Source organism: Rosa rugosa, chromosome 3 (genome assembly GCF_958449725.1).
Source record: "Rosa rugosa chromosome 3, drRosRugo1.1, whole genome shotgun sequence".
Classification (NCBI taxonomy): domain Eukaryota; kingdom Viridiplantae; phylum Streptophyta; class Magnoliopsida; order Rosales; family Rosaceae; genus Rosa; species Rosa rugosa.
In genome coordinates this window covers 51,219,955-51,349,669 of record NC_084822.1, presented here as the reverse complement: position 1 = coordinate 51,349,669, position 129,715 = coordinate 51,219,955, and the positions used below count along the sequence as shown (strand labels likewise).

Below are 129,715 nucleotides of genomic sequence, written 5' to 3'. Positions count from 1 at the left end.
TAAGCAATTGCACTTTGATTAATTAAACCATTGCATGTGCAGCTTTGCCCATCACGTGTACATGTAAGGCAGGTGGAACCGAAGAAAAAAATAATAATAAAAAGAAGAAGAAAGAAGAAGAATGCTCGGTGGGTTATTATGTTCTCTCATTCTTAACTAGCACGTGCACCCTATACCCTCCTCATATGTTCACACAATTGCAGCCCTATACTATATATACGATCTATCCCACCTTTCTCTGATCAGACCTAATTTAGCTGCACAGCCACAGACCCATCACTTCTCTCTCTCCTCTCGGCAAAGCACCTACCCTCATTCACTATTTCCATTTTTCTTTCCTCACTCTCACCCTCAAATCTTCATCAATCCTTCAAGGGATTTCAAAGAGCATCAAGGGGCTTCAAGTTTTGAGATTGGGTATAGTGAGAAATCATAAATCAAGGCTTGTCATACTTGCTCCATAGCAATTTGTGACTTGTTCTTGTTGTTTCTCACTCATCTTCACCTTTACCTCTTTAATTGATGTATATTTTTGTTGATTTATTGATGGGTTGTGAGTAGTCTATTTAGGAAGCTAGGGTTTGAGCCCTAGCATGAATTTAATGTAATAAATATGTTTTAATTCAATGGTTTTCAATTTCGTGTTTGGCATATGTTCTAATCTATATTATTTGGCTTAGATGCATGATTAGGAGCTTGATTAACTCTTGAATGTGTAGATGAGCATGTCTAGAACAAATTAGGGGACCTAATCACTTCTCTAATTTATGGCTAGGACACTTGTTTAGAACATGGTTAGTTACAATATATACCAATTCCGATTGTCGTATTGGCTAGCTTGGGAACTTTGATTCTAGGACTCTTCACCTTTTGGTGCAACTAGAGGCCCTAACAAGGCTCTAGATTGTCCCAATTGAGTTTCTACGACCCTTGATCCGGAGTAGGAATACCCTTTAAGGAATCTAATGACCCATGAGCCTTGAAAAGCCTTGGGTACGATTCTTGATGTCATTATGAATTGAATGACCATTGTCGGAATATATTTGTTCATTAAATTTGGCTAGGAGGATACCCTAGTGACCTAATTTCCATTTCTTGATTAGTTTCTATTATCTTTATCTTTAGTTGCAATTTTAATTTTCAATTGTCAATTTTATTTTTCACAATCAAAATCAAATTTCACAAACTACTTTCATTGTCAATACCACTCGGTTGTGGGTTTCCGCATTCACTTGTGGTTCTCTTGACCAATTTTAGGTTTGGTTGTTCCGAGCCGGGCATGTAAATAGCTTGGTGCTATTTTTCTAGATTTTGTTAATTGTTAGTGACTTATTAATCAGCATAACCAAGGATTGGAGTTAGCTTTTCAATCCCCGTGGTACGATAATTTCGGGTTTAAATATTTTCCCTTTCTTTGATGACCGTGCCCTTATTGCGCGTAAGTTGCATTTAAGCACCAAATCAGTATTCTATTTCCATTTCCCACTGTCAAAGGCAAAATTACATTAATTATCCCTCTAAAAATTTATATTCCCCACCAATATTCCTTATAAATTGATGTACTTTAATTAGTAAAAGGGCGTTATTGAAAATTATAATTCTATATTTCATTCTTATGACTTACCAAACACTACAATAGAAATGAAAAATTAATTCCAAAATTTAATTTCTAGTAATATTCCAAACACTCACATGGAAATACCAAATCATATTCCATTCCATATCCGTCTGGAAAGGAAAATAAATCCTTTTCCAATTTTGACATTCCAGCTAACCAAACGGGGCCAAACGGTTTAGGTTTGACAGATTCGGTTCGTCCATTGATTTCGATACCTTAACGATCATCAATTTGGCTGAAAATTTGCATAAGTGATATATATATTATGACCTAACAACTAAACGGTCGAGACACTGAAATGCAATCTAAAAGTGGGTCCCACAAAGGATCCCTTAAAATGGCCAAAAACATATAATCCCTTAATGAAATAGCCATATATATATATATATATATATATATGATACCAGAGTGGACTACCAATAGTTTCTATATTTGTAGTGAGGTGCAGATTCATTCCAGCTCGTCGATGGCTTTGAAAAGATTGTTTTCAATACTTGGATTTTTCTCTTTATTTGTTTACTTATCTTTCTCTTTCTAACGCTGATATTTTTTTATATTTTATTTCATAATTAACAACCGGTAATATACAATAACTACTTCATGAGTGAAATTTAAGATCTCCAACTTAGTTTATGTGCTATAATTCCTCCTAATTAATGAAAAAAAGTAGTCATCGGCAGTCCAATAGTATGCATATACGAGTTATGCTATTTAGTCATGATCAAGTGATCGATCCGTATATTGTTAGATAATGACACATTTATACTTGTTCCGCAGCTTCTTGCTATAGCTAGTTGATGGTTTCTAAATAACACATTTATTTGTGAATATCACTTACTTAATTGACTTGGAGATGTATCTCAAAGCTTAATCCATTGTTACATTATTCAATGAGCTTTCTTGATTCGGGTCGATCTGGGCCTTCAGGCAAGATAAGTTCGTTTATCTTGCGTACTGTGTTCGTGGTCGTCTAACCAATCATTGTCATCATTGTCAAGTATAGAAATAATCGATTAAGGCTCAAAAGTAGAGGATAGTTTTTCGCAGGAGATAATGATCTTACCAAATATGGTTGTACAAGTGAGACACGAAAGCTTACCCTTTACTCGATCAGTACACGTTCATATGGTGGGAACCGTGGGATTTAGTAATTTATTCATAGAGCCACTATATTCCATGATGGGGTAAAATCCTCAAATGGTACCCAAACAATTACGAAATGCACTTTTTGGTACCTACAAATTTTCAGAGAGTCTAGTAGTACCTGTAGTATCTCTCCGTTAACCCTTTTAGTACTTCCGTCAATTATTCCGTTAAAGTAGGGATAAAATTGTAAAAACCCTATTTTTTTAACAATTTTTTTATAAAACTAAATTAAACTTGGTTTAAAAAAAAAAAAGAGAGCTAGAATTGAATTTAATTAGTGAATATCTACATTTACCATTTACTTACTACTTCCATTGGTTAATCCTATTAATTGTTTGAGAAAAAATTATCTCATTAGTTGACCAAATGAATATATATTAATTTTTATAAAAAATAACTAAACACAAACAAAATACTTAAATTAATTACCCCAAGTAACCCGAGAATAGGGAAGAACGGATTGGGTATTATTTTTATTTTTTATGTGTCAAATTACTTTTTAATTATAGACCTTCAATATATTATAATACTATAATTCTATACATAAATGAAAATACTATTTTACCCTTGTTATTTTACTCACATGAGTCTCACATGGCCGCCACGTAGGCATTTTTAACGGAATAATGGACGGAGGTACCATAGGGGCTAACGGAGGAATAGTGTAGGCACCACTAGACTCTCTAAAAATTTATAGGTACTAAAAAGTGCATTTGGTGATAATTCGGGTACCATTTGAGGATTTTACCCATTCCATGATTAATACTTCGCAATAATTTTCGTATCAGTCCATCATGCATATTTAGGTTGATAATCTTATTCTGATTGATACAGATTTGGGGACAAGCGTGGTTTGACGAGAACTCGAAGTGGGGTGGATTTCATGTTTGTAAGTCCGACGCTTCCAGTCATGTCAACTGGTTCGGTCCCTGGAGTTGAGACCTCAAAACCTTGAAGAAAACCAGCCAGGGACAAAAGGGTCATTTGAAGTCCAAAAGTAATTCCAGGGCAAGCTCTTCGACCACTCCCAAATGGCATCAGCACAAAATGCTGACCCTTGACATCAGTACCCTTATGGGTGGTGAGAAATCTCTCTGGCTTGAACTCCATCGGGTCGGCCCAAACCCGCGGGTCAGTCTGGACCTTCGACAGGTTGACCATCAACCAAGTGCCTCTTGGGATATGGTACCCTCCAACAGTGCAGTCCTCAGTGACTTCCCTCTGACCAGAGAGTGGTCCAGCTGGGCATAAGCGCATTACTTCTTTAACAGTGGCTTGTAGATACTCCAGGTTGTTTATATCTGATTCGTTCACTAATCTTTCTCTGCCAACTTGATGGTCTAGTTCTTCATAGACCTTCTTCAGTGCTTGGGGGTTGTTTAACAGCAGTGAGAGCGCCCACGTTAGGGTCACCGTTGTTGTGTCAGTGCCTCCAGATAACAAAGCCTGCAAATTAATCATCATTTCTAATTTAGTAATGTGCTTACAGTAATACTTGATTAGTGGACTAAGATCAAAATTCAGTGTAGCGCTTAAAATTTAATAGAAATAACTAATCTCAAGACTAATTTTCTAATTAAGAAAGAAGTGAATTAAATAAGGTCTTAGGTCGATCAACAGTGGCTTTTTATTTTTTTATATTTTTTATCGAGTAGCTAAGTACTGTGCACGGATTTGCATATTTACGTGTTCATAGATGTTGGTTATGATACATACCAAACATAGGGTAGACATAGGTTATGATACATACCAAACATGTTGCTTTAACGACGGTATCAGCATCAAACCCTGCAACATGCGATCCATCAAGGACGGAAAGCATCACATCCATGAAATCTTGGTCGCTTTTAGCCTTCCCCAAAGTTGTTCTTCTATGCTTGTGCTCCTCCAACCACTCCATAGCTATAAGATCGAGTTCCTTTGCAGTGTCTTTCATAGCCTTCTGCTGCCCACCTAAATCCCACCACTTGAGCCATGGAACTGCATCACCCAACACAAAAACTCCCACCAAATGGAAGAACCCCCTCACGGCCTTTTGGCACCGTCGTGCCTCTTTTTCGTCGGTCAAATTACCATCAGCGACATTGAAGTATCGCTTTCCAGCAATCATCCTTAAAACCACGTTTAGTGTCAAATCCCCAAACCACTGCTTCATCTCCACCGAAACTTGGCCCGTGCTGGTGCTGATTGTATCTTTTCTTTGGCTCCATAGCTTGTATAACTGTTTCAAACTCATCTCTACTTCGGATACCCGAACATGTTTGAGTAGCTCGAGCCTGCTGTTTGAGAGTAGCTCTTGGGATGTCAACTTGCGTATTTCACGCCAGTATGGACCGTAGGGGCCAAATCCGAACATGGCATAGTTGTAGCTCAAGTGTTTGGCAGCTATCGTAGCGGGACGGGAGGAAACAACCGAGTCGTTGGTGGTGAAACATTCCTTGGCCGCTTCCCAAGTATTTAACACAAGAGTGGAGTGGATGCCAATATTGATGGTGAAGATTGGTCCATACTTGTCGGTCAAGGCTCCCAAGGTTATATGGGGAAGCTGCTTGGATCCTCCAAGGAGGTGGAGATGGCCTAACAGAGGCCATCCACCTGAGACTTGAGGGGGTTTGGGACTCCTATTGGCTCGGGACCTCTTAGTTAGGATAAAGTAGGAAAACACAAGTATGGCAAGTGAGAGCCCAGCTGTAGCGCCGGTATTTAGGTATGGAAGAACGAAAATTTCCATTGTACCTATCTAGTGAATGTAAAGGCGTTAAAGGATCGGATGAGTGATTTTCTATTCGTTGTTGCAAACTATATATAATCGTCTTATTCATAGACAACAAACACTGGACTCTTCATGGACATCAGTACGTGGTTTCACAATAAAACAGAAGTTTTGTTTAAAAGTCCCTAGGGCTCTGAAAAAAGTCATCACTCGAATACTGAGAATACAGCGGCATTACTGGGGGAGTACAAATCTTTTGTTCTATATTTTGATTAATTTAAGCTAATATATCTCATGCCTTCTTGATTCCTGTGGCAAGTCCAAAAGTATATTGTTGTTTAACTTCTTGTCTTGACTATGGAGAAAAGGATAAGTGTAGGCTTATTTTCTAAACTTATCCTATGGAGAAAAATTCTTTAAATCGTCACTAGGTAAGTGTCTTTTGAGAAAAAGATAATAATATCAATGTCCACTAAGCAGTCATATATGCTTGGAAGCATCTTGTGCATTAAGCTAAGGCCATCAATTTCTTCTTTCAGACTAATGAGCACTGATATACAAAAAGAAAGAATAGGACTAGTAGTTCCTTGGAGAAAAAGCCAAACCAAAAGAGACTTTTGTTCTTGTCTGTATCTTCTTAACCTCGGTGAAGCCACCACAATTGATTTTTCTTTGCAAGTCACACCGAGTTTACACTTGTAGTCATGTACTAAACAACATTATTCGACATTTATTATACTCTTATATGATTTTTCAACACAAGATATAATAGGTGGATGAGAAATAACTAAAACTTTCGAAAGAAACAAGCAAGAACAAACCAATTAGCGAAATTTAAATTGCAGAAGACCTAAAATATTACTCTCATAATACGACAAGATAAAAGGAGAAAACACATCCTATCATACATGCTCGGATACAGCTCACATACCTTAACATCCGTAGCCATTTTACTTTTATTATTTCAAGATATAAGCTTCAACAGAAGTCAACCAATAGAGCTTAGCGGGAAGGTGAGGGGTGAGTAGAACTTCTAATGGAGTTGCTTTAGGAATGGTCAAACCGGGACTCTCAGTCAAATCAACGAGCTCATCTGATGCCGTTTTAAACTGAAACGCCTACAATAAACTAGCCAGCGTGAGGTAAAGAACTAGCAGCGCAAACGGCACGTACACCTGGACAGGACCGTCTCACGGACCCAAAAGGAATTAGCACAAATTGCTGACCTATAACATCAACATTGGACACTGTTGTAGTGGCTAACTAGTCATAAACCTCTGGTTCGAAAGCAGATGTGATGCAGGAAGCGTGAACATGATAGTAAAAGGCTCCGTCAAGCGTCGAAAGCCATATGAGATGAGTTAGAATCCACTAGCAATTACGGACACAGCCGTACAAAACATAGAGAAACTTCTCTAATATTTGTTTTTTTTATTGATAACATGAATGAAAATTACAATCTAAGAGGTGCCTTATATATGACACATAGCATAAACCTAATACAACTAGAAAACATAAAGAGCAATTTATTGTAGACTAAAACTAAGAAACCTAATTAAACCTGATTAAATAAAAATCGGAAATAGAATCCTAGATACTAAAGAATATTACGCTGGGAATCCCAATCAAGATTTTGCTCGAGAATCCCGATATATCCAAAAGAATAATTTATGATTAATTTCATCATTAAGAAACCTATTTGAATACCAATTTCCAATATTCAAATTATTTTCTTAATGTGAAGACGCTTCTTTCTTTTCGAGATTTTTTGTTGAAATTTGCTAAAATCTCGTCCTACATCAGTCTCCTCCACTTGAAAAGAACTCGACCTCGAGTTCCTCTTGTATGCAGCTTGATCATTAGTAGGAATAAAACATGACAAGCCATCAACTTTAATATTCTCGAAATTAAAAGGTATCACCATGAATCCAATACCGTAGACAAGTTTAGAATAAGCATCTTGAAATTTGAACTCCCACTTGAAAAGGAATGGGCATTGACTTTTCCTTGGGTTGATCTTGAACACAATTAGGTATGCATGACATGGATATCGATGTGATGAATGAATCAGCTTCCTTGTCCTTAATGAGTTTCTCTTCAATCTTCAAAGTGGCTTCTTCACGTTCCTTTTCACATTCCTCAGGATGGTCATTCTTAATGTTCTTCCTTCCAGGCTTGATTTTAATTTTGTGCGACTCCCACCTAAATAAATATGTGTTGTCTTTGCAATAACCACCTTTGACGCTTTCATGCCATGGTCTTCCAAAAAGCACATTAGTGTCGTCCATGTCAATCACATGACAAGTAATCTCTTCATTATAAAATTTTCCCATAGAGACAGGAACTTTACAAACCTCTGTTACTTGTGAATATTCATCCTCCCCAAATGGAATCCAGTATGGATCACTCAGCTTCACTGTCGGTAATTGAAAATAATCCACAACTTTGTTTGCTACAAAGTTCTCTCGTAGACCACTATCAATTATTACAGAGCATACCTTGTCTTTGATGATACATGTAGTTCGGAAGTCGTCGTAATCCGATGTTGTGAATATCCAACGTTCCATGGTTTTTTTTTTTTTGGATTGATGAGGTTGTCCTGGGGCAAATCCCTCAGTATGTTCCTCTTCAACGAAACTTTCTTTGATAGATACTCTACGACCAACGTCGTTGAGGTTGGTGGTAGTGAACTTCTCCCTTGGATCGTTGTTTGCTAAGGAGCGGGTGATACCCGCTCTGATACCAAATGATGCGGGAAGCGTGAACACGATAGTAAAAGGCTCCGTCAAGCGTCGAAAGCCATATGAGATGAGGTAGAATCCACTAGAAATTACTGACACAGCCGTAAAAAACATAGAGAAACTTCTCTAATATTTAGTTTTTTTATTGATAACTTGAATGAAAATTACAATCTAAGAGGTGTCTTATATAGGGCACATAACATAAACCTAATACAACTAGAAAACATAAAGAACAATTTATTGTAGACAAAAACTAAGAAACCTAATTAAACCTGATTAAATAAAAATCGGAAATAGAATCCTAGATACTAAAGAATATTACGCTTGGAATCCCAATCAAGATTTTGCTCGAGAATCCCGATATATCCAAAAGAGTAATTTATGATTAATTCCATTATTAAGAAGCCTATTTGAATACCAATTTTCAATATTCAAATTATTTTTCTTAATGTGAAGATGCTTCTTTATTTTCAAGATTTTTTTGTTGAAATTGGCTAAAATCTTGATCTACATCAAGATGGGTTGGTCCATACACTCGGATCGCTTTGAATCTTCCAAACGTTTACGACCAGCTGGGTGCTAGCAGGCACGTGGTACGTACCCGGTCACGATGCAATCTTCCAAAGCTCTCGCGGTCCTGTTAAGAGCAAGTTCGCTTGTTGGGTCACCAACTATTCACTGCTTTTTAGTGTTATTTTCACCCTCTCAGTCACGGGCACAGTTTCAAAACTGACCTGGGTCACCAAAATCACTTTCTAGTTCACTTTTATGACCTGCAAACTGACCCGGTGACCCAGAGGGTGGAAATAAACACTAAAAAACAGTGAATAGAGGGTGACCCGGTGACCCAATGAGTGAACTTGCTCTAAGAGAGGCCCATGCCAGCTGGGTAAAGACGAAGAGTTTCCTTGATAATGGCTTGAAGATAGACAAGGTTCTTGATGTCTGATTCATCAACTCACCGGTCTGTACCTACATGGAGGTCTAACTCTTCCTGTGCCTTCTGGATCCCTTCTTTAACATGTGGCGAGTGTTCAGGAGTAATGAGATGGCCCACGTCAGAGTACTTGATTTCATGTCACTGCCACCTAGGATAACTGCTTGTTTTCGATCAAAAATAAAATATTAGCTTGTGCTCTTTATCGTAGAGATTGTCTAGGCTAGGGTTATAGTTCACGTTCTTCGCTAGGGTGCATGGTGATATTTACACTCAAGTTTTTTTTTCAAAATATTAGTTAGTCTGTCCTTTTATTTTACTGTGAGAATGCGAATAGTATCTTGAAGAAAAAAATAGTGTGAATATCACATTCGATAATATAATTTAATTAAAGAGGCTAAACCCACTACACCAAAAACTGCATCACACAACGGTGATCACACAACGGAGAACAAATCCTCTGTTGTCTGTTGACGACAATTGAATCATACAACACATTTAATAAATCTTCGTTGTATAATGATGCTCAAATTCTAAAACTTCTAGTTATGAGGTGATGGCACAACGGAAAGAAAGATTATCTGTTGTCTGAATGAAAAAAAAGACCGGCATATTTCCCTTCTACCATTGAGTCAAATTTGGCTCCAAATTGTACCCTAGATGCTATTAAATTGGACAACAGTTTAGTTACTTCCATTGTAGGAGTATACCTGCAAATCATCATACAATGGTTTTTAATGTCCTATTGTGCAAGTGAGTACCAAAATTTGGAGATGGCTCCAAAATGACATTCATTCCCCCCAAAACGAGAAAATTTGGCTTCAATTGTTTGTTATGCTTGCAAGTTCCAACAACAGAATGAACTATTTCTGTTGTGTGAATGAGAAATGACTAGCCTAAGCGCGAAACCTAACATTTTGATTGCAGAGGCGGGAAATTTCTATCTTTTATTCCCTCAGCTATGTAACAAATCAGACAACGTAAACGTATCTATACGTTGTCTGTCTGTGTTTAAAAAAAAAAAAAAAAAGTTAATGCCTATTGCCTTAGCCAACTATAGGGCACACTCAAACAAAGTTAACGCCTTGGCCATTTTCCTATCTGAGAGAGAAACCTCGAGCTTTTCTTCATTTCGAGCAAAATCTGGAGCTTTTCTTCACCATCTTCTCAAAACACTTAGCCATCACAAATCACCGTCTTTCAAAGTCTGGATTTAGGTTCTATTCGATTAGGGTTCGAGTTGGGGGTTTTTCATTCTACTGAAATGGGGGATTTGGGTTCTGACCAATCGAGTTGGGTTCTACTTGATTAGTCTATTTCTTCAGCCCAGAGAGAAGATAAATCTCATTCTTTGCAAGATCCGCACTGGGTATTTCTTCTCTTCTTCTCTTCATTCACACCTGTTCTCTCATCTCTCTTCTCAAATTCACCAGATCCGCCAAAGACGCAGTCCACACCGGAGCTCCGCCTTGCCCTTCCTCCTTCTCTTTTCTCCTCCCACCCCGATGGTATCACTTTCATCTTTATCCTCTCAATTTTGCTTGAAATTCGCTTCATGTTCAGTGCTTTTTAGATTCCTTCGTTGTTGATTTTACTTTTCTGGACCGCTAGTAGCACTTTTGTTCTTGATTTTAGTAGAAATTGCCTTTGTCAGATGATGAACTGAACCCAAGGTTTTCGATATTGCAATGGGTGTTTGTGTAATTTGGAGACGATGGAGTGATGGGCATTGGGTAGTCGATGATTTGCGGATAATCTTGTAGTTGTTGATGGAGTGATGGGTATTTTGTTTCTGATTTTGTTTTGGGTAGTTGCTGATTTGCTCATAAATTGAAAGCCATTGGGTTTTGGGGGTTGTGTTTGAGCTATCTGTAATGGGTTTTGAGGTAGCTATAATGTGTTTGAGAAGCTAAGCGCCTTCTTCTTCTTCACAGAGAACTAGAAAGAGAACGGGAAGCTCTCAAGGCCTCAATCATCTTCTCCAGGTAATAATCAAACCTCTCTTGCAGTTTTTTTTTTTTTTGAAGAAATCTTTCAGTCTTTCTATTCAATTGGAATTGATTTTCTTTCAGCAATTGCAACCAGAAACCATCATTGTTTCAATCACTGATATTATCTCTGCAACCGCTTTTTACTCAATGTGGTTTGGTTTGTAGGTCTCTTTACTCAATGTGAAATTTTAGGTTGTCAATTTTATATGCATTAGTTGAAAACAGAATACATGCAGATCACAAGGTTTTTCTACAGTAAATATATTTGCAGTTGTGTTAATCAAGAATCTCGGTAGCAATTAAGCAACAAGTTAAGGTTTAGTTTAACTATCTTGTCTTTGGTTGCTCAATATCAAGTAAAGGTGAGACCCTTGTTTGTGGTTTCTGTTAGACCTGGGATTAGATTGACTACATTAGTTTTGGAAGGTGAAGGCTAGGTAATAGCTATTAACTCAATACTGGAAGGTGAAATTTTGAGGAGAAGCATTAGTTCTGGATGTAGAGTGAGAGTGGATACATTGGTCTTGTGGAAAATAAAAACTGTTATGTAGGATATAGTTTACTTTGTTACTTTGTTAATTTTCTCATTGTTAATCACAAATGTCCACTGGTTGTTTTCTATAGCCCTACATTTTTGGAGGATAAATCACTAATTCCTGTCAACCTCTGGATGAACAATGCTCAAGCTAGATCAAGCACTCACTATGATCCACACCATAGCCTTCTCTGCTTAGTTTCTTGCTGTAAACAAGGTCAAATAATTTTCTCTGATCTTTTGAATGTATTGGGCTGCTTCCAACTTCATAGTGATTATATATGTTTATATAAAGAATGACTTGGATTGAAGAAAGAAGTTTGTTCAATTTTGCACGACTATTGTCTATTAGAGTTTTTTTTTTTTTTCTAAAACAAACTTGTATGCTTCACAGTGGTTTTATGGCCTCCTTCAGCAGCTCTGGTGTTATACCCTATGCCAATATTTGGGGAGGCATCAAATCATAGGTACGGTACTTTCAGCAGAGTATGAATGCAGATCAAATCTCTTTTCTTTTCTCTACCTACTTGAAAGTTTATGCTTCTAGTCTATTTTCTATCTTTTCTTTTTCTACTTACTTTATGTGCAGTCTTCCAATAGTTGAATTGTACCCCCTCTTGGCAGTTCATTTTATAATTATGTGTCTGTAGTTGTCTTAAACGTTTTAGTTGGAATTTTTGGGTTTCAGAATGTGGAATTATGTGTCTGTAGTTGTCTTATATGGAGACTATAGATCTAGTCTCTAAACAAACAGGTTCATAGTATAATATGGATATTATCTACAATGAGATGGATTTCATATTCTCTCGTTATAAGACAATATTGCACTCCCACTCTTCTTACTCATCTCCTTCTGATGCACAGAGAAGCCATGGAAGAGGGGCTACTAGCTCTATCAGGGTCAAAATCCAATATCAATGGAGCTTCAGGTGTTGTGGTTCTGAGCACATTGGTCGCTCTCTGTGGTTCCTTCAGCTATGGATGTGCTGTAAGTCATTCTCATTCACATTTCAAATTCTACATTTTTCTGCCAAATATTACCATATTTTAGGATGAAAGGAGAGTTAGTGTACTGATAAGTATGTTCTGCTGCATCAAGTTGTTGGTCTAGGTTAAATGTGCCATACACAAAGAAAGGAGATACAATAGTGTACATTACTTCTTTGTTTATGCATTGGTCCTAAAGTGCTATAAATTTAGTTTGTAGATAGGATACTCATCATCTGCTAGATCAGGATTTGTGGAAGACTTGGGCCTTACTGTTGCAGCAGTAAGTACTAGTATTTTCAGATTATTTGTTTCTTTTGTTCTTTTGCATTTGATGGACTTTCTTGTGATCGTTTTAGTACTCAATTTTCGGTTTAACAATGACGATTGGAGGAATGATTGGTGCATTAAGAAATGGGACGATAACGGATCTCGAGTCGTAGAGGCGTAAGTTTTTCAATATACTCTAACTCTGAGCCTGCTGAAGATCGTTAAATGTGAAATCTGAAATTTTTTTGTTCTATTCCCTGTATGTTTTGATCAAGCAGACAATGTGGTTTTTTTGAAATACTTAGTGCTGCAAGGTGGCTCACTATAGCATTTGCACAGGTTTCTTCTCTCTTTCCTATCTCTATATATATGCACAGTTAATATGTTCAAATTTACGTTTCACCCAAAGGAATGATGTAGAAGTATTTTCACAGATAAGTCTTTAGATTGGACTTAAACTTTTGAATACATTGTAGATATATATGGTTGTAGTAAAAGTTCTTGGCAAGTTCGAACCTGTGATAAAAGTTTTCAGATGAAGATTGTCAATGATTGCTAGGAAAAAAACCAAAGGCATTTTTCCCTCTCTTTTTGTTTTCTCCCATTACTTGGTTCAATCAGTGTAGCTGAGTTAAATGCTTGATGCAGAATGCTTGGTGCCTGGATTTAGGACGGTTGTCAGTGGGATTTGGCGTCGGTATCTATCCTATTCAGAGCTTTCATTTATATACATGTTTGTATTTTTCTGTCAAGTTTACTTTGTATGTTTTGATATGTTTTATACAGAAAGTAGGTAGTAAGAAAAAGAACTTGGGAGGAGAAGGTTCGACTCTCTTCACCGTACTCTTTTTTCAGTTTTCTTTTTCCTTTATCTCGCTTAATTAACAATCCCTTTACTGTCAATTCAAGGTTTACAATAGAGGAAACCAGGGATTGCAGAAGTGCTTGTGGGAGGCCAAGCGGTGTTTGAGATTAAGGTGGAGGAATGGGAGCAGTAAAGTCCTAAACCATTTAGAACGTGAATACCTTCTGGAAGATTTGAACAATTACAGGGTGAGTTGGAATGTTGGTTGCTTATGCATCTCTATTTTTAGCGTTGAATTTATAAACATGTGTTGGGTTCAACTGGTTTGATTATAGGTGATCTGTTGATTTAGAGTTGGAATGAATTATAGAGGGTGTTGCCAAAAGCTTAATTGAATTACATGGGTTGTTGATAAAGTAGTTGATGCTAGCGTCATAATTGTGCATGTAAGCTAATAGTGTTCTTGGCTTTTCAGACCTTATATATACAGTAGTTGATGCTCCTAACTCTGTGATTACATCCTATTGCCGCCTAAGACTAGGTAAACTAAACACGCCATGACTAAAGCTTTTAGGACACACAAACTGTGTCCTCGTATAGATAAGAGAACACATTTTCAGTGTCCTTGTTTGGGACTTATAATGACTCTCGGATAGAGGACTTTTTTTTAAAGAGTCCTTGTATGTTTTTAAGGACACGGTTTCAATGTCCTTAAATCATGTTTTTTAGTAGTGTATGGATTTACTAGGTAAGCCAAACTCTAGACTTGAAATGGTTCATTTTATTTATGTGGTTACAACTTTGAACATTAACATGGACAATCGTATGTTCTTGCACTCCATTTTTCTTTCAATTTCCTCAGAATGTTTAAGATTTCACTTCTAAAATGAGGTGCTACATTATGGCAGGGTGCAATAGATGTGTTGGAGAGAAGCACTCGGGTTCAGTAGCTTGATGGAACTGTTGTACCACTATGATCTTCTCCATTGGAGGTAACTTTGAGTGATTCTCCCTGTTGTGTGTGTTTTTATGAAATTATTAGCTTTGGGAAACTTTCAAGGCAGAGAATCTCATTTTTGATGCATACTTGGTGTAGGTTTTTCAGGTGATTTCTCTTGACTCCATAATTTTTCTAAACAAGCAATACAAAACTTTGAGGAGTATATATGTCTTCTTTTAAGTGTGCTATGCAAGAATGAACATTACTATAGAGCATTGTTATGTAGTAAGGCATAATCCCTTTTGTTTTCATTTCATTTGTAAATTGTGTCAGGAACTATATGGTGGATTGTTGCATAAAGAGTCATTGGAAGATCAAGCATGGAGTACCCGGCATTGCAGCAAGCTATATTTTCTTTCATCATGTAAAACTTAGCCAGAAAACTTAAAAGCTTCTTAGTCTATGAGATGAATCAATGTTTTAACAATGTTCCTTAAATTCAATATTTGATGAATTGATGTATCACAATGCTTTTGGTACAAATATTGATCATTTGATGGTTTGCATTCAATTTGTATTCCAATTGTTCACTATTAATTTATACCTATTCAAAATTTGGGTATTCACACAACGTAGTTCTAGATATCACACAATGGATTTCAATAAGTAACGTCGTCTAGTTTTAAGCTCATACAACAGAAAATACTAGAACATAGTTGTCTTACTCTAAATCACACAACATAAAATACTAGAACACAGTTGTCTTACTTTTAATCACACAACAGCTAAACTACAAAACCGTTGTATGAAAATTCAAACCACAACTGCATAAAAGCAAATTCTGTTGTGTGAACTGCTACGCATGGGTGCGTCCGGCATCTGTCGAGTTCTTGGACAATGGTGTTAAGAAATATACGTCGACTGACTTTGTATCATACAACGGTGAATTCACCGTCGTCTGATTTTTCATCAGACAACATCGAGATAGACGACGGTGAGTTTTCAAATCAGACGACGTTTTTTCACCGTCGTGTGATGCAGTTTTTGGTGTAGTGACCCTAGATCATGAGCTGCAGTAGGTCCATTATGCGCTGCAGGCTAGAGAGTCTAAACTCTCAACCTAAAATTCCAATGGAGAAGCTGTAACAATAAATTCTAGTGTTCGTTTGAAACATACCAGACAAGTAGACTTGATGTTGTCATGCTGAAAGTTGGAAAGCTCTCCTTGTTCCAGAAGAGACAGCATGACAGCAATTAATGAAGTCCTCCTAGCCTCCTCCACACCTTTGGCCTTGACCTTATCACAGTCAGATTTTAGTCTCCTCTGGTGATGCTCCTCCAGCCTCCCACCAAGTATTTGATCCAAGTCCTTGGCGATCTTCTTCATAGCCTTCTCATGTCCCTGCAACTCCAAGCACAACAAAAATGGCACTGCATCCGAAACCACAAAGATCCCAGTTAGATGAAAAAACTGATTGATTGCTTTCTGGCACCGCCTCACCCCACCAAATTAATGCTTTCCCCCCACAAGCAAAGTTATATTTTTTCAATGTTGGAGTTATATTTATACACATTCTCAACACGCCCCGGCACGTATGATGATTTCTCAAGCCAGCTGCCGACCGCCAAATTAACTCTTTCCCGCCACAAGCAAAATTATATTTTTCCAATGTGAGAGTTATATTTATACACATTCTCAACACGCCCCGCACGTGTAGCGATTTCTCGAGCCATACACGTGGACAAATTATATTGGGTGACAGTGAGCACGTGTGGCCAACGCTGAAACCGACTATGTGGGTAACCTGCTCTGATACCATAATAAAGTAATATGAGGTTCACATCCAAAACCAATTGGCAATGGATGAAGTGGCCCAAACCCTTATAAACCCATAAGCAAAGTTATATTTTTCCAATGTGGGAGTTATATTTATACACATTCTCAACAATCCTCACCACCACATTGAGTGTCAGACTTTCTCCAACCAATGCTTTATTTCCACGAGCACAGGAGCGCGTGACTCTTTTTCGACCCACACACCGTGAAACTCTCGTATTCCCATTTCAAGTTTTCAACTTCAGAAGTCCAGACATGTTTGAGCATCTCAGGAGGCGGTTCGAGAGGAGTTCGAGTGTTGCAATCTTCCTCTCTCATGCCAGAAGGGGCTATAGTGCCAAGCCAAACACGGCGTAGCCCGTGGTCGGATGTGAAGGTGAAGAAACAGTGCTACTTCCCAACTGCTTCCTGCAAAGGCACCGGGGCTGCCGAGCCTGATGTTGAAAGCTAGGCCGAATTTGTTGGTCATTGAGCCCAATGTGCGGTAAAGAAGCTGGTATCCGCCGCCTAGAAGGTGGAGGTGGCCTATGATTGGCCATGCACCCTTATGTTCCGCATAACCTCTTGGTGCTTGGAACCTCGAAGCAATGGAAGAACTAGAAAGATTAAAGAAGCAAGAAACACACAAATGATCGAGTGTGATTAATTGGAAAGAAAGATCCATTATTAGACAACAGAGTATGATAATATCACAAGGAATTCATGTACGTACAACGGTTTATAATTATAAACCATGGAGTAGGTTATGCGGCATGAAGCATGCGAAAGTTCAAGCCATAGCCATGATTCCTGCGCACATTTCTTGCCAATTTGTTTTTCCTTATTAGAGTCGCCATTGTGACTTTTTGGGTATTGTTACTCTCTGCAAAACTAAACAAAATCAAATGGGAAATGGTTTTCTTTTCTTTTCCTTTTTTTTTACCCTCCTTTTCTTGCTTCTGGCAAGAACAACTTGTTGGGTTTAGGAATGTTCCTATTGTTGGCAAAACTTGAATATGAAATAAGTAGTTTATAAGGATTCCATAACAAAATTAAGTAGGTTCCTGATTCCATATATATGCTGAAGGTGAGTTGTTGTTAAGTCAAGTCAAGCACGAATCATGCCAATCTGTCACTTTCAATGTCAGCCCCGGAAAATTTTAACGAGCTAAATTGAGATCGTTCGATAAACAACTTAACGATCTCGACAATCGTCAATGTGCTTGAGAATATTTTCAAAAATTTTCTTAAGGTGAAATCCTCAATCTAGGAGTTGGGGAATAAAGTACTCAACACGATGAGTTCGTGGAAATTTTCGGGGAATTTTTGGGATACCCGAGCTATTTATATCGATTTTCCAAAGTTGTGGGATTTTAGAAAATGATTTAGAGAAAAGAAAAATTATGCTGTGCAATCGCGGCCGTCCAAAGCTTCCACCGCTTCATCACAGCCCTTGAAATCAATTAAATTTGAAGTATAAATATCCCAAGATCAGATTAAGGCTCTAGATTGCTCTAGAGCAACCAGCAAGCTCGAGCTCTCTCGGCCCGAGATAGAGAAACCCGACGACCCGCAAGGCTGCCCGGCGACAACTCCGGCTTCCGGCCACCGATCGACGACGCAAGGCCACCAATCTCTTCCTCTCATCGTCGCCGTCACGCCTGTCGCTTCAGATCGTCCATGCGCCGGACGAGGAAGAAGAATCGACGCGAGAGAGTCTGACTGCTCCGCCGAGCTTCTGCAAATTTCGGCCACCGATTGGGCTGTATGTGGTATGAAAATCGCTCATCTCGTTATGCTTTCCACGTCTGTGTAATTAGTTTTCCAATTTGATCAGGTTTTGACAAATCGATTTCTGGGCTTGCTTTGGGTTCGACGTCGTTGTTGCGGGGCGGCTACTTTTCCGGCTTTCCTTGGGTTAGTTTTTGTCTTCGCTGCGACTGTAGATGAAGACAGTTAACACTTGGAGTTGAAATTCAGAAGCTTGCTAGGTAGACCACAGTTCGTCATTGATTGAGTTTTGGGCAGAGTTTCGAGGAACTGTTGCCGAGCTGGGTTAGAGGTTTGGGTTTCCCACCTGCAGATGATACTACTGAAGGTAAAAATCGAAGTTCTACCCTTTGGGTGCTTTTGACAGATGGGATGAATTGTGGAGTTGTGATTGAAATCGGATTATCTTGGTTGTGTGTTTGAGTTCATGAAGTTGTTGTGAGTTGATAACCTGATATGGTGTTATGCCTAGTTTGATCGAATTGTGCAGTTTGGTGAGTTGATTATTGTGTTGCTGTAATTGCAGTTGAGAATTGATTTTCCTGCCAAGAAAACTGGTCGTGGAAATTAGAAAGAGAATTGGAATTATGTTGGGTGTCCTTAGTGTTTTAGGCACACCCATTTTGAGTCGAATAGGTTGGAAAAGTATTGGGTGTCCATAGTAATTCACTATGCGACAAAATTGTTAAGTACACTTGAACTCATTCGTCGACAACATTGGAAATTCCAATGTTGTCATAACCTTCATTTGCTTGAGTATCATGTGAAAGGGTAATAAACACATAAATGAAAATAACATATTGGGTGGCCTTAGTAAATTTCGGGTATGTCTAATATGTTTGAAATTAAGTTGTTGCTTGATTTACTTCGATGTAATGGTAATTGATCGATATCGTAGCTTCAATTAAATGTTCGGTAATTCGAGTTAATTATCGAGCCTGCCTCGATTGGTCAAACGTTGGTCAAGGAATGGCCAAAATGGTCAAACCAAGAAAGGGTAGTCAACTCCTGGTCAAATTAGGAAAAGTTGGTTGTACGATTTGTTAATCGTCGAGATTTCAATTATTAGTTCAATGAGATATTAATTGTCGAAATGTCGGACTCTAGGACTCCAGTTACCCGAGGAACAGAAGGTTTGCAACTCTCGGAGTTCGTGAGGGAAAGCATCGGAATCCAGGTAGGGATTCAGGACTCTCCTCGGTTAGTGGTTTTCTTATATATTGTTTTTGAAACGATGCATGCTAAGTGGAATGGTTTGGTTATGTTAAAATGCAATGCATACTAACCAAATCGTGAGAAATGTGATGGCTTGAGAGCGAAAGGGGCACCGACTTCCTTGGGTTCGATTCCCTAAACCTCCGGAGGGTTAGCTATGCCGGTCGTCCGAGTATCCGCAATCACGGACTTGGTACGTGTGTGTAGCTAGGTAGTGGACACTCTCACTACGCTTACTTGGTGATAAATTAATTTGAGGTAAGGTCGTGTAGTGGGTCTATGGGACCGGCCATCAGGTAATACTTGGATTTGGCGCCGTATTTATTAAAGCATCATGCATGGGTTTTTAAGTTATAAAATCTTATAAATTTTGTCGTTCCTTGGAGTCTTCGGTTTAAGCATGTTTTCATACTGAGATCCCAAATATATATTTACTGGTTTTCTAGTCGTGGTAGAGTTCCTGTGAGCAGCGAGGACTAAAGCTCACCCCTACAACAGTGTGGATGCAGGTACTGTGCACTGGTGACGGGACAATGGCGGACGGAGCTGGGTGTGCGGAACAAGTTTGGTAAACCGTCTTCTGGATTTTACCTAAATTCTATTTCTTGAACTTCGTATTCCGTGACTTGCTTATAGTTATCTCTGTGCCAAATCTAGTCGAAGCTTTGTTCTTTGAAGTTTGTACCTTCTGTGTGAACATTAGTTCCAAGTTTTAGACGAATGAAACGAATTTTCACCTCAAAAATATTTGTAGCTTCCGCTAGGTTCTTCAAAAAGTTTTCAAACAAGATGCCTAGCGGTTCTCTAGGATGTAAACCGAACGTTCGGTTCATGTTTTAGAGACTCGCGGCACTGTAACGAGCTTAAGCTGGTGAGGTGCAGCTTGGAGTGTTACATTCAAAGTGACATATATCCATCAATTTTTTTGTTGAACATGAACCATGGCAATGTCTTTCCATTTTCATGCAGGTACCTAACCAATATTATCAGTAATGACAAATAAAAAGTAGAACGCAATTTCTCTTGGATATTACTGTTACAGAAGTTGTGAATATTTTGTTTTGACATGATTACATGAAGAAGGTATATAAAAGCTATAGAATTTCAAGAACAAGTTGATGAAATGTCACGTCCAAAATCTTGCATTGGTGGACTTTAAGCACCTGAATCGGAATATGAGGTGTGAGTGTTACAAAGCAGAATATAAATAAACTCTTTCTTTTAGGTTCATCTAATCTCTTTCTGGCTTGAAACACTCTTAGTACCTCTTTGCAAAAGATTTTAGATATGGGTGGGTGAATAAAACCACACACTCATTGAGTAAGTCATGTAATATGCCAGTGAATCCATGCAGTTTTACACGTGTCAGAAAAATAATATATAATATCCAAAATTACATCATCCCCTTTTATTGGTTATCCTTCAATTTAGTGATCCCCATAGGCACCTATTGGCAATTTATGGCATATACCTCCATGTGATACATTCTTACCTCGACATAACCAATCAAGAAGTTCACATGCTCCATGAAGAATCTCAACCACCAATTCCATATAATAAAATAAATAAATCTTATCTCGAAGATAAACCTGCTTCACTTCAAAAACAGAGAAGAATATTAGAAATAGATCTGAAATTTGAAACATATTAGATCACCCACTCAATTCAACAATATGAATCGCCTTCCAAAACACCAATCATGAACCGAGCTTCCTAATACGAGCCTTTTAGAAATCTCATCCAATCTTACTCAAACCTCAATATATCTAAAGAGGCTATCAAGAAGAATCCATAGCTTTTCTCGAATCCAAAATCGGAGTTATAAATAAAAACTATGATCCGATGAAGTCTAGAAAAAGAAAGTATATAGAGAGAAGTTAGAGAGAGTTGAAAAACATGTATGAAAAATTATTACACGGTCTTGGACTATGGTACACGTGGTTGTCCGAGATAATGTTATTGGTTCATATATAAATGAATAATTAAAAGGTCTTCAATGTGATTGATTTTTTATAGAACTAATCTTTGTATTACATTATACAACTTGAATGGTTGGATTAGAAAATTAAAAAGTTATTATGCGTTAACCATAAGAGATGGTGAATATGCTGCTTCACCCCACGGGGTGAACCTGAGAATTGTTCTAACTTGTATTAATTTCTAATTAATCTTTTAATTTAATTTTTTTTCACCCTCATACAACGTCACCAACCAAATTCGAGTAATATTATTTGCCTGGACCACCACATGGCAATGTCATGTTGTTGTCTGTGACCATAGAATAATTACTCATTAAGGGACAGTACATCTATTGAAATTTGCTACATGTCAAACCATGAAATTATGATAAAGTTTCATATATTAGAGTACAGTTTCTTTGTCCGTAGATTGTTAAAATTGTAAAAACTAGATGCTGAACAATTCTAATCCTGAACATCCAAATTCAAGAATTGTCTGGATCCTCTGTTGGTGCTTACTCCATAGATCGATTATCTCCATCTTGTGAGACATATTAGGTTACATCAAAACTTTCATGTCAAATTCTACCATGCAATTAGCATTGCCTGCCCTAGCCTCTTTCCTGGTCAAATGAAAGATGAAATTCGAACGAACATGAAAACAACAATAACATGCAGCAATCGATCAAAAAGAGGAGACATATATTGCTTCTTGTTAAGTTTAATTAATGGAGACTTGAGTTGGAACTTATCGAGGATTAGCTAAAGCTAGCTAGCTAGCAAAATAGATAGGGAAGGGTAATTAATCAAGTCATTTGAAGGTTGAGGGTGTTGAGCATAGACCATTCGCCACTTGGCCTTCCAAGGGTGAACTCTAGGTTAAGATACATATGATCCGAAGATGACAAGGAGCTACAATCCAACTGGCGGCCTGAACCCGAATCCTCCTCCTCCACCTAATCAAGTTTCAAATAAACTATATCATTCACCATGATACACTAATGCATCTTAATAATTTGTATAAAATTTAAAATGATTTTGGTAGGTTTTGATGTGCAAGTATGTATACCTTGGTGCCATTTGAGGATGGGGAATGAGAATACGTCAAAGAATTTCCATGACTTAGTTTGCAGCTGCCATTTGTCTCCCTTGCAAAATGCCATGATCCTCTGCTCACAATTAATCAACAGGCTAGTGATCAAAAATTTTAATAATATATCAAATCATCCAAATGAAACCAATTACATATACTCGATCTGTTATGGTATATGTTATGCAGTACGTGAATATTAGATGTCTCCTATATATTGCAGTCAAAGAGATAGTACGTGAACATTATTGCTCACTGCCATACATAATTGGAGTCAACAAATCCATCATTTGAGGCCAAGACATTATTAGAGTATTAGACAAGATGCATAGTCAGTCTCTCCTACCTATCAAAGTTTGTTATAGTTAGTTTCTTTTCTTTATATATGATCTCTACCAACCAACTATAGCCGTTTGATTACAAGTGCAATATGTATCGAGTTTGTGCCAAAATCCCTTGACTTTTAGGGACACATTGGGATGCATGATCGTATGTGTATGGAGCTAGCTTAGCTAATAGCTTATAAAGCCTATACCTTGACGTAATAGAGGTTCATGCCAGTATGAAATTACAAACCCTAGCAAATTAACTAAGTAACTTCATCAAAATCAATGTGCTTTGAGATACCTCCAGCAATAAATGCTCTACACTAGTAACAACGACAGACACCATGTTGGACTTGGACAAAAAAAACAAAAAAAAAACAAAAAAAAATAGGGTCTTTAATCAATTTTCTCCTAGGCAAAAACATGCCGATATTCGTGCATGTATGTCTGCATATATTTATTATCTATCTATTTTGCAGGAGCTAGAGAAGATCAGGTGAAGAGTCGCGTTTAGATCATAAACATAGAATGAATTAGCTACCTGCTGGGATTTTGCAGAAGCAGTGTTGGAGGTGAATTAATAGCTTTCTCAGAATCACAAGGTAGTACTGATCCATTTACTTGAGCATTATTATTCCCTGGATTTTGGTCCAAACCCATATCTATCTGCTGCCCTTCGTTTCCTGCAACCAGAGTAAATGTAGATAGATCGATCAGCTAGCCATTAATACTGGTCTTGCTTTTTCAGACACCAACCAAAAATAATTCACTTCACATGGATTGTACTGAGTAGTGAGTACTGATAGAAGGAAGGAGCTAGGTCCAATAATAAATAATAATCTCAGTCTCGACCAGGCACTTCATTTTGTTTGAGTCTAGTTGGGTCAAAATGATGATAATAGAGTAGAGTACTCTGTCCCACTGAGATCGCCCAGGCTTCGCAACAAAGAGAATATATAATGGAAGATAAATAAAAATGGGGCCAGTCCTTTGAGAGAGAGATGGATCATGCAAATATCAAATATGAAATCAGAGCTAACTAGATATATATATATATATATATATATATATATATATATTGGAAAATCCATTCCATTATTTACCTGTTCCTTTGTGGTCAGTGCTCTTCACTGTTCTATACATCTGCATGATATCAAAACCCAAACAAAAAGAAAAATCATGAGAAAAAAAGGTCCACATTGCTAAGATTACCCCCTCTAGATGCCATTTTGTCCTTACATCCCTTGTTGTTTACCCCCCACTACAAATGAATCATTCCAATAACATTTATATGTTAAATGCAGAATATGCAGAATGTTATTTGAAATCGGCCTCCTCAAAATTAGAAATTAAGAGAACCGATGTTATCAGCTATCACTCTTATGTTTTTATTTAAAGCAAACAAGATTGAGCACAGTATAAGCTAGCCCACCTGCAAATGACTCTTCACGTGTGCAAGAGTTAGATCCTTCACATTCATCAACTCTAACACCGATTTTGGCGTTGCTCCTGCATTTGGATTTCATTTCCGAAAGAAATTGTGATTAACTAATTAGAAATGCAACTTATTTAATCTTTGTGAAACAAATAAAAGACGTCTAGCTTGTATATATGCGTATCTTACTTTCATGGCCGCCGAGAAGCTGGACTGCATGAACGAAATGGGCATGAAGGGTTGTAGTCCACCGCATCCTCGGAGCTCTGACGCTTCTTTTCACATTCCCGACAGTTCTGGCGCTTCTTTTGAAATCTCGGCCGTAGATTTGAGGATGATGATGATTGAAGTTTCTTGGCAGTAGAGGTGTTGAACTAGTACTACTACTCATGATATCCTTCATTTCAAGACCTAAACTCAAATTTGGCTCGGGCGCAGCGGAAGTGAGATTATAATTAGTCCTCTGATCCAAGTGGTAGAGAACATTTTCATGACTCAAATCACTCCCACTACTAGTGGAGTCGGTGGTTGAGCTCCTATCACCGTTAAGTGCTTTTCTTGCTAAACCCATCTCGTAGTGATCTGATGGTGGGCTGATCTGTAAAGAGAGATCAGGCAAGGGTGAAGAAGTAGTTCTCATTATAGGGTTTGAGTTTGAGCTCAGGTACATCATGAGGATGAAGAACTGAACAAGGAATGAATCAGAGAGGAGGACCAAATAATATACTGAATTAACGGTAACTATAGTGATTATATGGTGATGAGTGGCTTATGATTTGCACTGCACTGGGTTTGAGAAAGTGATGGATGCAGATGCCGGAGATAGGCTTTTATAAAAAGTAGTACTAGATAGATAGGAAGATCTATTTAAAATCTAAACACATAGAAAGCTGGTGCGAGCAGTTAGTACTCGATCAGAGAGAGAATGCTAGAAATGAGAAAGTAACTCGGTCTTTTTGGGAAGAAGGGTTGAAGGAAAAGCTATTGAAAAGGAAATACTCTGTATTTAAGAGTAGTGGTAGTTGCAGAGGGACGGATCAGTAGTAGTAGAGAGCTGAGAGTCCATACACAGATGACACAGACAGAGACTCAGAGAGAGAGAGAGAGAGGGCCCGTTTTCGTTTTTATGGTAGAGAGATCGATTAGCTAAGAGAGAGAGAGAGTGAGTGAAAAGGAAGTGGCAATAGGATATAATGGAGGTTTCTGCAGGGAGGAATGGTTGGAATTCGAGAAAACAAAAGGGCCACTGTTCAATGGAATATCGGAATCGCGTCCATCTCCTTTTAATTTCATAGATCGATTGCGACCCATTTGATTTAAATACCCTACTCCTCTTGTTAATTTCTACCAGATATTATTCTAAATTAATTTGATATATTTTCTTTACAAGATATACCTTTTGTTTATATTTCCTCACATAAGAATATTTCCATTTTTCTTCATGATATTGACTGGCAAGCCACAAATATCCCCGTTCAAAGATGCATGCTGACCTAGCTAGCTAGCCCTATTCATTTTCTTCAACTGCACACGTGGCGTGAACTATATCAGTTTCAATGTAGAAGATAAAACCTCAAGAACATCATTTACAGATATAAATTAATAACTACGTACGTACATTATGATGCATAATGTGAGTTGTAAGAACTTCTTCTTCTTCTTCTTTTTTTTTTTTTGAAATGTTAAGAACTTCTTATAAATGCCTTAATTAGTTTCTCGCCTAACTTAATCAATTAATCCGACTATAAAATGTAGCCAGCTAGGCTGATCTAGGGCATGCAAGTGTGCCTTCTATACCTCTATATTTAGTCACTGACCGATGACCTAGCTACTGGGGAATACAAGTTTTTCAATCATAACTGAGCTGTACACGTGCGAAACCTGAGAGAAATATCAGCTAATTAAGAGAGCTCAGTCGACCTTAGCAAGAATTAGTTTATATTAAAACTGAGTTGAATTGAATTATGGTGTCTTTAGAAATAATGAAATGGCACGAACAGGGAATATGTATGAAGTATGAATGAAATGAAGCACATATAGAATATAAGGCATAGTGATAGATTAGAGGAATGAAGCTAGGTCATGTCAGAGTGGCTGGGCTGTCCGGCTACACCAGGGTCGCAGACCCACATGCAATGCAACTCTGACTCTGAGTCCGACCCCGACCTAACCTCTGCATTCGAGTTTTGGTCCCACGCGCTGCATGGAAACTTCAATCACCTGGTTGAGGAACAGTGCGTGCGGGAAGAGAGCGCGTGGCCGGGAAACAAGGTAAGAGTTTTGAACGGCTAGCATTTGTCGGATCCATAGTGTTCGATCGTCGTCCCCAATATTCCCTCTCCATGTCGCAAGTAAATAGTATTCCTTGGCCAAACCAAAACCAAACTCATCTGTCTGTCGAGCCCCTCCCACCCGCGCGTGGAAGTTCATTCAAATTCTATAATATATGTGAAGGGAAGAGAAGCAAGGAAGGACCATATTCCTCGGCGTCAACATGGGTTGTGGTCACGTGACATGTGGACGTGACCTTGTCTAAGCAATAAGCTCTTTCTTTGTTCTCTTCTATTGGACTCTTATAAGTTGATTCTCCTCCGCCCATGACTTTTGTAGATTAATCCGACTTGTTTATAATGGTGATTACAGAAACAACAAGATATGACTAAAAACTAAAAAGAAAGCTTAGCTTAATCATTTGTTAATAGTTATCGAAGCCCCGGTCAGCGCCTGATGCGCTCTAGATTCTCCGGGAAATGAAACTTTTGTATCACTCTTTCTCGCTACCTCCTTACTTAATGAATTAACAATTAGCGAGTACCCTCAAGTTTGAGGGAGGGGAGGGCTTTTCATCTCACATATATTCCTTCATGTACCCTCATGTTGTTTGGATTATTGAATAATAAGGTTGCAGGAGGTAATATGCGGTGAACATGTCTCTCTATGGCTTAGCTCTGATCGATCACTACTAACTTGCGATGTTATCAAATGCATGCTTGCTTGTGCTTATATTCCCCATCGATATTCCATGCCTTTGTCTCATAACGCAACCACCATGCATCCTCTCCATCTTTTTTTATTTTAACCTTGAAGAGGATATCACTAGCTACTTTTTAACATCTTTCTTTCCTGACAAGGACCCAATTTGAGTCCACGTTAAGAACAATTCAAATCACTACTACTTTCATTTCAAGTGCCACCTACCCTAGCTTTGTATTTTATACCAAACCCTTGACTAAATAGACAGAAGCTAGATGTACTAGTTGCCCAGTTGGGTTTGATCCATTACAAACCTTAGCAGTCCTTGTTCATTTATATATTTTAGCAAATTAAGTTAGATTAGAGAGAATAGATGATGAATTAACAAATTGGTGAGTCTAGCTCCAACGGTTGAGTTTCAACATTACCTAGCAGAAGATGTAAAGTTAATTGATGTGCCACATTATTACAAGCTCGTGTAAACAATTCTTGTCATTGTTTCAACTAGTAATAGTTTTGAGATTCTCGCTCAAGTGCAACAACAGCCCATTGTTGCAAATGAATAAGAGATAGTGAACTCTCCTTAAACATTTTGGTTGACACTGAGAATTCTGCTTTAGTAGAACATAATGTTCAAAAGCTTTGTTGGGGTGATTCGGAAAATGAGGAACCTCTTGGTCATGCACATTATGGTCAATCCGAGATCAATTATGAAACTTAGTTTGATGAGGGTGAAGCAGACGAGAATCTTCTTCGCGCTCTCCCAAAGCCTCAACACAAAAAATTCAAAGCAAAACAATGTCAAACTAGTTCAAGGTACCCTGCACGCAATCAAACACATACAATGTGTCTTAACTCTTAACCTTTAGTTGTTTGGGTTTTGGTTAATCTTCAACCATATTTATGGCTTGGTAATGTTTTTTGCATTTTTATTCTTTATAAAGGGTTTTGGTCTCATGTCCCCCCCCCCCCCCGAAGCAGACGAGAATCTTCTTCGCGCTCTCCCAAAGCCTCAACACAAAAAATTCAAAGCAAAACAATGTCAAACTAGTTCAAGGTACCCTGCACGCAATCAAACACATACAACTCTTAACCTTTAGTTGTTTGGGTTTTGGTTAATCTTCAACCATATTTATGGCTTGGTAATGTTTTTTGCATTTTTATTCTTTATAAAGGGTTTTGGTCTCATGTTCCCCCCCCCCCCCCCCCCGGTCTGGTGTTTATCTATCTTTCTTTTAATAAATTTTTCTCTTGCCAACAAAAAAAAATCTTGTATCTATCTATGTGTTTCAATTAATTTGCATTTATACTTCGCATTTCCTTCACGATTTAGTGCACTTCAAGTTACTAAGCAGTCGTCGCATAATTTAATTATATTATACTTTACCACAACAGTACACATGTTCTTGTGTGTGTGTGTATATATATATATGTTGGTTGCTTCTGTTTTACTGCTTAGATGCTTCTAAAAAAAATCGTACTATTTTCTAATACCCACTCGATATATTCACCTCTATCACGCACATACCACGTGTTATAGACCTGTATATATGCATGGTATATTGACATCTAAACCGACAATTGGAGCTAGCTAGCTAGTCCACTGTTGAAATCTATTACAACTAGGGTTAATTAATATGTGCTAGTGATCATTACATGCATGTTTGATGAGTGGAGAGGTTTTGAGAAGAATGGAAGTTTTAAGTAGAGAATAATATGTGTGTACAGGGGAAACATGCATAATTGATGAGCAGAGAAGATTTTGGGAATAATGAAGATGCTATTGGAATTTGGGAGTCTCATTTTGCACTTTAATATCTACATTTATTATTAATTTTCAACTCATAAGTTACACAAAGTCTTTCTAACCGTTGGGTCATTTGCACCGTCGGTGCAGAAAATAATTTTCCAAATGACGGACAGTGCGCTTGGGAATAATTTCCCAAACATGCATAGAATAATTCAGTGCACCGACGTGCACTTGCACCTACATAAATGGATGTTTAGATTCTATTAAATACACTCTTAGGTTATTAATAAAAATATTAATTATAAATATCAAGGGTTGAGATCATCTTATAAGTGTTGGGTCATTTACACCGTCGGTGCATAGAATAATTTCCAGTCTTTCTAATAGAGCAACTATATAACACTTCTAATAGACGGTTTCAGGGTTAATCACTTAATCCCTTGTTTCTAATAAGGTAAATCAATATCTGCTAGCACTGCTGAATTATTCGATCACAACTAGTAGTGATTAAATTACTGTCCTTGCTTTTAGACACAACAGTAATTTAACCAACAGTGAATTTAAAATAGATGTCCGGTTTCTGTGCTAATTGGTCATAATTCAGAAAGGAATCCATATAATAAAGAGAAGAATATTAGTTTGTTCATGGCGATTCGCGAGATAAGGATACAGCCATAGAAGCATGTGTAGGTTTGCTTTGAGATTTGAATAAATTCTTAATCCTCACATCTGACCACCTTCTTCTGCTCCGATCTCTTTCCTTTGAGTATTAACGAAACGACAAAACAGAAAGGAAGGAATCACCGGAATCAGCGCCGTTTAGGCTGACGTGCCCCATCAAATTGCTTGGATTAATATTGTTTAATCAAACAAGGGAATAATAATAAACATGCCAATTCATGCATGGCGCGCCTTCCCTTCGTCCTCGTCGTCTAGGGTTTCTGGTTTCTGTGAATCAATTGTGTGATACGAGACATGCATTTATCTTCTCAAGGCCTTGGAAATTAAAGCAAGAGGATCAGGGCTAGCAGCTGACAGCTTGCTGGCAATAGTAACTCATTCTCCTAGGCCCTCCAATAATAAGATCAATGATGAGATAATGATCAAGGTTCAAGCAAACTAGCTGATTAACAATAATTTATGCATATATGCCAGTCAAAACACAAACCAAAAGGTTCAAGATTTCAATATGAAGGTTTCTTTCTGTCACTTTTGGCCTAGAGGTGATGACACCATTGATCAAGTAATTTACAGAGGTAAAATGAAGTCAATTTTTTCACCTAGAGAAAGGGGAACAGAGAAGGAATGAGGTCAGACCATACGCATACATGCAAGGCCTTGAAACTTGAGACCCTAAAATCTATACCGTTATAAAATTCGCGGATAGGTTGATACCTTCATTACCTTCATCTCGATGGTAGCTAAATCAATTTCTTAATAAGAGGTCTACCTTCACACAATATATATATATATATATATATATATATATATATATATATATATATATATATATGGTAGCCATCTGATTATATTCTATTGAATCTTTTCAATTTCAAATTTGTCACCCAATTTATAAAAGAACAAAAAAGAAGATCAATTAAGGAAAACCGAAGAAAGATGTATATGCTTTCATTTCTCTGTGCGAATACACGGGTCGATCGTATATATGCATGTTTTTTTCCTAAGCTAGTCTCGTTTTCAATCATGAAGCGTTTGATGGGTTTTCTATAACTGAACAAAAAGAGCAATCATGCATATGCATAAGAATATATCCATCGCATCACTTAATTAACTCCCCACACCTCTATTTCTATCATTTTGAATCAAAAGATACAAAATAACTAGTTCTTGTTTGCTTGGGAAAGTCCTTTGGGTATTCCCGTGACACTGTCTCTCACTTTCCAATAGTTGTTATTGCCTCTGCACCACACAAATCAAATTCCTTATTGTATTATTATATACCCAATCTATAACATATATATAGTTGTTTATATTTTTCCGATTAAAGTTTAAGGACCCTTACATTTATAGGATTCGGCTTCTCAGCTAGAAAAGTCTTTGCTAAGATCTGCTTGGATAACATTGTGAGCTTGCCACGTCAGTGTGGTTCAATCTAATGGCTATTAAGCTGACAACAGATAAAACCATATACCAGACTAACAGATGCCAAACGTTAAGGGTTTTTCAAGTGGACTTTCAAGTTCCCCCCCCCCAACAATTTCCCTCCAATCAGACTTCCTCTTCCTCACTGCTGAAACGTTTCTTATTCTTCACGATCACTCTCTGTCTTAGCCCAAATTTCATTCATCTTTAGGTGCTGGTACTTTGCTTTGATCATTCAGGTATGTGTATCTAGCTCTTTATATTGATCTTATGGATCCTGATCTTATCCCATTTAGCTTTTTAGTTTTGGGCTTTGGTTCTTTGAAATCTCAGCCTTGTATCGGTGGGTGTTTATCCTATCAAAGTATTATATGTATATATGTTTAGCTAACACATGATTCCTCTTGATCTGATTCTATGGTTAGTCATATCAGGAACTTTTATTTTTTTTGTTTTGTTTCAGAGCTAAAAACTGAACAGAGTAGCATATAAGCCAAACTTCATAGCATGATCCATTTTGCTTCTGAATTTGATTGGAATGTTATTATAGATTTTATATGTTATAGATTGAAAATAAATGATTGAATGGAGCCTATGGATAGAGATGACTCGACTAGTCCAAATTACAAGCCAACGAATGGTATGGAGTTTGACTCAGAAGAATTAGCATATGAGTTTTATAACATGTATGGGCGAAGAGCTGGGTTTAGTATTAGAAGACATACACATTACAAGAACAAGCATTCTGGTAAGCTCATCTCAAGAATATTTGTTTGTTCTAAAGAAGGTTTACGTACAATAGATAAGCGAGACCATTTGACTGAGAATCCTCGAGCAGAGACACGAACAAGTTGTGATGCTAAAATGATCATTAAGTTGGATAAATCAAGTGGTAGGTACAGAGTTGTTCAATTTGAAGAAACTCACAGCCATGATCTTGTAATACAAGAGTGTGCTCACATGCTACCATCTCAACGAAATGTTACTTCTTCACAAGGAGCTGAGATGGAATTGGTACAAGATTCTGGAATCCCACTGTAATAACCCGAACTTTTAGGAATAATTATATTGCATTTTTTTTTTATGATCTCGACAGTTCATATATCTTAGAAAACATTTTTTTTTTGTGAAGATTTTGATAATTCAAAAAGCTCATCTCATGACTTTCTAACTCATGAGTTTATTACGAAAATACCTTTTTGAGTGTTGGATCATCTCAACATTTATAATTCATGTAGATGCCTATAGATTACACTTCTCTAAATCATTTCAATTCCTAAGCATTTTAATTTGAGTTGATTAGTTTTATTCATTTTGAAATTAAATCTTAGAACCAAATGACAAGCTTTACATGCATTTTTCAAGAACATAAAAAGAAAGTGAAGATGACTTTGTGATGAAAGCAGCTTCTAGCAGCTGATCTCATCATCTCTAACACATAAAAATCTAGCCTAAAAGTCTTTGTTTATTCACTTGGAGCTTAACCACACTCCTATTCACCAAGGGTAAGTAGCTAGCTTAGAAACTAACTTGACTAAGGTTAGATGTTGTTTTGGGTCTATAAAAGAGCACTACTTCCTGCTCTAACTTCATCCCATTCTCATTCATATAGGAATTTCACTTAGAAACTCATTGGAAAGAAAGAAATCTTTAGTTAAAGAAAGTTAGCTTAAGCTCTTAGGTTCTTTAAGTTGTGAAGCTCAATTTCGTGGCCAAGCCTCCAATCACCTGTTGATCACTTCAAAAGATATTCATGTAAGTATATGAAAACTCTCTTATAGTCTTTTGCCTTAAATTTTGATCAATTTGAAGCTTAGGACCTCTACTTGTGATCTGGAAAGTTTGAGAATTAATGGTAAAATACACCGTACGTAAAGACTTAAACATCAAAGGTCAGTATCAAAAATATCGGTTTCTGTACTGTTATGGTTCTTCACCCTTTCTGGACTATATCCCTCTGATCTGGACTACATGACTTATTCCATTGAATTCCTTGTGAAAAATCCTTTGAAATGGTGTACTCATTTGACTAATTCGGACTTGTGATGGACAATATAACACATTTTGAAGTTTGATGACTCTAATCGGAGAATCATGAACATGGTTGATGAACTTCAATGGATTTGGACATAAGAACTGAAATACTAACTATAATATAATTTTGTTAAATTGTGTATACTTATTTAATGCTTGCACTTTATTATTTTACTTTATTTCAGTTATTTACAAGCTTATTAATTGTGTATAGTTACTCATTTAATGTTTGTGCTTTATTATTTTACTTGATTTCAATTATGTATAAGCTTATTTATTTTATTATATATGTTGCTTGCAAGTGAATTTACTTATTTGTGTTATACAATTATGTTACATATGTTTTCATATGAGATTATTGCTAAATATATGTATCTATATGTGTGCGTACATATACATATATATTACGATATATAATTCATAAAGATTGTATTTTGTGAATTTGATTATGTTTGAGAAGTACAATTGTGAAGCCGGGTGATTAGTACTACCCCGTGCTTAAGTGAATTACTGGTAAACGTGTTTTGGTGTTATGTGGAAGTTAGCTTTGGGCCCTAGTCCCTACAGATAGTGCACTATTATACTCTTAGGAAGGGTGCTTACTTTGAGTATACATACTTGGGTATAGTACGTTGGACCCTAGTATGCTGCGGCTTTCCCGTGCTTTGGGTATAGTACGTTGGACCCTAGTACGTGGATTTGTGATTTGTTACCAGTCAACCTGGCTTACTTGTGCTTTGGGTATAGTACGTTGGACCCTAGCACTTGTAATTATGAATTGTTACCAGTTAATCTGAAAATTCACTAAGAAGAGAAGTGTACTTATATTATTTTGATCAAATATCTGTCTGCGATATATATTAGTAATATGTTACGGTGCTAAGTGAAAAGATAATTGAGCATACATTGTTTTGAGGTTATTTTCATCTATTAGTGATGCATTACTTGTCGATTCAATAAGGAGATGGTACGATGATATTAGTATTTATTACAAAGTGCGTTGACAGAAGACTGCCGATCATTTTTACTTTGTTATTCAATTTGCATCATTGTGTAAGGCAAATTAATATAAGATGGTGGTATATGTACTTACTGGGCTTGTGTTGCTCATGATGCTACACCTTCTTGTTTTCAGGTTTTGAGTAGATGCTTGGGGAAACGGGATGATCCTACTAGATAAAATAATGTTTTTCTACTACTATTTCTAGTAAATACCTGTACTTATTTGAATTTTGCTTAACTTTGATTATGTAAATATATTACCGATTTTTGTTTTCTAATAAAAGTACTATTCAAACATGTATATAATTTCTTTTACTTCCTGTTGATTTATTCAAGAAGAAAATTTTATTTGTTTTGACTCACGTCACAAATTCACGAGCCATATTTCAGTACAATATTGGCCTTGGATTTGGGGGCGTGACACCCACTGAAGCTGTCATTCGAGTTAATGGGCAGAGAAGTTGGTGGAAGAGAGGCTCTTGGATTCACTAAACAAGATCAGAAAAATTATCTTCAATCTCAGAGGCAAAAGAAATTGGCATATGGAGAAGCAGGATGCTTATTAAAATACTTCCAAAATCAAGCATTAGAAAATCCCTCATTTTTCTATGCTGTGCAATTGGATAGTGATGAGCAAATAACAAATATTTTTTGGGTTGATGCTAGGATGATACTTGATTATGGTTTATTTGGTGATGTCGTGAGTTTTGACACTACATATAGAACTAATGAAGCCATTCGTCCATTTGGAGTATTTGTGGGATTTAATCATCATCGTGAGACTGTAATCTTTGGGGCAGCATTGATGTATGATGAAACTTCTGATTCGTTTACATGGTTATTTGAGACGTTTTTGGAGGCAATGTCTAACAAGGCTCCAAAGTCTATTTTTACTGATCAAGATGCTGCAATAGCTAAAGCTTGTGCAAATGTGATGCCTAACACATATCACTTGCTTTGCACATGGCATATAATGCAAAATGTCATTAAGAAAGCAAGTAGTATATTCAAGGGTGATGATAGGGTCACCACCTTCTTATCAAAATGTATGAAGAACTATGAAGAGGAGGATTAGTTCCTAGTTGTATGGGAAGCAATGCTTACTGAATATAGTGCGCATGATAATCCTTGGTTAAGTAGTATATTCCGATTAAAGGAAAAATGGGCAAAACCGTATGTCAAGTGGGCATGGACTGCTGGAATGCATAGCACCCAATTAAGTGAGAGTTTCAATGCTAGCCTAAAACCATATGTTAAGACAGATTATGATGTGGTTCAATTTTTCAAGCACTTTGACAGATTGCTCAATGATAAGCGGTATAAAGAGTTAGAGGCAGAGTATGCTTTGTGCTACAAGTTACCTGCTATTGGGATATTTTCTTCAATGGTGATCAAGGCTGGAAATATTTACACTAAAGCAGTATTTGAAGAATTTCAAATTCAGTATGAGAAGGCTCTTGACTACAACTTAGTCGGATGTATTCAACATGGTGGTGACATTGTGTATAAAGTTGCCTTTAATGGTCATCTAAAGGAGAGATGTGTTAGGGTGAAGAAAGACCATTCAGTATCTTGTAGTTGCAGGTTGTTTGAGATTGAAGGTATTGTGTGCTGCCATGCAATAAAAATCCTTACTAATTACATGAATGTCAAAGAAATTCCTGATCAATATATTTTAAAAATGTGGACAAGAAAAGCAAGATCTGAAAGAGTGAAAGACATGTATGGCCAAGACATCCAAGTAGATACCAACCTACAACAAACATCTTGGTACAAGTCTCTAAGTTCCATATCCACCAAGATTTCATCTCGGGCCGCTGAGAGATAAAAGACATATCAGTTTGATGTTCATCATTTGGGGGAACTAAGCAAAGCTATTGAAGACATGTTATGTTCAAAAATGGATACATTACAACTTGGTAAGGATGACCAGATTACACCTTCCTCCACTATGATTGAGGGTATTAATATGGCCAAAAGTAACTCGGATAAGGCAAAAGTTGTTCAAGCCAAGGGATTCAAGAAAAGGGAGAGTGCTCGAGGAAGAAAAAGAAGAATTATAGGTGATTTTGAAAAAAGTTTGGCCAAGAATCGAAAAGGGAGTCCTCTTGAGAAAGAAAAGTCATCTAGTTCTACTTCAACCAAGGTATTTCGTTTTCGTAAAAGTTGTTCATTTAGTTCTGATTCAACAAGGTATTTAGTTTTCTTAAAAGTTACTCATGTTTGTTTTTTCTTTTTTCATGTCCTCAGTCTGGTAATTGTGGTGCGCCAATTCCAATGTTATGGATGCCATTTCAAGAATCTCAAAGTTTTAGTTACCAAGCATTACTTAACTCTCAAGATTTTCCAGATGATGGGATAGACTCATTTTGTGGTGATGAATGATTTGAACTCAGAGTTCAATTTCTTCTTCTTTTTGCCATCTGTGGTGAAGGATATCACAGAATTGTGTAGATGTTAGGATTTGTACAGCTTGGTGTCTTTTGGTACAGTATCTGTGGTGAAGGATATCACAGAATCGTGTAGATGTTAGGCTTTGTACAGCTTGGTGTAATTTGGTACAGTTTGGGAGTTTCATATTATAATAGGATGCTTGTTTGTGGAACTATTCAATGCTCTTTGCTTTTATAGTTTAAGCATTACCTATTTGATAATGAACTGTTCAATCTCTTGTGTTTTCATCTTTCGAATACTTTTTTTTTTTTTTTTATCACAATCTTAGTACACTGCCTCAAATAGTTTTCTGCAGTTCCTAGCCGAACTTGAGTAATTTGACCATTAGTTTGCCACTTTCTGCTCAATTTGTTGTGTATGTATGGGAGTACAGTACAAGGCTTAGTTTTCTGCAGTTCCTACCCGAACTTGAATAATTTGACCATCAGTTTGCCACTTTCTGCTCAATTTGTTGTGTATGTATGGGAGTTTTGGTAACAAACTTTTGAGTTTCGAAGTGTTTATATTGAATAGCTTAACAAGGAGACAATCACTTAAAACAAGCATTTACTGTTCAATAGTCCGGTAACTAGCTTTGTCAATAGGTGTACCAAAAAACAAGTATAAAATGGCTTATCTTTGTTTTGGTTTTGGTGCATTTACTGTTCAAAACCAAGGTGCTGTAGTTTTGGGATCTTGAGCAGTGAGATCCTATGGATACACTACTGTAGATCATATACTTGTTTGATACTATTTGATGATTATTTGTCTGGAACAATTTTTTTTCTTTTACTTTGTATATTAATGCTCCTTATTTGTTTTCTTGTTTTTCTGGAGTGCTGGTTATGATCTTTTGATGCCATGATAGATGGGTTTTACGTAGAGCTGTTTTTGTTGGTTGCATCAAGTTCCCAGACTTTATGTCATTTTTGGTAGTAGATTATAGCTGGTAGGACAGCAAATCTCAAGCCAGGAAATAGAAACATTAGCAGATGGTCTCGGGATTTGTGGAGTTTGGTTCAAGGTAGCTAAGCTTAGCGACCTGATTTAGTGTCATCTGCTATTTTGTAACAAAGTATTCATTCATGGAAGAGATGTGGTTGGGTTCCACAAGAAAAGTCTTGTGGTAATGTTGGAAAGTTGGACCATAAGTACTATTTCTTAGAGAGCAAGTCAAATAGCGTGTCAAATTTGAGAAGTTTCTTGTACTGAAGTTTATGCTTTCTGTTTGGGTACTTTTCATCAAGTGCCGAAGCCTCAGATGGTATTGCTTGAACCAGTGATTTGGTACTTTTGCTGGAAGAAGGTTTTTTATTTTTCTAAGTAGAACAAAGGCCCCTATATCTATCAGCTTGCCAATATTTTTGGTTGGTTTGATTTAAAACATGATGGTGAAGGTTGTCTGTCTTGTGAGAATGATTTTTGAGCCGGATAGTTTATGCTCCTCCTCCATGTTCATATGCATCTGTTCTCATAGAATTCAGAGGGTTATCTACTTCAACTCATCATCTGTTATGTGGGGAGTTTCTTAGTGGCTGCTGAATCACAAAGCTTTGTTGTCTCTTGCTGATTTGTTTTTCAGATATAGTAAACTTTTGATGCCTGATTGGGTGAGGTTCCAAAGTGTCAAATTTAGTTAGTTCATGCTTGAGGTGTTTATTTGGTACACCTATTGACAAAGCTAGTTACTTTACTTAAAGAAGTTTCAGAACTTTGAATAACATGGCTGGTCATTTGCCAAGTTAAGATAAAAAATAAAAGGGTTAAATACTGTTTACTCCCTAAACTTTTAGGGAAAAAACAGTTCAGTCCCTGCCTTTTCAATTTCACACGTTTACTCCCTTATCTCTCAATTTTCGACCAATAGGTCCATTCCGTCAAAAAACTCTATTAAAATGTCTATTATACCCTCAGTTCATCATTTTTCTTTTTCTTAATTTATTTTTTTATTTTTTTTTCGTTTTCTGTTTATCTCTTCTTCTTCCACCTCTCTTCTCCTTCAACATCAAAATTTCTAAAGCAATCAAATCAATCCGAAACACAAAACCTCTCTTCATCTGCTCAATCTTCCCACAAACCCCTCTCACCCTCTTCAAAACCTCAGCCAACACCCTTTTCATCTGCAAAATGCCATCTCCTTCCCCAAACAGATCCTCGGCCCCGCCTGAAACATCGGGTAGATAAACGAGTCATTCGCCACGAACCACCACGTCTCCGTCGCCACGCCACACTCCAACCACCTCTCGGGTCGGAACTCGGCTAGTCCTTGCCCCAGATTTGCTCCATCTACCGCCGCTTTGCTGTCCGTCGGAACCGGCAGGTACAACCTCATGTCCTTCGCTTCATCATATCCGGCTCCGGTCTCCGTTTTGTCATTGATCTCCTTGAGAATTTCCCTTTCGATGTTTGGATGGTTTGAGATTAGCCAGAAGAACCAGGTCAAAGCCGCCGAGGTTGTGTCCCTTCCGGCGAGGGTGAAGCTAATGACGATGTTAGTGACGAATTTCTCGTCGGAGTGGTCGGAGCTCAAGAACCGAGATAGCTGATCGTGAGACTCCAGGGTCTTCATCTCGTCCATCTCTTGCTTCTTTTGCTTGACAATGGCTTTCTGATCCGATTTCGAGAGCTTGTTTGTGGAATCTAGAACGATGCCATTCGAATCCTCTCTTCATCGTCAACCTTGTGGTGGCCTTGGATCATTCTTAGATCGAACAGGAAAGAAGAATCGAAGTACGACGGGTTTGATGAAGAAGATCGATATGCGTTTTTGATTCTCTGTTTCTGAAACTCTCTGATTTGGAGTAATGGTGTTTATGTTTGGATTAATGGTTTTTGGGGTTTTGCGCATTTTGGGTTTTGATTTTGGAGACATGGTGGTGGAAGAGAAGGTTTGGAGAAGATGGTTGAGGTTTTGGTTTAGGGTTCTTATGCCGAATTCATAATTAGGACAACTACTAATTAACTAACATAATGCACACCATCTACATTTTTTATCATCAACTTCCATCTATGCCCCTCCTCATTAATAAATAAATAATAAACAAATAAAAATAAAAACAAAGAACAATTCACAAAAATAAAGTAAGAATTAATTGCTTTCCATATCAAACAATTAAAGATATATATATATATATATATATATATATATATATATATTTTTTTTTTTTTTTTTTTTTTGAAACGAATTAAAGATATTCTTATAGGGTTAAATTTTCTCCGCTTCAATAACATAAGTGAAGGATGTTAATAGCAGATGAATTAATTGTAATCCACATAAAGAATTAGCAAGCAACTAAATTGGTTGAAACATATTGAAAGAGGGCTAGACCTCGTCCACTTGGTTTGCAAAACAACCACCCTGGTCCCTGGCTCATTCTTTACCGATTTAATAGATATTGACCATAATTATATGGATCATGAAGATATTGACATTGAACTTTTAAAATCTGAGGCCCCGTTTGGTTGACCGGGATGTTACAGTGAGAAAAGGAATTGTACTAATTTTCCTTTCAAGGATGGAATGGAATTGATTTAGCATTTCCATTTGTGGTGTTTGGAAGGATTCAAGACTTGAGATTAGAAAATGGTTTGAGAGAATTGATTTGTTAATGATTTTCTAATAATGCCCAATCGAATTAAATATGGAAAGGTTTAAGATTTGAGGCATCTAAACTCTTAGGGTTTGAGAGAACGCCGCCCATGGGGATAAGTTTCTGCACCTTCCTCCATCTCCGATGGAGTAAAATTCCGGCGCTTACCCTGGTGTCGCAGTTGTCGAGTCCGGCCCTTGCCGCCTCTTCTTTTTTTCCTTTTTTCTCCCAGAAGTCGAGGTCTTTGACCCGGTTTGAGGCGATGGATCTTCTTTCTACCCAGACTGCTTTGCACTGGGGTTTGGAATTGTTTTTGGTTCGGAGCCAAGGATTGGTGGCTGCTGGTGACTGGAAGGTTTGGGATCCAGGGATCCCGACGTCGTTTTGGAGGCAAAAATTGGGATTCGGAGTGGCTCCGGTAGATCTGCAATCAGATCGGTGGAGGCACTATGGTATGGGGAACCCGAACCAGATCTGGGATGCAGTAGGCTCGGGTTGGTGGCTGATGGTTGCTGCACGCCGGGAGTTTGGATGAAAGTTCTCGCTTTGGTTTCAGGTTGTGTCAAGGATCAGGTTACTACGGTTGGCCGTGGTGCTAGGTCCTCTCAGCGATGGGTTTTTCCGTCTGTGGTGCGGCGAAACGACTGGACGAGGAGCGCAGGGGCTGTGTGTGGTTGAGGGTGGCGCCGTGGGTTCTTCCACCGGTGACAGTCAACGGCTGCCGGCTGGGGTGCATAGACGTTCGGGTGCCCAGAGAGGATCTGATGCTAAGGTGCCCATGTGCATGGGTGCCCAAATCAGATTCAAATGGGCTTGGGCTCTTGTCAGGTCTGTTTTGGCAGACTTGATTTGGGTCTCGGGCCAGATTTGGATCCATATTTGGGATCCGGGTCGTTTATACATTCGGATCTTGGATCCGAAACAGCTGCTCATATTGATCTGGAATTGGTTCTGGTTCTTAGGAGTTCGTTTGCTAATTTTCGAGTTTCTGACACCCTCGATTACTTTCGAACTCCTGGTGAGCGAATCACCTCTCCTAGGTGATCATATCACCAGTTACGGTTACGGTTACTATTACATTTACACTGCTTTCGTGACATATGCAGTGCAGCGATGTCGTTCGACATCAAGTCACATCCTGGTTACCTTTCATTCTAGATGCGTTTGTGCATCTTCTTATCATTTATTGTTTTTTCTTTATTATGGATGCGTTTGTACTCCTCGTTATGTTTTATTGCTTTCTTTCGATGCTTTTGCATCGCTCCATGTAACCTCTGTTATCATTTAATATAGTTTGACGTCTTTCCTTTCAAAAAAAAAGAATTAAATATGGAAGATTAAAATGAATGAGTGGAGATAAGAATTATTAATTGACTAGATTTTATGAAGGGCTAAACAAGTAAATTTCCATTGAATGAAGGAATTGAAATACCACACCCTAGATGATATTTCTATTCCGCCTCTTTTATGGAATTGAACTCCGGTCAACTCATTTATTTTACTTTCCTTTCCAGACTTATGACTTAACCAAACACGACAATTTAATGGAATGGGAAACTATTTCACATTCCAGATTTGATTTCCTGGCTAACAAACGGGGCCTTAGAGGCATCAAGTTTTTCAATTAGAAGAACCATAGAGGTAATAAAGTTAAGTTATTCAATCTTCTAATTAACTATATACCAACCATGTTGATGTGTGAAAGAAGAATGATGATTAGTAATCACCATATTAATGTATCAAAATTAATTAGCAATTAAGTCCACATTAAATCAAAAAACAAAAAGGAGAAAAAATTGTGGGGGAGAGATGAGGGAGAAAAAGGAAGGGTAGGAAAGGAAACATTGGAAAAAAATTGGCAAAAAAAATTTATGTACACATCCCTCTTTTATTAATACACAGTATCGAGTAATTATATATACATGTATATATAATTACTCGATACTAAAATTGTGTCAAGATTAATTTTGAGGTGCTAATATGGTAATTTTAGAATATTAAGAACTAACGTGTCTAATGATCCGAACTTCGAGGACTATTTGTGATAAAAACTTTGGCTTAGTGGCCAAAATACCCCATGACATTTCCTTCTATTGTCAATTTACACACGAACTTATTAATTTTACTCAATAACACACTAACTTTCCCAAAGTTTGCCGATTTCCATATTTCCGTTAACTTCCGTCAAGTTCCACCGTTAAGTGTCATTATGTGCGAAACATGTGAGGGTATTTTGGACATTTTTCTTTTTCTTTTTCTTTTTTATCTTTTATCTTTTCTGTTTTTCTTTTTGGGATCAAAATTCTACTATCCTTTCTTATAAAAAAAAATAATAATAAAACAAAAATCCACTATCCATGAATCTTTATTCGTTATGGAAGAAAATTATTTACACATGAATCTTTTGTATTGCCTCATATCTTCATCAGTTTGTACATAGTCCTCATCATATCTTCATCAGTTTGTACATAGTCCTCATCAATGTAAAAATTAGAATCTCCACCACTCGCATTTGCATCTTTTTCATTAATACCAACTTCAGCATCCACAAGCCCCTCTCCATCATCACCAACTTGAACATTCACAAAGCCCTCATCTATGTCAATGCCTACATCTTCATCTTCATCATCAACTTCATGTTCATCATCCCCATCAGCACCTTGCTCATAGTCTCCGTTAGCACCATGTCCACTGTTATCCCCATAATCATAAAAGTCTCCAAAGAGAATTTGTGATTCATCCATAGGATTAAGTTGTGGATCAGCATTAACTAGTAAGGCTTCGTTTGCTTCCATGCTATCCCAAAAGCATACAACATAAACTTTTCTAGGGGACTGATTTTGTGCACACTGAAGAGCCCTAAGATCATTGTCTATCTCAACCAAACCATCAGTGTGATGATAGAAAAAATACCCAATTCTCTTGATCACATACCCAAGATGTATTGCAGCTTCTTCCAACTCCCACTTGTTAAATGTGTCCACGTCACAATAGTCTACCCAACATCTAGTACCCCCAACATACTCATCACCTACGAAGACAGCACCATGTCTGATCTCTATAGTGAATTTGTCTGGTTTAGCTGTAGAAGTTAATACAAAAGATATACAAGTTTCTATAGTATCTGCCAATCAGTTTACTGTACCAATCCAATCCATTAACATAAGATTAAGATCTCTATCACCATATGGTCTATTAACACTATATTTAAGCACATTTGAAATCTCAGATTCCTGGTACAATAGTCCATTAAAGAAAAAAAAATCCAAAAACTTGATAACCACAGAAAATCGACAACACAAAAAGAGAGAAAATAAAACATATATGTATAAAAGAGGGTGCTCAAAATAATTATGAATGGATGAGAAGGTTTGTTCTCATATCAAAATCAGATTATAATTCTCATCATCATCGCACCTTTACACTAGAAACATAGAAATAAAAGATAGATAGATGAAAACAAATAGATACTACAAGCATAGAACTAAGACGAAAGATATATGAAACAAAGTCGTACAATATATATTATTGGTACCCTAAACAAAGTCAAGAGCAGAGAGAATAGTCAAACAAGAAATATATGTATCACTTTTTTTTTTTGACAACTAATATATGTATCACTTTAACCTAACATATTTTAACATGGACAAAGTCATATATAGATGAAACAACAATACCAGACTAATAAAACCCTCAAGCAGGTCAAATATATATTCGACATCAGAGCCAAATAACAATACTAGACCAGATCGACCACTATATACGTACATATATATGACATCAAAGCCAAAATAATAATCATTATCAACCTATTCTCACAAAATTTCAAATATGAGATTGATTCACACTCATGTAAAAGGTCGATTGAACACTTACTATAGATTGGAGGGTGTCCAGAGTTCCTCATTTTTGTGATATCCATTTCAAATTCACAGTGCGCGCAATATCTTTGTGGTTTGAATTTTCTGTGTAGTGGGTTGTCTCAAAGACTCACTTTGGCTAAACTTTGATTATGTCAAGCATGAGGATCTTGAGAGAATTGCAACGTGGTTGGATATGAGAAGGTATTTTGATGCAAACGGTGAGAAGGTCTTTTCTTCTTCCACTTAAAAGACTAACAAGAATTAGGTTAGATAAACAAAAACCAAAAAAAAAAAAAAAAAAAAAAGACCAAAATACCCTCACATGTTTCGTACATGATGACACACACACTTAATGGTGGAACTTGATGGAACTTAACGGAAATGTGGAAATCGGCAAACTTTGAAAAAGTTGGCGTGTTATTGGGGAAAATTGATAAGTTGGTGTATAAATTAACAATAGAAGAAAATGTCAGCCATTAAGCCAAAAACTTTATAATACATTATGGAACAAAAAAAAAAAAAAAAAAACTTTATAATACAAGACAAGAATAAGCCCAGAAAAAGGCCCGGAATGTAGTCGCATTAGAACAAAAGATAGCCCAGGAGTCTTGTTTTTGAGTGGAAATGCCCATAACCCGACTCAACTGTGGTGAAGTCGCCCAATTATAGCTCAGATCGCAGCAAGTCGGAGACTGAGAATCGAGTCTGAGAGAGAAAGAAGAAGAAGGAGACGGAGAATGACGGTGTTTCACTTCTTCAACTGTGCGATTCTGACGTTTGGTCCTCACGCCGTATACTACTCCGCCACTCCTCTGTAAGCCCCCCTCTCTTCTCTTCTCTTCTTCTATGGATCTGCTTCATAATTCACTTCAACCCCCAATTCATTTCGTCTTCTTCAAAAACCAAACCCTTGCTCAGTTATTATACGATTCAAATACGTATGTGTACGGTACAGATCGGAGTATGACACACTCGGCACCTCCATTAAAGCAGCTGTGGTTTATCTCGGAACAGCTCTAGTCAAGGTTAGTATTCGGGCTCCGTATAATCCTTCAAGCTCCAGAATTAGCTGCTAACAGGAGTTTCGGTTTTCGGCTTTCTATCTTTGTTTGCAGCTTGTTTGTTTGGCTACTTTTCTCAAGGTATCTGATAATGAAAGCTTCGATCCATATCAGGTATTTCCTTCCTTGGTTTTTATATTTCCATGTGGAAATTTGAACTTCAATATGTAGGTGCAACTTTCGGTGTTTCGGTTTTATTACAGGTTCTTGTACTTTACAGTTATTGGCATTGTTTCTGATACAATATGATGCTGTAGTTGATATGATTATGTGCAGTAAAATGAGCTCGATTGTAATTCGGCTAGCTTTGCAATTAGAAGAAGGCTTTTCTTTTTCGCAAAGAGTGTGTTTTTGAGTAGTAATTCACAGATTGTTGATTGCTCTGATTGTTTTCAGGAATTGTTGAAAGCTTTGATCGGTTTCATAGATGTTGCTGGCCTTTACTTTGCTTTGACCCAGTTGACCCATAGGAACATCTCTCAAAATCATAAATTTCAAGCAGTGGGACTCGGTGAGTAATAAAGTTGTTTCAGTGTCTGGAATAATGTTGAAGCTCTTCTTTTTGCTACCTTTTACAGTGTAGTTTGTATTGATGGTATCTGCTTACTATTGGCAGGGTGGGCTTTTGCTGATTCGGTTCTCCATAGATTGGCACCTCTGTGGGTGGGTGCCAGAGGACTAGAATTTACCTGGGATTACATTCTGCAAGGCCTTGAGGCAAATGCAAATCTGGTATTACCTTTGTTTCAGTTGTTTTCGTTTAGTTTCCTTGTGCCAGCATCCTTAGTTATGTAGACTGTTAATGACATAGATTGCTAAATTGTTCGTAATGAATTCATGTTGGTTATATCTCAATAACTGATGGCTGACATATATCACTTTCTTTCAATTTTTTGCCTGTTAAACGTGGCTTGTATAATTCAGTTTTTGACTTTATCGTAGATTTTGGAGTAATATATTTTCTGTTCTGTGCTAATTAGTTTCTGCTTTTCTCTTTATCCAGGTTTTGAGCATATCCCTTGCTGCATTGGGATCTTTGATGTGGCTTCGCAAAAACAAGCCTAAGACGCTGATTCCTATAATATACATCTGTGCTGGGATTGTGGCAACCATGCCATCTATCACAAGGTCTGCTAACTTTCCTAAATTCTATTATCACCATTACCACAGAAAAAATGAATAAACGATTAGCTACTTAGCCATTGCTGTAATGCATTGATACTTGAGCAGTATTCTTTCCCTTCCCCCAAAATTTCTGATCTTAGCTTCTTTCCTTTTACATTCTGATGAATCTGATCAGTAGGGCTGGTCCTGTTTATACTCCACTGTATACAAGAAATACCGGGCACTTTTTTATGTTTTTCCTTTCCTGTCTAACATAGCAATTGTTTGTGTAGCTATCTAAGGCGTGGCCTGGGGTGGCACTTCCCGGAGGTGGTAGGATTTCAACTCTTTACCTCTCTGATCATGGCATTCATCAGCTGGCAGCTCTTTGCTGCATGTCAGAGGCCCTCTGCCTGAAGCAACCAAGCACTGCTCCTAACAGTCGACTGTCAGTCAGCAATGGTCTTCAGGATCAGAATAACCACAGTTGTTCATTCATGTGGTTACAATCTCGTGTCATTATTTTAACGTCATTCTGATTCTGATGTAGAGATTATTTTCTTATGTCTAAATTGATCAGCGGATGCTTGGGAACTGAAGAGTAATATTGCAACTGGTGTATCAGTTTTGACTGGTAAAGTTACCAGGATTTTTTAGCGAAGTTGAAATAGTTAGGCTTACGATAAATTTACAACGTCATATTGCAAACCTGACGCGTTATAGTTATACATTTATTCTATTTCTGCAATCTTGTTCTACGTACGTTGAGTAAAGTTACCACAAGAAGAGCTGAAGGTGGTCGGAATGTTGGCGATTCAGCCATTTTTTGGTGGAGAAGAGCGGACGAGCTAAGCACTCGGAAAGATGTGATGTCACAATAGAGAGACGTTCCAATTCCAAGGGAATTGACCCCAAAATTTTATTCTCAAAAGCAAAGAAAAAATGTCTAAAATCACGACTTCTCACTGAAAACCATGGACTGTGGAACACATTATTTTGATTAAAATTACAAGTTTTGATTTTCTCATCAAAATTTGTACATCCTTGAACCGTGATTTTTAAGCAATTATTGAAAAGACGAACTCAAAAATATTAACTTGATTACCTTCCACAAGTTTTTAAAGTCGGAAAACAACTTAATATTATACAGAAGTCTTCATCTGCAGTGAACCAGATGTAATTCACAAAACAGTCTTTGCCTCTGAATATATGAACTTGCATTACAGATTGATGCACAAACTCAAAACTACAAGTTAAATCTGGTTTGTCTTGCCACATTCACGTTATCACGTAGTAGAGAAGTAAACCGTGTATAAAGCTCTCCTTTTGACTCATTTCTCCAGGATACCTATTTTTGCAGTAAAATTCTCTTTACCACATTTTCTTGCTCTACCACATTTCGAAACTATGAATTGCCAAAAATCTATTATTGGGCTTTGAAAAATTTTAACAGAGAAGCCCAGTACAACTTTATAAGTACCAACATTTTGTTTAAACACTTCCCACGCTTTATTCCAAACTTTCAAAATCAAATCACATTGGAAATAAGATGATTGTAGATGATAGGAAAAGATGGGAGTTTCATTTACCGGTTTAAGCTTTATTCCAAACTTTCAAAATCAAATCACATTGGAAATAAGATGATTGTAGATGATAGGAAAGGATGGAGTTTCATTTACTGGTTTAAGTTTTATTAACATATTCACATTCATCACAGACAAGGATGATTGCTTGGTAGTCTTGTAGATGAAAAAGTCCGCATAAAGAGAATTTAGTTAGCAGACACATCCACACATGATTAGAGCAGAACAAAACGCAAATAAAAAAGCTCACCATAAAACATGACTTCATGGATAGTTGAGCTCGAATCATGTGTCACATTGAACAATTTCTGGTAGATTACACTAGCTATACTCTGCATTAGTCGTTGCTTCTCCACCTTGATGATCAAACCCATTTTTATCAGCGCCAGAAATGTGCACTCGCATCTCTCGCTTACCAACAAGTTCAAAAATGCAGATATCTCCAATGTTGACATCATTTCCACGAACAAATGCCATCCACCCACCACAGAAAGTATGCACCACTCGCCCTTTCGAGTCTGGAACAGAGTTCACGGTCCAACATTCCCCTTTTGAATTTCGAAGCACGATCTCTGTTTTATAGTTGGGTAGATGTTCTGTGGAAAACTGGTATGGGATTTTCTGCAGAATGAACCAGTCTATAAATACAAACCAGTGGCAAAGAAACCATTCAGAACAAACATAGGAGCATCTGCGTATATAGATTTACAAAGCTCACCAATGTATATGAACCACTGATATTGAACTTCTTCATGATCTTCACAAAATTTGGGAAGCAAGAAGTGAAAGATCGAGCTGCTTTTTCTTCATCAAGTGTTAACCTCATTCTTAACTCAGCTTTTGACCCTAGTTCATCATCAACACTTTTTTTCCTGCGAGTAACTGTCTCCAGTTTATGGTTCAAAAAAAAACAAAAAGTTAGAAACAAGCAGTGCCAGAACCTGGCACCTTGCCATCCTTCCCCACCTTCATCAGTTGAGCCAATTGCACATCAAATCAATCTTATCTGAGTTTACATTTTTATAACTTCTACGAAATTTAAGAGTTCCAAGGCATAGTGCAAAGCTAAAAACAAGAGCCTAACTTTATAAATAAAAGCAGCATGCAACTCTAGGTGAACTTAAGACTCATTTCAACCAAAGATGGCTCCATATTCTAACATGTAAGAACTTGTTTAAGAGAATTTAGTTGGAAACCTTACCCAACTTTTTACTGGCTGCTTTTGACTGAGATGCGCCTTTGGCAATAGATTTTGATGTGCTTCCGTGTTTCCTTGTTTCAGACATCTCTATCTTCCTTAGGCTCTTTGTATGGACTTTAGGAGAGTTCCCCTTCACTTTCTTTGACAAACCTTTCAAAGCTAGCCCGGCACATAACCTACTAGATGTTTCTCCAGTTTGAATATGGACACGAAATTCACACTCCCGCACAAGTTCAAAAATGCAGATATCTCCTAGCTTTATGTCATTATAACGGACAAAAGCCATCCATCCTCCACAAAGAGTATGACTTGTATGCACTCTTGTGGTCGGCACAGAATTGACGGTCCAACTTTCTCCTTTCAAGTTTAGAAGGACAATCTTTACTTTACAGTTTGGTAGATGTGCCACTGAAAATTTATATGGAATATTCTGCAAAGCATAAAGCAATCAGTCAAACAGAATTCACCACCCGTGACCACATTTGCAAGCAAGTAAACAGGTTATATACTAGTATATAGCTCTATGTGTATGCTTAGTACTTTAACTTACTATATTCTCTGGAAGAGAATAAAAAGTTTTGTGAGTGTACTAAGTTCATTTCAAGAAAATGAGTAGAAAACCATCAAATTTTGAATTAGTATCCCGCAAACACCATACGGACTTCCTTGTAAACAGAAAAGGTCCAATACTATAAATACTATCCAGAACCCAAATCTGACAACGACATGAGTCCTAGTCAATCTGTAGGGCTTTATGGTTCACAATAAAGAGGAAATCTTTTAAGTAACTCCCATGGAGAAGCAGCACCATTGAAGTTGATAGCAGCAATTACTCTGCCAAAGAGCAAGAGGACACATGGTTTGAGGAGTTTGCTGCCTAATTGGTAGGGGAGTAACCTGGTAGTGCATGGAGTAAAAGGAAAGAAAAAAAAGAACAAAAAACTAAACTTTGATACAGTTTTCTTCAACCTAAATCACAATGGGATGACACCACATAAAAAACCAGAAGAAAAAAATAAAAGCGGTTTGATGAAAAATGCAGACCTTACATGAGTAAACTATGGATTTGAAGAAAATAGAAAAGATAAATGAACAAAACTAGAGGGAGCAACCCACCAAAGTATATGAACCGCTGATGTTGAAACTTTTCATGATTCTCAGAAAATAAGGATTAGAGGAGCTAAATGATTGAGCTACTTCATGTGCCGAAGATATCTGCATACAAACTCTATCATTCAAATTATTCTGGATGGCTTGCTTTGCTTTGTATATGACAACATCCAAACCTGCACGCAAAAATTGGAATATTACCAGTTGCATCTGTTTTTATCATGAATAGTATAACTATAAGAAAACTTGGGCTCAATCCACACTTTCACTCTAAGATAACTAAAACTAACTACAGTACCCAATTTTACAAACAGATAAAGAGAAAGAGAAAGGTAGGCTTTGCAGAATTCTCAAGTGGCTAAAAGTTGCCTTTCTGAGGAGTTGTTTTTCTTACCAGGATTTTCACATGTCTTTGATTGCTGGGAAGAAGTCGATTCTTCAAATAGCAGCCTGTCAAGCCCACATCCTTCCTCCCTGGCCCTCTTCCGTCCAATAAGTTTTTCAAAGTAGCTAGAACTTTGGCCACATTGGGAATGAAATGCGGCTTCTTTCTCACACGCAGTTTGATCAAAAATTTGCACAGTGAAACGCAACTCACCATCATATCTGAAAATCAAGAAGTCACCACATTCTAGGGAATGGTCTCTTACAAATGCCGGCCACCCAAAATGGAAGAACAAATCACCATTTTGTTCAATCAAGTGAACATTCCATGCATTCCCGCTAGGACCAGACAATACAACTATTCCAGATGTTCTCCCTTCCATGTGAATCATAAACCTCTCTGGTATTTTCTGCAACATCACATTGCACTTGTGTCACCTTCCATAATGAAACAGAAACCTAGCTTAACCCGACTGTATCAGACTCTAAACCTAGAGAGACTAATACTTTTCCACACATCCAATACCCAACATACCAAAAACTTAGTGCAGAAATTTCAATCTTTAAGCCTTATGTTTGAAATTCTTAATCTCACAAAAATCTAAGAGTAATAGAGAATGCATAGCTTTTGTGCAATATACTAAGATCAACAACATGCAATTTGAATACATTAATTAGGAAATTTTATGCTAACCGAAGAAGCAAGTAAAGAAAGAAAAAATGAAGTACCAGTCGCTCTGAGCTCAAATCAGCAGAAAAGAAGGCAAAGAAGTGAGGCCTTCTCGCATTAGGCATCACCTTTAAAGCTCCTTCCGCCATTGAAATTTTCCAACTTCGAACAGAATCGCACTAAAACCCTAAACCAAATCAACGTTTGCCCTAGTAACAAATTCAATTACATGGGCCTCCCTGAGCATTCACAAGTAATTTCTGAAACAAGAAAAAGTAGAGGTTGATTGATCAGACAAAAACCATGGTGTGTTTATTTATTTATTTATTTCTGGGGAAGAAAATGTGAGAGAGAAATTGGGCTTTTCATGCCAGGCAGTTCCTCTCACTTACTTGACACTCGAGTTTTGTCACACGTGCGAACCCTCGCTAGAGATGAAACGTGATTTTCACGCTCCCTAATTGCGCGTGACTGTGTGAGCAGAAGACAGACTATAGCACATTAGCACGTGCTGTGGCAGGACAGAGGATATATCCGGTGCTTTAAGTTCCATGTGTTAAGTTGCAGTCGTGGATTCCAAACGAATCGGAATACGCCACGTGAGCTGATGATTTCAGGGACGACTGCGGTTTTCACCGACACATTTGGGTTGGGCTTAGCCCAAAGAATGTACTTGATTTAGCTATTGAAGGACAAGCCCAATACAGCATGACCCAATGCGCACACAAATGCAGCTCAGTTGGGCTTCTGATCACAAAAACACTAAACAGTGTAAAAGGCTGTCAATGGATCAGGTCGGACTCAAGATATTCACCGTGTTACATATCTAAATTCAACCCGTTAATTAAATGAATAACTCACGATCACCCATCCATCTAACTTTTTTTTTTTTTGATCAAATGAATAACTTCATTAAATAAACGAAGATTACAATGAGGATGGGATCAAGAGCTTCAAAGATAGAAATACTCTGTCCACTTCAGACTTCACACTCGAAGTCTATACTGACACACTGGTGGAGCCAAGTCGGCCCCGACTCCAAAACACACAAAAGGTTGACTCAACTGCAAGGCTTCCTTTGCAAGACGATGTGCAACTTTATTGCAATCACGTCTCACAAACTACCAACTACAAAAACTAAAAAACTGAAATAACTGTTTAACTTCATCTAGAATATGTCCCTCCGAACTCAGGTCGTCATGTTTGCCATGCAACGTATTCAATACTGTCAGAGCATCCCCTTCCACCTCTAAATTAGTAAAACCAACATGTAAGGCATATCGAAGACCATGCAATAATGCTAATGTCACACCCCCAAACTTGAGACCAATATTGTACTGAAATATGGTACCCGAATTTGGGATGTGAGCCAAACTAAATAAAACTTCCTTTTTGAAAGAAAGTAAAAGACTATATATAGATATATCTGAATAGTACTTCTATTAGAAAACGACATCATTATTTGTACAATACCAAAGTTTAGCAAAATATATTACAGTACTCATTCTCTTGAAATAGTAGTAGGAAAAACTTTCTTTTATTTAGTAGGTTCATCCCCTTTTTCCCCATGCATCTACTTGTTACCTGAAAACATGAAGGTGTAGCATCATGAGTAACACAGACCCAGTAAGTACAGCTTACATTCTTATACTAATGTGTCTTATAAGAAATCAAAACTGAACAACCAAGTAAAAATGTACCGAGAACCATTTATATGTTCACACCAAATCTTAAGTATGTATTTGTATACACACAACAGACACATATATCAATATTTGTAAAACTCATAATAATATCACATAGTCACATCTCTTTTATCGAATCAACAAATACTGCAGCAATAATAGGTGCAAATAACCTCAAAACAATGCATGCTCGATTCTCTTTTCACTTAACACCATAACATATTAACAATATATCACAGATAGATATTTGATCAAAACAATATAAGTACACTTTTCATTTTAGTGAATTCTCGGATTAACTGGTAACAAATCATAAATCCACGTGTTAGGGTCCATAATACCAAAACACGGGAAAGCCAGATTGACTGTAACAATTCATAAATCCACGTGCTAGGGTCCATAATACCAAAGCACGGGAAACCACATGCTAGGGTCCATAATACCAAAGCATGGGTAAGCCGCAGCATACCAGGGTCCAACGTACTATACCCAAGTATGTATACTCAAAGTAAGCAACCTTCCTAAGAGTATAATAGTGCACTATCTGAAGGGACTAGGGCCCAGGCTTAACGTCTCATAACACCAAAACACATTTACCAGTAATTCACTTAAGCACGGGGTTGTAGATAACACCCGGCTTCACAATTGTACTTCTCAGACATAATCAAATTCACAAAATACAATCTTTATAAATTATAGATCATAATATATGTATATGTACACACACATATAGAGACATACATATATTCAGGAATAACCTCATCTGAAAACATATGTAGCATAATTATATAACACAAATAAGTAAATATAACTGAAATTGTGTGGACAAATTAATATAAATATATATATATATATATATATATATATATATATATCTATAATTAAACTTGAAAGTAATTGTGCAATAAAGGTACTGCAAATTAAACTTGAAAGTAAATGTGCAATAAAATAAAGGTACTGCAAATTAAACTTGAAAGTAAATGTGCAATAAAATAAAGGTACTGTAAATTAAACTTGAAAGTAAATGTGCGATAAAATAAAGGTACTGAAAATTAAAAGTAGTAAGAGAATATTAGTTAGTAGTCAAAGAGTCAGTAGTCATTTTTCCATAGTATTGGAAATCTTAGTCCGAAGTGTCCATTCGTCAATCAAAATAATAGTACCAAGTACTGTCAACTTTCTGTTTTTATAACTTGTTCAATTCATGTCCGAAATAGTCAAGTGAGAACACCAAGTCATAGGATTTTTCATAAGGAATTCAATGGAATAAGTCATGTAGTCCAGATCAGAGTGATATAGTTCAGAAATGGTAAAAGAACCATAACAGTGCTGAAACCGATATTTTTGAAACTGACCTTTGATGTTTAAGTCTTTACGTACTGTGTATTTTACCATTACTTCTCAAACTTTCCAGAATAAAAGTAGAGGTCCTAAGCTTCAAATTGATATAAAGTTTGTAGAAAATGGATAAGAAATGAGGGAGATATGAATTTTTGAAGTTGTGATGGCGGTATGAGATTTCCAGCTAGTTTAAAAGTTGAAAACTTTGATTAGCCATAACTTCTTCATTTCTTAACCTTTTTTAGTGATTCAAAAGCCTAAACTGAAGGATTTTTCATGAAGAAACTGAAAATATAATTAGTTTTGACAAGATTAACTTTTATCAAACACGAAAATATATGACTGCAGCAAAACAGATTCTTTTCCATTTTATCATCGGTTATGCATTTTGATAAATCTTAAAGGCAAAAGAATATAAAAATGTAATCATGTACTTACTTAAGAAACTCAGAAGTGAAGTGAAGATTTTGGTCTTGGATCCAAGCTTGGACTTCTTTGAGAAAAACAAAGGGAGTTTCTTGAAAGAAAAGGATGAAGGATTTGTGAGGTGAGTTTTCTCTACAACTAAGACTTCCAAATCAGTTTTGCACTTGATCTTAAGGCTTGAAGGAAAAATGATTCAGCTTCATGTTTATAAAGACTAGAAAGATGCATTAAAAATTAATTTTTAGCATCTTACTTGTAAGTCAAAAGTGAGTTGAAAGTCTACAAAGCATTTACAAGGAAATTTCCAAGAAATTTCCAAGAAATGTTATGGTTGTTAGAAAGAAAAATCAGATTAGTTCTTCTAGATGTATTGGCATTTGAATCATGTATACATATATACACATAGATATACACATAGATACACATTTTCTCAAACTAATACGAAGATTGATATGTCATTTCGTAATATTCAAAATATGTGTTAGCAATAACTAGTACTAAAATGACATGCATCACAAAAATAATATAGGTAATAGTATTGGGCTCAATAACAAATATCGAGTATACACAAGAAATACGAACTAAGGTATTTTAGTAAGTTCCTAGAACTCTATTATAACTTGTAAGTATAGCATGTGGTATCATCGGTTTCTAATCGAGAAAATAAATGCTTAGAAGATACTTGGATTATTTCTAAGTTTAAGGTATCTTAGAGTGCTCTACAGTGATACTAAGTTTCGGGTTATTATAGCTAATGACTCCACCGCTCTGGGGGATATATTACCTACCAGTGGAGCAGCCACAGCACCTTTTAGCGTACCCTCATGATCCCGAAAGACAGCCCCAATTCCACTTACTCCATTTTTTACATCTGTAGCCCCATCAAAGTTCATCTTTAAAAAGCCTTGTACTGGCGGGTTCCAGTTCACAACCTCCTGATGCGTTGACCCTTTATGCAAGTTTGTTGGTGGCCTCTGTGCAATAGCAGAACAAAATTGCAGCTGCCACTCCGTTGCAGCTTGGACAAGACCCTCATAATGCATAGTCTTCTCCCCATGTCGCTGCAAATTCCTATTCCGCCACAACCACCAGATAATAAAACCAAAGAGAGCCAAATCATTACCGACAGCTATACTCGAGACATGTGAGAATAAATCCATGACAGAAGGTTCCTTCCATGTTTTACAAACTTCACTTAAAAAAGTCAGCTTCCAAACATGTCTCGCTGCAGGGCATTCCCAAAAAACATGAATAGTAGACTCACAAGCAGCCCCACATTGCCAACACGATCCATCCATAGTGATTCTCCTTTTCTGTAAGTTTTGACCACACGGGAGGAAATTGTGAAACGCCCTCCAAAGTAATAACTTGATCTTGCTTGGAACATGAAGCTTCCAAACCTTCTTCCACACCTCTGGAACCCTAGAGGTACTACACCCGGCAATGCTCCCATTCTTCTTTTCCTGCAAGGCACGAGCTACCCAGTAACCTGTTTTAACTGTAAAGTTACCATGCTTAGTGAAATGCCAAACGAGTTTATCCGGGATCGATCTCAAACCCAAAGGCATTGCCAGTATTGTCTCAGCTTCATGTGCAAGAAAGAGTGATTGAATTAGAGGGACGTTCCATGCTCCCGATTCCGTCAAAAGATGTTCCACAGTCCAAGCATCTGGTATAGGCAAAGGAGAGACAACTTTAAAACTTGATGGGGTTGGTAGCCATCGATCTCCCTTTATGCGAACCCTCCTTCCATTGCCAATGCGCCATCTAGTCCCCTGATCAAGCACTTGCTTACCCCACAATAACCCTCTCCACACTGCTGAGGGAGTAGTCCCCAAAGAAGCATTTAGGAAACAAGTCTGCGGAAAATATTTTGCCTACAAAATCTCACTTACCAAAGAAGATCTACCCCAGAAAATACGCCATACTGTTTTTGCAAGCATCGACTGATTAAAAGCCCTGAGGTCCCGGACACCTAAACCTCCTGCCTCCTTACTTGTACATAAACGCTCCCAACTGCTCCAGTGAATACCTTTAACACCACCGCTCTTTCCCCACCAGAATTTGCTCACCTTAGACTGGAATTTCTTACACACCCCGATTGGCAATTGGAACACGCTCATGGAATAAGTGGGAATAGCTTGAGCCACTGCTTTAATTAAAACAAGCTTACCCGCTTTTGAGATGAACTTCCCTTGCCAACCTTGCAACTGCCTATCCAGTCTTTCGTTCAGCTTCCGAAAAACATCTGTTTTATTTCTACCAATGGATGTTGGGAGCCCCAGATATTTTTCATGGAAATCCACCACCGGAACATTTAGAAACTCTTGTAACTCCACTTGCAAACTTTCCGGGACATTAGGACCAAATGACAACGCCGATTTTTGAAAATTAATCCTCTGTCCAGCTGTACTCTCATACAATAACAAGCATTGCTTCAGGGAGATACAATCCTGGATGTTAGCATTCACAAAAAGCAAACTATCATCTGCGAATAGGAGATGAGAAATAGATGGTGCAGAAGGGGCAACTTTAACCCCATGAATCATTCCCACTTCATCTGCACGATGTAACAGACCTGACAAACCTTCAGATACGAGGAGAAAAAGATACGGGGACAAAGGATCGCCCTGACGAATGCCTCTAGTTGGTGTAAAGTGTCCAACCGGTTGACCTTTCCAAAGAATTGAGAAAGAAACTGACTGAACACATTTCATAACTAGAGAAACCCACCTGTTGGCGAACCCTAACTTCTTCATCACTTCTTCAAGGAAAAGCCACTCCACCCTATCATACGCTTTGCTAATGTCTAATTTCAGCACCATCTTTGGCTCCTGAGTAGTCTTCTTAATACGGATGCTGTGAACAGTTTCAAATGCTGCAATAACGTTATCTTGAATATTCCGACCTGGAACAAAAGCGCTTTGAGTGCTTGAAATAATATCTGGCAGATGCTTCTTCAACCTGTTAGCTAAAGTTTTTGAGATGAGTTTATATACTGTGGAGCAGAGACTTATGGGACGAAACTCTGTCACACTCTTTGGGCTTGAGATTTTTGGAATCAGAGAAATAAGAGTATGATTAAACTCTTCTAACTCCTTTCCGTCATTCAGAACACCCAAACAAAACTCACAAACTGCATCCCCTACCACAGGCCAAAAGGATTTGAAAAACAGAGTTGACATCCCATCCAATCCGGGCGATTTTGTCGCCCCCATGTGTTTCAAAGCCAACTCTACTTCCCATCTTTCAAACCTTCCAAGCAGCTTACTATTTACTTCCTCTGTAACTCTTCTTGGGATCGTATCGAGAACTAACTCCAAGTTATTGCAGCCCTCTGATGTGTACAGGTTAGAGAAATAGGTCACAAAAGCTTTTTGAATAGCTTCCATATCCTCACACCAGGCCCTATTTTCATCACAAACACCATGTATTTTATTTTGTTGACCACGTCCCTTAGCCACCGCATGGAAATATTTGGTGTTCTGATCCCCTTCTTGTAACCATTGAATTCGGGATTTTTGTTTCCAAAGAGACTCCTCATATTCAGCGTATTTTTCTATCTCATGTTTAATCACTTTACGCTGTCTTCTATCAGCTTCAGAGCACGCATCAATTGGAAAGTTTTGCAACGACGTTTTCAGTGCTGCAATCTTTCTGGGGATATGACCGACCACCTTCGAATTCCAGTCTTGCAGTCTCTCAGCACACAACTGTAGCTTAGAATAGAGAGAATCCGATGCCTTCATCTCCCAAGCCTCCTGCACTATAGCGCCACACTGTTCTTCTTTCACCCAAAAACTTTCGAAAAGAAACCGTCGTTTAGAAACCCGTCTTTTTGGTAAACCCACTCCCAATAAATCAAACAGCAAAGGTAGATGGTCACTCGCTCCGACCTCCAAATGAAAAACATGAGCATTAGGATAAGAAATCGTCGCAGTAGGATTCAAAAACCCCCGGTCTAATCTTTCTGCAATCGTACCATTACTCCAAGTAAAAGTAGGCCCTGTAAACTCCACTTCCTTAAAGGCACATTCATTTACTACCTCTCCAAACCTCTCCATCTGACACATGGGACGGAGCCGTCCAACACTTTTTTCTTCATCTCTCAAAATTTCATTAAAATCACCAAAAATGATCCAATCATCCGTTGTCAGAGAGTGAGACAGTCGCCGTATAACCTCCCAAGAATGATGCCTCTCTCCCGTTGTCGGATGACCATAGAAACCAGTCACTCGCAGCCTCTTCCCATTACATAAAACAATACCATCTATGAAACCGGGACTCGAATCCACAACCTCTACATTTAAACCATCCTTCCATAACAGAGCTAGCCCTCCTCCCTTTTCTCTTGTTCTGTCAACAATCTTATAATTATTATAGCCGAGAGAACTACATAATCTCGCCATTGCATCTTCCTTCTTCTTAGTCTCCATTAGGAAAACTAAGTCGGGATCTTGAGCCCTCAGTAGTTTCTTGAGGGCATTGAATGTGGACGGGTTCCCAAGCCCGCGCACATTCCAGCTGAGAATAATCATTGTTCGTGGTGGGCCCGCTCCTCGGGTCCCACCACTTCAGTTCCCATTTCAGTAGAACTAGAATTTCCTTTTACCGTACCATTCTTGGATCCTTTCTTGGGCGAAGCAAGCAGCAGTCGTTTACTTGGTGAGCAAGACAGAACAAACCCTTTTGCTTTCCCACGCTTTGAGGAAGGATTTTGCTTCTGTTTCTGGTCAAACTCCACATTGCCAGCCCCTTTTTTGCCTTTTCCACTTCCTGTCTTCCTCCCTACCTGAGTAAGTGTAGCCACAGTTTTACCCTTGTCACCTACTTTAGTACCAACTTTGTTAAGAGAAGTAGATACTCTCTTATGTCCTTGATCTACATCTTCCAGAACCGGGACTTCAAATAAGCTCGATGATTCAACACACCCAATTTCCGGATTCTTTAAGACTTGAGGGGCATCACTCATAATCACCTCATCAACCACACTGTGCTGTGGGACAAAACCATCCCATGTTAGCTTTCTTCTTTTAGACACACCCATCTGTTCAATCCCATTCAGGCCTCCGTCACTTCTTTCTAACAGTAATTCCCCATCCTCCCGATCACGTACCACTCCGCAAACCGGGCTATCAGGAGCTTTCATTGACCACATCTTCTTTCCAACATTTAGGCCAAAAGAACGACCTTGTAGTTGGCCATGAGGATCAATGGAAAACACATCCTTAGATAACGTCCTCCAGCGTCCAAACTTCATCTCCGTAAGTCGTCCTTCTAATCGAGCCGCACAGGTAGCCCCAACATGATCTAGTAACCCACAGTAGAGGCAAAAGTGAGGAAGATGCTCGTACTCGAATTTCACCGTACATAACGACCCATCCCTCGGGCCAAGTTGCATCCGAATTCCTTTCCTCAAGGGTACACATGTCTTCAGACCCACTCTGATACGTAGAAAACTACCCGTACCATCACTTACAGATCCCCGATCAGTACTCACATATTCCCCAATGCTCCTGCCAATCTTCTGACCCGTCTCCTCCGTAAGAAAAGCTGGGGGAAGGCCTGTAGCCCTAATCCAAAAATTCTGCACCAGTAAAGAGACTTCACCTGGGTTCATTAGGCCATCACCCATCTAACTTGGTTAACACCTTATATCGCGCTAAATTCAATAAACAATTACACAGGTAGGGTATATTTCATCCTGGGAGGTTGACATGCAAATAACATGCTCTATAATCATGCCGGTTTGACCCGTTTTATTTCATATGAAGTTTAGTCGTGGTTTCAGATTGTGGTCATATTTGATAATTTCAAATCAGTCCTGTATTTTCAAGTTCACCATGCATGTTTTGAGTTGTGTCCCCAAATTGGAAAATGATTGTTGGCGTCAATTGAGGCCTAAGATGTCACTTACAAAAATCATTTATTGGTAAGAAAATGATAGGATGATCATTCCAAAATCTAATAGCTCTAAATTATTTTACTTTTTTTTCTTTTCTTCTTTTAATGCTTAGATTTAAACAACAAATCTTTTTTCTTCAATCAAAAAAGGAAGAAAAAAAAATTCATTCTACCCGTGTTTAGATGACAATTGATTGTTGCCCAACACCAAATCATGTTAAATCCTAGTTTTTTAAATTTCTCACTGTGCAAATAAAAAGAAAAGTGCAAGAGCAAAGCAATACACATGTAATTTGATCAGTAGAATTCGATCACATATACATCTGGGGGTATATATCAAATCTCTTGCATAAACACATATATATGAATTCGAAGTTTATTGGGTTCCTGTGAATTATGAAAATATAATGTGAATATATATGAATTCAAAGTTTATTGGTTTTTTTTTTTTTTGGAACAATTTGTCCACTAGGATTTAAATGTTAGCTTTGACAAAATAAAATTTCTTTATTTTTTTTCTTTTGTTTAGATGGTAGAAATTAATTAATGATTGCTACTAAGTTACTAACCCGGAATATTTTCTTTATGTCATCTAATTCAATTTATTAAAAGAAAAATTATAGAAAAAAATTAATTTAATGAAGAACAATATTGATCAAAATATAATAAAATAAAGTTGATGTTACAAGATTATGATATGACAAGATATATTATGTGAAATTAAAAATAAAAATTTAATTTACTTATATAACATCAAATTAAAACCACAAATCTTAAGTCTGACCTGAGGCCAGTATTATTATACCCTCCACACAAAGTTGCATCACAATTGACATTGACAATCCTAATAGAGATCAACACCCTATTTTCAGTAACACTTTCAAATTTCGATGGTTTTTGTGTGAAAATGAAAATTAGACAAAAACGGAGGAGTACGGTTGGTTTCAGGAGCGGCAAGGGGCAGGCCAAGGCCCAACCGCCTACCGCCCCAAATAATAAGACAGACTCCAGAGTCCAGACACTCCTCAATTGTACCCTGTATTCTCAACACGTCGATCTTATTTCCTGTAAAGCCAAAGTAGCCCAAAGACAGTGAAATCTGAACCATTTCGTGGGATATCTTTACTGACTGTGACCGCCCATTTTTGGATAATTAGCGAAACGCCAAAATGGGAATCCCTGTAATTAACGTAAAAGCACTCACCCACATCAATTAAAAAGATTCAGGAGTGCCAATGACGTCCTCGCTTGGCATATTCCCTACCTCATCTACCAAAGAGAAACGACGAATGTGGACCTCGGTTGTTATTGTAATACCTTAATTATCAGCAAATTGTCAGTGTCAGGTAGTGTGTTTATATTGTGACTCCACGGTGTTAAGAGAGCAAAGCATTCCTTTCCTTCTACTTAAGTTTCAACTTCCGGCAAAATCAATGGCCACACTCCAGCAAATCCTTCTGCAACTCCAAGCAAGTCCCTTTACCATCCCTATTGCTCTTGCTGCTCTGTCTGGGCTCTTCCTGTATTACATCAGAGTTTCATACTTCACTAAAATGAGTGCTATTCCCAAGCTCCCTCCTGTGCCAGGTCTGCCTTGATTTGCATGTCTTGTTTTTGTTTTGGATCATATATAATATTCCCAACTCTCTACTGTGGTCATTGGTTTTTGGGATTCATGAAATTAATGATGGGTGATTTGGGAATTGTGCAGTGGTTCCTGGGCTGCCGGTGATTGGGAATTTGCTGCAACTCAAGGAGAAGAAACCGTACAAGACTTTCACAAGGTGGGCTGAGGAGTATGGACCAATCTATTCGATCAGGACTGGTGCTTCCACCATGGTCGTTCTCAATACCTCCGAAGTTGCCAAAGAGGTGACCTTTTTTTTTTTTTTTTTTCTCTTTTTCTGCTGATCTAAAACAAAATAGAGCGGGATTTGACCCCACGTTGAAACTTTTGAACGAGGTCAATTCTGGTTGAAAGTTGGTTGAGTTGTTCACCTATATATTGGACTATAAAACCCACATATTTGACTTGCGAACCAAAAATTAAACTCTCCGGAATAGATTAACAAGCTTCTGCGTGAAAGTAGAAATCTCTAGACGGTGAATCAGTTCTCAATGGAAATTAAGAGTCAATCAGTGAAGTTGTGAACGATCTAAGATTTAAAATTAGGAGTAACTGGAAATTAAATACATGCATGGGATCTCTAAGGGTCAATTCACTCAATTGGTCAGAAGAAATCACCTGGTATTATGAATTAGGATATTAAAAATCCTCTTTTGTTTTGTTTAAGCAGTGAAAGATCTATTGGATTGAGTTTTCTACTGCTACCAACTTATGGGTTTAATCCTTTAATTTCCATTGACATCATTATAGAATTGATCAGCAATAGCAGTGTCCTGGATGCCTAGTCTAGTATTCGAAGTCCCTGAAGAATGAAACTTCTCGGCTGAACATACAGTATATTCATGCTTAATAAGCATACAAATGGGGCTGGCTTTATCCTATAAATGAATGTTTCTGACACGAATGAAATCAGGTTGTATATCTCATATCTTTCTACTGTAATGTTTGGTTCAGGCCATGGTGACCAGATATTCATCCATCTCAACCAGAAAGCTATCAAACGCACTAAAGATTCTTACTGCTGATAAATGTATGGTTGCAATAAGTGACTACAACGATTTTCACAAGATGATAAAGCGATACATACTCTCAAATGTTCTTGGAGCCAATGCTCAGGTTGATTGTTATAGTTTTTATTCTCATTTTATTTCTGTGCATCCTAATTTTGTTGCCATACTCTAGTACATGTTATTATAACTACATTTATTCTTCAGAAGAAACACCGGAGCAACAGAGATACCTTGAGAGCAAATGTCTCAAGCCGATTACATTCTCATGTTAAGAATTCTCCACAAGAAGCTGTGAATTTCAGAAGAATCTTTGAGTCAGAACTCTTTGGAATTGCAGTGAAGCAGGTGAGTTTTGTTCAAAAACTATATTTTCTGTAATTTATATATGTTCCTTGGACTTAGACATTATAATTAATTAGAAAATCAGGAATATAGTATAAACTTGCTAGCGGGATATGCAGGCCTTTGGAAAGGACATAGAAAAGCCCATTTATGTGGAGGAACTTGGCACTACACTTTCAAGAGATGAGATCTTTAAGGTTCTAGTGCTTGACATAATGGAGGGTGCAATTGAGGTTGATTGGAGAGATTTCTTCCCTTACCTGAGATGGATTCCTAATAAGACCATGGAAACAAAAATTCAGCAACTACATTCCCGCAGGAAAGCAGTGATGACTACCCTGACCAATGAGCAGAAGAAGCGAATTGCCTCAGGAGAGGTGTTGATCCTTTTTTCCTTTTTCTTTCAATTAATGCGTACTCATTAGTTTTGAAGCTTCGTATTAGTTGTTTCTCTAACATGACTGAGTATGAAACAGGAACTCAATTGTTATATCGACTTCTTGCTTTCTGAAGGGAAAACACTGACAATGGACCAAATATCTATGTTGCTTTGGGAGACAGTTATTGAAACAGCAGATACTACAATGGTCACCACAGAATGGGCTATGTATGAAATTTCTAAAGATCCAACGCGACAGGTTCATTTCAATTCACTCATTTACTGGTTTGTAAATTCGCATATGATAACAATTTGTTGAATTTGTGACTGATATGATTGTCTGCCTCTACGTTCATTTCAATTCACTCATATACTCGTTTGTAAATTCTCATATGATAACAATTTGTTGAATTCGTGACTGATATGGTTGTCTGCCTCTCTGTGTCTGAATCTATCAGGATCGGCTCTATCAGGAAATCCAAAAGGTTTGTGGATCGGAGACGGTTACAGAGGAACACTTGTCCCAACTGCCGTACCTGAATGCAGTTTTCCATGAAACTCTAAGGAAGCACAGTCCAGTTGCGTTGGTTCCTTTAAGATATGCACACGAAGATACCCAACTAGGAGGTTACTACATTCCAGCTGGAACTGAGGTTTGTAGCTGTTTCCTTCTTGCTTTTCGTTGTCTTTGAAGTTATATTGTTATCGGTCCTTCTAGTAAAATTGCGTGCTGTGCAGATTGCTATAAACATATATGGGTGTAACATGGACAAGCATCAATGGGAAAGCCCCGAGGAATGGAAGCCAGAGAGATTTTTGGACCCGAAATATGATCCGATGGATTTGTACAAGACCATGGCTTTTGGGGCTGGAAAAAGGGTATGTGCTGGTTCCCTTCAGGCAATGTTAATAGCGTGCCCGACGATTGGTAGGCTGGTGCAGGAGTTTGAGTGGAAGCTGAGAGCTGGAGAAGATGAAAATGTAGATACTGTTGGGCTCACCACTCACAAACGCTATCCAATGCAGGCAATCCTGAAGCCAAGAAGTTAGTTATTAGTGTAGAAAATTAAGCCACAGACATGGATTCTGTAATCCTCATCCCCCATAAATTGTCTGTGGCAGAAGCTTTAATTTGGCCAAGTTAGTGGACTCTTTATGTTTTAAGTTGGTTATGGGTTTCACAGCCTATCTGGACAAACTTAATCGTTATGCCATGTATCTAAAAACTTAAGTAATGTTATCACAGTTGAAGAATAGACATCTCTATTTTCAGAGACTAGCGTCCTTAGTTGCGTCTAATCTGGGGGTGGCCAGATATTTATGTGGATTGATTCAATTGCTCTTTCTTCTTCTTCGATATTTATGTGGATGCATACTGATATATATCAATGTCATTCTCGAACATGGTTGGGAAGAAAATCGACGTTCCGTTTAGAATGTCAGTGAAGTATGTCTGGATTCAGTGTGAGTTATTATTATCAAAGAAATACTAGTCGCTAAAACTTAACATCCAAAAGAAGCAAGTAGATCTCGGCAGCATTTCATTTCCTCGAAGCAATAATTGCCACTCTTAGCCAATTGAACTAGAGCATTGCTACAAGCACAATAAAGTGATAAACGGTTCGTTTTCCCATCAGATTAGTATAGAACTATGGGAAAAATTCACCAACGGTGTCTGGACACTTAGGGGACTTTCAGAATGATACCTGAACTTACAAAGTTATCAATGTGATACCTGGACTCATTTTTTCGTATCAACATCGTACCTATGACCAATTTTCGTAACGGCTCCGTGACGGAAATTGGTCATAGGTACGACGTTGATACGAAAAAATGAGTCCAGGTATCACATTGATAACTTTGTAAGTTCAGGTATCATTCTGAAAAGTCCCCTAAGTGTCCAGACACTGTTGGTGAATTTTTTCCTAGAACTATAGATAATAGAAGTATGAAATGAAAGTGAAATCAGACTAGCACTCACTACCTCAGCTCAGTCTCATAGTATGTAAGAGCAAGTTCACTCGTTGGGTCACCGGGTCACCTACTATTCACTGCTTTTTAGTGTATATTTTCGTTCTCTGGGTCACGAAATACACTGTGCCCATGACCCAGGGCACGAAATACACTGTGCTCGTGACCCAGAGGGTGAAATTAACACTAAAAAGAAGTGAATAGTGGGTGACCTGGTGACCCAACGGGTGAACTTGCTCTAAGAGGGTCTCGACGAGTGGGCCAGGCCCAAAGAGTATACCGACCCACCACTGCATGATTGAGTCCCACTTTCAACTGAGCTTCTCTCGTCGACATTACAATCAGTGTACGACGTGTCGCTGAAAAAGTGTTTTTGACTTTTTTCAGAGAAAACTTGCCTCAGAGCATCTCCAATGGGTTTGTTATTTGGCTTTGGTCAAATTTGAATTTGACACATGAGATGGCAAATTTGACATAGCAACATGAAGACTTGTTTTAACTCCAATGGAAATGTCAAATTTGAATATTATTTAACATATAAAATTCTATTTTAAGAGTTGTTTTCCTTTCTTTCTTTTTGTATCTTGTAAATCAAAGATCATACAAGGCAAATGGTTCCATTCATGGTCTTAAGATTGGAAGAATTTGAGAAAGCATATTACATAGCAAAACATAATGCACATTGATCACATAAACATACACAACTTGACTGTCACGAAAACAAACTGATCCAACCTAAAAAAACTAGAAGGCTTTCTTCAAAAGAGCAACTAGCTAGTCTTCAAAAACCATTGGAGGAATAAACTACATCATAACTGTTGGTGCAGAAAAATTCTGTAGAGGAGTTTGACTCACCAATGAATACGGACTGGAGCGGAAGCTGACCGGGAACAATCGAGAAACTTCCCTCGAGCGTTGACTCGAAGTTTGACCGTCGGCTGGAGGAGGAGGGGGGGTACCTGCAGAAAACTCTCCGATGCATAAGTCAGTATGTTTCTTAGTAGTGGAGCAGAGAGAATTGGAATTCGATCATTTACCTTGACGTCGGGCGACCTTTATATAGGCGATGACTTACTTGGGGGACAAGCCGCCATTATTTCTGCTTTTATGGCTGCATTTATTTACACACTTATGATGACAATTATTGCTACACTAATAACAGTTAATCATTGCGTACTTACGACCGTCATTCATTGCGTATTCATGATAGTCATTCATTGCGCACTTATAATCGTAATCATTGTACGTAGTTATTGTCGTAGTAGTTGCCGCATTCATGACTGAAATTTAACGCCATACTAACTACGGAGTTAATCACCTTAATTGCGGGCCCAGCAGAATTTGACAACTCCCACAATAACCAGTGCTAGTTTCTGCTGCTCTTCTTCTTCATCATAAATATCACCCAATTGTAGCTTTTAAGTTCTCTCCGAGTTTATATAACCGGTTTTATACCTCTTTGTTATTGGAAAAATGTGACTTTAATATGATAAAAATGTTTTTTTTTTTAAAGGAAAAATGTCTTTTTTATTTTTTTTAGAAAAAAGGGCTTGTACGGCTACCCACAAGCCTTGATTAATGAAACTGAATACAAGGGGGGACGTGGAGCCTAAACCCCTGATTACAATAAGCACCTAGAGAACGTCCCGAAATAATATCAGGAGTCTCTACAAAATACATGTATTCTAACAAGCACCAATTAGCAAAGAGTGCACTACTGGCTATTCCATTTGCTTTGACATAACGGTGACATACCGGAAAGATAACCCGATTACAATGAAGCATAATTACCCAAATCACAGCTTTCCTACTATGTTGCCGCCGGAGATGAAACCCGACGACTCTGAGTTTCATCCTGCCACTAGGAGGTTGCGACCATTTAATCAAAAGGGATCCCCGCCTCATTAGGCCAGACAAGGCACTTAGAGTGCACACACAGACAGTTAGCCCGACTAGCCCTACATGATAGCTGTAGGGACTTATTACATGCCAAAGGCGAGCCAATACTAATCAACTAACATAAGCAAAACTAAAAACATAAAATAAAAAACCAACCCAGGCTGGGCTCAGAAAGAGGGCCCAAGCCCAAGCCCACCCCTCCACCCAAGAAATAGGAAAAACCACAGCCGCCATCCAAGAAATAGGAAAAATGTATTTAAGTAAGGAGGAACTCATCTTTAATGCTTGGAACATTCCATTTATAAGTAAGGTTAAATTAGGTATTTGAAAGAGGTTTAAATAGCAAATTTTACTTTTTTAAAAGCAAATAGGAGGTATAAAAAGCCGTAGAGGTCAAATGAGCAAATATGGAGGTCTCAATAGAAAAACTCTATAATAATAGTTTGCACAAAAACTGTTTTTCAATTATTTGTTATTTTACTTTGTTAATTCTCTTCTTCCTCTCTCTTCCCTTTTTTTTTTTTTTTGAGAAGAAATAGAATCCATTAATAACCAAAAAAATTACAAAACATTGGAATAACCGGTTGTGGTATCAACACCACGACACATATTCCTACCAAGATCCCTGGTTATGGGTCCGTCACTAATAGTAACTTCCATGAACCGAAAAAGTTCAACCCCTAACCAATTTTTACGCCTATCACCCAAGGCTACAAAGAACGATAACCAATCCCGAGTGTCCCGATACGACCTCGTCACCAACATCCAGACGAACAACTCCACCCTCTTCCACACCGTGTCCATAAATCGCCAGACCACGTGCAAGAGAAATCCACATTTCCGTTGATAACCAAACAACATCGAAATTGTAACATATTGTTCCCAGGAGTAACAGCATATATATGGCTCCACACCACGACCAAAACCTCCAAACCCTAGCTCAATTGAGTAGGGACGATTTATTTGACCTAACCAAAAAACTAAAACTAAAACTCTAATAAAAAACTGAAACCTAATAAAACAAAGTACCAAGCTATGTTGAACCACTTCCATCTTCCTCACCATTGACAACAGACCGACGGCAAACCACCATGAGTGCAGCCAAGTGAGCACACCCCACCGAAGACACCCAAGCCAAGTACTCTGCCACGACCAGCTTGGGATTCAGGCCACCACCATCCTCCTTGGATGAAATTCATTACCGACCATTGTGCAAATCCATCCCAAATTGATCTGAAACCAATCCGGCCTCCCATCAATTTGAGAATCCCTTTCAAACACTCTATCCTCCACCCAGCCACACACCTCAGAGAAAAGACCAGTGCCATACGATCCATTGCCTGCCGCCGCCACGATCTGGTCACTAAACACCTTCCCGTCGCCGATAGCCGAGCACCCTTCACCAACGGCTGCGCCGCTGCTTGAGATAGATGAAAAAGGCTACACAGCCAAAAGCACCTGAACCAAGAGAAAAAGAAGAATCCTAGAGCCCCAGGAACCCGTCCGGCAACACCCACCACTCGTCAACGGGGCAGGAAGCCGCCATCAACGCGGGAGCGCCGCCAGACAGGCCTCAACGCCAGCCTCTGTCTTTCCAACCTAGACCTCTCTCGCCTGTTTTCTCGGAGCAGCAAAACCCTACCATTTTTCTTTGTTTCTTTAGAAGTTAGGAACGATCCGAATTTTATTTGTTTCTACGATCGATGGTAGAAATTGAAATTGAATAGAATATTTTTTTTAATTCTATAGAAGAAGAAGATTGGGTTATAGATGGTTGATGGCCCTATGACCACAAATCACTTCAATTTTTGAGCTTGATTTTGCATTTGATTTAACAAAGAAGTTAGAAAAAATAAACCGAGGTATCAAGTTGATTTGTTTTTTAAACTTTAAGTATCATTTTGATCACTTATGAAAGTTGGGTATCAAGTTGATTAGTTTTTAAAAATTTAGGTATCATTTTTATCACTTTTAAAAATTAAGTATTATTTTGTCCGATGTACGAAAATTTTAACCCTAGTGGTGATAAAAACTCCTACAATGACCGCAGAGCAGTATAAAACACATGTGGTACGATGGTATTACTATTACGTACAATGTAATCAGGGAGAGCGAGAAATCCGGCACAGATGAATGAAGCGGTGACAGACTGATCGACTGACGATTGGCTAGTGAGAATCTCTCCGAGCTAGCTAGGCCGAAATTTCACAGAAGTAGAGCAAGGTAGCCTAGAGTGGAAAAAAGGGAGAAAAGGACTGGACTTGAGCACGCAGCAGTGGGGCGGTGAGCAGTGACTGTCTTAGTAGTCATAGCTTGCTTCCCACGCTGCCCTGACACCCATCATATCGTCGCTTCTCTTAATGATTATCACCCACTGTTATTTTCCCGTAAAAATCCATAATTATTATTTGACTTCCATAGTTCCATGTTTTAAATCCATTTTTTATTTTGTTTTTCGTTACATGAAATCCTTAGAAACCTATTATTCTATTTATTTGTTGGTTCCCCTGCCCCCTAAAGAAAACAAACTGTGATCAGATAAACACAGGAATGTTACAAAAAAACACTAGCGTGTTCTCACCGAGGTTCAACCAAAACTGGTCTGATTTGTTTTCGACCAAGAGATCGAGTAAGGTTCACGCAAACCCCTACACCCGCCTACCCTACCCTACCCTAGCTAGTACCATCCAGCTACTATTTACTCATCACCGCGCAATTCCCACACCAATCACTTCTAACCACGTCAACACCCACAGTGAATTAACGGATAAGTACTACCAGCTAAAATTATTTACTGTTAAAATTTGGAGCTGATCGAGACACACGTCGCGCCACCGTGAATATCACCATCACCGTACACCACCGCTAACCTCCCTCCATCGCTCGCTCCCTCCCTCCCTCCTTAATTATTAAAAACCTCTCTCTCACTAGTCCCAAAGCATCCACAACCTTCCTCATTCCCACAAAACCAAACGGTCACACACTCTTCACACTCAACAAACTAAGCCTTGTGCTACAGAGCCACACGATGCCCACAACTCCTCCTGAAGTTTCCGAGATCAAACGGCCGAGACTAATCCAGAGCATGCCTGCTGCTTACCCACCCCCGTCCTCGGCCGACCCGCTTCCCTGCCCGCGCTGCAACTCCACCCAGACGAAGTTCTGCTACTACAACAACTACAACCTCGCTCAGCCCCGCCACTTCTGCAAGGGCTGCCGCCGCTACTGGACTCGTGGTGGGGCCCTCCGCAACGTCCCCGTCGGCGGCGGAACTCGCAACAAGAAACTCAAACTCTCTCACCGCGCCTCCTCCTCCAACTCCTCCAGCTCGCCTTCCTCTTCGTCCCTCACCCACGAGACCACCGCACCGAACAAACCCACTTCCGACTCCTCTGTGGAAAAGCCCGATTTGCCCTCCGACCAACAACAACTTCTCAACCTGAACGACAACGTTACGAGTGAAGGAGGGTTTTCGTTTCTGACGATGATGAACGCTCAGGAACAACAACCTGCGTTTTTGTCCCTTGGTGGGTACGGGTACGGGTCGGGGTTTGCCCATGGGTTCCAGCAAGGTTACGGGTACGGCGCCAGAGCCGCAGGGGTTGATTTTCCGACGGAGATGGTCGGTGCTTTTGCTGGTGTCTATGGTGTTCCTGGGGCTGCTGCTTCTTCCGGGTTTGACATCAACACGTGGCAGATGGCGGTTGCTGATCATGAAGGTCAAGGTGGTGGATTGGTTGATTGGCCGGAGGTTCAGATTCTCGATTCCGTGCCAGCTGTCAGTGGTGGTGGTGCTGTCAAGGAAGAAAAGGTGGCAGCTGATACCTCAACCGACCCTTGTCTTAATTTCCCTGCATTCTGAGCTTGGAACCGTATAGTAATTAGCCAGCAAAAATTAATCGATCCTTTTGGGTACTACTGGTTAGTAGATCAATTGCGGTTCTTAGTGAGGAATTTCAGAAGCAATTTTTGTATCTGGGCCACTCTGGTGCCTGGTTAATACTATAGATCATCACTACAAATATGGTACGTAGGTTTAGGTTACAAATGGTAGTTGGTTGAGATGCATCTGTTCGATCTGTTTCGATGGATCGACATCTTTGTGTTTCTCGGCCTTGCTTTGCTTGGGGATATATAGCAAACTGGCTTTGTTAATCTTTTGGGACTACCTAGCGTTTACTCTTGGACTCAAAAGTCTTGCTATGCTTACTGCAACATTTTTGTTTGTTTTGATTTTCATTTTATTGATTCAAATTAAGGCAAGTTATTAAATTGGAATGATCAGTGTTGGCAAAGATATGAGCTCGCTATTTATCAAAGATATGTGTAAATAGCTCCCAACAGAAACAACCACCGGAAGTGGTCTAGTGGTTATTGTCTAGTTGGATGTGCTCCCCAACTTAGGTTCGAACCCCGAAACTGTCAAAGTGGCACATGCACTGTTCTGTAATGTACAGTTGGAGCATTTCACATGCGCCGAATGAGGTTTATCTTGGACCTAGGAAGTCTTTGGGTTCCGCTTGACAAAGTCAAAAAAAAAAAAAAAAAAAACTCCCAACAGAAACCCACCAAGAAGAAAAATCAATTGTCCGGCCACAACAAATTAAATGGACATCATGTATCATTTTTGGGTAACTCGATATCATCGTTTTTGAGTAGCTCGAGCACTGTCGTTGATGCAACTTTGCGGAAGTTTCCTTCGCCTTCTTCCTAGAAAATTTCTGCAATCGGAATTACTTCCATTTCTTTTATTAGCAAATAAAAAATCTAAGAATACATTTGAAATAACGCGTTATTCACTGTAGTGCTAAAACATAGACCACTGACGACACACTACAAAGTGATCGATCGCACCCTTGGACGAGGGAGGGACATTGTCCTTATGTTTGGCAAAAAGCATAGAAATGATAAGACAATGTTTTCATTGGAATGCAGTTCCTCCTAGCTAGCTAGGCATGTAGCTATAAATATACCACTTCGATCACAACGTTTTAATATTCTCTGGTGTCAGACTATCACGTGACATTGTTATGCAGTGGTCCGAGTCAATAATATCACTCGAATTTGGTGAAGATTTTACAATAGTGAAAAGAAAAAGAAAAATTTAATTGAGAGACTAATCAGAATTAAGTACAAGTTATATATGAGTTTTTCTATTGGAACCTCCAAATTTACTCACTTGACCTCTATACTTTTTACACCTGTTATCAAATTTTCAAATACTAAATTTACTCACTAAACCTCACTAAACTTCCTCAAATAACCTCACTCATAAAATTTGCAAACAAATTATTATCTTTAAAATAAAAAATTTAGTCATTTCAATGATTTAATCACTCTATAAATCTTAACTAAATATACATTTCTTAATCAAACTTGAGTTTCAAAAATTAATGTCTAATCAATAAGAAAATGCCATGAACTATTCTGTTTTTTTTTTATAAATTTTTTTGTTTTCTATTTTAGCTGTGCAAAAAAAAAATGAAGAAATCATTTGTTTTTATTCTAAAAAAAAAAATCTTTTGTTTTTATTCTAAAAAAAAAAAAAATCATTTGTTTTTTAATGTTTATTTTTTTTTCTGTATTGTTTGTACCACATGATTAATTATTTAAATATTTTTAGTTTTTTTTAACTGCTAGTTTTTTTTATTTATTATTATTTTTTTTTTTACAAATATAATGGATTGACTTAGATTTAGGTCATAAATCATAAGAGGATTTTTTTTTCCCTCACCAATATGCGTTCAACATATATATCATATATTTTTATGTCACATGATCTTAATCATATTTTTAATTCTTATTCAATATATATGAATACTTTAATGAGTATGTAGTGAAATTGGAAAATAATAAGAAATACAATCTAATCTCTACTATTAGAAATGGAAGCGCCTGTTTTGGTGTCAACAGCTTCACCAAAAAGTGAACTCCCTATATTACCCGTTGTATATGAGAACAGTTAGACTTATATAAAAAATATCACGGAAGGGTAACAATGTAAACTACAGCAAACAATTGAGAAAATATAATACGGTATGATTAGATAAAAACCAAAATTTCCGCCAGTTCCGGCAGTTACCACGATCTCCTCGAAGAACGACTGCCAGGGCGCACGATTGGAAACTGAAGACGGACGTGGGAGATGATCGGAGGAGAGATGGCTTCATCACTATTCACCCCACTCTCAATCTACGGTTCATATAAAAGGAGAAAAGGGAAAGAGGAGCAGAGCAAATTCAAACCCAGAAAGAGGAAAAAATTGGTATCAAAATCGGTGATTTGGGTATCCTATTTCTGTTATGTTTGGTTTTCTATGTTACTCATTGGAATTAGATTACCGCTGTTAGGTATTGTGTGCAGAGTGGATTCTCAATCAAACCCAAAAGGCAGAGTAAAATAGGTGTAACTCGGGCGAAAGAGTGGCAGATTCAGTGGAGGTTATGCTTGATAATTGTTTCCAGATTTCAAATTTCATTTATTTGGGTTTTCGATTTCGATTGAGTTTCCATGTGTTAATCGTTGTCGTTGGGCAAATTTCAAACAGTGGGTGGTTACCAGAAGTTGCTCATGACCTCTTCGTGCAAATTATGCTTCCAAAAAATTAATCCATGAGGCAGGGGCTCTCGACACAATTCCTGTAAGCTCTTTGTTACCGTTACCTCTTTGTTACCGCTTGACTTTCTTTCAATTTTTGCAGGTAAATGTATGGGAGAATTCTAGACATTGTGAAAGTTGGTTTCCTCTAATATTAGTTGCAGGTAGTGTTTCTGTCTCCTATGTTCTTTTTCCTTCAATTAATCAATTGGTCTGCAATTTAGGGGGAAGCAGGTGCTTCAATCTCATTGTTTTTTTTTTTTTTTTTTTGGTATCAGGTAGAGAAGGTACTGTTTGATTGAGAATCTGCAGTAAATTGGTTTTGCTGAATAAGGAACTAACATACGTAAGTAGTAAACTCTTTTTCACTTGCCTTGAATCATGCTTTTAAGGCCTCTGTGTATGTTGTTATTGTTACACTAGGAAGAATGGGAATTGGTTGTCTTTCTACCATCGCTCTTTGGGGTTATGGTACCTATACTTCTGTGCATTAAAATTCTTCTGTTGAATATAGTTAATTTTGGTTTGTGTAGAAAGAGAACTCATAGGGGTAGAACTGAAAGCAGATCGATAAGGACCTGTTGATCCATATTCAAGGTATGCTTTTGTTTTGGGGTTTGTGGACCCATATATGGGTTTCTTTTTTGTTCTTTTTCTTTTTTTCCTTCTCTTTTCTTTTTCTGATGCTTCAATAATCATGAGTTACTTGCACCATGTACATATGAATGCCAGATTGGAAGTAGATGAATTGTATAAAATAATTAAGATATTTACGAATTGTATATATAAAGTTTCATTGTCCAATTTCCTGTGTCCAGAGAAGGTAGTTTAGTTAAAGGAAAATAAACATAAATCTTGCTTAAGGGGGTTTTGTTTTGAGTCTCTCTGTGTTAGATTGTGTGATCTTTATTCAATAGCAATGCTATCAAACTATTGCTATAAAGCTGGAGGTCCAGACTTGAAAAGTTTCATTGTCCAATTTCCTGTGTCCAGAGAAGGTAGTTTAGTTAAAGGAAAATAAAGATAAATCTTGCTTAAGAGGGTTTTGTTTTGAGTCTCTCTGTGTTAGACTGTGTCATCTTTATTCAATAGCAATGCTATCAAACTAGCTAAAGTTTAAGTTCATCAAAAATTAATGTTTTTAATAATTAAGATTTTTACTAATTTTTTAAATCGCAGAATCCTTATTTACCATTATTCTGTTGAAGATTAACATTAATTGTTGTTCTTTCTTTGATTGTGCAAAGTTATTTGATTGTTAACTTATTTCTTTGGGTCTTTAAACAGGTAAAACACTTTTTTTCCTGATGGTTCAGTTTGTTTGCCTTTATTTTGTTCACAATATAGGTGCAGGAAAGCAAGGGTAGGTGCACGAAACAAACCATAGAGTTGAGGGAAACCAATCACAGAGGTCAACAACATCAATAACATTAGTTTGGTCGCAAAGAAACAATCACAGAGGTGAAGGAAAAAAGAAAAGTTATTTCTATGGTTCTGTACACAGATAAAGAAAGTGAATCCAACCAGAATACACACTGGTGTTTCTACCACTTACTATCTTCATGTTTTTCTTTTAACACAGGTTCAAGCTCATCAGTTCTTTACGTGAATCCGACCAGAAAAAAATTTATTTCTTTCTCTCTACACAGGGTTTCTTGGTGGCTCACAGGTGAGAAACAAATTCGGAATTAAAAAAAAAAAAAAAAGGTACTCCTTATAGCTTTGTGGTTCTCCATACTGACTTTATATTGTTCTTTCCATCTAGGTTCCGTGGGAGAATTACACATAAATATTGCTTAGAAGATGCATAACTGCGCAGTCATTTAAGGAGGCATAGATGCAGCGCAGGTTAATTATCTTCGATCTTCAAATAGAGTTCAAGATGATGTGATGTTATGTGCTGTGAAAGTTTAGAGGAATCTACTAGATTCAATGACAGATATGGATAGTGTCATGTTGTGAAGAATGACTTATGTTTCATTCATTGCAAGAAAGCATGAATTTGAAAAATGTACAAAAAATTGCAATCGATGATTGCACACTATATATGCAGTGGCAACAACAAGGAGCTTTCAAAAATATGGAGCGTTTAAATGTTACTTTTAGAAGAGAGTTTTTCCACCAAATCCTAACAATGGGTTTAACTTGGTCGGCATATTGAAATTGAGTGGGATTACTGAATTTGTATTAGCAAATGAATTTCCCTATTTAGGGAATAAGCTTGGGAAAATTAATATAATTTACATTAAAAAAATGTAAACAAGCCTCACTGCTAAAAAAATTAATATAATTTATTATATTTTTATAGGGTCAAGCATGAGAGAAATGGAACAAAGGGAGCGTGCACGTGCTAGCCATCGAGAATGGCGACAACCTATGAATTCTACACAATAGAGAACACAAAGCCTGACGGCAAAGAAATGAGATGCCCCAGAAACACAATTTGATCCCTTCAATTGAAAAAGTTGAGATACTGAAATTAATGCATCAAATACCAGAAAAACTATGCAAGAAATTAAAGAAATAAAGAAAACGATAATCCAAATGATGGTGCAGAACACCACAAAGAGTGTGGTGGGAGAAATTGATATGCAACACATAAATTATATTGCACTCATGAGTAGCATTTCAAACATGCGTAGCAAGAGAGGAAGGAAAATACATACGCGCATCGTCTGTGTTTATTCACAAACACGTGCATGCAAACAATATTAATTGGGCTCGATGGGTTCCGTCGTGCATATTGGTTCTATATAGATGCATATTGGTCATTCTATGTAGGCACTGATGCCCTATGCATCTATATATAAAGGTGCCGCACATTATCGTGCACTGATGCACATTATCGTGTATAGAATGACCAATATGCATCTATATAGGCTCGATGGGTTCTATACACGATAATATTGTTTGTAGCTAATCAAAATGATACAAACAATGGTGATCACATAGCGGTCAATGAAGGTAAGAAAGGCTCATTTGAAGGCGGGGAAGGGGTGTTCACAACAAATGTTGTTTATAAAGAGATTTTGCTTCCTTCAAGTTACGTGATCCAATAATTGGAGCAAAGGTGTTGCAGTAAAGGAATTATCTAACTTCATGGTATGTACTTCACTTAGTAGATCCATTTCACTTTGTACTAAAAAACCAAACACACTATCTTATGTTTTGTTATTTTTTTTCTATTTTTTAAATAATTTTCTGTTCTTCTTTGTACTCTCAATTTGTAGTTTGGGCAATGACTGATGACAAATGGGTGGCTGAGATGGAGTTGATTGGAGCATGTGGACTTTACTTTATTGAACAAATGTATATAAGCACTTTGTGGAAGTTTCTTTTTAAAAAGTACGTTTCTAATAGTAGAGATTTGTATATATCGGTGCATGTTTTATGTTTGTTACTAATGGATTGCTAAAGACATATACAATATTTTATAATATCTGTACACGAAAAATAGGAGTTAGGTAATATGCAACACAGAAATTATATTGCACTCATGAGTAACATTTCAGACATGTGTAGCAAGAGAGGAAGGACAATACGCACGCGCGAGCGCGGCCCTTCCGCACGCGCAACGCGCGTGCATGAAGGCTAGTATTATTGAATTGGAAAGTCTACATAAAATAAATATAATATTTTTTGGTATAATTATTGTCCTTAATAGTCATTTTATAGTAGGTTATATATGTCATTTAATAATTCATAATAGAGTGAGGTCAAGTGAGCAGATTTGGAGGTCCCAATAAAAACTCTCGTTATATATATATAAGCCAATGACATCAATCCGGACCAATTTTTACTTGTTCGTGTTCTGGAACTAAAAAAGGTCTTTTAAAATTGAAACTTGATTTTACAGCAAATTCATTGATTAAGTTCAATAAATAATACATTTGCTTTGCGCATGTTTTTCTATCAAATGATTTTAGTTTCTGTTCAAATTCTAGGCGATTACTAATAAGAAGGATACTATGAATCTTATTTATCAAAAAAATTTCTATATAATTTTTTTTAGAAATTTCATTTTTAATTGAGAGTGAAAACCATTTTTTGATTCGTCCGCGATAGGGTCCATTTAAGAAAGGATCGTATATTTTTGGTACACGTATACCATGGTCCTATACTCCTATATATCATAATGGGAGAATTCCACAAATAATCACTCAACTATGACTCATTCGACACTTTGGTCATTCAAGTTTCAAATATATCACTTTAGTCACTCAAGTATTACACTGTCATTCACAAAAGTCACCCAAGGGGCATTTTTTCTCACAACAAAGTGACTTTTGTGAATGACAGTGCAATACTTGAGTGACCAAAGTGATATATTTGAAACTTGAGTGACCAAAGTGTTCAATGAGTCATAGTTGAGTGACCAAAGTGACTATTCTCCCTATCATAATTGCTTCTTTCTGTTTCATATGGGCCTTTCAACATCTGTAGTAGCAAGCCCACGCACAATATCAAAATCAGCCCAAACAGTAACCCAGTAAACACCCCACTAAAGAAAAACTGATACAGATCGAAGACAACCCATCTAGGGTTGGAACTAAGAACAGGTAACATTTAACTTTGAAATGCCATGATCTTCTTCTGTTTTTCGGATACAGGCAGGATTTTTTCTTTTTATTTTCTTTGGTACAATGGGGGCAACAAGGCCCAAAACAAAACTCGAGACTAGTCAGCCTCAGCTGAGTAAAAAACTTTAAGCGGCTAGGAATGCCATGAATGTCATCAAGCATGGCTTGAAGGATAAAGTTACGTAGGAGCAGAAGGACATGCACCTACACAGCCCTAACTCATGATCAGGCTCTAGCTAATTAAGTACCTCATACCTGTGTATGCTTCTTAGTTTTTTGTTTTTTGTTTTTCTTTTTGCCATTGAAAGTTCAGACCTTTAGTTTCTGTCATGATCAACTGGTCAATTCTCAGTTGGATTTAAATTGTATCTAATTTGAATGTAATGCATGTATTTATACTCTTAATTCTCATGATGCGTAATTTTTTGTTGGTTTTGTACAAAGATATACCATGTTTAATTATAGAGGTCATTATCAAAATCAAATTATAGGTGATCCTAATATCCCAGATAGAACCTCATGCAAGCCTCTATTACAGTTTTAACCATAAACAACATATATGCACGTACAACTAAGACATTTAAGTTTGAAGAAACACATATAGTAAATATTGTAACAAATATTGCAGAATTCTTTAACAGGGAGAACTGAAACGTCTGTCAACTAAGATCAGCTAGGCGGCTTGAAGAACTTCAATTTAAGTCCACTGTTGACCATACTCCAGATGCCTCCAATTGAAAAGGCCAAACTAAAGGCAATCCCCAACCAGCCCAAGATCCAATTGAAATACCAATTAAAGCTGTACTTTGTGGGCTTTTTTATGAGAACCCACATGAAGCAAGGGTAAGCAAATGTGACTGGAAGGGTCAGTCCTCCCAATAGTCCAGCAAGACTAGACAGGAAGGGGAGTGCCACACCTATGAAGAAGGAGATGAAGCCATAGAAGACTCGAAAACCAGACCGTACCCAGATTGAACAGGGGCGGTTGGTACGACTAGTGTAACCAGCTTCAAAACTATCGAATACGGGCATAGAGTATATCTGAAAACTGCTCAAACAATTGAAAACAACTAGTAGGAAACTCATTGCAAGTAGCCCTCTGGGGATGTCATGACTGTGGAACGCGTATAATGCATTCAGTATCCCTCCAGAAGGCATCTGCAGCAATACAAAACACTAATCAATAAATTTGTAAAGATGAAAAATCTACAAGACTACAAAGGTTCAGGAAGTACACTATTATGTGTAACATATACTTGGGCACATATTGTAGGTATCACATTTTTGTATGTACAATGTTGTCATTCAAATGTACATAATCAAACAGCCTGGGTATTTCAAGGGTAGCCAGAAAACTTACAAGGTTTCCATAAGCCCAGAAGCCTCCAATCGCAACAGGGAACACACACATGGCAATGAAGAAATAGGCAACCTTTGCACCTTTCCACATGGGTACATGAGCTGGGTGCTTAAAGGTTGATGGCATTGTTGCCTAAACAATTAAACAAGGTAAATGAAATCCTTTTAGATAAGAAAATGAGCAAACTACTAGTTACATGTAGAATTTAACAAGACAGTAAATGGGTGTATATATACCTGAATCTCTAGAACTAAATTGTGGCCTCTGAATGCAAAGGCTATAATACCAAGTGCGTTCAAGGCTGCAAAGAGGGAAGCAGAGAAAGATGGCAATGGAAGCGGTTCATAAGAAATTGTGGGTGGCCTTGGTTGGCTTACAGAGAGGACCCAAACCATTGTGGAGTAAGTGATGGCTGTGACAGCTCCTACTAATGAAAGTCCAGCTATTGAATTGAGGTTTGGAAGCTGAGACAGAACGATACACAAGGAAGTGAATACTAGGTACCACTCCACTGTTGTTAGGGGATTTGATGAACAGAGAGGCCCGCAAACAATCTGGAAAAATAGTTTCATGGTCTCTCCTCCTATGAGAATCAAAGCTGTTGCAGTTCCTGCTGATAGGTAAACAGTTGGAAACAGAGCAAGCCAAACACCCAATCTTTCCCCTGCAAAACAGGAAATACATATACATGCCAATATGCCATGGAATTAAGCACTTGTTCATTAGTTAAGATCAAGCATTGCAACCACTGAATTTAAGTACTTACCAAAGGCTGCTTGAGCAAGCTCCACATATCTGTTGTACCTCTTTCCGGGAACAGCTTCATGTAGCTGAACTAGAATCCACAATGTGTATAGTTGCCAAAAGTAGGCTATGGTTAAGGAAAGCGTTCCCCAACTCCTGTAAAACAATAATCCAAGACAAGAACAACCAAGTCAATTCATTTTAACCACTTCAAATCTTTACCCAGTGGTTTTGATTTATCCTAATTTCAGTTACTTCAAAACTTTGAATATCTAAGTGGATTCAACCTTTTACGCTATAATGTTGACCAGAAATTGTGGAACATAATTGAACTGAATTGACTATCATAAGTTTTTACATAAAACAAAAATTAAAAGTGAGCTAGCAAAGCCTATATAAATCACTTTCTTTATAATTAATAGGATACAATTTGGAGCCACTGTTTAAAAAACACAGGGAATAATGTAACAAAGGTATAAAGGTGTCCTCTGTGTTAAAGAAGGTGAAGAATTATGAATGGCCCCAGTAAGAGATATTTCCACAATCTGTATTGAACTTCTGGAAAAGCAAAAGATAAAGTGACGAAATGACTTTCCCTCAAGGATGTTCTGTATGTCTTTTAAAACATGAAACCTATTCATATATAATTATTAGGAATGTATGATCATATTTAACAAATGCTACCACTTTATCCCTTTAGACTGGGTCATCCATAAACTTTAGTCATAATCCTCTCACCAGCAGCATGTGAGGGACGGACAGATCACACAAAGACTAAGACGTTGAAAGAGTGACGACCCCATCACAGTCATTAGCATTCAATCATAATCAAGCACAAAACGCCAACAATTGGGTAGCATTAATTTGAAAACTGCATAATTTGCTCAATGTAAAAAATGAAAATCAGAACAGGGTAAAGAGATTAATTGAAATTACCAGCCAAGAAAAGAGAAGGCAACGGGAAGAACCAAGGCCTGGAATCCAACACCGGCATTGAGGTTGTGAAACGCAGCGTAGTGAGCGTTTCCATTGCGAGACTCGGTGATGGGAAGCCAAGCGTCCTGAGGGTTGAGCTTGGTGAGGTGGCCCATCTCCTCCAAATAACCCTTCATGTTGATGAGAACCCTCTTCATTGGAGTCCCAATGGGGCTCAAGAACCTAGGAGATATGAACGACGTCGGAGTCCACGCCGACGACTTAGCCTCCTTGGACGGCGGCCTAGGCGACCTCTGTCCGGAGGGTGTCTGTATCTCCGGCGTGGACACTCCACGTGGCGTCGCCGGAATCGAGATGAGCTCTGTCTCCGGCCTCTCGTCCATTTTGCTGTATGTTCTTCTCCTCTAACTAGCTAGCTAGCCAGAGCTTAACTACAGAGAGACTTCTGTGACTAGTTGTGTCGCTCACACTCACACTCACACTCACACACAAGTTGTGTTGTGTGTTTGTGTGTAGCTTTATAAATAATAGAGGTGAGTGAAGATCGAAGTATGGGAAGGGCGGAGTGGCCGGTGACTGTGGTAGTGTGGTGTATATAAATATATATATATATAAAATCTTATATAATGGTGTATAAATGGTGATGGAATTGGAACTTGGAGGTAGCTGTTTGTTTCTCTCTGGTTTTTGGTTTCAGGAGCGAGTGTGTCGGAGCAGATAGCTAGCTAGGGTCAGTGAGTAATCATAGCCCTGGCAATGGGGCCTTTGGGTGAGTGAGTGTAAATGAGTGAGTGAGATTGATGAGGCGATCGAATATGAACAAGGATGTGAGTTTGAGCATAAAAGTCTGAATAGTTTCTTATGCTCTCGTGTAACGTACCTTATGGTGGACCAACGTACCCTCCTCACAGCCTCAGTCACTGGCTCACTGTACGTATAACGTGTATTGGGAAAAAATTTCAAAACACCGATACGCACTCATCTACGTTAACAAAAATCGACGATATGCATTTATATCAACAAAACTATTGACGGTCAGATAACCGATGGCGATTGAGAGGGCCAAACTAGCCTCCACACACAGTGCGCGCAGGGCGCAGGCTCCACGGGTTTGGATGGAGGGTGGCGTCCGTTAGGTCAAACAGTCAAGCTTGGTGAAGTGGAGATGGGGTCCTACAAACCCTGGGACTCCCGGAATTTGCGGTTCTTGAGGCACGCGACGTGAAGAGCGTGGAGATGGGAAATGATGAGACATTATTGTAGCTCATTGTGTTGGCGTGTGGACAAGCTTTTCGAGTCCTACTCTACTCTCCACAAGTTACCAGGCCCTAAACAAGGAAGCATGGTGACAGTTACGAACTATACTTTGTTTTCAAAAAGAAAAAGAAAAAGAAAAAGAAAAAGAAAAAGAAAAAGAAAATCTACTGCTAGCATCAAAGACTCAAACTTACAAATGTCCTGGATAGTACTAAGTTGATCGTAGCAAGTTACATCAATTTTGAGCGGTGGAAATGGCGAGCATGGGCGCTGAAGGCGACCTTGGATCCCCTAATATCAGATTAGGAGTGGCAAACGCGCGCGTGGGGGTTGGGGTTGATGGTCCAGGTAGGGCCAGGTGGTGGTGGTGGTAACTGGTAACTTTGAAAAAAGTGGTGAAAAAACAAAGAGAGAAACAGAATCACGTGCTTCCGTCTCGCGTTCGCTGCTGGCTAGTGCGGACCTGCTCTGATTATTTTTCAACTATTTATTTGTTTATACTCTGTAAGTATGGTAAGTCGTAAAAGTGCTCCATGGTTTGCTTGGAAAGTTGACTCAATACATTCACTGTCACGCATTGCCATGTATATTTACTTCTGTAGAAACGCATGGCATTCAAAACGGCTCGAGCATTAATCCAGCAAATGCATGCTTCTAAGTTCTAATTATTCGCAATGATTCTTAATATATTCACTGTGAATTAGCTAGCCCCAGCCATAGAAGCGGCAATGGGCCAGAGATCGATCGAGTCCGTTATCTCCAGCCGAAAGCATAGTGTTTGCCTCGCCGTCAACTTTTTCCTTTGGCTCTAAACTACTTAAATTATGCTTTATGGAGAATAATCGAGGATTAATATAGGGGGAAAAGAAACGAAGAAACCTATTATATAAACAACTTGATCCTTGATGAACAAATTGAGTGCTACGAGATTGTCTTAACGGGAATACCTAGCAAGTTGCCGCAGATCAAGAAGATAATGTCTTGGGCCAAAAATGGCTGGTTAAGCGGTTGAGGCGAGAGGATCAAGACATGGGCTTAATAAGATGTCCTCTTGAGGGCATCAGACCCATGGTGGACAATGCGCAACGAGTGTGGCCCAAGAGAAGGCTTATACTTTTTTTTTTTTTTGTCAACTAGAAGGCTTATAGCCTTATACTTTACCAAGTTAAAACCAGGGCCCGTCTTGAATTTTCAGAGACCCAGGAGCGAAAATCTAAATGAAACCTATTAACTACAGGATTTAAAAATATATAAATATATTAGAAATAATTGATAAAAATGAACAAAACAAAAATAAAAATAAAGAAAGAGAGTCCTTGAGGTTTGAATCCGGGTCTTGGCAACTAAAAAAAGCGCATCTTAATAACCAACTACGCAACTTTGCAGTTCGCACTAAAGTAAACATTTGACATTTTTATGAGATCAGAGCCGCCCTTGGTTAACTCTCCCGGCAAGCTCACAATGGCAAACATAAAATAAGTATTGGCCAGCTGCTCCAGAGCATTACAGGAATTTATAAGCTGTGCGAGTGTGTGCACCAAAAATTCCATTTTGGCATGCATGTATTTGCTGTTTGATGACCGAGTTGAACATTATTTCATCGTCATTTAAGGCGGGATATATAGCCTTACAGCCCTTACTCTATAAGTAGCAATTGGCTATTGTTCTTCTTATAGCCAAATTAGAAAGTGCCATCATCGATCATGACCCTCAATCCTGCCCTAGATCTATAGTTGAGTAATTACGACTTGATTAAATTAGAGTAATTAATTAAGGGCATGCAGATTAAGTGACACCACAGCTGACAAGTACCTAGCGATTAACATAATTAATGGGAGAGGCTCTAATGAGGACTCAATGAGGATTTTCAAAATCAACGTACGGTTGAATGAGTGGTCCCAATTTTTGTTGATATATTAATTCTACAACATATATGTTATCCAACCGTTGATTTAAAAGTCCTCATTAGAGTCTCACCCACCACGTAGAATAGTTTGGAAACAAGTCCCTGATTCTCTCCAATCAACTCAATCACATCCTGGATCAATTACTAGCATATTTTGCAAAAGCCGTAACATATACAATAATATTTGGGTGGTGTTATTCACACACTCATTTCTCTATTCACACACCCCCTTTATTTTTTAATACTTTAATTCAATTCTTTTTTACAAATTACCCTAACTACCTTTCTTGCAATTCTGGTTCTTTTTCTTTTTTCTATTTGGCAAGTCAATCATGAATCAAACATCAATACATCATTATACAATAAATCAAATTTTTTTTACCTATAAATGAAGGAAAAATAATACATTCATTAAGTGGAATGACATGTATTATTAGATAAGGAATATGCTTCCTAGGTAATTACGTTTATCTAACTAAATCTAAATTGCAAAGTTTGTCTTGAGCCTTGCATAATACATTCTTATTATTTATCAGGCCCGGCCCTGGCCCAGGGCAGGCAGGGCAACAGCCCAGGGCCCAAAATTTTGCAGTAGATGGATAATAAAAAAAATTGTTTGAGAGGCTAATAGTACATCAAAAATGCAAAAGTTGTCTATTTTTTTTTTATATGTGTCATTATGGGCCCAATTTTTTTTCATCAATATGAAATATTTTTGATTTTTTTTTTTATATAAAGGGCCCAATTTTATTTTTCGCCCCAGGCCTTGAATTTCCCAGGACCGGCCCTGTTATTTATGGGTGAGTGTTCTTTCAATACAGTTATCTAAAATACATTAGATTACGAGTTCATACCATTGATTATGCGTGTGTCTACATTTGTCTAGTCCCTCAGGTAAGTCTTATTCAAACAATTAATTTTGAACTATACTCCTTTTTTTTTTTTTACCTACAAATTTCTCAAATTTGCAGACTACGTTAGGCTAGACTACGTTTGAAAATGGCTTATTGCCAATCTATAAGAGACGAGAAACTCTAGTAAGCTAGGTGCAATATTGGAACCCGAGACAACAAGGGAGTGAAGTATGCATCTTACCCCTCCTACTTTGTATGAGGACAAACTTTGCAATTTAGATTCAGTTGGATGAATGTAATTACCTAAGAAGCATATTTCTCGTCTAATAATACAGGTCATTCCACTTAATGAACGTATTATTTTTCCTTCATTTATCGGTAAAAGAAAATTGATTTATTGCATAATGATGTTTTTCATGATTGACTTGCCAAATAGAAAAAAAAAAAAGAAAAAAAAAAAAAAAGGTTTTTGTCCATTTACCTCATTTTTAGAAATTTGTTTCCCACTTACCCCATTAAGTTTTTTTAATTCACTCTTACCCAAAACACTCTAAGGACTTCCCTAATACCCCATTAAGATTTTTGTATTTTGTTTTTAATTTTTTTTTAATACCATTTTACCCTCACCCCTTTGTTACTTAGAGAGAGAGAGAGAGAAACCATAGGAGATTTCGCCGGAGCCCGGTCACCGACCACCAGAGTCCGGCCAACTTTCGCCTGATTCCGGTCACCGGCCGCCGCCCACCGGAAATGTTTTTTTGCCCCCCAATAGACGTCTATTGCCCCAATAGTTTATTGCCCCCTAATAGACGTCTATTACCCCCCAATAGACCACTATCAGCCATGTATTGCCCCCCAATAGACGTCTATCCCCAATAAGACTTTCAGTCGCTAGAATAAGAACTAATCTCCCTAAATTTAGACAAATAAAACTTTGATTACAGAAAAAAAACAAGGAGACTAAATCAATTCAAAATGTCTATTGCCCCCCAATGGACGTCTATTGCACCCCAATAGACATTCAAAACATTTTTTTTTTCCTTTCCTTCTGTCCCATTACTAAAAAAAAAAAAAAAAAAGATTTGGGCACCCAAGTCCTCCTCTCTTCTTTCCGGTTGCAGATCCATAACCTAGCACCACAACCTACCTCTGTTCGTCGGGTTTCGGCCCACGGTGGGAAGCGTGCACAACGCTATTGTCGACAACAAGAAGCTCGTCGACGTGGTTAAGAGAACGATATACTCGAAGCAAACAATGTCGTCAGGGAAGAGATCAGAGTTATGGAGGTCGGCGTCACAGACGTTGAATGCGCGGCAGAGATGGAGGAAGACGAATGAAATCAACGGCCGAATCACTCCGTATTCCGCGATTTTGAGGCAGTTTTCGGATTTGTTTTTGGCGAGGAGCCTGATCTCCATCGCCGCTTGCTTCTGCTCTTCAATCGAATCGGACTCAAGGACGCCGACCAACTAACGTATCAAATCGTCGGAGTTGTCCAAAGCGCAGGCAATCACAAGCCGCCGGCTCTGAGACGATGCCTTTTGGAACTCGCCGGATCTGTCACTGTTGGAGCTGGAGATCGGAGGAAGACAAGAGCGAAATCGAGAGAGAGAGAGAGCCGGATCTGTCACTGTTGGAGATAGATCGGAGTTGGGGTGGGGAGGGAGAGAGAGAGAGAGAGAGAGGGGGGGGTCGGAGGGAGGAGAGAGATAGAGAGTGGCATGACGTAGTTTGTTAACTAAATTAAGGGAAAAACGGTCATTTGACGTTAAATTGGGTTAGTGGGAATAAAAATCTGTTGCTGGGGTAAGTGGGATAATTTTAGCTCATTTTAGTGCTATTGGTCAAGGACCAAAAAAAAAAAAAAGAATTACAAGGGATGGTAGTTAGGGTAATTTGTAAAAAAGAATTGAATTAAAGTAATAGAAAAATAGAAAGAGTGTGTGAATAGCACCGCCCTAATATTTTATATTTAATCCGATAATTTTTCTTCATTTTGCATCGGTTGCACCTAGTTCTCATATTATTTACTTGCGTCTCTGCCCTAGGAGACAAACTATGCATTTTGAATGACTTTTAGGGCAAATTTCACTGAAGATCATTGACAACAACATAACAAGATCATAAGCATTTCACAGTTTATGAGCGAACCATGTTGAAGTCGTCAACTTGCAAGTTATATTACATTTATTTTTCCAAATGACCATAAAAAATTTGTCAAGATGGCCGGGTTGATCTATGGGGACGACTGGTTCCTCTTACAGTATCATACATAGAGTACGTACGTAGTAGCTATGGTTAAGTGCATATGTAAGTATATGACCAAAACAAAAGGTACATATTATAAGGGATTAATTTCGGTTTACCCCCCTGAGGTTTGGGGGTGTCATCATTTCACCCCATGTACTTTCAATTTTGAATTTTTACCCCCTAAACTTTCCAATTTCAATCAGCCGTGTCCAATTTCTACTATTCCGTCCAAATTGGACGTTAAGTTTGACTTTTGAGGGCTAAAATGGTCATTTCAACATAAAAAAAATTTTAAAAATAAAAATTAAAAAAAAATTCTGTTTTTAGTTTTTTTTTTTTTTTTTTACTTTTTATTATTATTATTTTGTCTTCAACCTATACACCACAAGTTACAATAGGGTTATAAAAACAAAAAAAATACTCTCGGTGGTTGAAAGCCGCTCGCTAGTCTACGATATTTGTGATATATCTCTGATAAAGTAAAGAATTTTAGGATATATCCCCAATAAAGTGAAGAAATATTTGTAAAAAATAATTTTACACTTTATCTGTAAATAAATATCTGTATATCCCCAATAAAGTGAAGAAATATCGGTGTAAAATCATTTTTGGTCTATGATATTTGTGATATATCTCCAATAAATTGAAGAATTTTATGATATATCCCCAATAAAGTGAAGAAATATATGTAAAAAATGATTTTATGTTGAATGAATATTGATTTAGTGTGCCTTATCAAACTAGGAGTAGCAATAGGAGAGAAGGTTCTAGATTTCCCAATCCTACACGGATTGGTATTCCTTGTAACATTAGAACTAGTACTTTGTAATCCCTATATATAGGGCTCCTATTCTCAATAATAATACACACATCTCTCTCATCAATCTCTCTCAATACCAATATACTTAAACACGTTATCAGCACGACTCTAGCCACAAAAACCGAAACCAACTATTCTGCCTACCTGTGTGCCTACTGCCCCAGCAGCCCCTAGCCCGAGCTAGCCAAGCCTTTGCTGCAGCCTGCTCCTTGCGCGCCCAGCGCTACGCGCCCCTGCGTCTGCAGCCCCGCGTCGCTGCACTGCTGCTCCTACAGCTCTGCCGCACATCTGCTGTCCCTGCAGCACCTACGCGCCCCTGCGCACGCATCCCTACTGCCCCTGCAGCACCAACGCACACCGACTGCACCTTTCCCCTTTCCTGTGCACGTCCGTCTGTTTGCAGGCTCCGAAACATCTAGTTCGGAACCTCGGATCAAAATATTTTCTTCATCAAAGTTGTTCATCTCTGTCTCTTCCATCTGACCTCCGAATTTCAGCCTTATCGGAGTTATTTTGAGACCAGTACAACAATCAAAGTAAAAACTGTTCAGAAGAGAATTTGCTCCGAATTTCAACAAGATTGACCTTATAAACATTCTCTGCATGCCTCTACTCGGATTGCTTCATCACGCCTACATCGACACGCGCGTGATCCAAATACAAGTAAGTATTCAAGAGTAAGTTTTGAAGTTCCTATAATTCAAATATTTCTTCTTTTCTCGGGGACTTGAAAACCTCCCTTCTTCTACATCCCACCTTTCTTATAACGTGGGTTCGATCATTGAAAAGCGGAATCGTGGGGATTCACGTAATTAACGAACTAAGAGCGTTCGTAAGACTTCGGACTAAGAGCGTCCGTAAGCATCGATTTACGACCATACAAACATCATTGTTTCGGTCTAATCCAATTATTCTTGGAAATCGATTTCTTGGTAGCATAGCTCGGAAATCTTCTTTATATTAGTTTTTGTGGAAGCATTGACTCCGAAACTAACTTGTTCTTGTTTCATCTTTCAGGATGTCAAAGATGAACAAACTCGATTTTGTTTCATTGGATTATGCAGGCAAAAAGTACTTAATTTGGGTCACTGATGTCGAGGTCCACCTTATTGCCCGTGATTTATTACATACAATCCAAGAGCTTTGTCCTATAGAAACAGCTCCAGACCCTCAAACTGAGAAAGATAATTCCAAGGCACTTGCCTTCATGAAACGTCACATGGATAATGACCTACAGTTTGAGTTCATAAATGAGGATAGCGCCATAAAGCTTTGGCATGCGCTTCGCGAACGATATGGCAATGTTCGTGACTCCATACTTTCGAATACAGAAGCAGAATGGAAAGATCTTCGCTTCTCTGAATTTGACACTGTCATGCAATTTTATTCGGAAGCTCTCAGCATCAGAGCAATTATGCGTCTCTGTGGAAAAACAATCACAGAAGACCAATTGATTGAGAAAACCCTCAATACCTTCCCCGTCTATGCTATGAGGTCCTCTGACTTACTCCGGACTCATGTAAATGCAAGACGGATCACAAGTTTTCAACAGCTTATTGAAGCTATGGCCACTACTGAAAGACATGGCAATGAACTTGTGCAAAGAAGATTTGATAGGCGTCAAGATAGCTATCAAGAGCATCGTCCTATAGCTACAGAAAGTCGCCATCGACGTCATGATCCATACGATCGAAATGCTCAAGAAGGTAATCGCTCAAGGCGAAAATCCCACGACCGTAGGAGGCGTGATTTTGAGGGACATAGGGTTGGAAACCATGGAGCCAACGTTGGCCATGGGCACCACTTTCCAACGCCACCAGTCCTAGGGACTATGGATATTGCGCCAATGAGCCTCAATCAAGGGAGAATCCTCTTTATGGTGTCTATTTCTGATATGGAACGTCTGATCAATGGACCTGAATTTGCAAAATACCTACGGAGGTAGTCGCATCATGTTGATCAAGACTTCGAGTTCACAAAGACTTTAAATCTGGCGATGAAGACAAAATGCCGCAAATTTTTATAGTCTTTATTATTTCCAAGAATCATGTAATGGCAATTATGCCTTAAATCAATAAAATGACTTATTGTATTAACTCTTTCCCTCTAGGCGTACTCAAGAGTAATTGTGATGTCTAGGCAAGGTTTGATATGAGAGAACGGTTTTAAAAGTGAGCAACGCTCCACCAAAATCTCGCCTTACCTTACCTGGTCACAACTAAATTGAAATTACCGAACGGATTGAGTGACTACGATTTGTCTACGGTTTGATTTTTATATTGAATTAGATTTTGGTCAAGAAACTTTGATGTAATCATTGGCTATTATTAATAAAGTATCGATTTATTTTATTCAATGTCTTGGACATGTTTTAATTTCGAACTTTATTATATGCTCTTAGGGCAGGAAGAACCCTATTAAGCTTCAAAGATATCAGAACCAATGGTTTTCATATGGAAACACATTGTGAGAATGGACAAGAGTTCCTTTGCATCACCTCTAATGACTACGGACATAAAAGAGTCTTAGAGAAACTTATGTGTCGCTCTAGTGGGTTGTACGCAACCACTATTCGAATAATTGAATCCAACCATGTCATGAGAGATGATTTATGGGATTCCGACACATATAGTCTTTGGCACGACCGTTTGGGACACCTAGGTCGTGACATGATGATCCGTATATTAAAGACTTCACACGGACACCCCTTTTTCAGAACGAAAAGAAGTAAACCTCAGTTTTTGGACACCGAATGAGCCCCTGTGCCTCACAGCGCCGTTCACCCCCAAATCCGGCCATCCTTGGCCGGCGCCGCCTTCCCCCTGCGGCCTCAGGGTGGCATTGACGCCACCAAGGCTCATTTGTCTCCAACTTTTACTTCTAAAGTCACTTGTGATTTTGTGGCTCAACCAAAATCCTCATTGGTTGTTTCTAAAACCCATCATTCGTTCTGCAAAGCCTGCTCTTTAGCAAAGTTAGGATCGAGACCATCCTATGCAAAGGACACCAAAGAAAATATACCATTCTTGCAAAGAATCCAAGGTGATATTTGTGGACCTATTCAACCATCATGCGGACCATTTCGATATTTTATGGTATTGGTTGATGCATCGACACGCTGGTCACATGTCATGCTATTGCCCACAAGGAACGCTGCATTTTCTAAACTCCTAGCACAAATAATTAAGTTAAGGGCTCACCACCCTGATCATCCTATTAAGTCTATAAGGTTAGACAATGCTGGAGAGTTTACATCAAAGACTTTTGATGATTATTGCATGTCCATTGGGATTGATGTTGTACATCCTGTTCCTCATGTTCACACCCAAAAATGGTCTCGCAGAAGCCGCCATTAAACGACTTCAAATGGTCGCTAGGGCATTGGTAATGCCCTCCAATCTCCCTATTTCTGCTTGGGGCTATGCAATATTGCATGCAACTGTGCTTATTCGTCTGAGGCCCACTGCCACTCAACCCTTCTCTGCGTCCCAGATGGTTACTGGGTATGAGCCTGATTTCTCACACTTACGCATATTTGGGTGTGCAGTTTATGTGCCTATTGCGCCTCCACAGCGCACCAAAATGGGTCCTCAACGACGATTAGGCATGTATGTTGGATATGATTCTCCAACGATTATCCGCTACATAGAACCCTTGACAGGCGATCTCTTTACCGCTAGATTCGCGGATTGTCACTTCGATGAGACAGTCTTCCCGTCGTTAGGGGGAGATAAGAACATCAATGTTCAACAGGAACGACAGGAATTGTCGTGGTCTGTCCCCACTCTGTCTCTCATCTTGATCCCCGAACCGCACAGTCCGAAATTGAAGTGCGGAGAATTCTCGATCTTCATAACGTAGCAGAATCGATGCCTGATGCGTTTTCTGATATCGCTAAAGTGACGAGATCACACATACCTGCTGCAAACGTGCCTGCAAGGATTGAAGTCCCTAAAAGTAGAGGACATGACGCCAACTCAAGAATGCATGAGCATGGCGCCAACGTCCCATCTCTCAATGATGGTGACGTTATGGCTAGGCCCACGGCCCCTGCCAGGAAGCGCGGGAGACCCATAGGTTCGATAGATTCTCGCCCAAGAAAGAAAGCGAGTTTGGCACACAATAATCCATTAATCATCGATGTGAATAATCCATCTCATGAGAATATTCCGGATTATGGTTATGTCCAAGAGACATCATTGGGGGACGCTCCAATGTCAGAACCAACTCCAGAGAATAGAGAGATCTCCATAAATTACACTAGTGTACATGAGATGATGGATAAAAATTCTATGGCGATTGATGATGCATTTGCATATCATAAATGCAAAAGGAATTATAGAATATGATGATATCGAACCTCGCTCTGTTAAAGAATGTCAACGAAGAGCAGATTGGCCTAAATAGAAAGATGTGATCCAGGTTGAATTGGATTCACTAACAAAGAGACAGGTATTTGGGCCTGTAACGCAGACACCCCCAAGTGTAAAGCCTGTTGGCCATAAATGGGTCTTTGTTAGAAAGCGTAATGAGAAAAATGAGGTGGTAAGATATAAAGCCCGCCTTGTGGCGCAAGCTTTCTCACAACGCCCTGGAATCGACTACGAGGAGACATATTCTCCCGTAATGGACGTTATAACGTTCCGCTACCTTGTCAGTTTGGTAGTTTCCGAAAAACTTGACATGCAGCTTATGGATGTGGTTACAGCATATCTCTATGGGGATCTAGATTCAGAGATATATATGAAGGTTCCAGATGGACTTCAATTACCCAAATCAAGTGGCTCTAAACCACGAAGCGCATTTTCAATAAGATTAAAACGCTCACTATATGGATTAAAACAATCCGGACGGATGTGGTATAACCGTCTAAGTGACTACTTGATTGGGAAGGGATATATTAACAATGAAATATGCCCATGCGTGTTCATTAAGAGAACAAGTTCCGGATTTGCAATCGTAGCAGTTTATGTCGATGACATGAACCTAATTGGAACTCTAGATGAGTTGAAGGAAACTGCTAAATATTTTGAAATCCGAATTTGAGATGAAAGATCTTGGGAAAATACGGTTTTGTCTCGGTTTAGAACTCGAGCACCGTAGTGATAGGATTTTAATCCATCAGTCTGCATATACTCAGAAAATTCTAAGGCGCTTTAATGAAGATAAAGCGAAGCCTGCGAGTACTCCCATGATCGGCCGTAGTCTTGAGCCCGGAAAATATCCGTTTCGTCCAAGGGATGAGGACGAAGAACCATTAGAGGCCGAAGTGCCCTATTTGAGTGCAATAGGCGCATTATTGTACTTAGCTCAATGCACAAGACCGGATATCTCATTCGCAGTGAACTTGTTAGCTCAACATAGCTCTGCGCCAACACGCCGCCATTGGATTGGTGTAAAGACCATCTTTCGATACCCAAGAGGTACGATTGATATGGGCCTATTTTATCCCTACAGAGAGAAGAGGAATGATGGAAGAATGGGATCGGACCCCATTAGGCATGGAGCCGCCGTCCATAACATGACCGTCGGCCATGTTGTCACCGCCAGCGCCGCCGCCGCCCATGGTGGCCGGCCCCACCCTACTCCCCTCCATCAAAACGACAATGATGTTTTGATGGGATTTGCTGATGCAGGGTACCTCTCTGACCCTCACAAAGGTCGCTCCCAAACTGGTTATGTCTTTACCATGGGAAGCACTGCGATATCTTGGAGGTCTACGAAACAGACCCTTGTTGCTACTTCCTTGAATCATGCAGAGATTATTTCTCTACATGAAGCCGTTCGTGAATGTATATGGCTAAGGTCTGTGATTCGACATATTCAAGGAAGTTGTGGTTTGAAGTCTACCACAGATGAACCTACATGCATTTATGAGGATAATGCAGCTTGTATTGAACAAATGAAGTTAGGTTTCATCAAGGGCGACAACACCAAGCATATATCGCCTAAGTTTTTTTATAATCAGCAACAACAATCACTTCTAAAGATTGAAGTGAATCAAATCCGATCAGAGGATAATGTAGCGGACTTATTCACTAAGTCGTTACATAAATCCACCTTCGAGAAACATGTGAAGAGCATCGGATTGAGAAAGTTATCCAAACTCCCACTATTGTAGCAATCAGGGGGAGATATCGACATCAGGGGGAGTTATGATGTCTACATGTTCGATCTCGAAGAGTGAAGGACGTGTTGTGCTTTTTTTGTCCTTCGACCAGGGTTATTTTTATCCCACAGGGTTTTTGTTACCTGGCAAGGTTTTTAACGAGGCAACGGATGAAGCGTCACCACCAAATTTGAAGCGGCACAAGGGGAAGTGTTGAAGGAATATTGATTTAGTGTGCCTTATCAAACTAGGAGTAGCAATAGAAGAGAAGGTTCTAGATTTCCCAATCCTACACGGATTGGTATTCCTTGTAACATTAGAACTAGTACTTTGTAATCCCTATATATAGGGCTCCTATTCTCAATAATAATACACACATCTCTCTCATCAATCTCTCTCAATACCAATATACTTAAACATTTTACACTTTATCTGTAAATATTTGTATATCCCCAATAAAGTGAATAAATATTTGTGTAAAATCATTTTTTACAGATATTTATTTACAGATAAAGTGTAAAATTATTTTTTACAAATATTTCTTCACTTTATTGGGGATATATCCTAAAATTCTTTACTTTATCAGAGATATATCACAAATATCGTAGACCAGTGAGCGGCTTTCAACCACCTAGAGTATTTTTTTTGTTTTTATAAACCTATTATAACTTGTGGTGTATAGGTTGAAGACAAAATAATAATAATAAAAAGTAAAAAAAAAAAAAAAAACAGAAAAAAAAAACTAAAAAACAGATTTTTTTTTTTAATTTTTTTTTTTTAATTTTTTTATGTTGAAATGACCATTTTAACCCTCAAAAATCAAACTTAATGGACGGAATAGTAGAAATTGGATACGGCTGATTGAAATTGAAAAGTTTAGGGGGTAAAAATTCAAAATTGAAAGTACAGGGGGTGAAATGATGACACTCTCAAACCTCAGGGGGTAAACTGAAATTAATCCTATTATAAGTAGCTAATCATTTCTTTGACTTAATGAGTTGTGATCGAAGGTCGTAGTATCTACATTTGCTTCTTCGCCAGGTCTCAGCTTCCACTCAAACTCCTGTACCAACATACCAATACCGGTGCATGCTATTAACAGTGCCTGAAGAGACCCAGCACATGCTCTCTTTCCAGTTCCAAAAGCCATTGCATGTCTTGTGCAAATCCATTGGATCGTATTTCTTCTCGTCCATAAATCTCTCCGGCTTCCATTAATTCTTCAGGGCTTTCCCAGACATTCTTGTCCATGTTGCATCCGTATGTGTTAATAGCAATCTGCAGATGTATATATTTTCAATTAATAATCCACTTTCTAAGAGGATCAGCTAGCTTTAACCTTATATGACCTTATATAAATATATAGTATGTAATATATGTACCTCAGTTCCAGCAGGAATAATATAGTAACCACCCAAATGATTGTCTTGAGACGCATATCTTAAAAGAGCAATTGCAGATGGACTGTACGTGGTTCCTTAAAGTTTCATGGAAAACAGCACTCAGGTATATATGGTAGTTGGGGCAAGTGTTCCTCACTAATCTTTTCCGATCCACAAACACCTCGAATTTCTTCATAAAGACGTTCCTGGCGGATAGGATCTTTAGTTCTTTACCGAGTTGATACATAGCCCATTCTGTTGTCACCAATGTAGTATCGGCTGTCTCAAGAATTATCTCCCAAACCAACATAGTTATTTGTTCCATTGTAAGCGTCGACGACAATGTTTTTGCTTCAGAGAGCAAGAAGTCGACAAAACAATTTACTTCCTCGCCTGAATCAATTCGCTTCTTTTGTTCATTAATCAGGGTTTTCATCACTGCTTTCCTTCGGGAATAGATTCCCTGAATTTTAGTTTCCAAGCTCTTATTGGGTATCCATCTTAGAAATGGAAAGTAATCTCTCCAATCAACCTCAATCGCACCCTCCAGCACGTCAATCACTAGAATCTTGAGCAGCTAATGTCTCGAAAGTCGTTTCCCTAGCTCGTCTACGTAAATGCCCTATATTCTCCTATGTTCTTTCCTAATGCCTGCTCATGAACATATAATAATGTGCATGTTCTAGCTTATATCTTAATTTTGTACGCTTATTATTGAAAAATTAAAATACTTGTTGAGCAAGCAATATGGAAGAGTCTATCTAGCTTACTTACTTATTCAACGCAAGTCCGAAGAGTTCAGACTCAAATATTTTCTTGAAATTTACCTAAACCCTAATAGTGTGCATGAGCTTACTATTTTGAAGAGTTTACGGGTCTCTTACAAGCCTAGACGTGCTCCACGAATTATTGAGGTGAATTGGTTTCCTCCTTTAATTGGCTGGGTTAAAATTAACACTGATGGAGATTGGAGAAGTGCATCCGGTCAGGCTGGTTTTGGTGGCGTATTTCGGGATTATTACTGTACTTTTCTTTGTGCTTTCTCCTTAGTTTATACTGTTATTCCTCGACATGTGGTTGATCTGGTGAAGCTTCCTAAGCTTCCTGGTGTTAGTGTTGCTGCTGAGGGCATGGCTAGAGATGTGCAGGCTGTTCGAGACGAAGTTAAGGCCGAGCTGGAAGCAACTAATGCTAAGTATAAAGCTGCAGCTGATAAACATCGCAGAGTAAAAGTGTTCCAAGAGGGTGATGGTGTTTCTGAGGAAGGAGAGATTTCTTGTTGGTACCTATAACAAGCTGAAGCCCAGGAAATATGGTCCTTTTAAGGTGCTGCGGAAGATCAACAACAACGCTTATGTTGTTGCCCTTCCTGATTCCATGGGTATCTCTAACACATTTAATGTGGCTGACCTGCATGAGTTTCGTGAAGATGAGGTTCTTTATCCAGATGAGAACTCGGGGTCGAGTTCTTCGGAGGTGGAGGAGACTGATGCAGAACGGATGGCAGCCCAATTTGAAGAACAGTTGGATCGTGCTAAAGGAGGAAAACGAAAAGTGACTAGTAGACAGGAAAAAGCTCGGAGTCCGATTGGGACGCACCTTACCTTTCCGGAAAGGGAATCGTGCCACGAGCAAGACTCATTGCTTTGCCATGAGCTGTAGCATTTTTCGGGCTTTTGGGATCGTTTAGGGCCTCAAAACTGCATTTTTCTATTTTTGACGTTTTGGTTTTCCTAGTTAATTTTGGGTTGTTTTCGTTTTTACCCATGGGCTTTAGGGTTCATTGTTAGTCGCCCTAGGGTTTCTTTTCTCATATTTAAGCAACCTTAAACGGCTGCAGAACCTATCTATTATCTTTTATCAATAAATTTGAGATTATTCTCTTTTTATCTCTGGTGGACTCCAGAATCTTTGCTTAGGTTTATTGCTGGTAAACCTAGTTTATCAATCCGATCATTCCGACTGCGTCAGGTGGTATCAACATACACGTATTATAATGGATAAATTGGACTTTATGTACACAAATAATTGTCAATATGTAGGTATATACCTGAGCATTTGGTCCAAGAACATTTTGGAGTACGAATCGTTTGGTCATCTACTCATCTTGTGAAAATCATCGTAGTCACTTGCTGCAATCAAACATTTATTGGAAGTGAGAACCTTTAGCGCCGTCGATAGCTTTCTCATGGAGATGGAGGAATGCCTTGTCACCAAGGCCTGAAACAACCATTAATCAAAATTCAAAAGCAAGCAAGCTAGGTTATGCATGCATGTCGCCTTCCGGTACCGTTAATTATTATATTCAAAGCCAGCCAGAGATCGATGATCGAGCAGAAAAATATTAGTACATCAGTAAATTTGATGAAAAAGGGCACGCACCTCCCTGGCAACAACGTTGGAATTGAGAACTATTCTAGTCTCTAGATAAGCATGTGTTTTATGCTCATTGGTGTTGCGGAGATCGTCTTTCCTTATTGAGTATAGGATTTTAAATGTGACGGTTTGTACGTAATGGACTATTGGCCTCTGGAATCTTACTCCCTCATTGGTTTAAACCTTTTGTGTTATATAGTAACAAGAAACAGATTGATGCCGTTTTGTCTTTTCTGGTAAGCGCTTCACCGCGTGCAGATCAGTAGACTCTATAGAGACACAAGAGGCAGGCATTGTGATGTCATGTACGTAACAGACATGGAAAATGTCCAGTTACAGTGTTTCACTAAGCTCAGCTTCAACATCGATCTGTTAATAATTAAAAGTTCAGTTTGATGTGCCAGGATCAGTTTCGTATTGTATGCAATCTGTTTGAAACTGACCACATGATATAAATTAAGATTTCTTCAGATGATAAAATATTCAATACATGTACACCTCTACAGTTTCTTCATCTACATCTTTCAGCGTCCACGAACTCCTTCATCTGAACACCATCGTCTTAAACGAATCCATTTGATCATACTTTGCTTGCCGAAATCTCTACGTAGTTGGGGTAGGTGTTCTTCAGTAACCTTGTTGATAGAGACGATTCTGTTACATAATTACTGGTAAGGCAAGGAGATCAGTATCAGGTACTCATTTACAGAAAAGTGAAAATTTAGTGATCGGGTCGCCGAAACATTAACCTAATAGGCCTGCCAAAAAGAATTGACATAATTATAAATGGCCCAATAAGCTAACAGGCCCATAATAGAGAGAAAAGTAGCACAGCGGAAAGAGGAAAAATGGAGGGTTGCCTTTGTAGGTGGTCTAAAGTCCTCGAATCAGATGGGGGATCTGAAATTAATTAAGTTGGAAAATAGTTCACGGCTTCACGCTGTCTGGTTCACATTAGACAGTTAGTAGGTGTTGACTGGGACTGGAGCTGAAAGTGAAACTAATTATAAGTTTATCTTCTTTGTCAATATAATTGAGACGATTTATAGGTAAAATAGCATTCTTCCTCTTAATTTGTAACTAACCTACTCAGATTGTGAGATAACGAAATTTAATGTCAATTTCCAATATCTTTACACACGTTTTGGATATGGACTATGTCAAACATTAATACTTGATCTTGAGCAATGAATTATTATGGTTTGTTTAAACAATAGTCATTGGACATAAGAAATTGTCGTTTCCATTATCTGTCTTTAGAAAACGACGTATGCAGCTCTTTAGGCTGCAAGATGAAGAACTGAATTAGAATTTTTAAGTTAAATTAAAGATTCAACGGAACGATTTAGCCGTAGAAGTAAACCGGTTACATAATTTGGTGTTCATGATTAATGATTTTCTTATTATTTAATAACTAAATGTCAAGACGAGGATTATATATGCATCATTAGTCATTCACATTCCTTAATCCAATCAACTAACAATGTTGGTGACGTATGCGCTTCCGTCATCGACTGCCTGCCTCACTACCAGACCCCTCATCATGACATGGAGGCTCCACAATATTTGATGAATCACTCAGCCCTTTCCCTTCAACTGCACATGGTCAACAAAAGCCCTTTCCTTTCCATATATAATATTTCCTGTCTAGCCTTTTTTCCGTTTCTGTATAGCTTTTAATGCGGGGCATAACTGCATATCCGGAGCTTGTTCTCTTTGAATGTATAGGTAAAAGGGTGTTCCCTCACTATTTATTATTTGGACCTCATCTTCAATATTTCTCCATTAATCTTTCAGTTTTGTCCCTTTTTATTTTATTTTATTCTTGTCAACCTCCACACCACTTCTCTGGATTCTGGCTATATCATGCGATTACATTTACTACCTTAGCTACATCCTTATAGCCTATTGTTTAATGGTTTGGAGGAAGGACATATAGTACTATATTCCAAGAATCCAAATTTAGATATTTAATTCATGCTTTGGGTATGAAGTTCAATGGGAGCATGATTTTTTTTTCGAAACTCAATTGCAATGGATTAATGACTAATTGTCTAAATAAAGGGAATTCCCCAAATTTGAATGGTGGCAGAGATAAAGAGAAAAACTTGGATTAGATCACAGACCTCAATAAGAAGCTTGGTTCTTAGGGCTGAAACTTTCAAGAACGGTGCAAACGCAGAGGAAGAGTTATCAGTCACACACACACACACACACACACACATATCAAATTACTAATCAATAATTAAATTCTAACAATTGGGTCTTGATTATGAATATATAACAATACACATACTAATAATTTGATAGCTAATAAGAAACCCAGGTGAGAGAAAGAGTGAGGGAGAAGAAGATAGAGACAGAATTGGTTGTGGTTTTTCTATATATATATATATATATTTTTTTTTTGGTCGTGAAACTGATATTCATAAAGCCAAAAGGCATAGAAGGCCCAAACAAAGCCAAGGGCAGGCAGCAAACCCCTCAAAGTCAAAAATTCATACGAATTAAGACATGAGTAGGATAAAATTAAAACCCAAACTAAAAATTAAAAGCCCAAGCAGCCCAAAAAACCCAAACCCTAATCAAAGCTTCTTCTTCATCTCCAACTTGTAGCCGCCATAGCAGATTCATCACCGGAGCTCCGACTGAAACCGCGAGCGAGGATTGGTAACCAAGGGTGGTCTGCAGAGGTGAGGATACGGACAGAGCCGCCATACATTCTCCAGTTGACCGATTACGAGAAGATCTCGCATAAAAGAACAACAACAACCAAGCCAAAATAGATCTTAGCAAAGAAACCTGAGATCTGAAGAGGTGGTTGCAGAGGTGTACGAAAGCTTCCATGGCAGGACAAGGTAGACAAGAAGAAGGAGATTTGTTCACGGTTTGAAAATCTTGAGGAGCAAAGGAAGGACAAAAACTGAGAATGACCATGAAAAACAAATCTGAGAGTATATCTTAGAGATTTAGATCTAAGATCTAGAAACAGATTTGATTTGTGAGGGCAAAATCAGATGCAAAAGAAGAGGAAAAACAAGGAAAACAACTCACCACAGAGGATGAGGAATCACCACAAAGGGTGAGGAATCACCACAGAGGATGAAGGGTCACCACATGGGTGAGGGAAAACCAAAGAGAAAAGCAGGAGCAGGAGCTGTGAGAAGAGAGAGCTATCCCAACAAGGGACGCTCTTGGATTTAACAAGCCAAGAGGTATACCATGTTATAAGACACATCACCCTTACTCACTCCCTCAGTTCCTTATATATTTTTTTTTGTTATTTAGTTTTCTATAGGGGTAAATTAAGAATTAAATTTTTACAAAAATTAGTGGAGGTCCATATAGCAAATCTAGAGGTTTGAATAGAACCACCCAAATTCTTTCTTCTCATACTTTACGACAAGCAAGATTATTAAGTCACGTTTATCTCTTCTCTAGGTTTCTAAGGGCCAAAAAAAAAAAAACTTTTAAATATAGTGAAAATATATGAAAAACTAAGAGCAACTCCAACAGCTTCCCCATATTTTGATTTTTCTATATTTTAGGGAAAAATGAGCCTCTTTTGCTCCAACAGATTCCCTAAAACTATCCCTATTTTAGAGATAAAGAGGAAAGAGAAAATCAAATTCCCTAAATTTACAGCAATATCTAAAATTTAAGGAAGAATTATGGAGATTTTAGAGATTGCTGTAAAATAGGGAATCTGTTGGAGTTGGAGAAGAAAAAAAGGCTAAAGCTTTAACTTTTGCTTCCCTATAGTACAGAAATGATAGGGAAGCTGTTGGAGTTGCTCTAAGTTAGATTATGTCAAAGTCAGAATCGCATTCTTTTACATATATATTCACATTCTTTTATATATATTGTCTAAAATAACAATATATTTCAGAGTTGACCATTTTTTTTTTTATACTTACCTTTCACTCTCAAATATAGAGTGGGTGCTTGGAGTAGTTGAGCCTCGAATTTTCGTAGATGATTATATACCATCATATCCAATGTTGTGGCAAACGGATTTTTATCATGCCACACACACACAATTTTGCTCGAGAGAGGACATAATTTTCTAATAAAAAATTATCTTTTTTATCTCAATCAATTGACAATGCTAATCGTTTAGATTTCTTTTCACAAATTATTTTTATTAAAAGTTAGCTCGATTGGAGTTTTTTATTATATGTTTGTTGTATGATTTGTGCACAATTCATCAGATAAAACTAAAACAATGAATTTGGTAATCTAATATATGGCTAAATATTGTTGAATTCCAATAATCTTTTGTCAAAATTATCCCTGAACAAGAACCTAAAATATAGACGATTTTGATTACTGGGCAAGCATCGATTACTGCAGAAGTGCAGATCGATCCGTACTGTGTTTAATAACGTAAGAATCAGATTACACATGAATGACACACAAACAGTTATAGGAAAGTAGCAGGAAGGTGTCAGATTTTTTATTTACCCAAAAAAGAAAAAAAATAGCAGAAGGTGAGAGGAAGGTCAAATAAAGATTAGAGCCAAAGTTGTAGTCAAAGTCAACTAAAAATGGATGGAGACCAATAGCCACAACTACCCTCAGCTTTTCACACATTTTCACACCATCCCCCTATCAAGTTCAATGAACAAATTATCTTGAGAGCAACAATCAATTATCATCTGTCGATTTTTAATCACTTATAAGTAGAATAGTTTGATGTCCTGATGTTTAACCTAACAGAAAAGTAAATCAAAATTCTGAAAAATTAAAATAAAATAATAGTGATTCAAGTTTTCTAAGGAAAATTATCAATAAATTATAGTGATTCAAGTTTTCTAAGGAAAATTATCAATAAATTTGTGGTTAGCATATTTGAGAAGCCTTCAGATTTGTGCACCTGTGATGGGAGATTAGTCTGACTTTGCTAGGATACTCATACAATGACCTACAACGAATTCGAAAACTATAACATGACAATGTCACATTTAATACAGAACCATATAATAATTACTCATTTGGGATATAAAAAATCAGGACCTGTTACTTATCCAGGAGCAATAGGAGAACGAATTTGCTAACTACAATTAATTGGGGTACTAATGTACTATCTCATACTCTTAAATCCCTTAAATTAACGTTTAATAATAATAATAAAACCCTCTTTTGAAAAAAGGAAAAAGAAAATTGCTGGGTCCAAACTCCAAAGAAGAGGAAATTAGCGCCCATGACAGATAAAAAGGAAAAAGAAAATATTGGTCAAATCCTGATTTATTTATCCACGCAGGCAGAATGGTAAATAACAAACGAAGCAAGCCCAGTGTGGAACCAGAAAAAATAAGCCGCCATTCTATAAAACCTATACTTTTCCCAAGCGAAGCCCGACCTTTAGAATTCTTGGCCATCTCAAACTCCTACCAGCTGTGACTGGTCACCCCTCTCTCCCCCTCTGAGCCAAAAGCTCAGAGCTCTCCCTTAATCCTACCTCTCATCCAAAACCCTCAAATTTCAAATCCCCTAATCTTCTTCATCTCTTCCAATTGCTCCCCCAATTTGAATCACAACCTTCGATTCAACTCTACCATCTCCAGTTCAACGTCTTTTGCTACCAAAATGGCATATCCTGGCTGCTGTTAGCCTTTTATAGGTCGTCTTTCTTCGTCTCCGAGACCGCACTGTACCAAATCTTCACCTTCCTATTCCAATTTGCTCTTATGGCGATCCGCGTCACCCTAGGGTTTTCCGGCTACGTAGCCCAAAACCTAGCCTCCTCCGCCAGTATTCGCGCCAGTAATTGCCGCGGCGTCCACGAATGCTGGGTTAGGTCTCTGCTGTTCAGCACCAACCAGAAGGCCGATCTCGACCCCTCCGGCACCGTCCCCAGTTACCGGTCCAAATTCGCCGCCAGGTCCAAGGCTCCGACCTCCCTCTACGGCGCCCTTGCCGAAGAATTCCTCTGCCAAAGCTCCAAGACCCCGATTATGTCCACCTTGATCTCCGTTTTGAAGTCAACGGCCTCCGTCACCGGTCCTTCTCCGGCTTCCCCGTCTCTTGGCCTCGGAATCTCGCCGGTCAAACCCGGTTCGATCATGCCGTTCTTGCAGGCCTCCAAGTGGCTTCCCTGCAACGAATCTGTTCCGGCGAAATTGGTGAGCGAGATGGACAGAAAACTGCGTTTGGATGATGATGAGGTGGTGGCCTCTGCCTCGGAGTTGAGTAAGAATGGATTGCAGAGGAGCGGTTGGTTATCGCGCCTCTTGAGTTCTTGCTCCGAAGACGCAAAGGCAGTCTTCACTGCTGTGACTGTCAGCGTTCTGTTCCGCTCATCCTTGGCCGAGCCCAGGTCCATTCCTTCCACCTCTATGTACCCTACTCTCGATGTGGGTGATCGTGTTCTAGCTGAGAAGGTCAGTAATGTTCTCATCATTAATCTCGAATTTGTGGAATGGTTTTTAATTCATGTGTATTGGTGTGAACTTAATGTTCATAAATTATTGGTAGTTGATTCACAGAGCGTATTGTTAGTGGAGATATTGCTTACTGTTTGAAATTCAATTTTATATGCTCAACCAGGCTATATGATTTGTATGTTATCTGAGAAATCTCTGCTTCTGTTTTGGTGATCAGGTTTCATATCTGTTTAGAAAGCCTGAGGTTTCAGATATAGTAATTTTCAAGGCACCTCCAATCTTGCAGGTAAGGTGTATAACATTTTATATATTAATAGTGAATTGCTGTTTGTTGTTTTTAAGAACTTTGTGATACGTGGTGTTTGACACTTTCTCCTTGGGTATTATGTGCAATATGTAGGAGATAGGCTTTAGCTCGGGCGATGTATTCATAAAAAGAATTGTGGCCAAGGCTGGAGATTATGTTGAGGTATATTCTTGGTTATTGCATGCATTAACTGGATTCATGTGAAAGAACTCAAGAAGTAGATTTTATATTACATTTTCTAATGTTCGTGTGGTTCTGTGCAATAGGTACATGATGGGAAATTGTTGGTGAACGGTGAAATTCAAAATGAAAATTACATATTGGAGCCTCTTGCCTATGAAATGGAACCAATTGTAAGATCCTGTTCTTGCTTCTCTTTTTATTCAGTTGGTTTGTATATAATAACAGGTTCAATTACTTACGAGGTCTGTGTTGCCTGTTTTGCTTGATTTTGCAGCTCATTCCAGAAGGCTATGTCTTTGTGATGGGGGACAACCGCAACAACAGTTTCGACTCTCATAACTGGTAATTTCAACTCTCAGTATTATTTTCGATTATCCCCACCATTCCAACTGTGTATTAACTCTGACATGCTGATGTTGTTAATTTGTGTTCAGGGGTCCCCTTCCTGTAAAAAACATTCTTGGAAGATCCGTGTTTCGCTACTGGCCTCCCTCCAAAGTGTCCGACATTATGCATGAACCACAGGTAGAAAAATCTGTGGCAATTTCTTGACAATTCGGCCTCTGACTGCAGAGGAGAGGATCTGAGATATCTTAAATCTTTTGTTAAGTCAAAATATTGACTATTTTTACCACTCATTTGGCTCACTGCTGAGCAATTTGAACATGCGAGCCATTCTGTTTACTTCATGTGGCTGCATGTCTTTGACTCTACCAAAGATGGGTCTTCACCCTTCACTCTGTATGACAATGAAACTTCTGTCTTAGCAAATGAGTGAGAACAAAAAAGATGAAGCTAATTGTTCATCTATTATCATTCAATCAATTGTTTTTGTTCCTGTCTTATGGGAGGTTCAGATGCTGCCATACATTAGCAGCAGCTTTGAGGGGCCAAATATCTGAAGTGGGGCGGGCCAAGGGGAAAGCAACTGTGGTGCAGAATCGATGGAAGGTCTCGTGGTCTGTTGATGGTGGGAGAGGGATTGAAATGAAGAGAGAATCATGAGATGGTTGATGGATTGTAAAACAGACGCAGATGTTCTTTGAAGTTTTGCTGATGGCCCCATGATTTAGTTTGGCTTCTCATCTTAGCGTTGCCTCTAGGCTTCCTTCCAAGCTTCTTGTAAACTATTCAAATAAGAATAATTTTATTTCTTTTCATTATCGATTATGGTCCTTATTTTTAAGTAGATCGTATTTGTTTAAATTTATCGGACTACCAAGTGGTGAGAAGAAACAGGAAGGTAGGGTGGTGTTTTTTTTTTGAAGGTAATAAGATGACTTTCATGAGACGCAGAAAGATTAGATGATCAAACACTGGCCTCACTAGACCCGTCTGGGTAAAAGAAATAGAAGTACCACATTAGACTCTTCTGCATATTTATCAAACTATGTGGATTAGGATTGTAAGCAATACAATTTTCATCTTTTTACTAGTTTAAGCAAATTAAAAGAGAATCCAGCAACGTATTGTAGGTGAATCCAAAGTAAACTGTATCAACTAATCTTGTGTTAGTTCTAGAAAACTTCCCTTCTGGTATGAACCCGCTCAGGAGCGGGGGAACCCTCACTCCACCCTATGCTTCGGCGAGAATTTAAAAAAAAAAAACAGAAAAAGGAAAAAAAGTGGTCACAAATAATAGAAGATAAAAAACGACGTCAGTGCATAAAATAAAGAAAAAGGAACTCAACCGTCCGATCAACAAGCTCGTTTCCAATATTCTATAATGGTGGTTGTGGGTTAACTGAAGACAGAGTGGGATGAGAGAGATCGATCCTCCTTTACTCACAAGCAATTAGAATTTAGAAAACAATGAGCAGAAGCAGTGGCGGTGTCCCCATCTCCGTCCTCCTCTTCCTTTACCTCCTCCAATTTCCCCTCCAATTCATTCTAGCTTTTAATTCCTCCCACATCTTGCAGGTACCTCATTCATTTCAACCTCTCTCTCTTCTTATTCGTCCTTTCTCTAATTTCTAATCACTACTTTGTTTGCGCTGCATGTTTTCATGAAATCAAGGACGTCTTGAAGCAAATCTCGGTGAAGCAGAGGTGGGATTTGCAGAGCGTTAGGGTTTCCAGATTGGATTCCGGCAAAGTACGCTTCGGGAGTGCCCAGCGCTACGAATTCCGGATCGGATTCGGCAAGTCCCACGTCGTCGTCTTGTTCTCCGACGACGTCGCTTCTTGGAGAAAGTTCCGCAAACCAAGAACCCATTTTGCCTCTCTTGTCAAGGAGCTCAGTTCCATGGCTGCAGTTGACACCTTCAAAGTGGAGGGGCCGTTTGAGTTACGAGTCGGTTCAGACCATGACCTCTCCCTTTCATTGCCGGTACGCCAGTCTAATTAATTTCAGTCCCTCTAAATGCATTGTGTCCGATTTTAATTGGGAGAGATTGCCACTTAAGCTCACTTGTGATTGTTTTGATTGCATTTCATATTAACATATATAGTAGCTCATTTTCTTTGATCACATTAAAGCTCAAATGTGTTGGGTATTTGTTTGCTTGTTTATGCGTAGATGAACACTACGTATAGTAGAGGGTTGAAAAGGGTGCTTGTTGGTGAAGGCATTACTGTTGAGGTAACGAGAGCAACAGAAGTTTCTGTGTTTCATGCATCTGATCTTGGTGTGGCGATGAACGGAAGTGATACTATTGACAAGGAGAAAAGTGAGTTTTGGCCATTTTGGCATTCATATTGCGCGCCATTAGTTCCCATTCGCGTTGTAGGGCCTGCATCGTTGGTTGCATACAGGACTAGAAATCCTGCTGCTCACATTGAAACTAAATTTATGTCCAAGGATATAATTGAGTTGTTGCCACAGAAATGCTTCAGCAGTCATCCTACATACAAGAAGCAGAAGCAGTCTTGCCCCATTGATTCTTTAAGTTTGAAAATATCTATGCTGGAAAGAATTTGGAAAGGCTTTCTTGGTGATAGGATTCGACAAAAAGGATTGTCCGGATTTCTTGAAGCAAAAATCAAAGCCTCAACTATTGTTCGGTTCAAGCTTCAGCTGGAAAGGGATTTTAGGAGGAAGGGGATACTCCAGCAGGACATTGCGGGATGGAGGACCAGACCAGCAGTGGAAAGGGTTTGGTTTGAAGTTTTGGCGAGAGTTGAATTAGAGAGGTTGAGGCTGAGGCCTATCTTGGTTAAAAAGATAAGGCCATTCATTATAGCAGATTCAGTTGAATGGGATAATCCTTCGAATATTTCCTTTACCAAATCCCAATCTATCCTTGTCGCTCCTGAAGCGCTAACGTTGGATGTGAAATGGTAGAGTAAATTTGTTGTAACATAGTATTCGTTGTTTGAGGTTGTTTTACAGATTAAGGTGTCAAGGCGATGTTTCTGCCGTCTCCCTTTTTCTTTTCTTGATGATGGATGAAATGGTGCATGTCAATAACACTCTGTATTGGTCTTGTAAGTAAATGAGAAACAAAAGTTTATAGAATCTGGTGACTAGATATTGGTTTCATCTTATTTTGTTTAATCGTGAATATAATATCAGGGTTATATATCGCTAGACAATCACCACATATTCATGCCTAAATACCTAGCTTTTACCATTATACTTCTCAACCTTCCCTCCCTCATAAGCAGCATTATTACCCGTTTTGACCGGCTCTTCTACCTCTTTGTATCTATAACAATGTGCACTGACTAAAAAAACTGCAAAATTTTCCACACTGAACGCTGACAACTAGTAGAAGTAATCCAACTTATCTCTGTTCAGATAGATTGTCATGAGCCAACTAGCCACCAGTCACTTTATTCAGGACCTTCACCATCACCGTGCTTAGAAAGAAACCTAATGATATAGAACAGCATGTTATGGCTGTGCTGAGGGATTTCAACACAATCTACTTATCTTAATAGGATCTGAATTACAATACAACAATAAACCCCCTAAACGAAGGGATTAGGTATAGTAAAAGAAAGAGAAAAAAGGATTAGGCTTTGATCATTTCAACACCGCCATCGGAATCGCCTTGCTTCTCCAGCACCACTACATCAACCTTTTTGTACTTGTACCAATATGCACAGAGCAAATATGCCCCAAAGTTCATCACACTCATCCCTGACAGCAACCAATAGAAGTAGTTCAACTTGTCTCTATTGAGATTATTACTTGCCAACCACCCTCCGCTCACTTTGTTCACCGTCTCCACCACCACCGAGCTCAAGAAATACCCAAACGCAATCGAACACCAAGAGATGGCTGTGCCCAGCGACTTCATCCCTGCCGCGCTCTCAGCATAGAAGAACTCCAAAAGACCAACTACTGTGAACATGTCTGCGGCCCCAAATATGGCAAATTGGAAACCAAGCCAAAACACACTCATTGGCAGAGGCTCACTGGAGTCGACCATGTTGTGTTTCACGGCCACTGATTTGCGGCGAGTCTCTACCATTCCGGAAATGGCCATTGAAATCACGGAGAGCACGAGCCCAACTGCAATACGCTGTAGGTGGCGAATGCCGGTGGGAATTCCGGTGAGTTTTCGGACGAGTGGGACGAAGACTCGGTCGTAGATTGGGATGAGGAAAAACATGCAGAGCAGAGGGATGGCTGGCATTGATGGGCCGGGGATTTCGAAGCCAATGAAATGTCTGTCCAAGGTCAGGCTTTGTTGGATGGAGAAAGTTTGGAGTTGTGCCAAGCATGTGTTCATGAAGATAGTGCTGAGTATGATTGGGAGCATTCGGATTAGGAGCTTTACTTCTTCAACTTGTGTGACTGTGCAGAGGCTCCAGGCTCCTCCTGGGTTTGTAGATTTTGATGAACCCTCTATAGTAGGCCAATAATTGACCGCTGCCCGGTCCAAGAATCTGGCAAGTAAGGATGAATATGGTTAATTAGTTAGCTTAATTAGATTTAGAATTAGTAGTAATTTTTTATATCTCTCAGAGTAGTATACTTGAATTGCTCTGTTCTCTGAAGATATTCATGGCCTTCCCCTGCTTCTTTGTCATGGATCTCATGCAAGTCCTCTGCTTTCTCTGGAATTGGAAGTTTTCGGTTTCGGATTGAGGCCACAAGAACCTGGATCAAGAAGTTTTTTTTTTTTTTTTGAACATGTTATGAATTTTGTGGATCAAATATGTAACCTTCCACCAGTCTGATACTTAATTGAGTGATGATGAGCTCAATTGGACAAGGTCGTAACTATAACAACATAACAAGCATACAACTTTGACTCTAATTTGACTGTAACTAGATGTTCGATAAATTGTTTAATTGTCTATGAAATAACAAAATAATGTGACATGCTTACCCACAAATTTCCCACTTGGCTTTTCTTTATTTGTCAAATTAAACATAAATGAACTAGTACCTGTAGTATACTTAGGAGGGGGCTTCCCTTTGGATTAATTTTATTGTTGCGGTAGAGTGATTTGCCCATACATAGAGAGACCACTGCAAAAAGGACTGCCAATGTGCTGACCCCAAAGGCCAAGTCCCAGCCATGGTTGGCACTAATCCAGACCACGAAAGTGACGCCAAATATAGCACCAATGGTGAGGCTTAAAAAGAACCAGTTGAAGAAGCTTGACAATTGGCCTGCGTGCTTAGGGTCCTTGTCATCGAACTGATCAGCCCCCAAGGCCGGTAAAGCAGATTTAACCCCGCTGGTGCCGAATGCAATTAGATAGAGTCCAGTGTAGAGGAGAGCAAGTTGGCCTCTGTCTGCTGCCTCGCAGTGAGGTTCTGCAACATCTAATTTGCACGGAGTTGGTCTCAGTTGGGCATAGTGTGCTTGCACAGTTAAAAGGACATATCCCTGCAAATCAAGTTATGTAATTAGAACATGCATGTATTAATGTATATATATAGATAGATAACGAACGCATACAATAATTTTCTCTGTGATCATGATCATGTCAGCAAAACTAGGACGACGTACCACCAATTCAATGAGTGCGAAGATGAGACAAGTTTTGAATCGTGACCAGTAGGTATCGGAGATGTATCCACCGACAAGGGTTAGTAGGAATGCAGTCCCCATGAAGTTGGTGAGAGTGGTGGCAGACTTCGTTATGCTTAAGTTCATGAATCCATAGAAGTAAGTTACGAGGCTCATAGCATTCGCAATGAACGCCATGTTTTCGAGTCCCTCAGTTGCTGCATGAAATCAATATCGAATTGATTCATAAACCATAATCAATATCATTGAACCAAGCAAGTAATATTTAGTACTAGTCTCACCAAAAACAAATAGTACAGCACGGTTTCCTCCCCGGCTTGCTTGCTTCTTAGGTTCGGTTTGGAAGATACCCTGTTTGATCATAATTTCATATAATCAGGTGGTTATTAAGTAACAAACTAAGCAATTCAACACATGGAATAGCTTAAACTGATCGAAAACTGAACACATGATACTAATGGTATGGTGGCTCTAAGAAAATTAATTGCTTAATTTGTTGAACTAACTAGGAGGGTTTACCATTTTGTTGAGTGCTAACTGCTAAGAGGAGAGGAACTACTTTCTTCTGTGAACGGATAACTGAACTGCAGAAGGAAGGGGAACCTTTTGCTCTATCTGGAGCTTCCTAGCTAGCTAAGTTTATATATAGTACGTTTCGTATTGAACCCCATTGACTAGCTCTACATAGAGACAAGTACACAGTTATACCAACAAAGAGAGAATCATGCATGTAGTATCTTGACATTTTATTAAAGACTTAATTACTTGGCTTCATTTTGTTTCTTATAACACCTCTCGCTTTCTTGATAATATTATTTAAGTTCTATGCAATAGCTAATCTAATGTGGCCGGGCACTTCTGGTATATTCTTATGAGCAATAATACTGTACATCACTCTATCAGATCGAGCTGGAAACTTTCAGACACACAATTACAATTGCGGTTGATCGGAGGGATTCTGAAGAATTGTACAGTGTCTTAATGAATGCCCATATATTAGCTTCTCATTACGTCCAATATGCATGAGTTCTGGTTTGTAGTTCAAATGTTCTTGCCCCTTCTCTAGTCTTCATGGCCATGAGAAACTGCTTTGTGTTCCCAATAATTAATATACATCATAGGCTTTGAAATCAGGTCAAGTGAAGAGTAAGGGGGAAAACAATGTGATCGGTTGAGGACTCAAAGTTCATTAATTCCATGAATTAATACCAACTACGTACAAATTAACCAGTGTACCAATTAATCTTGAATTCCATTCTCATAGGACCTCTTAAGAATTGTTTATTGGCTAAAGACTAATAAGTTGAATAATTAAAGAGCAAATTAGCTAGCAGGCCGCTCTACATGTTGAAAGCGTAGGTTTTATTCACGACCTTGAGTATATTTGATGGGATGCATTGCATCACAACTCAATGGTTTTCTTTTATTATTCAAACTTTTGAATGAAAATTGGTATTTGGTAGTTATCGACAAATAACAGAGATGATCAAAATTCATGATAATTAAGCATAAACTTTTCTAGCTAAGTCTTGCTTGTACAATACAGTCATCGATCAGAGCAGATAAATTGCAAGCCTAATTAATTTGCTCAGAAGTCCAGTTATTAAGCTAGAAGTTAATGCGAAAGGCATACTGGGTACGTAGTTTGCAACTATAGCAAAGTGTCAAATAAGTTGAAGTGAGCACGTAAAGCTTCTCTTAAACAATAAAAGCAATGGCCAACTGAATGGTTAATTTTACTAAACTTCTGAAAAAAGAAAAAGACCGGATTAAGCACGCGAGCTGAAAAATAGTTGGGATGCATGAGAACGATCTTGCTAGTCAAAAGATTCGATCAGTTCATCACGGATCGATGAAGACAAAAGCTTGTAGGAGTCAATCAATTAAGCAGGTTTGTTGAAGGGGACATATCAAAGTTAAATTTGCTATATGTATTAAAACGGTTGCTGTTTAATTAACTAGTTTTTCTCTCCTTAAAGTGGAATAGTAGTACTTTTGGCGTCTTCTTCCTGGTTCTTTCTTCACTTGTTCATTTGCAACTTGCATTGTTTTTTTTATTATTTATTTATTATTATTATTATTATTTTTAAATCCTTAATCTACCCCATGCTAGTGAAAATCGAACCCATAACGTTTACAATGTTGGAATTATAACTTGCATGAAATCATCAATCATGCATATATATTGTAGATCGTTAATTCTTAATTTGTTGATCCCAATCCAAAACGAACAAGAAAGCTACATGTAATATGTCTTCTGCAAGGTTTAGGCGTTTAGCTAGCTCATTATGCTCGTACCACTGCCTTTTCCGGCCTCTAATTGCCGGTGCATGTCTTCTTAGTATTAGAGCTAGTCGACCTGCAGATCTGGGGTTCACATCCAAAACCAATTGGCAATGGATGGAGTGACCCAAACCCTTATAAACTCATAGGCAATGTCTCATTTTTCCCATGTGGGATGTATATATATTCTCAACACGCCCCCGCACGTGTGGCGAATTTTCAAGCCATACACGTGGACAACTTTGGGTGACGTGGAGCCCGTGTGGCCGTGAGGCATGCACACGTGGGTAACCCACTTTGATACCATGATAAAGTAATATGAGATTCACATCCAAAACCAATTGGCAATAGATGGAGTGACCCAAACCCTTATAAACTCATAGGCAAGGTCTCATTTTTTCCATGTGGGATGTATATATATTCTCAACACACAGACATGTATTCATGTATATATTCTTCTCTATATTGATATATAGCAAAAATCCAACTGCCCAACAGTTTACAGTATGGCATGGAAATGAAGACAAGAATGTGAGTTAATTGGCAGTACGTCACTGCAGGGTTTTGGGTCTAACCTACGCTTAATATATACAAAAAAATGAGGCTTCACTTTATACATTTTTCGAAAACAGATCGGACAAAGATGTAGCTGGTAAGACTAATCAAGTCTAAGATACTTCTTGATTAGCTATTTAACCATTATTGTACAAAGGGTGTGTGTTAGCTGGTGACATCTTCACCTGCATTCATATGTTTCATTCTCTGTATATGAGTATGAAAAAAAATAAAATAAATTAAAACGAGACAGTCATGTCACGTACGTGACACGTCCGACTCACTAATTAGAAACTTCACGTCACTTTTAAAAAGAATAAAATCTATTTCTTATGAAAGCAAATAGAAAAAACTCAGCACATCAATAATCAGTCGGCGCAATAGCATTGCACAGCAGCCTTACGGAAGAGTTGAGTTTCTCCTCGATTAGACGTAGAATTAACGAATCAAATGGTCTTCAAAATAGGTTAACTCAAAAAGAAAATAGTGCTTTGGCAAAAACAAAAAACAATATTGGGCTTTAGCCCAAGATTCCATGCTTAGGAAGGGTACTTTTACCGACCTTGAAAGGAAGCCAAGAAGAATCCTAACAAAGAAATGAACAAGGCCCACTATTAAGCTTAGTGACTACGCACCTTTTAGCCCAAAAGAGGAGCTAGCGGTTCGTCGAAAGGGAACACTTGCAGTGCCTCTTGCTTTATTCTACGCGTCGGTTTGAGAACTTAGATCCGAGTACCCACGACCGACACCGACCACCGCCTACCCAATCCTCAATCAATCCTCAGTCCTCGTGTCTCGAATAAGATAGGAAACAAGACAAGTGTTTCACTTCGGACCAGACCAAGCAGGTTCAAGTCTTCCAAATTCGGAACGAATCTGAGACTCTCCGATAAAATGGATCTTAGAGCATCGATCGCGAACCAGACCGACGTCGGTTTGGGGATCACGAAGAAGCTGCTTCAGACCGAAGGCAAGGACAAGAACGTGGTCTACTCGCCGCTGTCCATCCACGTGGTGCTGAGCCTGATCGCCGCTGGCTCCAAGGGTCCCACACAGGAGCAGCTTCTCTCTTTCCTCAAGTCCACCGTTGCCGGCGACCTCAACTCCTTGGCCTCCGAGCTCGTCGCTGTGATCTTCGCCGACGGGTCACCCACCGGCGGTCCGCGGTTGTCGTTTGCCAATGGCATTTGGGTGGACAAGCCTCTGCCTCTCAAGCCTTCGTTCAAGGAGGTGGTGAACACTGCTTACAAGGCCGCTCTGAACCAAGTCGATTTCCAGACCAAAGTAAGCTCCTTTAGTTACCCTTTTGATTTGGTCTAGTTGCTTCAATCCTGCATTATTTAGACTAATACTTGATTGCTCTCTATGTCTTCATTGCAATACCATTACTTTATTTTGTGTTTGTGTACTGCATTAAAATCGTCATTAGAATTTTCGCACATGCCTCTTGAGCTCATAATTGATTAAGACAAACATGGCATCGCAGCAGAAATGCTATATCATGGCATGTTTTACTTTTACATCATTGTCTTCTAATACTGTGTTGTTCAGTGAAATTCCTAAACCGCCTCTTTGTCAATAAAAAATTATCATGTCGAATAGGAGGAAATATGAGATTACAATGACTCGAGGAGAAAAGTGCAATCCAGACCATAATGAAACATTCCTAGGGTTTCATTGGAAAGGCGAAACCTAAGACGAAAAAAAAAAAAAGAATCGACCAGTTTTGAAAAAAAAAAATGGATATAGTATCTAAAAAAATCTTGTTTTTTCCTTATTGGTGCGTTGACAATGAGCACAGTACTGATTACTGCACAAAATAACGAACAAATGTCACGTCTTTTTGTGTCTAAAACATAATAGATTGATACAATTCCCAGCATGTTAGGAATTCTTGATTACTGGTAGATTTTGTTGATGGCTGATTACTAATAGTTATGTGATTGAGGTAAATTAATGATTTGCTTGCTTGTCGGTGCTACTTTTAATCGTAAGTATGCTGATAGCATTGTTGTCTAATTTGTTGATCCAGGCTGCTGAAGTGGCTGCTGGAGTGAATTTGTGGGCTGAGAAGGAGACTAGTGGCCTTATTAAAGAGGTTCTTCCTGTTGGGTCAATTGACAGCTCAACCCGGCTCATCTTTGCAAATGCATTATACTTCAAGGGAGCTTGGAACGAAAAGTTTGAGGCATCATTCACGAAAGAGTCAGACTTCCACCTTCTTGATGGGAGCAAAGTTCAGGCACCGTTTATGACCAGCAAGAAGAAGCAGTTTTTAAGCGCCTATAACGATTTCAAAGTCTTGGGGCTTCCATACAAACAAGGGGAAGACAAGCGGCGCTTCTCCATGCACATCTTTCTTCCAGATGCCAAAGATGGGCTGCCTGCATTGATTGAGAAAGTTGGTTCTGGATCAGGGTTCTTAGAGCGACATCTTCCCTATGAACAAGTTGCAGTGAGTGACTTTAAACTCCCAAAGTTCAAGATATCTTTCGGTTTTGAAGCTTCCAATTTACTGAAGGGTTTAGGACTGGTCTTGCCTTTCAGTGGTGAAGGAGGTTTGACAGAGATGGTGGACTCTCCTGTGGGTCAGAACCTATACGTATCCAGCATATTCCACAAATCCTTCATTGAAGTGAATGAAGAAGGTACAGAAGCAGCAGCTGCCTCTGCTGGTGTTATAAAACTGAGGGGTATGCCTAAAACCATAGACTTTGTGGCTGACCACCCATTCCTCTTCCTCATCAAAGAAGAAATGACTGGAACCGTGCTGTTCATCGGGCATGTGCTCAATCCCCTTGCAGACTGATAATAATTATATCCCAGTCTTGTACTGAACCGGAGAAAATATGTATGTAGATCAACACCACCAGACTCTGTAGTATTATAAAATGTATGTTGTTGCTGTGCTGTATTTCGCTACCTGTTCTTCCAGTCTTGCTCCCCATGTGCCGAACGTTGTTCGTTCTGCCATGGCTTTTATGTATTGTAGAATCTGTGATCCCCAGTGCTTGCATAAATCTTGATCCGAAGTTGAATGAGAGATTACACTATCAGTTTCTAGTTATATATACTACTTGTGTACCATGTTGACTATGAAAACGTACAACTATTTTCATTTGCAGGCACATGTTTGTGATCCGAGATTGTGGGCTTTGTTTAATGTCTAAATCGCCAATTCTGGATCGTAATGCTAAGAATGTGAATGTGCTTGTTTTAGCAGATAGCTCCCCCAACGGAGTTCCGATAGAACCCGGAGTTCACGGCGGTGATGTGCTTCGCTTCTGTCACTCTTAAGTAAAGCTATTTTTTTAAGCTTGATATTAGCTATACTATTGAGAGGGATTGTTTAAATTTTCTGACTCATGTTATAGAGCCTCTGCCTCACATGCTTTGTCTCTAGTCTCTATAGAATGATATGATTGAGATCCCTCTCATGCATCATTCTCATTTCTAACCTTAAAAAGGATATTCAACTCTCTTCAATGTACCAAACAATTTGTGTCATCTCAGACCAAAAAAAAAAAAACAAGCTATGTCATCAACTAAACTTAATTAGTACATAAAAAAATGACTAGCAGATCTCTGCTAGGGTTGTGCAGCAGCCACCTCTGGGTGAAGGGTTGCAGTACTTTCCTCCTTGTTCAAAGGGGATATTTTCCCTCATCTTCTTTGGTGATGGATTCATGGAGTGGGTACTTTCCTCCTTGTTCAAAGGGGATATTTTCCCTCATCTTCTTTGGTGATGGATTCATGGAGTGGGGACATTGTTGTCCCTTCTTTCTCGTTGCTTTCCATGATAGAGCGTTGCGGCTTGCTGATTCGCTCGGTACAGGGGGCGACAGACTATCCATCCTCCATGGCGACGGATCACTGTGGTGGGTGGTCGAGGCCACGGCGGGCGCGACTCAAGGTTGGCGATGAGGATAGTGCTAGATCGGTTCCAACCTCGTTGCGGTTGGGTGTGCGAGTGTTGTGCAGCCCGGATCAGCAGAGTAGGCATGACGCAGCATTGCCCCGACGATGGATGGCAAGACGCCTGGGCATTCTCCGACGAGTATCGGCAGACACGAGTTTGGGCTTTCTCCGGCGGGGAGGAATTCCGTTTATGGATCGGCAGATCGATTCGATCTGGGGTTTCTCTTCTCTAGATAGCTTGGTAGGCTCTTCCAGGCTCGTTCTCCCCCAGGCGGGGCGACGCTCGGTGGTGCGGCGATTCGGCTAGGCTGTGCGGTGGGATGGCGCATGGGTGCCCAGTAGTTCGGGTGTCCACATCACTACCAGACGGGCCGGAGCTAGAGGGCCCAAAAGCTTGGGTGCCCAAAGGATATCCACTTGGGTCTGGGTTTTAGTAATGTATGCTTTGGCAGGTTTCACTCTGAACTCAGGCCGGATTTGGATCCAAATTTGGGACCCGGGTCGCACCCAAATTCGGATCTTGAATCCGAGACAGTTGCTCATTTTGATATGGTATTGGTTCCGGTTCTTAGGAGTTTGTTTGCTAATTTTCGAGTTTCTGACACCCTCGGTTACTTTCAAACTCCTGGTGAGTGAATCACCTCTCCTAGGTGATCTTATCACCGGTTACGGTTACGGTTACGGTTACTATTACATTTTCACTGCTCTCGTGACATATGCAGTGCAGCGATGTCGTTCGGCATCAAGTCACATCTTGGTTACCTTTCATTCTAGATGCGTCTGTGCATCTTGTTATCCTTTATTGTTCTTTCTTCATTTTAGATATGCTTTATCGTTTTCTTTCGATACTTTTGCATCGCCCTATGTACTCTTTAGTTTCATTTAATATAGTTTGTCGTCTTTCATTTCAAAAAAAAAAAAAAAAAACTATACTATTATTAAAAGAAGAGGGTTTGTTAGCCAAAATCTAAACTTTTGACAGAAAAGACTTTAGAAGATTAATAAACTTTGAGAATTAATTAAATCAGAAGGATAATAAAGACATTTACAGTATATTTTTATTAAAAAAATAAACAAAAAAAGTATCCACAACCCAATTTTTTCTCCCCATTATATTTTTTCTGCAATAACAAACTTTTTTTTTTGTTTCTGAAGAAAAAAAAAAAATAATAATAATAAGTTGTGTGAAGAAATGCTAGTTTTTTTTATAGAGTTTTAGTATTCGACGTTATTATATTATAGACTTATCTCAGTAAAGATGAGCAGCGGCTGACCTCGTTCAGACGCCCGCGTGATTTCACGTGGCTGGCGAGAAATTTTAAATCACCATTAACGTTAGTTATTTATCTCCTCAACCTACGCAAAGCAGTTTTCTCAAAAAAAAAAAAAAAAAACCTATGCAAAGCAGCAATGTCGGATTTAGGCATTCTTTGTTGTAATATTACGATCATGCCAAGCGAAACCAAATCTTGGGAAGCCCAAGATTTGAATGAATGTTGCCAGTTCGATCCATTCTAACAGTGATTAGGATAAGGTTGGACATGATAAGACGCTTCACCACCCCTAACGATCAAGGTCCTCTGTTTTATGATGATGTTTTCTCTAACTTTTGTGATCATGATAAAGATTATTATTCACCAAAGATTCAGTGGAATAAGTAACAGCAACAACAGAGTTTAATTTTTATAAATGACTTTCCGAGTCACATTAAGACGGATCCCATTTTTATAAGTAACAACCTGATGTTAATAGTTTACAGTACAGAAACAGATAATGACGTAAAAACCATCCATAATGATGGTACCACAGCATCAGATAGGGAGGGCGGTGAAACAGGAAAACGAATAATGGAGGATAGATTATTTGCTTTTGTTCATGGAACAATCCCCAGGACCCAGCTAATGGAAGATGAGAATGGCATAAGCGTTATTATCAGATATATGAATGTCAGTTCTGGGAAGTGAAAACTTGGTGAGTAAGTGGAAGTTCCTCGAAGGTGCATTTGCCCATAAAGTATTAATGGCTATGCTCCTCGGTAGACGACAATCATAACGTAATCCAACACCGCCCCATGAGATGAGTTCTCTCTCTTCTTCTTCTTCTTCTTCCATCTGATTGTTTCTATCTGGATTCTATGTACTGATACTGATCAGAAATTCAGAAGGAGCTTAATTTCTGCCCATAAACAGATATAAATGATCTAACTTTCTCTACCCGCTTTCCTTCTTAGCTCAGAAACATACCAATAAAGACCTCCACTTTTCTAAGCAAAAACAGAGACTTTCCATTTCATTTCATTTCATTTTCCAACAAGTCGGTCATCTCTTGTCCTTTTAAGTCGGTCATTTACGAGGGAGTAGTACTGGTACTTGAACAACAAGAACAAGAAGCTTGAGAAAAAATCACTAGTTAAAACAAGAAGATGGTGGAAACAGGACACAACCACAACCACACTCCGCCACCTCCGACGGCTCCACCGCCTGCTCGTCTACCGCTTGGAGCGGCGAGGGGCCCGTCATGGACTCCAACAGAGCAACTCCACCAGCTTCAGTATTGCATCCACTCCAATCCCTCTTGGCGTTAGTCTCTCTCTCTCTCTCTCTTCTCTAAATTCTGGCTTTTGTCGAATATTCTGCAGCTTTTTTTTGTGTTAAGAGTTCTAAAGTGGATGCTTTTGGTATCTCTTTTTAGTTTATTAGCTGCATGCCTTAATTTATGAGGTGGAGTGAGGGTTTTAGAGAATCTTTTTGTTTAGAATATTTCTTGTGGGGTCTTTTCTTCCCAATTTTGCAGCTCGCCTCTACTATTTTTCATTCTGATTGTCTAATTTTATGTTCAAATCCTTGAAAAAACTTGCCCTTTTTATTGTTAATAAAAATAATGAGCATATGCATCAGTAGTAGTTCATTACTAATTTGGTTTTCCAGCTTAGCTGAATATGATGTGACTTGAGATCATTTAGGAAGTATAAACAAGTTGTTTTTTTTAACGGTACTGCAACAGATTGCTTATAATTGATTCAATTTTACAGCGGAGACATTCTTACTGGCTTTTCAGCACTATATTGTCATGCTTGGATCTATAGTTTTGATTGCCAGTACACTTGTGCCTCGGATGGGTGGGGATCATGTAAGTTATGTCCGCTATATATTATATATCTGATAAATCTTATAATATACTAGCCTAAAAATAGGGATCACACACTTGGCTTTGATGTTAATGTTCTCACTTTATTTATCCTTTGAACAGGGTGATAAAGCCCGCGTTATTCAGACGTTGCTTTTCATGTCAGCAATAAACACCTTGCTTCAAACGTTTTTTGGATCAAGGCTTCCAACGGTGATGAATCCCTCATTCGCTTATATGCTGCCAGTGTCGTCGATCATTAATGATTACTCTAATAGGACTTTTAAAAGTGAACATGAGGTATGTTCCATTACATTGGTTTACTTCTTAAATTTCCATATAACAATTTCATTTTGAAACTACGCAAACTACCTGAATGATTGCAGAGATTTGAGGTCACAATGAGAACGATTCAAGGATCCCTTATTGTATCTTCCTTCATCAACATCTTCATTGGCTATAGTAGAGCATGGGGAAGCTGTACAAAGTATAATCATAATCTTTTAAGACTGATGGTTTGAGTTCAGACCTGATGTGTTCCATTAGGTCTTCAACTCTTTGTATCCTAATTCTCTAACTAAACTTTTTGTGTTCTCATCTACCAGGCGCTTTAGTCCCATTGTTATCGTGCCAGTGGTTTGTGTGGTTGGTCTTGGTCTTTTCGCGAGGGGCTTTCCACTTGTAATGTCTCTGCTCAAACACTCCATTGCTTTCATGGCATTCCTAGACTTATCAAAACCATTCTCAGACTATTATGTTCTATGCAGCTTGCTAATTGTGTGGAGCTTGGCCTGCCTATGCTGATACTGCTGGTCATTACCCAACAGGTGAGTAATTTTATCCAATGTGCCACTCTTTGTTCTTAGAATATTGTTTGCAAATATAACAAGACTATTGTTTCGACAGTATCTGAGGCGCATTATTCATAGAGCACATGCCATACTTGAGAGGTATGGTTTGCTTCTCTGCGTTGGGATTGTCTGGTCATTTGCTGCTATCCTCACCGAGGCTGGTACTTATAACAATGTTGGAGAGCAGACTAAACAAAGTTGCCGTACAGATCACTCTTACCTTATAACCTCTGCTCCTTGGTATGTACGGATGTTGGGGATCTCTGCTTTCATAATAAAATTGATAAATTTTCTTTAGTAGAGTATTCGTGACAAAATGATATTTCTTTTTCAAATGAAGGATTAGAATCTCATATCCATTTCAGTGGGGTGCACCCATATTCAGAGCAAGCCATGTCTTTGGGATGATGGGAGCAGCAATTGTCACAACTGCAGAGGTCAGTCTCTATCTTGACAATTTAAACTTCAAAGCTATAAATGCTGAAAATAGAGTGTTCTGTTCTGTTATGGACTTTTAAGTTTTGACTTGCTTCACCTTTCATACTCACTTTGAGTATTGTATTTTGCAATTTAGATTCTGATGAAGTAAAATAATATATTCTGTGGCAGACAACTGGAACATTGTTTGCAGCAGCACGGCTTTCAGGTGCTACCCCCCCTCCAGCACACGTCTTGAGCAGCAGCATTGGCCTACAGGTCTAGTTGCAATTGTCATGCAGCTCCTTCTTACACCTTACCATATATGTCTGTTGATGCTTTAGAAGAGCTCAGACAACTGCCTCATATTGCTAACTGATTGGATAACATGTAGTTCTGCATGTCCAAATGCAGGGTATTGGCATGCTGCTTGAAGGAATATTTGGTGCTGCTGTTGGTACCACTGCATCAGTGTAAGTAATTTTTTTCTCCTCCTCAAAATAGTTGGGAAAGCCATTTGTGTTCTTTTTTATTTTTTTTATTCTCAAGCAATTTTAGAGACAATCCAGCATACATTTGGTAAATGTCTATGAAGTCTGTATGGAATATAGGAGCCTTTCATTGGTGGGAAAATAAACTTGTGTCGAGTTGTCTCCAGGTTTTCTGCTGCATCATGCATACTTGATAGCACAATCATATATCAGGTGCTAATACATGTCCATGTAAAATTTTTGCATCCACAGGTCTTCAATGTTATTAACATTTGGTATTTTCTGAATACATCACTTTAAATCCACATGTCACTGTCCTTGTTTGCTAAACCTACACTAAAATGCATACATTTTTGTTATTCTTGGTTGTTTCGGAAAATGTGCCCTTTCATTTACTTGACAATGTGTTGATATTCCTCAAAATGATGTAACAGAGAAAATGTGGGCCTGCTTGGATTGACACACATAGGGAGCAGGAGAGTAGTGCAGATATCAACTGCTTTCATGTTCTTCTTCTCTATATTTGGTTTGTTACGTTTTTCCATTTTGGATTTCATTAAAAGTAATCCTGGGTTGTATCCTATTGTGTTTGATCGTGTTAATTTGTCTTTCAGGGAAGTTTGGTGCTTTCTTTGCATCTATTCCCTTACCAATCTTCGCCGCTATATACTGTGTTTTATTTGGGATTGTTGGTAAGCTATTCTAATACCATTTCTAAATTGTTTTGGTCATTCATTTTTTATGAAAAAAATTAACCTTTGTTTCTTGTATATCTGCAGCTGCTGTTGGGATCAGTTTCATGCAGTTTGTGAATAATAATTCCTTAAGAAACATGTACGTTGTGGGGCTTTCCCTGTTTCTTGGGATATCAATACCTCAATATTTTATCACGACCACAACTGCAGATGGTGTCGGACCAGTTAGAACAGATGGTATATGGGTAAGTCACATAGACAAAAGACTGAAACTCTCTCCCTCCCTTCTTAATGATGGTTTCCTTAATCTGAATGAATCACATTTCGTTTTATTGGTTGCAGTTTGACGATTGGTTGAACACTATCTTCTCTTCGAGCCCGACAGTGGCAATCATCGTCGGGACGCTGCTTGACAACACGCTCGACGCCAAGTCTTCAGTCAATGACAGAGGGCTTGGATGGTGGAAGCCCTTCCAGCACAGGAATGGAGATGTTAGAAATGAAGAATTTTATAGCCTTCCTCTTAGAATACGCGAGTATCTCCCCAGTAGATTTCTCTGAATAGTGAATATCAAACACTCATAGCCTGCTTATATGTATATACTTATCAGCAGATTTTTTGTTTTTGTATGCATGATGAAGGCTTAAGCTTCTTGTACGTTAAATTAAGTATAGAACTATTTCATAGATTATTACATCGAAACCACCTGCCTATTGAGAATTGCTTGGTGGTAGAACTCGAAAGATGATCTGAAGAAATGGAAAACCGATCTGTACTTTACCGAAATACTGATTGAAAAAGCAAGTGATGGAAAAAAAAAAGAAACGTCTTAATCTGAACTTGAGTAAAACAGTATTGATGGTGGAACCCTGTCACTGCCAATCAGAGTCATGCTTCATATCACATCCTGGGCCTAAGAATTTCTGTATGGAACTAAAAGAACAGAATATGAAAGAGGGAAAATGTTTGATCTCACTGAGCTGTCCAAGTACGTATAATGCATGAATCACTCTCAATCATGCACCTGTAGACCAAGAATGTGAATGCTCCAGGTTCTGGGCGACTTTGGAGAATGAGTCACTGAAAACCACCAAGGCTGGAATTGACTAAAGATTAAGCAGTCGACATCTGATATCTGATGATGGAACCCACACGTTTTCTCTCTTCTACTCAACACGCATTGGCCAACTTATGGTAAAGTGCAGTTGTTTGTTTACTGTCGCTGAACTTCATGAAATCATTAGTTAATTTTATTATAAATTACCAACACGACTTTGACTAATTTATCATTTTCCTAATGCATGAATTATTATTAATAATCTCGTTGGATAATAAATCAAATGCATATTCCAAATTTCTTGTCCTAACTTTTGGCTTCATGCCTAGGTTAATCAGAGACTAAGTCGCCTCTAAATGTATGACGGACAGAATCTTAGGCCTCCTGGGGAATAATTTCATGGTGAATCAATACAAAAACTGATGATACTAGTCTTGAAAGATAGATATCAGAATCACAGAAATAAGATATGCAAAAGATTGTTTCTTTTAATACAGACCAATTATTTACATCAACCTGTAGTGACAAAAGAATTCACAATTTTGTTCACTCATCAAGCCAGTCAAGATCGAAACTTTTCTCTGCAACCTGAACATGAAGGTCTGGCAATGCCTTCTTCCAGAACCAAGAAATCTCTTCATCACATACTACACGACCAAGAGATGGTAAAGCTGCTGTAGAATTTGGAAGGTTCCTGATTTGTGAGCATTCCCTCATGTCAATCTTTTCCAAACTTGCCAACTTACCAATGTTTAAGGGAAGGCCCCTCAAACTACAGCATTGGGAAATGTTTAGATACTTCAAGCAACAGAGCTCACAAATGTCAGGAGGAAGTTTTTGCAGATGTGGGCATGCATATAGCCTTAGGATTTGTAGAGATTTCAGCTTACTCAAATCCGCTGGCAGTTGCCATAGATGGTGACAGTTGGTTATGCTTAGATTTTTAAGCAAATGCATCCCACAAATGCTTGAAGGTAGCTCGAACAAATCATCACAATGATCAATTGTGAGTTCTAAGAGCCGAGGAAATGCTGATTGATCGAGGCTCTTATTAATCTTACACAAGATTAATGAAATCTTGCGTAATTTTTTGGAAGGGAAGGTAGCAGGGTCTAAGGGAGGCACCGAGACTTTTTCAAGCCATAGGCTTCTCAAGTTGCCCAAATTTGACAAGACAGAAAAACCATGGAGAATTGCAATGGATGCACTGTAATTTATCAGGATCAATGCCTTCAACTTTGGCATGTTACGAATAAAAGGAGGTAACAAGTACTCGTTGGAGGCGAAATTCAAGATGAGCACTTCAGCCTTGGGGAATTCCATCTCGAACCAATCCATCTCTGTCATTTCACCTAGATATGTATACAGTGTTGAGTGTTTGGTTAAGTAATTAAGCACAATGTGCAGACATAATGAATAATCTGACCTCATTATAACAAGATGAAAGCATTGTAGTACCTGTATGAATTGACACAATTCGAGCTTGAAATGGTTCATCAGAATGCCTGTCCCATTCTCTTGGAAGTTCTATCTCTCTTCTTGGCATCAGTAATCGGCTGCGTTGATTTACAGAGCCATTATTACTCAAATGAAGAGCAAGGTCTCGCAAGACATCATGTTGTGTAACTGAGATGTCATAGCAACTGCTATATATGTCTCCATCTCTGCCAGATTAGTATAAACAAAGAGATTAAACACAACTTACACTATCAATTAAGTAAAAGACTTGAATTAGTTTGATCTAAATCTTAAAAGCAGCAGAAGCAAGATTCTTGTATTTGGGGCATACCTTGCATCTTTTACTAGGGTGACAAGATTCTTGTCCGAAAGCTCGTGAAGAATAGCAAAGGCTTGTTCTTCATCAATGTGATCATGGGTTTCAACCCAAATGTTGATAAGAACATCCAGTGGGATCTTCTTGTCTTCTGGAAAGGCACCCAAATCCAGGAAACATTCCCTGACTCTGGGGCTTAAGCATTTCACACTGATTGCCATCCGATCAAGTAGGTTGTTCTCATGCGACTCGCCGATGCTTTCCCCTCGTGACAACCTTTTGCTTGCATTTGCCCAAATCATTTCAGGCTGGTCTCGTAAAGAAGACCCAATCACTTTGAGAGCCAAAGGAAGCCTCTTACACTCATCAACAATCTAATAAAAAGTTGAAGAAAAGATAACCCATCAGCTACATTATATTACACTAGACTTTCTATAAGCAAAAATATAAAGAACCTATTTTGATGGGAAAAGGTACCTGCTTGACCAATTTCTTATCAGCACCAGGAGGAATGAACGTTTGGCCAAAAGCAGAGTGGCAAAACAGAGAGACTGCTTCATCTTCACCCAGCAACTCCACGTCATAGGTGGCTTTTGTTACTGTTTGGAATTTGAAACGTGAAACCACAAGGGTTTTACAGCCAGGAATGTTGAAGAGCAGTGGCTGAAGCGTTGAAAGTGACCAAACATCATCCAAAACCACCAGGGTTGGGTTTCTCCATTCAAACTGAAAGTTCATTTGAGGAAGCACAGAACTGGGACTCGAAACTTGACCCCCCATAATGAACCCCAAGATCTTGGCCTTCAAATCCTCTATATCCGGAGATTGTGACACCGTCAGGAACAGGATTCTCTCACCAAAGTAAGCTGCAAACAAACACAACATAATCAGTGCTTGATTGTTCAAAAACCGAAGAGTTACAAACTACGAAATCGGATTTTACTTACATCGAACATGATCATCCTTAATCAACTCCTTAACAAGAGTGGTTTTTCCCGAGCCGCCAATCCCACTAATCCCAACGAACAAGTCATCTCTGCCAAGAACCATTTCCTTGACTTTCTTCAACCCGAAACCCAAGCCCAAAACCAACTCACTGCTGCTCTCCCATTGCATCCGACCCTCCTCCTCCACGCGCCTCACAGCCTCTTCCACCCACGACACACCTCCGCCGCCACTGCAAGCTCCAATCTTTATAGCGCCGAGCCTCTGCTCCAGGCGGTAGCTGGAGCCTTCCAGGCGGTCGAAGCGCTCGGTGGTCTGGAACCTTATGTGGTGGACGTCGGCCAAGATATGGGCCTGCAATGGGCCCTGGATGAACTTGGCGACGGTCTTTTCGATCCTCTCCATCTTGCGGGCATATTGGAGGTTCTTGTAAATGTTGTAGCGAGAGGAGAGGAGGACCTTGTGGGCCAGCTCATGTCCCTGCCGGAGAGTCTCCGAGAGACGGTCGAGCTGAAACTGGCGGATGGCCGGCAACTCGACGCCGGAGTACTTGATTTCTTGGATTATGGGGAGGAGCTGTTCTATGGAGTCTTTGAGACCGTTGGCGCTGTCTTTGAACTGCCATGATTTTTTGGATATGGCTATCAGGTTCTTCAGGAGCTCCGTGATAATCTCTCCGGCGAAGAAGTCTGCCACTGCCATGGGTTGGGTGGGGTGGGCGAGACTTGTTGTAAGTTTGGCTTGCTCTGTTTTTCTTCTTCCTATTGGAGAGGAGAGATTGCTTGCTTGCTTCTTCTGTCTCTCTCTCCAGTTCTCAATCCATAATAAGCTTTTTTTGAACATGTGATAAGTGAGTGACGTGTCATAGCTAATTAGCTATGTACAAGTATACAAAAGTATCAATCAAAGCAATAAACAAAACAAAAGCATAAGCATGGACAAAAAGAAGGCACGGAGGGAAATTAACCACGATGATCAATTGTCACTATGTAAGTAGAGTTAAGCATTACATCATAGTTTTTTTTTTTTTGAATAGAAGAGGTCATCCATTATTCAGCTCAGCGAGCAGTACAAAAACGATCTCCCCCTATGGGGGCGACAGAAAGAACCGTTCCGTAGAAACTACTACAAAGCCAACCCTAACTAAAAGAGCAAACCAAACTAGTAATCTCCTAGTACACCCACCTTCTAGGATTAAGCCAAACAAAGAAAAGTAGAGCCCCGAGGAATAAAAATAACGCCTCGACAAATCGGGCTCAACGGGGTCTCTCTTTACTTTGCGATCTTTTCTACTCAAGTAGATAAAACAAAAGGTAAAGCCTCCTCATAAAGAATGAGGAAGCCCACGGTTACCAGAAAAATAAAAAATAAAACACCAGGACCCAAATGAGCCCACAGTAGGCCCAACTTTCTGTTTGGGGCCCAAACACTCAGCCTTGACGCCCTAGCATCTGAGCCGCCCCATACAGGATCAGCATCGCCGCAAAAGCTACCACCGACACCGTACCTGCCACTTCTACCGCCGCACATACTGCCACCAGCATTCCTACCAACACCAACCACAGCAGGGGACCATGGCACTGGAGTCCCCGTTAGGGGAAGAACATCTCCACAGAAACACCATTGGCCTTGTGCAACACCGCTTCCAATGAGGCCAGACAGAGACTCAGCCACATCTTCAAGACCACCGAAGGTCGCTTTAGCCACCCTCGAACCAGAAGACACCAGCCAAGAGAGGTCAGCGCCATTCAAACCACCACCCGCAAAGACAAAACCCGATCCAGCCCTCAACCCACCGCCGTCTGAGACAGAAGGTCCACCCAGCCAAACCGGAGCCCACCAGTCTCTGCCATGAGCATCGACCTTCCCAGCATCTCGAGACAC

General features: G+C 38.7%; 15 protein-coding genes, 4 long non-coding RNA genes, 1 other non-coding gene and 2 pseudogenes across 32 annotated transcripts; 13 read left to right on the top strand and 9 right to left on the bottom strand.

The window, feature by feature from the left end:
* Positions 1-3,495: 3,495 nt before the first annotated feature.
* Positions 3,496-5,724, bottom strand: LOC133741451 (cytochrome P450 CYP82D47-like). The gene is made up of 2 exons (XM_062169340.1): positions 4,515-5,724; positions 3,496-4,210 (listed from the first exon to the last, which is right to left on the bottom strand). Exons 1-2 carry the CDS (start codon positions 5,493-5,495, stop codon positions 3,581-3,583), a joined length of 1,611 nt encoding a protein of 536 aa, XP_062025324.1. The 5' UTR covers positions 5,496-5,724; the 3' UTR covers positions 3,496-3,580.
* A 3,359-nt stretch (positions 5,725-9,083) lies between these two features.
* LOC133737918 (xanthotoxin 5-hydroxylase CYP82C4-like) lies at positions 9,084-16,838 on the bottom strand (annotated as a pseudogene).
* Positions 10,490-12,146, top strand: LOC133735588 (uncharacterized). The gene is made up of 4 exons (XR_009859143.1): positions 10,490-10,663; positions 11,090-11,140; positions 11,771-11,898; positions 12,076-12,146. It is a non-coding gene; the product is annotated as an uncharacterized LOC133735588 (long non-coding RNA).
* LOC133739065 (uncharacterized) lies at positions 12,379-14,297 on the top strand. Of its 4 annotated transcripts, XM_062166778.1 has the most exons (5): positions 12,379-12,669; positions 12,882-13,115; positions 13,217-13,277; positions 13,587-13,635; positions 13,725-14,291. In XM_062166778.1, the coding sequence occupies exons 2-5, from the start codon at positions 13,003-13,005 to the stop codon at positions 13,733-13,735; spliced, it is 234 nt and encodes a 77-aa protein (XP_062022762.1). In that variant the 5' UTR covers positions 12,379-12,669; positions 12,882-13,002; the 3' UTR covers positions 13,736-14,291. The 4 variants fall into 4 exon arrangements, 1 of the variants encoding a protein (XP_062022762.1); XR_009860435.1 differs by lacking the exons at positions 12,379-12,669; positions 12,882-13,115 and having other exon boundaries at positions 13,153-13,277; positions 13,725-13,761; positions 13,848-14,291; XR_009860433.1 differs by lacking the exons at positions 12,379-12,669; positions 12,882-13,115 and having other exon boundaries at positions 13,159-13,277; positions 13,587-13,991; positions 14,219-14,297.
* A 1,084-nt stretch (positions 16,839-17,922) lies between the features above and the next one.
* Positions 17,923-23,476, top strand: LOC133738899 (uncharacterized). 9 transcript variants are annotated; one of them, XR_009860363.1, is made up of 4 exons: positions 17,995-18,597; positions 19,377-19,677; positions 19,983-20,052; positions 23,338-23,476. It is a non-coding gene; the product is annotated as an uncharacterized LOC133738899 (long non-coding RNA). The 9 variants fall into 9 exon arrangements; XR_009860365.1 differs by lacking the exon at positions 23,338-23,476 and adding an exon at positions 20,454-20,846 and having other exon boundaries at positions 19,377-19,446; XR_009860364.1 differs by lacking the exon at positions 23,338-23,476 and adding an exon at positions 20,454-20,846.
* LOC133738898 (probable transcription factor KAN4) lies at positions 22,124-25,531 on the bottom strand. Its single transcript, XM_062166575.1, has 6 exons — positions 24,483-25,531; positions 24,291-24,367; positions 23,962-24,001; positions 23,400-23,541; positions 22,512-22,611; positions 22,124-22,398 (listed from the first exon to the last, which is right to left on the bottom strand). The coding sequence occupies exons 1-6, from the start codon at positions 24,964-24,966 to the stop codon at positions 22,249-22,251; spliced, it is 993 nt and encodes a 330-aa protein (XP_062022559.1). The 5' UTR covers positions 24,967-25,531; the 3' UTR covers positions 22,124-22,248.
* Positions 25,532-31,704: 6,173 nt separating this feature from the next.
* Positions 31,705-32,160, top strand: LOC133737917 (protein FAR1-RELATED SEQUENCE 5-like). The gene has a single exon (XM_062165381.1). The coding sequence runs from the start codon at positions 31,705-31,707 to the stop codon at positions 32,158-32,160; it is 456 nt and encodes a 151-aa protein (XP_062021365.1).
* A 96-nt stretch (positions 32,161-32,256) lies between these two features.
* Positions 32,257-34,461, top strand: LOC133740980 (uncharacterized). The gene is made up of 2 exons (XR_009861541.1): positions 32,257-32,874; positions 34,289-34,461. It is a non-coding gene; the product is annotated as an uncharacterized LOC133740980 (long non-coding RNA).
* A 790-nt stretch (positions 34,462-35,251) lies between these two features.
* LOC133737916 (protein FAR1-RELATED SEQUENCE 5-like) lies at positions 35,252-35,983 on the top strand. The gene has a single exon (XM_062165380.1). The coding sequence runs from the start codon at positions 35,252-35,254 to the stop codon at positions 35,981-35,983; it is 732 nt and encodes a 243-aa protein (XP_062021364.1).
* Positions 35,984-43,518: 7,535 nt separating this feature from the next.
* LOC133741594 (small nucleolar RNA U30) lies at positions 43,519-43,594 on the bottom strand. Its single transcript, XR_009862037.1, has one exon. It is a non-coding gene; the product is annotated as a small nucleolar RNA U30 (small nucleolar RNA).
* Positions 43,595-44,615: 1,021 nt separating this feature from the next.
* On the top strand, positions 44,616-46,914 carry LOC133738597 (uncharacterized). The gene is made up of 7 exons (XM_062166170.1): positions 44,616-44,855; positions 44,997-45,066; positions 45,157-45,216; positions 45,499-45,613; positions 45,719-45,834; positions 46,106-46,230; positions 46,500-46,914. The coding sequence occupies exons 1-7, from the start codon at positions 44,779-44,781 to the stop codon at positions 46,621-46,623; spliced, it is 687 nt and encodes a 228-aa protein (XP_062022154.1). The 5' UTR covers positions 44,616-44,778; the 3' UTR covers positions 46,624-46,914.
* Positions 46,915-47,857: 943 nt separating this feature from the next.
* LOC133740192 (putative B3 domain-containing protein Os03g0621600) lies at positions 47,858-51,515 on the bottom strand. Its single transcript, XM_062168113.1, has 6 exons — positions 51,214-51,515; positions 50,495-50,894; positions 50,107-50,276; positions 48,991-49,420; positions 48,508-48,671; positions 47,858-48,410 (listed from the first exon to the last, which is right to left on the bottom strand). Exons 1-6 carry the CDS (start codon positions 51,301-51,303, stop codon positions 48,111-48,113), a joined length of 1,554 nt encoding a protein of 517 aa, XP_062024097.1. The 5' UTR covers positions 51,304-51,515; the 3' UTR covers positions 47,858-48,110.
* Positions 51,516-61,854: 10,339 nt separating this feature from the next.
* On the top strand, positions 61,855-65,134 carry LOC133738663 (ent-kaurene oxidase, chloroplastic). Its single transcript, XM_062166242.1, has 8 exons — positions 61,855-62,097; positions 62,222-62,382; positions 63,092-63,253; positions 63,352-63,492; positions 63,609-63,866; positions 63,966-64,127; positions 64,327-64,521; positions 64,607-65,134. Exons 1-8 carry the CDS (start codon positions 61,944-61,946, stop codon positions 64,916-64,918), a joined length of 1,545 nt encoding a protein of 514 aa, XP_062022226.1. The 5' UTR covers positions 61,855-61,943; the 3' UTR covers positions 64,919-65,134.
* Positions 65,135-70,554: 5,420 nt separating this feature from the next.
* On the top strand, positions 70,555-71,971 carry LOC133738072 (dof zinc finger protein DOF1.6). Its single transcript, XM_062165512.1, has one exon. The coding sequence runs from the start codon at positions 70,767-70,769 to the stop codon at positions 71,598-71,600; it is 834 nt and encodes a 277-aa protein (XP_062021496.1). The 5' UTR covers positions 70,555-70,766; the 3' UTR covers positions 71,601-71,971.
* A 1,799-nt stretch (positions 71,972-73,770) lies between these two features.
* On the top strand, positions 73,771-76,414 carry LOC133737361 (uncharacterized). Of its 2 annotated transcripts, XR_009859832.1 has the most exons (9): positions 73,771-74,003; positions 74,089-74,178; positions 74,286-74,378; positions 74,439-74,499; positions 74,614-74,681; positions 74,869-74,932; positions 75,683-75,796; positions 75,918-76,004; positions 76,101-76,414. It is a non-coding gene; the product is annotated as an uncharacterized LOC133737361 (long non-coding RNA). The 2 variants fall into 2 exon arrangements; XR_009859831.1 differs by having other exon boundaries at positions 73,773-74,178.
* Positions 76,415-79,369: 2,955 nt separating this feature from the next.
* On the bottom strand, positions 79,370-82,839 carry LOC133741069 (lysine histidine transporter-like 8). Its single transcript, XM_062169000.1, has 5 exons — positions 81,956-82,839; positions 81,042-81,175; positions 80,512-80,939; positions 80,276-80,407; positions 79,370-80,073 (listed from the first exon to the last, which is right to left on the bottom strand). The coding sequence occupies exons 1-5, from the start codon at positions 82,336-82,338 to the stop codon at positions 79,585-79,587; spliced, it is 1,566 nt and encodes a 521-aa protein (XP_062024984.1). The 5' UTR covers positions 82,339-82,839; the 3' UTR covers positions 79,370-79,584.
* A 13,283-nt stretch (positions 82,840-96,122) lies between these two features.
* On the bottom strand, positions 96,123-97,381 carry LOC133737915 (ent-kaurene oxidase, chloroplastic-like; annotated as a pseudogene).
* A 6,879-nt stretch (positions 97,382-104,260) lies between these two features.
* LOC133737914 (uncharacterized) lies at positions 104,261-109,242 on the top strand. Its single transcript, XM_062165379.1, has 8 exons — positions 104,261-105,292; positions 105,513-105,581; positions 105,696-105,764; positions 105,869-105,955; positions 106,060-106,127; positions 106,220-106,336; positions 107,706-108,114; positions 108,304-109,242. Exons 1-8 carry the CDS (start codon positions 104,600-104,602, stop codon positions 109,066-109,068), a joined length of 2,277 nt encoding a protein of 758 aa, XP_062021363.1. The 5' UTR covers positions 104,261-104,599; the 3' UTR covers positions 109,069-109,242.
* Positions 109,243-109,620: 378 nt separating this feature from the next.
* LOC133741338 (protein NRT1/ PTR FAMILY 4.5-like) lies at positions 109,621-112,375 on the bottom strand. Its single transcript, XM_062169262.1, has 6 exons — positions 112,238-112,375; positions 112,000-112,069; positions 111,698-111,915; positions 111,128-111,574; positions 110,711-110,835; positions 109,621-110,621 (listed from the first exon to the last, which is right to left on the bottom strand). Exons 1-6 carry the CDS (start codon positions 112,238-112,240, stop codon positions 109,742-109,744), a joined length of 1,743 nt encoding a protein of 580 aa, XP_062025246.1. The 5' UTR covers positions 112,241-112,375; the 3' UTR covers positions 109,621-109,741.
* A 2,839-nt stretch (positions 112,376-115,214) lies between these two features.
* LOC133736943 (serpin-ZX) lies at positions 115,215-117,625 on the top strand. The gene is made up of 2 exons (XM_062164558.1): positions 115,215-115,840; positions 116,589-117,625. Exons 1-2 carry the CDS (start codon positions 115,451-115,453, stop codon positions 117,363-117,365), a joined length of 1,167 nt encoding a protein of 388 aa, XP_062020542.1. The 5' UTR covers positions 115,215-115,450; the 3' UTR covers positions 117,366-117,625.
* Positions 117,626-120,402: 2,777 nt separating this feature from the next.
* On the top strand, positions 120,403-124,803 carry LOC133739534 (nucleobase-ascorbate transporter 3). The gene is made up of 14 exons (XM_062167320.1): positions 120,403-121,053; positions 121,506-121,603; positions 121,724-121,900; positions 121,987-122,087; positions 122,206-122,281; positions 122,368-122,427; positions 122,507-122,691; positions 122,792-122,888; positions 123,061-123,147; positions 123,283-123,341; positions 123,794-123,885; positions 123,974-124,051; positions 124,139-124,299; positions 124,397-124,803. The coding sequence occupies exons 1-14, from the start codon at positions 120,897-120,899 to the stop codon at positions 124,613-124,615; spliced, it is 1,647 nt and encodes a 548-aa protein (XP_062023304.1). The 5' UTR covers positions 120,403-120,896; the 3' UTR covers positions 124,616-124,803.
* Positions 124,804-125,546: 743 nt separating this feature from the next.
* LOC133739533 (probable disease resistance protein At4g33300) lies at positions 125,547-128,631 on the bottom strand. Its single transcript, XM_062167319.1, has 5 exons — positions 127,834-128,631; positions 127,364-127,752; positions 126,902-127,260; positions 126,571-126,776; positions 125,547-126,464 (listed from the first exon to the last, which is right to left on the bottom strand). The coding sequence occupies exons 1-5, from the start codon at positions 128,531-128,533 to the stop codon at positions 125,659-125,661; spliced, it is 2,460 nt and encodes an 819-aa protein (XP_062023303.1). The 5' UTR covers positions 128,534-128,631; the 3' UTR covers positions 125,547-125,658.
* Positions 128,632-129,715: the final 1,084 nt, after the last annotated feature.

Excerpts from the sequence above, each read along its gene's own strand:
- LOC133739065 (XM_062166778.1), top strand. The coding sequence starts at position 13,003 with ATGGACTTTCTTGTGATCGTTTTAGTACTCAATTTTCGGTTTAACAAT. Across the intron at positions 13,116-13,216 it reads GGATCTCGAGTCGTAGAGGC|ACAATGTGGTTTTTTTGAAA; the intron begins GTAAGTTTTTCA and ends TTGATCAAGCAG. Across the intron at positions 13,278-13,586 it reads TCACTATAGCATTTGCACAG|AATGCTTGGTGCCTGGATTT; the intron begins GTTTCTTCTCTC and ends TGCTTGATGCAG.
- LOC133737914 (XM_062165379.1), top strand. The coding sequence starts at position 104,600 with ATGGCGATCCGCGTCACCCTAGGGTTTTCCGGCTACGTAGCCCAAAAC. Across the intron at positions 105,765-105,868 it reads AGGCTGGAGATTATGTTGAG|GTACATGATGGGAAATTGTT; the intron begins GTATATTCTTGG and ends TCTGTGCAATAG. Across the intron at positions 105,956-106,059 it reads CCTATGAAATGGAACCAATT|CTCATTCCAGAAGGCTATGT; the intron begins GTAAGATCCTGT and ends TTGATTTTGCAG.
- LOC133739533 (XM_062167319.1), bottom strand. The coding sequence starts at position 128,533 with ATGGCAGTGGCAGACTTCTTCGCCGGAGAGATTATCACGGAGCTCCTG. Across the intron at positions 126,777-126,901 it reads ACCCTAGTAAAAGATGCAAG|AGATGGAGACATATATAGCA; the intron begins GTATGCCCCAAA and ends CTAATCTGGCAG. Across the intron at positions 126,465-126,570 it reads AATTGTGTCAATTCATACAG|GTGAAATGACAGAGATGGAT; the intron begins GTACTACAATGC and ends ATACATATCTAG.
- LOC133737916 (XM_062165380.1), top strand. The coding sequence starts at position 35,252 with ATGCTTACTGAATATAGTGCGCATGATAATCCTTGGTTAAGTAGTATA.
- LOC133740192 (XM_062168113.1), bottom strand. The coding sequence starts at position 51,303 with ATGGCGGAAGGAGCTTTAAAGGTGATGCCTAATGCGAGAAGGCCTCAC. Across the intron at positions 50,277-50,494 it reads AAAGACATGTGAAAATCCTG|GTTTGGATGTTGTCATATAC; the intron begins GTAAGAAAAACA and ends TTTTGCGTGCAG. Across the intron at positions 48,411-48,507 it reads TCAGTGGTTCATATACATTG|AAAATCCCATACCAGTTTTC; the intron begins GTGAGCTTTGTA and ends TTCATTCTGCAG.
- LOC133741338 (XM_062169262.1), bottom strand. Across the intron at positions 111,916-111,999 it reads TGCTGTACTATTTGTTTTTG|CAACTGAGGGACTCGAAAAC; the intron begins GTGAGACTAGTA and ends GATTTCATGCAG. Across the intron at positions 110,622-110,710 it reads CAGAGAACAGAGCAATTCAA|ATTCTTGGACCGGGCAGCGG; the intron begins GTATACTACTCT and ends CTTACTTGCCAG.
- LOC133741451 (XM_062169340.1), bottom strand. The coding sequence starts at position 5,495 with ATGGAAATTTTCGTTCTTCCATACCTAAATACCGGCGCTACAGCTGGG. Across the intron at positions 4,211-4,514 it reads TCGTTAAAGCAACATGTTTG|GCTTTGTTATCTGGAGGCAC; the intron begins GTATGTATCATA and ends ATTAATTTGCAG.
- LOC133739534 (XM_062167320.1), top strand. The coding sequence starts at position 120,897 with ATGGTGGAAACAGGACACAACCACAACCACACTCCGCCACCTCCGACG. Across the intron at positions 121,054-121,505 it reads CCACTCCAATCCCTCTTGGC|CGGAGACATTCTTACTGGCT; the intron begins GTTAGTCTCTCT and ends TCAATTTTACAG. Across the intron at positions 122,282-122,367 it reads TCGCGAGGGGCTTTCCACTT|CTTGCTAATTGTGTGGAGCT; the intron begins GTAATGTCTCTG and ends TGTTCTATGCAG.
- LOC133738072 (XM_062165512.1), top strand. The coding sequence starts at position 70,767 with ATGCCCACAACTCCTCCTGAAGTTTCCGAGATCAAACGGCCGAGACTA.
- LOC133738597 (XM_062166170.1), top strand. The coding sequence starts at position 44,779 with ATGACGGTGTTTCACTTCTTCAACTGTGCGATTCTGACGTTTGGTCCT. Across the intron at positions 45,217-45,498 it reads AAAGCTTCGATCCATATCAG|GAATTGTTGAAAGCTTTGAT; the intron begins GTATTTCCTTCC and ends GATTGTTTTCAG. Across the intron at positions 46,231-46,499 it reads ACCATGCCATCTATCACAAG|CTATCTAAGGCGTGGCCTGG; the intron begins GTCTGCTAACTT and ends TTGTTTGTGTAG.
- LOC133736943 (XM_062164558.1), top strand. The coding sequence starts at position 115,451 with ATGGATCTTAGAGCATCGATCGCGAACCAGACCGACGTCGGTTTGGGG. Across the intron at positions 115,841-116,588 it reads AAGTCGATTTCCAGACCAAA|GCTGCTGAAGTGGCTGCTGG; the intron begins GTAAGCTCCTTT and ends TTGTTGATCCAG.
- LOC133738898 (XM_062166575.1), bottom strand. The coding sequence starts at position 24,966 with ATGATGTACCTGAGCTCAAACTCAAACCCTATAATGAGAACTACTTCT. Across the intron at positions 22,612-23,399 it reads CTTCTGCAAAATCCCAGCAG|AGGATCATGGCATTTTGCAA; the intron begins GTAGCTAATTCA and ends AATTGTGAGCAG. Across the intron at positions 22,399-22,511 it reads CATCCTCAAATGGCACCAAG|GTGGAGGAGGAGGATTCGGG; the intron begins GTATACATACTT and ends AAACTTGATTAG.
- LOC133738663 (XM_062166242.1), top strand. The coding sequence starts at position 61,944 with ATGGCCACACTCCAGCAAATCCTTCTGCAACTCCAAGCAAGTCCCTTT. Across the intron at positions 62,383-63,091 it reads CCTCCGAAGTTGCCAAAGAG|GCCATGGTGACCAGATATTC; the intron begins GTGACCTTTTTT and ends TGTTTGGTTCAG. Across the intron at positions 63,493-63,608 it reads TTGGAATTGCAGTGAAGCAG|GCCTTTGGAAAGGACATAGA; the intron begins GTGAGTTTTGTT and ends CGGGATATGCAG.
- LOC133741069 (XM_062169000.1), bottom strand. The coding sequence starts at position 82,338 with ATGGACGAGAGGCCGGAGACAGAGCTCATCTCGATTCCGGCGACGCCA. Across the intron at positions 81,176-81,955 it reads GCCTTCTCTTTTCTTGGCTG|GAGTTGGGGAACGCTTTCCT; the intron begins GTAATTTCAATT and ends ATTGTTTTACAG. Across the intron at positions 80,074-80,275 it reads TCTGGGCTTATGGAAACCTT|ATGCCTTCTGGAGGGATACT; the intron begins GTAAGTTTTCTG and ends GTATTGCTGCAG.
- LOC133737917 (XM_062165381.1), top strand. The coding sequence starts at position 31,705 with ATGGAGCCTATGGATAGAGATGACTCGACTAGTCCAAATTACAAGCCA.